This window comes from Elephas maximus, chromosome 19 (genome assembly GCF_024166365.1).
Source record: "Elephas maximus indicus isolate mEleMax1 chromosome 19, mEleMax1 primary haplotype, whole genome shotgun sequence".
NCBI lineage: Eukaryota > Metazoa > Chordata > Mammalia > Proboscidea > Elephantidae > Elephas > Elephas maximus.
Window position 1 is genome coordinate 33,901,304 of NC_064837.1, and position 144,179 is coordinate 34,045,482.

The window sequence follows — 144,179 nt, forward strand, 5'->3', positions numbered from 1 at the left end:
ATGAAAATACTTCCTATCAAAACCTCTGGGACACAGCAAAAGCAGTGCTCAGAGGCCAATTTATATCGATAAATGCACACATACAAAAAGAAGAAAGAGCCAAAATCAGAGAACTGTCCCTACAACTTGAACAAATAGAAAGTGAGCAACAAAAGAATCCATCAGACACCAGAAGAAAACAAATAATAAAAATTAGAGCTGAGCTAAATGAATTAGAGAACAGAAAAACAATTGAAAGAATTAACAAAGCCAAAAGCTGGTTCTTTGAAAAAATTAACAAAATTGATAAACCATTGGCTAGACTGACTAAAGAAATACAGCAAAGGAAACAAATAACCTGAATAAGAAACGAGAAGGGCCACATCACAACAGAACCAACTGAAATTAAAAGAATCATATCAGATTATTATGAAAAATTGTACTCTAACAAATTTGAAAACCTAGAAGAAATGGATGAATTCCTGGAAAAACACTACCTACTTAAACTAACACATTCAGAAGTAGAACAACTAAATAGACCCATAACAAAAAAAGAGATTGAAACGGTAAGCAAAAAACTCCCAACAAAAAAAAGCCCTGGCCCAGATGGCTTCACTGCAGAGTTCTACCAAACTTTCAGAGAAGAGTTAACACCACTACTACTAAAGGTATTTCAAAGCATAGAAAATGACAGAATACTACCCAACTCATTCTATGAAGCCACCATCTCCCTGATACCAAAACCAGGTAAAGACATTCCAAAAAAAGAAAATTACAGACCTATATCCCTCATGAACATAGATGCAAAAATCCTCAACAAAATTCTAGCCGATAGAATTCAACAACATATCAAAAAAATAATTCACCCTGATCAAGTGGGATTTATACCAGGTATGCAAGGCTGGTTTAGTATCAGAAAAACCATTAATGTAACCCACCACATAAATAAAACAAAAGACAAAAACCACATGATCTTATCAATTGATGCAGAAAAGGCATTTGACAAAGTCCAACACCTATTTATGATAAAAACTCTCACCAAAATAGGAATTGAAGGAAAATTCCTCAACATAATAAAGGGCATCTATGCAAAGCCAACTGCCAACATCACTCTAAATGGAGAGAGCCTGAAAGCATTTCCCTTGAGAACGGGAACCAGACAAGGATGCCCTTTATCACCGCTCTTATTCAACATCGTGCTAGAAGTCCTAGCCAGGGCAATTAGGCTAGACAAAGAAATAAAGGGCATCCGGATTGGCAAAGAGGAAGTAAAATTATCTCTATTTGCAGATGACATGATCTTATACACAGAAAACCCTAAGGAATCCTCCAGAAAACTACTGAAACTAATAGAAGAGTTTGGAAGAGTCTCAGGTTATAAAATAAACATACAAAAATCACTTGGATTCCTCTACATCAACAAAAAGAACATCGAAGAGGAAATAACCAAATCAATACCATTCACAGTAGCCCCCAAGAAGATAAAATACTTAGGAATAAATCTTACCAAGGATGTAAAAGACCTATACAAAGAAAATTACAAAGCTCTACTACAAGAAATTCAAAAGGACATACTTAAGTGGAAAAACATACCTTGCTCATGGATAGGAAGACTTAACATAGTAAAAATGTCTATTCTACCAAAAGCCATCTATACATACAATGCACTTCCGATCCAAATTCCAATGTCATTTTTTAAGGTGATAGAGAAACAAATCACCAACTTCATATGGAAGGGAAAGAAGCCTCAGATAAGCAAAGCGTTACTGAAAAAGAAGAAGAAAGTGGGAGGCCTCACTCTACCTGATTTCAGAACCTATTATACAGCCACAGTAGTCAAAACAGCCTGGTATTGGTACAACAACAGGCACATAGACCAGTGGAACAGAATTGAGAACCCAGAAATAAATCCATCCACATATGAGCAGCTGATATTTGACAAAGGCCCAGTGTCAGTTAATTGGGGAAAAGATAGTCTTTTTAACAAATGGTGCTGGCATAACTGGATATCCATTTGCAAAACAATGAAACAGGACCCATACCTCACACCAAGCACAAAAACTAACTCCAAGTGGATCAAAGACCTAAACATAAAGAGTAAAACGATAAAGATCATGGAAGAAAAAATAGGCACAACCTTAGGAGCCCTAATACAAGGCATAAACAGAATACAAAACATTAACAAAAATGACGAAGAGAAACCAGATAACTGGCAGCTCCTAAAAATCAAACACCTATGCTCATCTAAAGACTTCACCAAAAGAGTAAAAAGACCACCTACAGACTGGGAAAGAATTTTCAGCTATGACATCTCCAACCAGTGCCTGATCTCTAAAATCTGTATGATTCTGACAAAACTCAACCACAAAAAGACAAACAACCCAATCAAGAAGTGGGCAAAGGATATGAACACGCACTTCACTAAAGAAGATATTCAGGCAGCTAACAGATACATGAGAAAATGCTCTCGATCATTAGCCATTAGAGAAATGCAAATTAAAACTACAATGAGATTCCATCTCACTCCAACAAGGCTGGCATTAATCCAAAAAACACAAAATAATAAATGTTGGAGAGGCTGCGGAGAGATTGGAACACTTATACACTGCTGGTGGGAATGTAAAATGGTACAACCACTTTGGAAATCTGTCTGGCGTTATCTTAAACAGTTAGAAATAGAACTACCATACAACCCAGAAATCCCACTCCTCGGAATACACCCTAGAGAAACAAGAGCCTACACACAAACAGATACATGCACACCCATGTTTATTATAGCTCTGTTTACAACAGCAAAAAGCTGGAAGCAACCAAGGTGCCCATCAACGGAGGAATGGGTAAATAAATTGTGGTATATTCACACAATGGAATACTACACATCAATAAAGAACAGTGACAAATCTGTGAAACATTTCATAACATGGAGGAACCTGGAAGGCATTATGCTGAGCGAAATCAGTCAGAGGCAAAAGGACAAATATCGTGTAAGACCAGTATTATAAGATCTTGAGAAATAGTATAAACTGAGAAGAACACACACTTTTGTGGTTACAAGGGGGGGAGGGAGGGAGGGAGGGAGGGAGGGAGGGAGGGAGGGAGGGAGAGGGTTTTTTACTAATTAGTAGATAAGAACTGCTTTAGGTGAAGGGAAGGACAACACTCAATACATGGAAGGTCAGCTCAATTGGACTGGACCAAAAGCAAAGAAGTTTCCGGGATAAAATGAATGCTTCAAAGGTCAGCAGAACAAGGGCAGGGGTTTCGGAACCATGGTTTAAGGGGACCTCTAAGTCAATTGGCAAAATAATTCTATTATGAAAACATTCTGCATCCCACTTTGAAATGTGGCATCTGGGGTCTTAAATGCTAACAAGCAGCCATTTAAGATGCATCAATTGGTCTCAACCAACCTGGAGCAAAGGAGAATGAAGAACACCAAGGTCACACGACAACTAAGAGCCCAAGAGACAGAAAGGGCCACATGAACTAGAGACCTACATAATCCTGAGACCAGAAGAACTAGTTGGTGCCCGGCCACAATCAATGACTGCCCTGACAGGGAGCACAATAGAGAACTCCTGAGGGAGCAGGAGATCAGTGGGATGCAGACCCCAAATTCTCATAAAAAGACCATACTTAATGGTCTGACTGAGACTAGAGGAATCCTGGCGGCCATGGTCCCCAGACCTTCTGTTAGCACAGGACAGGAACCATCCCTGAAGACAACTCATCGGACATGAAAGGGACTGGACAGTGGGTAGGAGAGAGATGCTGATGAAGAGTGAGCTAATTATATCAGGTGGACACTTGAGACTGTGTTGGCATCTCCTGTCTGGAGGGGGGCTGGGAGGATAGAGAGAGTTGGAAGCTGGCAAAATTGTCACGAAAGGAGAGACTGGAAGGGCTGACTCATTACGGGGAGAGCAAGTGGGAATACGGAGTAAGATGTATATAAACTTATATGTGACAGACTGACTTGATTTGTAAACGTTCACTTGAAGCTCAATAAAAGTTAGTAAAATAAATAAATAAATAAGGTCTGGCTTTCAACATGGGAAGAGAACGAGTGCGTATTGCACTATTTCTCAAACTTTTTTCTGCTAACCTACAGTAATACACTTCACATTGTGACCCAGAATATACATATGCATATATACCCACATACATAAATATATATGTTGTATATATAATAGATAAAAAAGAAGATACAGTGTTGCATATAATAAAATACATGCACTAAACATATCAAAAAGCAAGTCCTGTCAATTCTACTTCCTATCTCAAACTGATCTACTTGTATCACTAAAAACTGTCATCTCTGTAATAATATTCTCTTATATGATTTCTTCAATCACTTTTATTCACTGCATCCAGAGATCTTTTAAAAATAAAAATCTGATATTGTCCCTCATCTCTTTAAAATGCTTCATGGTATCCCTCTGTCCTTAGGATTAATCCCAAATCCTTAAACTGGCCCATAAGGCATCATCATGTACATGACCTAAGTCCACATCCGAAAATATGCTTCATTTTTGTTGTTAATGACACTAGGCTGCAGTGTGATGACCAGGCTCTAGTTCTAACTGTTGCCTTATACTCTGCACTCGGGTGACCCATCTGACCCCTAAGTCTCTTACTATGTCTCTAGCCTCTTCTTGGCCTTCTGTCATCCCCCTCGCTATACTAAGCCATACTAATGTCCTTTTTCTAATGTTATACTTTTCCTGCCTTAGAGATGTTCCACAGGAGCCATCCCTTCTTCTTAGGACACTCTTCCCCTCCCTTTGATTATTCTCAAATCAGTTTAAATATCTAATCCTTAGAGAAGCTTTCCATAGTCTATCAGAATTCTTGTTGTCAGTTGCTGTTGAGTCAATTCAGGCTGTGACCTTTCAGAAGCAGATCCCCAGGCCTGTCTTCCGAGATGCCTCTGGGTGGGTTGAAATCGCCAACCTTTCGGCTAGTAGTCAAGCACGGAAGTATCTGCACTACCCAGGGATTCCTCTCAGTACTCTTAAGTCCATCTGTTTAACAGTTCCATTCCACCCTCCTTTGAAACACTTATTTTTTCTTGAAATTTCTATCTTCCATGGTTTACAATATTAAACTGGGAGTTTCAACTGAGCTCCCAGGACAAGAGAAACGATGTATATTACAATGCGAGGTGTTTGAAACTACCACGCAGGACTTAGAAGGAGGTATGAGAAAACTAATTTGGGAACTCTTTGAACATCTCCCTCACATTAAAGATATAAAAAGTGTCAGGACTTGGAGATAAGGAGAGGGTTTCTTTGGGGAGAACTCCACTGAGAGCTACCTTCCTTAGGTGAGATACAGGGAGGGTGCTATTTCTTAGCCCTAAGCCTAGAGGGAGAAGCTTAAGACTATTTAAAGAGAGCTTAATATGTAGCCCTTATAGTGTGGAGGCTCATAGCAACCCTGTAGGACAGAGTAGAACTGCCCCATAGGGTTTCCAAGGAGCAGCTGGTGGATTCGAACTGGCGACTTTTGGTTAGTATGGGTAAGAACTCAATGGCAGTGGGTTTGTTTTTTTGTTTACTTATAGTATGGAAAGGGAGCCCTGGTGGCACAGTTGTTAAAGCACTCGGCTGCTAATGAAAGGTCAGCGAGTTGAACCCACCAGCCACTCCACAGGAGAAAAATGTGGCAGTCTGTTTTTGTAAAGATTTACAGCCTTGAAAACCCTATGGGGCAGTTCTACTCTGTCCTTTAGGGCTGCTGTGAGCTCAGTGGCAGTGGGTTTGGTTTTTGTTTGGTAGAGGACACAGTAGATTGGTGTCTGATTTCTACCTGGAAAACCTAGATGGCAAAAATTAGGCTGACCAGTTATTTTGATGCATTCATCCTGACAAAGAGACTGCAGGAGAGGATCCTCAACAATTGGAGATGGAGGAATCTGCGAAGAATTCATGGAAGTGCCCAGAAGACAGTCTACTTTAAATACCTGCCAAGTCCACATCTGGGGGCTTAAAACCTAGTGAGCAGCCATCAGTGGTTGTTGTTAGGTGCCATCGAGTCAGTTCTGACTCACAGCGACCCTATGCACAACAGAACAAAACAAGGCCCGGTCCTGCGCCATCCTCAGAATTGTTGTTATGCTTGAGCTCATTGTTGCACCCACTGTGTCAGTCCATCTCATTGAGGGTCTTCCTCTTTTCAACTGACCTATACTTTGCCAAGCATGATGTCCTTCTCCAGGGACTGATCCCTCCGGACAACATGTCCAAAGTATGTAAGACACTGTCTCGCCATCCTTGCTTCTAAGGAGCATTCTGGTTGTACTTCTTCCAAGACAGATGCATTCGTTCTTTTGGCAGTCCATGGTATAGTCAATATTCTTTGCCAACACCACAATTCAAAGGCGTCAGTTCTTTGGTCTTCCTTATTCATCATCCAGCTTTCGCATGCATATGATGCAACTAAAAATACCATGGCTTCGGTTAGGTGCGCCTTAGTCTTCAAGGTGATGGCTTTGCTCTTCAACACTTTAAAGAAGTCCTTTGCAGCAGATTTACCCAATGCAATGCTTCGTTTGATTTGACTGCTGCTTACACGGCTGTTGATTGTGGAGCCAAGTAAAATGAAATCCTTGACAACTTCAGTCTTTTCTCTGTTTATCATGATGTTGCTCATTGGTCCAGTTGTGTGGATTTTTGTTTTCTTTATGTTGAGGTGTAATCCATACTGAAGGCTATGGTCTTTGATCTTCATTAGTAAGTGCTTCAAGTCCTTTTCACTTGCAGCAAGCAAGGTTGTGTCATCTGCATAATGCAGGTTGTTAATGAGTCTCCCTCCAATCCTGATGCTCCGTTCTTCTTCATATAGTCCAGCTTCTTGGATTATTTGCTCAGCATACAGATTGAATAGATATGGTAAAAGGATACACACCTTTCGTGACTTTAAACCACTCAGTAACCCCTTGTTCTGTCCTAACAACTGCCTCTTGGTCTATGTACAGGTTCCTCGTGAGCACGATTAAGTGTTCTGGAATTCCCATTCTTCACGATGTTATCCATAATTTGTTATGATCCACATAGTCGAATGCCTTTGCATAGTCAGTAAAACACAGGTAAACATCCTTCTGGTATTCTCTGCTTTCAGCCAGGATCCATCTTACATCAGCAATGATATCCCTGATTCCGCGTCCTCTTCTGCCTGAATTTCTGACAGTTCCCTCTATATATACTGCTGCAGCCATTTTTGAATGATCTTCAGCAAAATTTTGCTTGCGTGTGATATTAATGATATTCCATAATTTTTACATTTGATTGGATCACTTTTCTTGGGAATAGGCATAAATATGGATCTCTTCCAGTCAGTTGGCCAGGAAGCTATCTTCCATATTTCTTGGCATAAACAACTGAGCACATTCAGCGCTGCATCTGTTTGTTGAAACATCTCAATTGATATGCCATGAATTCCTGGAGCCTTGTTTTTCACCAGTGCCTTCAAAGCAGCTTGGACTTCTTCCTTCAGTACCATCAGTTCCTGATCATATACTACCTCTTAAAATGGTTGAACATTGACTAATTTTTTGGTATAATGACTCTGTATATTCCTTCCATCTTCTTTTGATGCTTCCTGCATCAGTTAATATTTTCCCCATAGAATCCTTCACTATTGCAACTCGAGGCTTGAATTTTTTCTTCAGTTCTTTCAGCTTGAGAAACGCCAAGCGCGTTCTTCGGTTTTGGTTTTCTATCTCCAGCTCTTTGCACATGTCACTATAATACTTTTCTTTGTCTTCTTTAGCCACTGTTTGAAATCTTCTGTTCAGTTCTTTTACTTCATCGTTTCTTCCTTATGACTGGTAGTTGGGAAATATGGCCTTGGTGATAGAAACAATGCCAGAGATCGAATGATAGAATTTTGCAAGACCAATGACTTCTCCATTGCAAATACCTTCCTTCACCAACATAAACGGTGACCATACACAAAGACCTCGCCAGATGGAACACACAGGAACCAAACTGACTACATCATCTGTGGAAAGAGACAATGGAAAAGCTCAATATCATCAGTCAGAACAAAGCCAGGGGCCGACTGTGGAACAGACCATCAACTGCTCATATGGAAGTTCAAGCTGAAACTGAAGAAAATCAGAGCAAGTCCATGAGAGCCAAAATATGGCCTTGAGTATATCCACACCTAGCAGCCATCTCAGATACATCAATTGGTCCCAATCCACCTGGAGCACAGGAAAATGAAAAACACCAAAGACACAAGGAAAGTATGAGCCCAAGAGACAGAAAGGGCCACATAAACCAGAGGCTCCATCAGCTTGAGACCAGAAGAACTAGATGATGCCGGCTACCACTACCGACTATCCTGACGGAACACAACAGAGAGTCCCTGACAGATCAGGAGAAAAGTGGGGTGCAGAACTCAAATTCTTGTAAAATGACCAGACTTAATGGTCTGACTGAGACTGGAGGAACCCCAGAAGACATGGCCCCCGGACTCTCTGTTAACCTGGAACTAAAACCATTCCTGAAACCAACTCTTCAGACAAAGATTAGACTAGACTATGAGACATAAAATACTTGTGAAGAGTGTGCTTCTTACTTCAAGTAGATACAGGAGACTAAATGGGCAGCTCCTGTCCGGAGACGAGATCAGAAGGCAGAAAGGAATAAGGGGTGGTTGAATGGACATGGGAAATCCAGGGTGGAAAGGAGGAGTATGCTGTCACGTTATTGATAGAACAATTAGGGTCACGTAACACTGTGTGTGTAAATTTCTGTATGAAACACTAACTTGAGCTGTAAACTTTCACTTAAAGCACAATAAAAATAAATACCTGCCAAGTGCAGAGAGCAAGCATGGAGCAAGATCGTCAGGACTGAATCAGTCAAATAAAGACTTTCTTGCTCTTGTTTCCTCTCCTCCCTCTTCATTTCTTGGGTCTTAGAAAGGTCAGAAACTGGTATCTCCAAGAAGGGAAAAGGAATGGAAACCTAAATTCCTTTTCCCTGATTTAAGACTTCAGGTCAGAACTAGTGGAGGGGAAGAAGCTTCACCTTTAAGGAAAATTGATGTTTTGATTATTATTTTGGGCTTAATTACTAATTTAGTTACTAAAGACACTGTGGTTGTGTCTTGAAATGACTGGATAACTGGTTGTTTTATCTAAGAGTGACCAGAAAAGCCCTAATGCCTGCCCCAAAACTAGTTAGTTGATCAGAAGAAACTTAAATGGATAGTGGGAGACAAAAATGAAGTTGCTTTATAATTCCAGTCTGAAATCCAGCTTGTTTAACCTAAGGGTTTATACCTGTTAGACCATAAGCTCCACGAGGGCAGGGACTCTGTCTTACTCCCTGTGTATCTTGTACAACAGTATCTGCCAGATGGTAAGAATTCAATAAATTTGTTGAATGAGGATATAGATAGGAGGTTGGGTTGCCAGATTTATCAAATAAAAATACAGGACACGCAGTTAATTTTGAATTTCAGGTAAACAATAATTTTTATTATGTTAGAATGTTTTGGACATACTTATACTAAAAGGAAACCCTGGTGGGGTAGTGGTTAAAAGTTCGGCAGCCAAACAAAGGTCAGCAGTTCACATCTACCAGGCGCTCCTTGGAAACCCTGTGGGGCAGTTCTACTCTGTCCTATAGGGTCATTTTGAGTCTGAATCGACTCGACAGCAGTGGTTCTGGTTTTTTTGGGTTTATACTAAAAAATTGTCTGTAGTTGTGTGTGTGTTCTTGTGGAGAGGGGAGGATAGGACGTTGATGATCTTTATTTTCTCCGTGAAGTCAAAAGTGAGGTTATTTGCAGAGTTAATGGAAATTTTAAAAGGGGATTTTTGAGGAAAATGGGAATGTTTTGGAACAGTAGTAAAGAAGAATGGAGAAGGGAACTAAGTTTGTTGTTAAAAGCTCAGGACTGCATGGGAAGATTTTAAGATTTCTACCTTCCACACCGCTCATGTCAACAGCATCGAGTCTGAACTTCTCATTCCAGAATTGCTTTTCTTACCCAACCTAGTTTATTTCCTTTCCTCAAACCTTTTTCAAGGCTGACTTCTCCCACATCACATGAATCCTTAAAGCATTGATACTCTACCTCACCAAGTCATCTATCCATTCAGGCCCAGTGCAAGCTTTTCTTAGAGATCCAGTCGTAAAATGTGTAAGGTGCATACATAGTCTTTCCAGGACCTTAGAAGGTTCCTTGTTCTCTTTCTGTCAGTAACCCTACGGGGATAATGACTATTCTGACTTCCATCACATGTGATTATAAACTAATGCTTATTATTGTTCTCAATTTTGATTTTTTGCATGTGTGAAGCTTGCAGCTTCTTGATTCAGTGGAGGTTTTATAGCTACACTTAGCACCTTTCAGTTTTGAGCACCTAGTAGATGCTGTGAAATGATAAAGCCAAAAAATGAGAATTTTTTCACATTTATTCTAACAGTTTATTCATTCATCACTTACTTCATGCCATATGTTATGGAAGGCACTGGGCATCCAAAGAAAACCTAGTCCCTGCTCTCATGGAGAATATGATATAGTGATCATTTTAATTCTGTGTAATTCAACTTGCCCATGGTAACCGAGATAAAACTTAGTTTCTTAACGAACAGAATGATTTAGCAAGCATATTTGTACAAAATTCTAAGGAGAAAATAAGTTTTAGCTTATAACTTTCATCTAAACTGTGTAATTTTTCAATTAGCTCATCAGTAACCTTCAATCACAGCTTGATTTATTCCAGTTCCAAGGGCACAGCTAATCTAAATTTCATATATTTGCCGATGAAATAATTTGGCAGTCATTTCATAGAACTAACAATGTTAAAATTCTACAATGTTAAATTGCTCCAGAGGGTTTTCTTGACAGATCACCAGGCCTTTCTTCCGTGGTGCTGCTGGGTGGGTTCAAACCACCAACCTTTAGGTTATCAGTCAAGCACAAATGATTTGTACCACCCAGGGATCTTGATGAGTCCCTTAGTAAAATCAAATTTTTTTAATTGCAGCTCAAATGGCAAATAATTTTACAAATTAGTCCTAATATTTAGTTGCCTATCCATCACAGAACCTTTATCAAAGGAGTACCTCATTTAATTATGGTGAATCCTTTTGTAATTACAAAATATTTGAGATAATCACTTTTTAAGGCCCATATGGTGTCGAGCCACATTACCATTTTTAGTCATACAAAGATATGTTTCATCAATTCTGTGATGGCCTTTTTTTTCACATTTTAAATCTCTCAAGTTATTCATGTGTTAAATATTATTTGGCAACATTAATTACTTAGTACAGAAAACGATGTGCTCGCTTCAGCAGCACATATACTAAAATTGAAATGATACAGATTAGTGTAGCCCTGCGCAAGGATGACACGAAAATTCAAGAAGCGTTCCGTATTTTTTTTTTTTTTTGTATGAGACTGACTTGATTTGTAAACTTTCCCTTAAAGCACGATTAACAAAAAAAAAAAAAGAAACTAAAGGGGCACAACAGCCCAGGGCAAGGACTAGAAGGCAGGAGGGGACAGGAAAGCTGGTTACAGGGAACCCAAGGTTGAGAAGGGAGAGTATTGACATGTCATTGGGTTGTTAACCAATGTCATAAAACGATGTACACTGTTTAATGAGAAACTAGTTTGTTCGGTAAATCTTCACCTAAAGTACAAAAAAAAGAAAAAAATGTCTTATAATTGGTATCTTAGAATTGATGAAATATGTAGTTTCTACACTTTGCTTAAGTTGAAACAGAGGAGTCCTTCCTGGATAAATCATTCTCCTTCTGATTAGCTTGCCTTGATTTATTCTTTTCCACATTTAACTGTTTTTTCAACCAGACAGGGAAAGAGGAGTTAAGAAAAAAAAATTACAGTATCTGCTATGGTTCGGGGATATTAGGTGTTTTTATGTACATTACCGAGTAATGAAGACCTGGTGGCACAGTGGTTAAGTAATACAGCTGCTCACCAAAAGGTCAGCATTTCAAATCCACCAGCCACTCCTGGGAAATCCTATAGGGCAGTTCCACTCTGTTCTCTACAGTCACAATTAACTCAAAAGCAATGAGTTTTTGGGGGGTTTACTACCAAGTAATGAGCTTCAAGAAATTAGGTCTAGATATTTAAAGGAGGACCAGTATTCTTTGGAAATAGAATCATGGAATTCCAAAAAGGATCTTAGAAAACATCAAATTCGTTTTGTCAGCATGCAGTTCTTTTTACAATGACCCTCAATAGTGACTATCTTTTAAGATTTCTTCCATTGTTTCAGCCTGTTAAGATCTTTCTTGGCTCTTACACTGGCTATCTGGTTTAGTTCTGGCTAAGCAGATCATATCTTCAGTAACGTCCAGAAAAAATATTAATAGAATTGGGTCTAGCTATGGTTCTGTATCATTAGAGACATCTCTCTAGGGGCATAGCTCCTCCAATCAAGGCACTTTTGGTAGGATTGCTTAACCAATCAATGCAACTACTAAAACACTTCCTTGTTTTGGGATAAAGTTCAATTTCCTTAGTGTGGTACTCAAAGGACACAAAATTTTTCATGATCTGGCTTGTTTCTCTAGCCTGGACTGCTGCCACATCCTACAGTTGGCCCTTCATTTTAATCATTTTGAACCACTTGCTTCCCAAATCCTTCATGCTACCCAATGGGCCTTCTCCCCACTGTTCCTTCTGTCTGGAATGCCTTTCATTCTTTCTTTACATAATAACATAGGAGCCTTTAAGTCTTACCTCCAGTATTCTCTTGCTGGAAAACTTTTCCCTGACAACCTCCCTACCCCTCCATTAGATTGGGTTTCCCTCTAAAAACTGACAGTTTTTGATAAGCAAGTTTGTGGCTTATACAGCTGAATGAATGGTAATGCCATTCACAATGACGAGGAACATTAGAAAGACCAAGCGTTTTTTTTTTTTTTTTAAGGAAGATTTTTGGCTTTGGTGGTAAGATTTGCTCAAGAACAAAGAGAGAATGACAGAACCAGACTTAAAATCAGGCCTTCTGAATGCAAGTGTGTAAGACACCATGTGGTTTTGGGAATGTTTTTCACTCAATAAGACTTCTTTTCCCCTGCAGTTCAGTAGTGGCAAAATAATGAAGTCTTTAAAACACCAACCCTTTAACTTTACAGAGTAACATTTGTTAGTTTCCAAGTAATTAAGAGCACTGATATTCTGGCAGGGCTCCAGAAAGGTCATTCTTGACACATTCTAGAGGAGAATGAACAAAAACCAGCTCAAACATCAATTTCTATTCATTCCTAATGGAATTTCTGGTTATAGTACTTCTGAGGAGTGAGGTTTAATTTTTCGTCCATGATTGATAACTCTCCAAGAACATACACAGGATGATAATGAAAACTACGGAATTACTAACAAAATAGATGCTTCAGGAACACATTCAAGACAGTTTCATTTATCTTGTACCATAAGCCAAAACCACGGATTTTCTTCCTTTCTCCCTTGTTTTTCATTATGTGGACTCTTCAAATAACCTCATGCCCTCTGGATTTCTATACTCTTAATTCAATGTTCTTAGGGGGTAAAAAACATTGACTTAATCTGAACTAGTTAATAGAGCAAAGCATCCTTAATACCCTGTTAAACAAGGCCTAGACATTTTCATGTAACATACTTGAGAGAATGGTTCTTACCTCATGTCCATGTTTCCCTAGAAACTGTATTTCAAAGGTTATTTACTCCAAATGGTTGGAATATGGTTCAAACAGCACTTCTAATTTTATCCTGAAGTGGATTCTTTGCCCCTAGATTTCTTAGCTATTTATAATGACCACATTTCCCAAATACTCTTTAATAATTCTGTCTCAGGCACATTTTGATAGTAATAAAATGCATCTGAGATAATAAAAACAAAACTGCCAGAACACGTTGCCATTTGTTAAGCTGTGGTAAGAAAATTTTTTATCTAGAGTAATAAGCTGAAATTATTTCATGCCACCTTACCAACTTAATTAACACATATATTTATATTCATAAATATGCTACTGATACCAAGAGGTCAAGATAATTTCCATGTGCAATTTATTAATTCCTTCTAGAACATTTCAAAATGCTCACCACATTTCACATGGTTTTTACCTCTCATAATATAGCTCTTTAAAGGAATTCACAAGTACAAGTTGGGCAGGAAATTTTGCAAGAAAAGAATTTGAGGGGGCTCACTGGCATGTTAGGCTTTCAAGTCTTGGGTTTCACCAAGACGGCACACCCTATGGGCCACAATGTAAAAACTGTATTGCTTAAGGTAGCAAACATGTCTATCTCTAACTAAGTGGCTTGAATTCTAAAGGTGTACCAATACTTTATGCATAGTACAAACAAGCATTTGATATGCTTTTAAAGAAAAAAATTTACTTCCTTCAGTAAAGCATTCGGTAGGATTATTCAGACCAGGTTTTCAATACTTAAAACTACAAATAGTTAAGTTTGTGTGCAGTCGTGCAAGAAGTGAATACCAAAAAAAGCTTGATTTGCATAGTTTTTAGTCATATATAATACTATAGTAAGAAGGTTAAAAACAAATCAGAGATAATGTAAACTGTGATACAGAAGATAATTTATGGTAGGCAGTTTCAACAACATACACCTCCTTTTAAAGAATCACTATAAACAATTTGCTGGCAGCAACTATTTAAAAATGGCTACAACATTTTGGGCTACATCCTTATTCAGCTTAAATCTGGACAGAAATATTTTAAATAGCTGCTTCCAGAAAATGGACAGAGCTATTTTTGATAAGTTGTTCACATCTCAACATTTCTGAATGCTTCAAAACTCTATGCAATCAAATAAAAATAGAAGAGAGCAAATTTTTAAAATACTTGAAGGTAGAAAACTGGTATCAGATTCATCAGCTCTAAAAGGGACTGCTATATATGTACATATACAGTTACTCTACATATTGATATATGGTTAATATATTTTTTCAAATACTTCAGGTAGACAAGTTAAAAGCCCATTAATCAGTTTCTAGGTTACCATTTCCCATTTATGAATCACACAAAAATGACATAAGGCTACTAATTTTGCAATATTTACCATGGAAATATATTCAACAGAATAAGACACAACAATGAAGGCTTCATGAATAATTTATTCCATTTGAAGTTCTGCTTTTTGTTTTTTTTGGTTTTTTTTTTTTGTTGTTTTTGTTTTTTTTAAAAAGTATAAACCTTTTCATTTCCTCAATCACAATTTGTACAACTCAGTGTTATGGCATTCGGCAGCAATAGTGTTTGTTCCTTATTCTTTTTTTTTTTTTTGTCATGTTAAAAAAAAAAGCAATTGGACCATATTAAATGTCATTGCTAAACAACAACTTTAAAACACCCCTTCGTAAAGTGACCAAGCTATTTTGAGAGGGTTGATGCTGACATGTCCAGTAATGATGTTACAATTTGTAGTCTAAGCTCAGTAACTTTTAAGGTCCACAAATCCAGTTTACTTTGAAAACTAAAGCTATTTTAAAACTTCATGAATACATCAACCTGAGGAGTATTTTAGGTCCCAAATCCAGTTTTTTAATTAATACTCCACAAAAAAGAGAATAAAACATATAAAAATTTAAACCATAGTTCTGGGCCCATGAAAACACCAAGAAAAACCAAAAGGTTAAGATTTCCAGCTGATTTTTTGGGGGTGGAAAGCAAAATAAAAATGTGTCAAAAATATTTTTAATTTAGACAAACTAAAATCTTAAGAGGAAACTCAGACCAAAACATCACTCATGCAACATTAAATGTATTAATAGACTAATATACGATGCCATAGTGGATGAGTAGCAAGTTATATGATGCAACAGCATTTAAAAACTTCCTTTTAATCTATTCAATTTGAACATTTTAAATAATGCAACATAGTATTTCGATATTACAGTATTAACATAGTGCTTGATTAAAGATCTGCAAATCTTTGTAGTAACACATTAAGTTAAAAAATTACCTCAGAAGGTAAATATGAAGACAAAAGGAGAATATTTTAATACAGTAATCTGTGCCATACTGACAATTGAGTACGAATACAGCTGAGGATAGTTGACTAAGTAATAAGAGCTTAATTTTAGTGGTTTAAGAAAAGTTTAGAAAGATTTAAAAATTACAGCTACTTTAAAATTTAAGGATTACATGTAAGTACACTTGGTGGCCTTCTGGCCAAACAATAAGGTGTACAGAAATTTATTCATACAGTGTTAATTCACAGTCCTGATAACTGAATGGCTTGCATAAGAAAAGTATGGCTAGATGTTTCTCACTGGCTGGAAGCTGACATATAACTAATCTTTCCAAATGCCAAAATACTGAACTTCCACCCTGCTTCATAATGGATAACTGCACAGAAAACAGATACTAGCCCGGTAACAAAGAAGTCAAAGTGTTGGTGATCCATTGGTATAAACTATATTTTGACACCTATTTGAACAAATCTTGTCTGTGACAGTACATTAGTAAGTCAGAACCATCATCCTGTATAAAAGGCTTAATTTCTTTTTCTCTGAAATAAGTCTCCTGACCTTTTCTAAAAGCTATTTAATAATTTTCAATTAAGTGTGAACTGATACATGAGGGGAGGAAAAGAATCTTATCAGTAAATCTTGTATATTTGGGAAGTATTCCCTGATTTCCACATATAAAGGAATTCTACACTGGGCTCCCTTCTTATGGCTCTATAGAAAAGATAACCATCAGGGAATAATTTTGTTTAAAACTTATTTTCAAACTTAGGTGTGGTTACTATAGGCTAGTGATTTTAAATAACTGAGAATATAGCTTTTATTTTTTAAAGTCTCTATTGAACTAAGTTTATAAAAATGGATACCTTTTTTAGAAACTGGAAATAAGCATGTTTTCCCTCAAATCTCAGACAAGTTTTTTTGTTTTTTAAAGAACAAAACATGTTAACATAATCTGTGGTGTGTTAGCATAATTTAAAAACTAATGCTGAGATGTGATCTTTAATTTTAATATCAGAAAATGCTGACCACTGGGATTGCATTATTATTTTGAAGAAACAATTGAAAACCTTTGTCACCAATTGTGTTTTCTTTATAGAAAAAAACTTGCTAATGTTTTTATATACACAATTTGAAGTTATATTGTTCATAAGAAAGTGATATTTAAGCTAAGCATATAGTATTCACAAGTTTCAGTAAAAAAAAAAAAAAAAAAAATTAAAGAGTTTTGTAAATACAATTGATTTTGTCCTTGTAGAGAATTAGTGAAAGTACAAACAGGAATTTTGCTAGACTGCTTCCAAGAAAGATAGGTAGACTTGGTGACTGTGAATTCAAGTCAGCAAACAGTTAGGAGGCTAACTTGGGCTCTCTTGTGAGCAGCACTGTAGGAAGGATTTTTCAAGTGGGTAAAGCCTGCATAAAAGCAGTTATCTTGGCATGTGCAAACAAGAAGGGGGAAAATTGTATTGAAGGAAGGGGTGAATTAAAGTCCCTAAAATTCAAGTCCCTTCTTTAGGGAGGTGAGAACCTCCTTGGCATGTGCCTATCTTAATCTGAGCTGTGTGATAGAAAAGTACAGACTCTGGTGTTTGGGACTGCCATCTCCAAACCAAGAAAATTAAATAAATAAAAAAGACAAAGGGGTACAGGTTAAGTTTAGAAAATGGTTCTTTGACTAGTGGAATAGAGTCTGAATACCAGAATTCACCGAGAATCTATTTACACCACAGTTTGATTGCACGCACACACACCCATACTCTCACACACATTCCCAATCTTTAATTTAAAAAAAAAAAAAAAAAAAAGTCAAGCAATCAAGAGTGACTTCTTTTAAAATAATTTGTAAAATGCCTAGAGCTGGGCTAAATTTCAACCTTACAATAGGATCCTGAAGATAAATTTCTTAATAATATTTCCATGCCTAGATGTGCCACTGTTAAAACTGAAAAACATTTAAGCATGTAACATTAAACACCAAAATTAGTTTAAGCATTCAGTAGCAAATGTTTTTCTTGTAAAACTAAGTTTCTTTCACTGGAAATGGCCTGAAATATTAGTCATAGCCCTAAACCATAGTACAAAATATAACTGAAGAATTCTCATTTTATTCTAAGTTAAACCACCTAACAATATCACTTGTATATTGCCATCATGTTATTCTGTAAAGGTGTGATATAGAAAATGCTGTAAGACCCGGTACCTTTTCAATTTATAAACACAGTGAACTTCATTACTGTACATGTACTTTGCAACTACAGCTTAGCTGTAAATCCTCCACACACAATGGTATGGACATTATTTCCCCTCTAGTCCCATTAAACTGTACAAGGAGACAATACAAATTTACTGTCCCACCCACCCCCTTACAAAAAAATAATACTCTAAAAGCAACCCTACTGCAACTTTTTAATTAAGACGATTACATATATTTTAGACCAATTGCTTTAAAGCAAGAAGGCAGTATAAACCTTCTAGGAAAATTTTTATAAAAGAGGTTAAGAAATATAAGACAATTTTACATTTAAAAACTTACAATAAATAAGAGATGCAGGCATTTTTGAATACTAGGTACTATAATCCAATACAAGAACATCTTGATGTTCTGAAGCCATAAGTTGAAATTCATTGTTCCTCAGGTTTCCTTTTCCATGCTTTTAATATTCATTTAACATGACTGGGTACTATGGCTCATTACTTTTCACAAATACTGTGACTGGAAAAAAAAGGTTAATTTTTGCTACCAAAATGTTATAATACGTTTTGTATGATCAGTCATCATCCTAAAGAGTTCGGTATAATCAATGAAAAATAACAGGGTTATAGTCCCTCCCCCCAAGTCAAATCAATATTTGTTGAAGTAATAAGAATTAGACCCCATCACAAATGACTTTCACTGAGAAGATAACTGCAACTTAATCCTGCAGTGAAATATCCTTTATCCTTGTTCTTTTCTTGTACAGTTCCACCAAATGAAGATCACAGCATATTCATGATAAAGTTATATAACTGATTCAGCACCACAAAATGAATTGGGAGACATGAGCGTCTGTCCTGGATTGCAGGGTCACAGGTTAGCCAGGAGAGTGCATTGTACTGTTCCAAAACAAACCTAAAAAACAAATAAACTATATAAGCCATATTTATCTACAATGTAGATTTTAGAAACAGTTTCCAATTATGGCATCTAATATTCAAAGTCACTTAAAGAAAGGGTGGGAGATGTACAGTAGTGAGTTCTTAGGGAGATAAACGTAACTAATTTTCATGAAAATTATTCTCAAAGGTAGATTATACACATTAGGCAAGTACACATTCTTAATGGTACTATCTAAAGATCTGAGGATACACAATTATAAAATCTTGCCAAAAATGAGAAAAAAAACTATGAGCCAACGTGACATTCCTTTAAAACTGCAATGGAGAACCCTTAATGATACAAAGAACAGTACCTGAGGACATCTGAAGTCTGATTTGAGTCAAGTGGATGGGAGTGTTTACTGTGAAGCAGCTCGTCAGATTGCACTGAAGGCACGTGGAGGTGCAAAGAGGCCTAAAAATCAAGAGAAAACCAGTCAGCCAAATGGAAAACAACTCTGTTATTTGTTTTTACCTTATTCTCCCAACATACGTTCCTTAATGAAACATATTTTGGTCCTATGTAATGAATGAAAGCCACTATAAAGATGTTTGTTCTCCTTGCTTAATTAATTCATTTTTAATTTTTTAAGTGGGTAACTTATATTGAACCTTCTTACCTTTTTCTTTAGTTTTATTGTTTTTAAGTCCAATTAACAATCCTAAAAAAGGATTTCCAATTATTTTTATGTCTAACTTGCTTAGACATGTAAATGTTTAAGGAAGCACTGATAGACCTGAGTACAGTTTGCCTCTAAAGTATATAGAGTTTAGAATATGCAGACCCACCTAGGTCTGGTGCTGAAAAAGTAACAGGAGTAAGCAAGTGCAAATATTTTACTTATAAAGCTATAAACCTTAAAGGAAGCTACCTTTAGTTGAACTGTGTGCCCTTTGAGCAATACAGTGTGCAGCTGCTGTTTTGTCCATTCTTTTTCATAACGGAGGCTCAGTAACAACTGCCACACCTGTTTAGGTATGGCACTGAACAGTGGGAGAAAGGAACGTGCTACTGTTCCTCACATTTTGATTGAATAAAGTAAATCATTTTGTTTACAATCTAATCTATAAAATAGTGTTAAAAAGCTATGACAAGACAGTGGTGGTGTTCACTGCAAAAACCCTTGGTAGATATTCTATATACTATAAAAGGTTCTATTATATATTTAGGTGCTTTCTCCTCTACAATTGTAATATATATATGAACTCTTGTGTTATAATTCTAGAATATAACCAAAAATAAGTATGTTTGAACTGTCTACAAATGAATATAGTTAGTACCAGTGCTCTAATTCCTAAGATAAAAAGATTTTTACTCACTTAGGCAATGACCCATTATTTTTCTAACAAAGAGAAACATACCAGGTGGTTTTATTGCCTATGGCATAAAACTAAAATGGAATGTATGGAAAAAAAAGGTGAACAAAGTTATGGTAAGTTATGCCTTACCTGGTAATTCAGAACCAGAAGTCCTAATCTTGTTACACTGTATCTGAGGGTGAATGCCCACTTTACACTATCCTCTCTGCAAATAAATATTGAGTAGAAAAGAATCTGGATAGTTCTTTAGACTTTTTGTAAAGTAGTGTCTCCTAAAAAAATGGTCCCTGAAACACTAATGTCATGAACTATTAATAGGTGTTAAACAGTCCTTTTCTTGTGTATTAAAATAAGTTTGGGAAATGCTAAGTAAAATTGTTATTTACTGTGTTTCAGAGCCTTTAACTACAGTAGGGGCAGAAGGCATGTGCAGTGCTTCCCAGTGGACCGAAGAACCCTTTGTTTTGTGGAGACTCTTAAAAAAAAAAAAAAAACCCCGCTGCCTTCGAGTCAATTTCGACTTAGTGCCACCCTATAGACAGAGTAGAACTGCCCCATAGAGTTTCCATGGAGCGGCTGGTGGATTTGAACTGCTGACCTTGGTTTGCAGGGGCAGCTTGCTTTAGCTCTTAACTACTGCACCATTAAGGCCCCAATATTCTATAGAAACCCTTTGGGAATAAGTTCTTGTAATAAGATCTGTATAGAACACTGCACATCTATTGGAGGGGGAAGAACAGTCATATGATAAAACTATTACCTTGGCTGATACTCTCTAAATACTTCATTATAGGCATCTCAGATTGACATCTGTTTGTATTTTGTTTAATCTTAAATATCATTGACTCGATGGGATGTGGTCCAAGGGTTCCCAAGATTTAATACGAACAAGCTAAAGGATACCAACAAGCTTATAGGTTCAAGTATCCATCAAAATATAAACCCAGAAAACTAAAGCAACTATCCAACATTTACCCCCCAAAAAAAATCAGTTAGCAAGTACTTAGATGAGCATGACTTATGGAATACAAATAGTCAACCTCTGGTGAGTTTACATAATAAGTGAATCAGGTATGAGTTTACTATCGTAAAGTAGTAGTAGCAGCAGCAGGAATAAACTCTGTATAGGGCACTTGCATATTCCATTTAATTTTATAACTTATGATTTATCTCAGCCTCAGTTTTATCACTTATGAATTTGTTTTGATAAATCACTATGGCTCTGAGAATATCATTATTTGAAAACCACTCAACAGTTTTAATAATTTACACAAAGCTAAAAAGGTTTTATTTTTTTAAGGTGATAGGAAATGAAACTGAAAATCAAGTTATTACTGCAAAGATTACGAATTCCTTAATTCCCAAAATGATGGGGCGTAACAGTACTATGTGATGTAATTCAAAGAATAACATACTAATCATTGAAAGATCCAGATTTTAGTCTTGGCTCTACTACCAATTTATAACTTTTGACCTAAGAGTTTTTCTGAACTTTAAAGCTCATCTATAAGACGAGAGGTCAGACTAGAGGTTAATATAAGGTTTCTTCAAGCTCTAAAATTCTGTAAGTGCTACTGAAAATACTAACAGGTAGCATCCCAGGAGTTTTCTTAAGAATAATTAACTAAAGTTCAAACTTAATATAAGTTTAAAAATTAGAGTCATTTCCTAATTAGGTAATTCTTTCTGATCTTGTCTATAGAGTCATATGTGGCAATACATTTATGGACTTAAGACAAAAGCTACTTCTTTCATCCAAAAGCTACTTCTTTCATCCAAAAGCTACTTCTATATTTCTCAGAACTTCAAGCTGTCAATTAGCATTACTTAGGAACTGGCACAGAAATGTCAATACCTTAAGAAAAAGGGGACACTGATATTGTGCTTGAGGACATGCTGACCAGAACCAGTCAGGTAATGGACCCGCTTTGGCAGTTGATACAAAGTAACCAAGAGCCAATGGTTGCTGAAGAATATTGGTTACTTCATCATGAGATTCTGTTGAAAGTAGCCGATCAGTACCTTGACCCTTAAAAAGACAAAATTTAATAAGCGTTAGTTCATTCAATATACCTAGGCACAGATATTAATACAGAATGGCTAATGGGAATCAGTTTATCAATTTAAAAAATACTAAATAATGTTGAAAACAATTAATTGCTTGTGTATTTAGTGACAGTATAATTTTTTTTTATCATAATTAGTTACGGTATTACAAGAATGAGTTGCATGAAGAAATGAATATGCCAACTATTTAACAAGTTTTTATTATTATGCCAAGCCCGTGTGTGTGTGTGTAAACCTTCGCAGCTAAGAAATACAAAATGTTCAATGAAATTTCTAACATTTCCTAATATTCCCTTCTACTATTGACCACTTCCTTCCCACCCTAACCCAAAAGGTAGATTCGATTTAGCATTGTTTATCTAGCACAATCTATAAAATGCAGTTAATGGTGTTTTAGAAGCATTATGGCAACATGTAGAGACAACTATTAAATGATGTTCATATCCACTGGTGTAGTCATTGTATTTCTTATTTATTTATTTTAAGGAAATAGATAAAAAGAAGAAAAAACTGTATACATTAAAATGTTTATTTTGGCTTTACCTGTAACAAAATTAAATGACTTAAATGTCCAACATTTTGGGAATGATATAACAAATTATCATGCAGCAACAATGTAATGTTAAAAACCTGACTATACTTGTTGAAAGCTACAACACATGTGGAAGCAAGGTAATTTGCTAAAAGTAAATATGTTTTTTTATTAAAGTGGTGGGAATACTGGTGCTTTTCTTTAAGTTATTTTTCAATAATCTCATTATTTCCAGTTCACAAAAGAAGAACGAATGCAAGACAAGTCTGGACAAAGGTCTTTTTGTACTTTAAAATGATAGGTTCTAAATATATGCATAGTACGATAATCAAATAACCACTATATATAATTTTACCCAAATGAAGATATGTTATTTAATGAAGCCTAGTTTTGACTTCAAATAGAAGGACAAGACAGATTGCTTTCTTAACTGCTTTAAAAAGGTGGGGTGTCCTGTGCTGTATGTGTTCTTACAAAAAAAGTAGTATTTCTATTATGTTCCCTGTCACAGCCCTGATATGAATGGCAGCTCTTAAAGCCATCTACTGATTTTCAAAGATACTGTGATCCTACAGATGAGTAGAAGCTATAATGAAGTGGCAGGAAAGCTAACAAAGAAGGGGTAATGCTAAGTTGTCTAAAAAACAGCATCAGGGAAAGGAGAACCTTAGAAACCCTCTTAATAAAGTACGATTCAAAGTGCTGATGTCTATAAGATAGAAGTGCATCAATGTGCTGTTAATTTCACTACTTGCTAATTTCCAAGGAAAAAGTTGTGTTTTACTTCATGTATCAATCCATTACTAGGTTAATGAATGACATTTAGATAACGTGAGCTTTCATAACAGAGTTATTACCTTTCCAGTATCACCTCCATGGGGGTAATGAGATCCTGGAGAATGTACAGGGGACCCCGTTGGAGAGGCAGGAAGGATATTAATGATATCAGGGTCAAGATCATCTGGTGTGTCTAACAAATCAAAGATACCCATTCCATCTGATCCATCTATACATAGGGAAAAAAAAAATTAAATATCCCATGTTCACTTACAGGAGAGGGTTAAAATAAATTAATACATTTTAACTGAAATGGGTCAATTTAACCAACATTAAGTGTCTACCATGTGCCAAGTATTGTGCTAGGTGCCACATATACAATTATGTGGTCAAGTGAAAGATCTGGAGATGGGGAGATTATCCCGGATTATCCAAGTGAGTCGAATGTAAAAGGGTTCTTACAAAAGGGAGATAACAGGGTAAATCAGTGAAGAAGATGTGACAACACTGAACTGCTGACTTTGAGGATGGAGGAAGGAGTCACAAGACTATTCCATGACTGATAATTTATTCTTTGATAATAAGTAAAATAATCAAAGTACTGCTTACTACATTAAAAGAGAAGAATAATTACTATTCATGCTTGTGGCTTTAAAGATGCGGCATTTCCTAAGGTAGCTAGGTGACAACGGAATAGCCTTTATTTTCCACTAAAGTGCAATCTATAACTTCTTCTAGAAAAATTACATCTCTACTGGAAGTTTAAATAAATTACTATTGTTTTTGGTGAATCAAAATTAAAAAATGATGGACATAAAATAAACTACAAAGTGTATACACTGGTAACTCCACAGCACAGGCACAAACAAATTTTATGATCAACTGTTGCCTCCTAAAATAAGTAAACATTTATGGGATAATTCATAGCATGTGTTCTGGTATCAATGAGGTAGAAGGATGGTTGACAAATTACCACACATCTGGTGGCTTAAAACAACACAGATTTATTCTCTTACATAAGTCCAAAATCAGTTTCACTGGGCCAGACTCCAGGTGTTAGCAGGGTCATGCTCTTTCTCGAGGTTCTAGAGGAGAAACCATTTCCTAGCCTTTTCCAGTGCCTACAACTATATTCTATGCATTCCTTGGCTCATGGCCCCATCCTCCATCTTCAAAGCCAGAGGCACAGTATCTTCTTTCTCTGATTGTATTTTTCCATGTTTCTGTCACATGGCCGTCTTCTCTTCTGCAAGAGGCCAAATATCCCTTCACCTCACTTTTATAAGGATACACATGATTATATTTAGGGTCCACCTGGATAATCCAGGATAATCTCCCCATATCAAGATACTTAACTTGATCACACTTGCAAATTCCTTTTTTTTGCCATGTAAAGTAATATTCAAAGGTTTCAGGGATTAGGGTGTGGATCTTTTGGGGAGGCCATTATTCAGCCTACCACAGTGGTTAAGCTTTATTTTATATAGTCCCAAACCTTTGAGGAACAATTAACCTACCATTGTTGGGATTGAAAGCCAAGTCCAAATTTTCAGTGGTATAAGTAGCTGAAGCTACTTGCACAGAAGCAGAAGTAGGGAACACAAGTATATGAGTACACGATGTATCCTGTGGGGTATTTAGCTGAGATGTCTGCATGTTTAGAGTGGTGCTCCTTCCAAATACAGAACCAGTTGACACAGAATCTGAAAAGAGAAACCCATTTTTTCTTTTAATAAATGAAGAATAAATTACATATTCTTAAAAACTTAAGTGCATTAAGAATTAAATCTGATGTAAACTAAAGATAGCTAACCTGGCATAATAACAAAAGAGCCTTGGGGTTCCATTGCTACCAAGCAAGCACTGAGAATGCTAGGAGAGTCTGCAGCAGATATACCACACATTCTACACATATCTTTGAGCCTTTTACTTAGAGATTGCAAGTTTCGACGACTCAGCAAACAGCTCCAATCTGTGGGTATCAATAGTAAAAAAAACAATATTCAAAGAATCAGTATTGGTTAACACCCAGCAGAACCAAAAATAAGACATAAAAGTAGTATTTAATGTTTTTAAAATTAGTGTATTCCTTGAACTGGAGTCATTATCAAGCCAAAAATCTCCTACTGTTGATGTTACTCAGTATCTTTCATCTACCTAAATTTTAGGGTTCAATTAGTTTCTGCTGAACAGGGGATGAGTTCAATAATAAGCAGAAAAACTGGAAGACAACAAATAATAGCAGTTAATAACATACTAAAACTGAAAATAGTAAAACGTCCTTTTCAAATTTGAAATAAGCCATTTTGTGCCCTAGACCTATGTGGCTCATTGTTAAATAAAAAAAAAAAAAAAGTTTTTACTGATAACCTCTGCATTATGTTCTGTATACTCAGATATGGTCTGAACAGTGTGGGAATTTACCAAAAAATAAAAATTTAAGTACGTAACCAAAAAAACCGAGCCTACTGTGACCCTACAGGACAGAGCAGAACTGCCCCATAGAATTTCCAAGGAGTACCTGGTGGATTTGAACTATCGACCTTTTAGTTAGCAGCCATAGCACTGAACCACTATGCCACCAGGGTTTCCGAACTAAATAATAAAAGCACAATTTTACCTTTTAGTTCTCCATGACCAATCCTTCCTAGACGACCAATTACAACTCTCCACGGTAATGAACTCATTTGTATAAGTCCTAAGCACCACTCCCAAAGTTTCTGTAGACCAAATCTTCTAGCCGACCCTTTTTTCCGGCGAGCTCTATAATATGGAATAAAGAGACAGTCATAAATATTTCTAAAACTTTTTTGATGACATTTCAAGAGAGCTCAAAATTGTGAAAAACCAATCCCTTAATTTTAACACTTGAAACCTTTTATACAAGTCCTAAGCAAGGATATACATAAAACCATAAGTTTATCATGCTCATTTCTAATATACATTAAAATACATATATAACTTAAAACATAAATAAAATATTTGTCCAATCACCACCTAAATTTACCAATACTGCTTTTCCTCTGAGGTTGGCAAAGTTTTTCTGTAAAGGGCCACTCAGTAAATATTTTAAGCTTTGTGTGCGGTGGAGATTCTGTTACAATGATTCAACTTTGCTGCTGCAACAGGAAGAGCAAATGGGTACAGCCAGATTTGGCAGACCCCTAGTCTACACTTCTGGTTGAAGAATGCCCAATAAAACACCATACTTCTCAGAACGACAATATATTTTTCTGCATACATTTCCTGTACTAGGCAAGTATATACCATAAGCACTCTGTGGTTAAGCAACAGTACCTACTGTTTATAGAATACTCACTATGTACCAAGCACTGTATCCAGTCACTTTACATGTAATACCTTATTTCATCCTAGCAACCCTGTGAAGCAGATAAAATTACCCTCCCACTTTTACAAATAAGCAAGCTATAGTTCAGTTGACTAAAATATTTTTCCCAAAATCACACAAGCCAGTAAATAGCAGAGTTGGGATTTGAACCCATGTCTGATTCCAGAGTTGGACCTCTTATCTCCCTTTTACTTTCAATGAAATGGCAATACTATCTTGGTAATGGAAAAGGTAATTATTATTCTCTCTGCTTTCTTTTTCATTCTTCAGATATAAGCATACCCATATCGGAGATCACTTCATTAGCACATCTATGTCATAAAAATTTCAAAACTGTCAAAGAAATAAGTTATGAAGCACTATTCTAAGGTTTGTAATATAATCAATAAATCTTTATAACCAATAATGTAAAATTAGCATGTTTCTATATTCTGCTTCCCCAGCACCACTAAAACCTAATAATCATTGAATATATCTGCACACAACCAGTTTCTAAATTTAAAGGAACACAGACAGCCTCTATACAGTAAGAAAATAAAGAACTGAACCAAATGCTAAAACCAAAAATTACTTCATGGATTTGCTTTTCAGGTTTTCTTGGGCAGGGATCATTAGCACTGAAATATGTTACTAGAAAATGTCTGTTAAGTGATAACCCAATGAGCTCACCTGTTGTAACTTGCTATAGCTATCATGGTAACTGGTCATAATACCTAACTACTGCCCAGAAGAATTCTAAAAAGAAGGTCATCTTTCTCAGAAGACATCTCAACATTTAAACGGTAACATTTTCAGTCAACAATTTTAGTAAAGGAACTTAACTCACTCAGTTAGAGGGTATATTTCAGATGGGACATTAAAAAAGGAAATGTACATGTACTTCACTGGATTCTTTTTTTTTAATTGAAGAAGTGGCATTCTAGTTTCAGGTTTCACAACGTTTCAGGCTAAAATCATTGCCTCAAGCTTTATGACAACACAGAATTTAAGAATCTTTATCTCTTTTGTCTATGCAACATAACCAAAAAAAAACCAAAAAGCAAACCCATTGCCGTGGAGTCAGTTTCGACTTATAGTGACCCTATAGGACAGAGCAGAACTGCCCCATAGAGTTTCCAAGGAGCACCTGGTGGATTCGAACTGCTGACCTTTTGGTTAGCAGCCATAGCACTTAACCACTACGCCACCAGGGTTTCACCATGCAACACGGGGGAATCAAAAATATTTTTAATTACCTTAATTACACAGTATAAATATTCACTGTAGAAAACAGGGAAAAGCACTTACAATCCCATCTTAATATTTTAATGTATATAACCATCCAAATAGTTTTCTAGTCATTAAAAAAAAAATGGAATATACACTCTATATACTGTATAAAAACCAAAAACAAAACCCATTGCCATCAAGTTGATTCCGACTCATAGCAAAACCTACAGGGCAGAGTAGAACTGCCCCACAGGGTTTACAAGGAGTGGCTATTAGATTCAAACTGTTGACCTTTTGGTTAGCAGCCAGAGGTCTTAACCACTGCACCACCAGGGCTCCACATACATTATATTAAAAAAAAAAAAAACCAAACCCACTGCCATCAAGTCGATTCCAACTCATAAGGACCGTATAGGGTTTCCAAGGCTGTAAGTTTCTATGGAAGCGGACTGCTACATCTTTCTCCCATGTAGCCGCTGGTGGTTTTGAACCGCCGACCTTTTAGTTAGCAATCACCTTAACCACTGTGTCACAAGGATCCAATATACTGCATACGTACATATATTTTTTATACATTTATATTTATATACATTTATATAAATTAATTTTTTAAATGGATGATACATTTAGGGAAAAATAAGTACCTATTTGGAACATCGATGTTAATGACACAAGTTTCTAAAAGTTCTCCATATAGATCTGTGCAAGATGCAAGAATCCATCTCTGATCATGTGATAAACAGTAGCCCACAAAAAGAACATTGTATTTCTGACCAGCTTCTCCAAAAGTTTCTCCAAGCTCTGTCTGTTTGTCCTTCACTGGGGCCAGAATAAAAGGAGGTGTATAAAGTCGAATACACTCTGGTCTCTGTAAAATAAAAAATTAAGGTATGGTACTATATAATCAGAGAAAAATCTTCTGTTGAATAAGTGATATATTATTTACTCAATTATACTTGGAAAATGAGATCTAAACAAAGAATTCCACTTAATTTTGCATAAAATCATAAAATGTACAGTCATGGAAAAAATACTTACATCAGGACTTTTAAGAGCAGTTTCCATGGCTAAACCTGGACCAAAACCAGTTAACGTTTTCACGTTGGTTGATGTTGGAAGTGGTTTCCGACACTGGGTAAATGCCGAAAAAGCCAGAGATTTTAAATGCTGGGTATAGATTTGCCTATCTTCATGCTTCACAGGTTGCAACAGGTACTGACAAGGAACAATCTAAGAATTACAGGCAAATATTACAAATGTTAAACTTGCAACAAGAGAATAAAAAGAACCGTGGGTCCAAAAACTCTCCTAAAAACTTTCTACTCGAAAGTTTAAACAAAACCTTAATATAAACGATAAGCTAAAGGATTATGTCTTCTTGTCTATTATGCAGGTTTTTAATAATCAATTTTACCAATAGGCCTTGAACTAAAGGACTGTTTAAAAAACTTTAAAAGCTTCTATACAATTTTAATTAAAACTGCCATTTCCTAGTCTTATAGTCTATAAAATAATCTAAAATCTCTGTAAAGAACCTAATATGGTTAATTTCTTTTTACTTTTGCTTGCAACCTGTTTTACTTAGAACTCTAGCTCATATATAGATCCATGCTATAGTTTTTTACTCCCTGTAATTACTGCTGTATGACTGCGAAGTTTATCTTTTCTAAACTCTTTAAGGTTTCTCGCATATATCTAAAATATCACTTAAAGTAAAATCAATACAATAGAAGTTGGTTTTTAGAGAATCAATTTGAATACAGAAAAGTAATACCTTTGAAATTTCTGTCAACATCAAACTATTTTACATACATTTAGCTCGCACTGTTTATCATTCTTACCTGTACAGAAACAGTACTCTTGATATGAGGAGGAAGAGTCTGGACCATTTCCAGAAAGCATCGAAGCAGCCCCAAAGTCCATACATTAGAAGAGTTAGTGCTCTCATCTTTATTTTCATATGTAAAAGGATCAATGATATAAACAACAATTGCAGGTGGATAGGTGATTGCATGTGAATCACCATCTGTGGGGATTCCAACTTTATCCCGATCCATTGTGCTAATTTTGAGGTAGAAATAAGACAGAAGAGGAAAAAAATTATACTGTATTTGCCTGGGGTAGCATCAATGCAGGTTCCTATCGCCCCCTCTACTTTTTTTTGGTGGCAGATGTCAGACAGCCTCTCTGAAAATCAGTGACAGTTCTTTTTCTCAAAACAGAATCATAAACATACAATTTCAGGGTATACAAAGACCTTAGGTTACGGTTAAGACCTGCTGCATTAAAAAAAAAAAAGGACAAAAGAAAATAAAAACAATTCTTAAAGCCAAAGAATATAAGAAAACGCAGAAGAGTTTAGCATTAAGACATAAAACTGAGACAAAGATAAGTTAAATGAGCTGCCCAAGGTCACAAAGCTGGTTAGAAGTAGAGTGAGATCAGAAAGAAATGAGATTTCCAGACTTAGTCAATATTTTCCTACATTTTTGGACTATATACATTCATTGACTTCATTATTGATTAAGCTTTTCTTTCATGTGTGATTTGATCTTAAAACTTCAAAATTTACTTAGATGTTCAAGAAGGGTAGATCAATTTGGATATTGTTTTTAGCCACATGTAAAAAAAAAATTTTTTTTTTTTTTTTTTTTTTAGGAGTGCTGACTTTGGATAAAAGTGTTCTGGTAGCTGAAAGATACAATCAAGCTCAGGATAACATAACGTATAAATCAAAAGGGAAGCTCTCTCAATACTTTCATTATAAAAAGAATAATTAAAGAGGTGTTATCATCAATAACTTAGAAGCACTGTATAGTACATGTGTATCACGTCATATTGCCTCTGTTTTACAGATAAGGAAACATGCCCAGAAAGATTAAATAACTTTCCAAAAGTCACATAACTAGTAAAAGCAAGAGGTGAGATTCAAACCCTGGTATGACTCTCAAGTCTCTGACCAGGCCTGTGTAATAGTGACTTCTCAACCACTAAGATGATGTATGTGCACAGGCGATGCTACTTGACAGCTACAATGTAGGACAGATTTAAACATCATACGGTTAGTTAGACTAAACATTTTAGAGGCCTTAATTCCCACCCTAAGATCCCAGGATTCTATGATAAAGACTTTATGAAGACTTCTCATTGTAATTTCATATTTAAATAGTCAATAACATTATAAAAACTAAAATTTCAAGAATAAGAGAGAAAGTTCTTTATATTCATTCAAAACACTGTCTTATTTAGGAAAAAACCCATCATAGTGTTTATATTTCTGCAAACATCAGTATTTTTAAAGGTACCTTTCAGACACATCAGGATGGGGCTGAGTGGAAAGCAAAGATGACTCTCCAGAAATCCCAGGTGTCTGCAGAGCTGATGACTGTTGCCCTCCTAGCTGGCCATTCTGAACTGTAGCTGTTTGTGTAGACATGGATCCTGCAGCACTACTGTTCATACTGCCAAAGGGTGGAAATGAAGGTAGTTTATTTGATGATACTCCACTATTCAAGTTGGAGGATGATGATGAACTTGTGGCCAACGTTGAGTTAGCTGTGGCGACTGAAGAAGACATGGCACCACCTGAAGTCAACGTCATAGTGTTGCTTGCTGCAGATGCTAGGGTGGTGGATGGAGTGTTAGCATTTCCAGTATTTGTCATCTGAGGTGGAGTAATCAAAGACTGACTTGTAGGGACAACTAAATTTGGCTGGGAAAGTAGAGAGCTGTCCAATGGCTGGGAAGCAAGATAAGGACCTAAAGATAATAAAAATTACATTCAGGATATTTTAGTTATTTACTCCACTGATTGGTTCTTTTTTGTTTTTTTCTTTTTTATCATACTACATGAAAAAAACAATAATCTAGTTGATGCATTCTCGGTAATTCCTCTCCCTAATTTGCTTGTCAACACTGCAGCAGACACTAGCTTTCTATCTTCCCCTAGAAACTGAAGAAAGACATTTATTTAAAAGTAAGCCAGCATTTTCACACAAATTAAAGAAATAGTTGTTATGAAGGTGAAATAAAATCCTATTTCCTAGGCATTATTAATTAAATAACATTTTCTAGCAAATTCTCATCAAACCATTCAAATAGTTTCTAAATTGTAAGTTCAATAAATACTGACTATGCTGTTGTTGTTAAGTGCCATCGAGTCAATTCCAACTCACAGCCACCCTATTAAGACAGAGTAGAACTGCCCCAGGCTGTAATCTTTACGGGAGTAGATCGCCAGGTCTTTTCTCCCAAGGAACAGGAGTAGTTTCGAACCACCAACCTTTAGGTTAGCAGTCCAAATGCTTTAACCTTTGCACCACCAGGGCTCCCTAAATATTGACTATACTGGGAGCAAATTAAAATATAAAATGGTATACTGTTATCATAGGGTTCAAATTACACGAATGTCTACTAAGATTCAATATTGTGGCTCTATGTTCTTTAGGGTTAAGTCTAAAGTAAATCTATTGATATTCAACTCGAGTGTTAAAATGAAGTTTTAAATGGCTACCATTATCTTAGCTCCAACAAGGAACTAATTCTTGATACTGAGGTAATGACAAATTATTTTACCTCTAAAGCCTTATATAAACCACGACTCTTAATGTTACTAAATTTAATAAAAACAAATTCATCCAGACCCAACAGAAACAAAAATGAACTGTTTCTAACCCTCAATTTCTTCCTCCCTGATGCGATCCATATACCAAGGACCAGCAAACTTTTTCTATAAAAAGTCAGATAATAAATATTTTAGTCTTTGTGGGACACATTGTCTCTGTCACAACTATTCAGCTCTGATACTATAGCACAAAAGCAGGCATAGACAATATATAAACAAATGAGGGAGGCTATGTTCCAATAAAATTTTATTTACAGAAACAGTTAGTGAACTAAGCCATACTTTATTAACACTGTCATTATACAGTAAATACAAATTTAATACCTAGGTCATATCTGCAGACTTGTGCATAAAGCTTGAGTTTAGAAAATGCTTCATTGTTACCCTCAGTTGCCTGAGAAAACCATTCTGCTACCAAATTTTCTGATAATTTCTTTGATGCAGTAGATCCAACTCTCATGATCCCATCCGTCAACAGTCGCGAAATAGGTCTATGCTGACCCAATCGACAGGACTACAAATATACATATAGAAAGTAGAGGTGGTGAATTTATTATAGTATTTGGGTACATATCATTAAATAAACTTTTAATATCTAAGTTATTTTTTAAAAGCTTAATTATAAGGTAACATTTGGGATAAAAATATCAAGGGTAAAATGGTATCATATATCTTTTTCCTTTTTGCATTAAAAATTCATTAATTTTCTTTCAAAATTAAAATAATACCTCTAATGAAAATAAAACATTCAGATAATAACTATGGCACTAGAATCATTTGGTTTTAATAACATACACTTGTGGAATACAGAAATAAGTGAACATAAAAAGGCAGTCATTTTAAATTGTACATCTACCCCAATTCTTTTTCCTAAATTTTATTTTGTTGTTGTTGAGAACATACAGAGCAAAACATACCAATTCAACAGTTTCTGTAGGTACAATTCAACGACATTGATTACATTCTTCAAGTTGTACAACCATTCTCACCCTCCTTTTCTGAGTAGTTCCTCTCGCATTAACATAAACTCACATCATTCAGTTCTTCGGGTCTCACAGCAAAGGAGACAGTTGTTCATGTAGCCAATTAGTCGCACATTCCATATCCTCCCTCATATTCCTGCCCAATTCATATATATATATATATATATATATATATGGAAATCCTGGTGGTGTAGCATTTAAGTGTTATGGTTGCTAACCAAAAGGTCTGCAGTTCGAATCCATCAGGCACTTCTTGGAAACTCTATGGGGCAGTTCTACTCTGTCCTATAGGGTTGCCATGAGTCAGAATGGACTTGACTGCAACGGGTTTGGTTTTATATATACATACATATGTTCATTCTATAACTGATATATATATGTATGTGTATATATATATATTTATATGTATCAGCAAGTCAAAGCAAACTAAAAACTGGTATGTAAATACAGTTAAAGATGGTCCTAAACATTTGCCAGCTTTCCCGAAAATGTTCTTTGAGCCACTGATATTTGTTACAAGAAGCCCAATGTCAAAAAAGTTTGCAACACTGGATTAAGCAAATTTAGACAGAAGGTTTCTATACTGCAACACTTTTCATAACCTAATATGAATTGTGAATCTCTAGAAGAAGAATATAATACAAAATGTTTCTCTGAACTTATTTAACTATGGAACTCTTTTTCTGGAAGAACTTTGCAGGACTAGTATTCCATGTAACAGCCTTTGGGAAATATTTATACAAAACATACCACGTATACCTTGTAATTAAGTGGAAAACTATTAAGGAACTAACCAGCACAGGATAACAATGGAGATTTAAAAAAAAAATTTTAATTTTAAAGACTGGATCCCCAACCATTCATAGGAAAAGACAGATATAATGAACTAATGTTTTATATCCCATAACACTTATAATTTAAAATTATTGGGCTCAATAATGGATACAACATACAGATTACAATTTAAAGGATCAGTCAAGAATTTCAGAACTGAAATGTATTTTTGAAAGATCTTGCAGGGCTTTATATATGAGGAAACTGAGGCTGAGCGTCACAGAGAATCAGGATTAAATTTTTATAAATGTGATTTTTTTTTTCCTGGCTATGTAACAATTCTACCCTTTGTTTCAGAAAAGGAGCTGACCTTAAATAGGTTATATGCCCTCAGGGTTTTTTCCCCAGTATGGTGATTCTAACTGTGACTCATGGCACACACATCTATCAGAGGGTCCCAGTAAAACCCTGGAAAGAATATAACTGGTTAGTATGAGAACTAAACTTCCAGTCTGCAATCATGATAACTCTGATCCAACCAACCGATCTAATCTGCTTGGTATAGTTTATATACAAAAATACAAACCAAAAGGTGTTGTTAAAATGCCACTTCTTGTGAAGAAAACCTACCTCATATATTGCAGTAAGATCTCTAAAAAAGCTTTTGGCTCCATTTAACAAAGCTTCATTCTCTGGACATAGTACAACATAGGCTATATCTCTTTGAGATCCATAGGGTTCCAGCATAAGTCTCTCCCAATAAGGGAGAGCAAATGGAGAAAGCACCAGAAAATCATAATCATAACCCAACAAAAACGTGGGAATTGGCAGTGGTTCCGGGGATTCATCAGTTCCTAAATAAAACAGACATATTTTAAGAAAACACTTAAAAGCAGTTTTCAAAAAAAGCAATTTCAAAAGTCAAAAGTTACTGAAGCCATTATCAGTAAAAATATTTGAATAAAGGTAAAAACACCTAAAGTCAGCGACTGAGACTTTTCCAGTTAAGAATTTTCTAAATGGCCTTTATAAAACATACTTGCTTTTACTTTAATTTAAATATTAAAAAAGTTAAAGAAAAAAAACAAAACACAAGTACAATAAGTAAACATGGGAAGGAGCTATGCCTTATTTTTCATAAATTTGGACTGGGAAAAGCCTTCCTAGTCATAACCTAAAAACTAACCGTTAAAAAAAATTATTAATCTGACTATACAAAATTAAAATACAAATAAAAAAACACACCATAAATCAAAAGATTAACAAATTAGAAAAAATATTTGCCATGCATATAACAAAAGGTTAATTTCTTAAACATATAAAGAAGACCTATAAATCCGTAAGAAAATGACCAACATCCTAATTATAAAAATGGGAAAAGGATATATATACAAAGTTCACAGAAACAGAAATATCTCTTACACATAAAAAGATGCTCAATCTCATAAGCAATTTTAAACTAATAGAATTCTAACGCTTACTATGTGCTATGTACTACTTACTCCAAGTTCTTTGCATATATTAATGCATTTAATCCCCAGAAAAACCATATAAGGCAGATATAATTATTAACCTCATTTTAGAAATGAGAAAATAGGAACAGATAATACGTCAGGCAACTTGTCCAGTATTAAACTAGAAGTGGCAGAACTAGGCTTTGAACCCAGGAAGTCCATCATCGCAGTCTGTGCTATTCTACCTTTCAAACTATAATGAAATACCATTTTTCATCCATCTACTCAGCACCCCACTGGCAAGGGCTTGGGAAACTATATTGGTAGAAGTTTAATCTGATGTTGTAGAGAATAATTTGGCAACATTAAAAAAAACATATACACACTTATGCTTTAACCTAGGAATGTTTACATTATTGAAAAATGGTTATAATAATAATGATGTAAACAACCTATATATCCATAAACAGGGGACTGGTGAAATTATCATATGTAAAAAATAATGGAATGTATCAGCCATTAAAAAAAAAGATAGCTATGTACTGATCTAAATGATCTCCAAACTCAGTAAAGTACAGAAGAGTTCAGCATAATCAACAAGTTCAAACTGAAGAAATGGAAAATTGGCTCTCATGACCAAGTTCATTTAGCATAAAACTATAATTGATAGTGACAGTATAAAATGTATAAGCACCAGTTAAACCTCTCCTCCATCATTAATAGCTTCCTTGCTTCAGAATCACCATTGAAGAGGGTATTCTTATTGTACTGAGAAGATGTCAAGTTTGGGGCTGAGCAAAAGTTTGTGTGGCCTTCTTAAACTAGTTGTTGTGATGTTATTGTTTATGAATTAATTAGATTTTCTTGGATAAATAAATAAATAAAAACCAAAATAGAAGTATATATAGTATGCTACTATTTTGGTTTTAAAAAGAATATAAACATTTAAATTAAGAAAACATTATCATAATGTGCATTTTCTACCAAGTCAGAGTTGTGTGTGTGTGTGAGAGAAAGAAATTTAAATTATTTAGCCATAAATTAAGGGAGAAAAAAAGAAAACATATTTAAGTCTCCTACTTCTGTACATAATGCATTCTGAACTTATGCACAGAAGTCACATTTCAATGTTAAGAACTCTTTCAAATATATTTTAAAAGATTCATTAAACGCCACCTCTCGGAGATAATCTTCAACAAATATTAAGCACTCTGAATACTCTTTTCCATCACCACCAACACCAGTTGTCGCTGAGTCAGTTCCAACTCATGGTGACCCCATGTATGTCAGAGCAGAACTGTGCTCCATAAAGTTTTCAATGGCTGATTTTTCAGAAGTAGTCCACCAGGCCTTTCTTCCAAGGTGCCTCTGGGTGGACTTGAACCTCCAACCTTCCAGATAGTGCCTGAGCGTATTAATCGGTTGCACCAACCAGGGACTCTATCACAGTTGACCATAAATCCACTGTGTACCATACAGACACTATTCATTTGCTAAGTCTGTCACAAACAGCACATTTTTATCTTTGTCTAAATTGCTTTTTAATGGAGACCCTGGGGCCTTTTATCACTAGTATTACCCTCTCTTATTCCCCCATTTTCCATCCAATTTTGTAAGATAATCATTTACAACTAAAGTGGTTTTCAGCCTTTTAGAAATATAGGCAGCAGAACCCTTTCTTCATATAAAATCTTACGTGAGAGACCAATATGTAAAAACAAATCTAAGTGAAGCGGCTCTTTTCGAAGTAGGGTTGACGATACTGGCTTTAAGTCAAGAATAAGCCACAAAAATATTTAAGGAAGCCCAACCTGGATATTTTGAAGATTTGTTGATGCAGTGGTTACCAGTTACAGTTGCTAACCAAAAGATCTGCAGTTCAACTTCACCAGCCACTCCTTGGAAACCCTATGGGGCAGTTTTACTCTGGCCTATAGGGTCCCTCGTGGCGTAGTGGTTAAGTGCTACAGTTGCTAACCAAGAGGTCAGCAGTTTGAATCCACCAGGCGCTCCTTGGAAACTCTATGGGGCAGTTCTACTCTGCCCCATAGGGTCGCTATGAGTCAGAATCCACTTGACGGCAATGGTTTTTTTTTCATGTGGATATTTGGCTAAGCACAGAAATATGAGAACTAATAAAAAATGAGACATATCACACTATTATTAATTTACTTACCATAAGAGCCTCGGCCAGCAATTTTGTGAAATTGTTGCCAAGTGAGAGGACCCTGAACCCCCCAAGGCCTTACTGTTCTTTTTTTCTGAATAGCATCCTGAAGAACTGGCTGAAGAGATAGGAGCATTCGAAGTATATCCTGTGAGCATTGCATACTCACATCTACAACTATTAAAATAAAAAAAGTGAGTAAGAATTGCTATTGCCAAGAAAAAGAAACAAAATTTTAAGAGAGCTACGAAATACACCTAGGGAACTTCAGCTCTTCATCATCAAGAAGATTAAGCATCTGCTTGTGCAGAGAACTGTATATAGTTCTATATAAAATGATCTGTAGAAGTGGTTTTTTCTAGACACTTACAAGCAAAAAGACACATAATAAAAAAGTCATTCCAACTCGACTTCACAAAAATATTCATTATTAGCTGATTACCCCAATTATAAATTAATCAAATAAATTTCTCTCTTGTTGCATTTGCTTTTGTTTTTTTTTTTTTTTTAGTGCTTATAGGTATTTTACCAGAAAGAACTCTGCTTGCATTGAAATCAGGTATAAATTATGTTCCTTAATCACCGCCGCTACGGTAAAACTGTCAGATAAGCCTGGTCATAATGATTAAAGTTTAATTTTATGAAATATAGAATCTGCACATTAAACACGTCAACTTGTTCAAACTTGAAAAATATTATGTTATCCATATTTTATAAACCTAATTTATAGATTATCAAATTATCATGACCTGCATGTCTGACCAACTACCCAAATGAGTGTGAAAGATACTGCTCTTAAATATCAAATGGCTAAAGAAACCACTAAATGATAACTAATCTGTTCCCTAATATGGTTCAGTTGTACCGTTAAACCTGTTTGAGTATACTGTTGTATCATTCAATCTTAATTCATTATTACCTTTGCTAATAATTTCTGGCTTTAAATTACTTCTAGAGAACTAGAAGTAATTTACTTTCAAATACACTGCTTAGTAACTATTATGCTTAAGTAAACTATCATGCTACAGTAATCAAGATAGCCTGTGTGGTACAGTGAATTACTTAATATGGTCCTTCGAGCCATAGTCTCTATGACTCCCACTGGGTAGGACTATGCAGATAAGGTGCTTGTGCCCCACCAATGGAATTGGACAGCACTGCTAAAAATGCAAATAAGGTGCATGAAACCCTAACAAGGGAATTGGTCAGTTTTCTCATCCTGCTAGGCTGAAAGGGAGACAATCCCAGAAGCAAAAATAGAGGGACCTTACTACCACCACCAAGAAGAAGAGCTAGGGGCAGATCATGTCCTTGGGACCTGGGATCCCTGTGCTGAGAACCTCCTAGACGCAGGAGACAGGGAAAGCTGTAACACCAGAGATGCTGAGGAGTGGCGGCAAGCATAGCAGAATACAGTGGCAGAGAAATGGCAGCGGCAGAGCCAGGAGACCGATACGAGACAGGGCAGTGGGTTTCCTGGCCCACCAAACAAGGCGGCTACAGTGGGTGTGCTGACCCACAGAGCAAGAGAGCTCAGTGACTTCAGGCAAGAGGCTTGCTGATGAAGTGGGGTACCTCTGGCCACTTACTGGCAGAGCTCAAGAGCTTTGTAACAGTTGCCTGATCAAGGAAGAGGCCAGGCCAAGGGCCAAGGAGGAGGCCTGTCCTGAGAGGAGCCTGTCTTGAACGGACTGAGAGGAGTCTGTCCCTAGGAAGCAAAGAGGAACTCTGCATGGCTGAGAGGAGATGAGACAGCTGTCCTGCTCTGAAGAAGGGAGACTTTGCCTACATGCTTCCTCATTCTGATCCCAAGTTGCAGCCTATTAATCCTGACCCCGAGCTATACCCTGTTACTTCCCTAATAAACCTTATAACTGTGTGTATAGTCTGTGAGTTCTGTGTGGTCACTGCAACAAATTACAAAACCTAACAGTGAAGGAGAGAGTGCCATGGGCTGGACAGCTGGTGCCAGAACTGATAAAAAGGTTGGAGACAGGAGGTAAGCCTGACCTCTACCTCATAGGAATCATCAGCCTTGGGCTTATGCTGATGATCAATCTTGATTCTCTCTTCACCTTGTAAAGTTAGGCAAGGAGGTCTGACGCTTGGCCACAATTTTTACAGCCTGATACTGGTATAATAATAGACATTGAGAACAATGGAACAGAAATGAAAGCCCAGAAATAATTTCGTATGTCTACAGTCAGCTGGTTTACTCTCTTTAAATAATGGTGCTGGAAAAACTGGATTTCTACATGCAGAAGAATCAATCAGGATCCAAGCCTCAAACCATACACAAAAACCATTTTCAAATGGATCAAGGACCTAAATGTGAAAACTGAAACCACAAAATTATTAGAGAAAAAGTATGGGTGAGACTGTGGGACCTGTTTAACCATAGATAACAAAAATTCCAGCAGCAAAAGACAAAATAAATGGGGCCTCATAAAAATCAAATACTTTTGTACATCAAAGGATGTATCCAAAAACTGAAAAGACAAGGTTCAGCAAATTTTCAGAAACCATCTATCAAGAGACTCATATCAAAAAATATACATAAAGTTTCTACCACTTAAAAACAAAAAGGCAAACAACCCAATCAAAAAATAGGCAACAGACTTGAAGAGATAGTTCCCCAAAGAGAATATTCAAACAGCCAACACCACATGAAACGATGCTCAACATCATTACCCATGTTGTTACTGTTAGGTGCCCATCGAGTTTGTTCTGACTCATAGGGATCCCATGTACAACAGAACAAAACACTGAACAGGCCTGGGCCATCCTCACAATCGTTGCTATGTTTGAGTCCATTGTTGCAGCCACTGCTGTCAATCCATCTCATTGAGGGTCTTTCTCTTTTCCGATGACCGTCTATTTTACCAAGAACGATGTCCTCCAAGGACTGGTCCCTCCCAATAACATGCCCAAAGTACATGAGATGAAGTCTTGCCATCCATTAGCCATTTTATCCCACTGCCGTCAAGTCGATTCTGACTCACAGTGATCCTACAGTACAGAACTGCCCCATAGGGTTTCCGAGGCCATAAGTCTTTATGGAAGCAGACTGCCACATCTTTCCCCTGTGCCATTAGTCATTGGGGAGATGCAAATCAAAGCCACAATGAAATATCACCTCACCCCCATTAGAATGGCAATGATTAAAAAAAAACAGAGAGAGATAACAACCAATGCTGACAAGGTTGTAGAGAAACTGGAACCTTCATCCACTGCTGGTGGGAATGCAAAATGGTACAGCCACTTTGGAAAGCAGTTTGGCGGTTCTTCAAAAAGTTGAATGTAGGATTATCATATGACGCAGCAATCATAATCCTAGGTATATACCCAGAAGAAGTGAAGGCAGGAATGCAAACAGAAACCTGTACACCAAAGTTCATTACAGCATTTTTCACTATAGCCAAAAGGTGGAAACAATAACAATGTCCATAAACAGATGAATGGATAAACAAAACAGAGTATTACGTAGCCATAAAAAGAAACAGAGTTCTGATGCATGCCACCATATGGATGAACCTTGAAAACATTACACTGAATGAAATAAGTCACAAAAAGACAGATATTGTATGAAATATGCGAATACTCAGAAACCAAAGATTATTAATGGTTACCGGGGATGGAAGAGAGAAGGAAAGTGCAAGTTTTTGTTTGAGTTTATGTTAATGGCGGTGGAATATTTTGGAAAAGGATAGCAATAATGGTGGCACATGTAGAATGTAATAAATATCACTGAATTGCTAATGTGGAAGCTGGGCTGGCGAATGTTTTAGTACGTGTATTTTCACCACAATAAAAAACAAACTATTATATACATAATAGAATAGTATAGTCACTAAAAGTTACAGTACAGCTAGCTGACATGGACTAATGACTAATATACCGGTAAATGGAAAGCTGGATCTATGGAATGTACTTTAATTTACACAAATAGAACTATTTGTATTCATACATGAATATAAACATAAAACAAAGTCTAGAAAAGCAGTCACTAGCTAAGGCTGCTTATCATAATCCCACGGGGAGCTTTTTCAAAACACATGCAGAGCCCTACCCTCATAAATTCTGATCTGGGTAGGGCTCAGGAATTTATATTTTTATTTTAATCAAGAGTGATTCTTTTAGATACCTTCTTTCATTAAAACAAATTACGTGTGTGTATACATATATACATACTAACATATAAATATATATAAAAATAAAAAATCTACTATGAACCAGGAACTATTCTAGCTGCTGGAAATACCGAAACCAAACCCGTTACCATCAAGTTCATTTCGACTCATAGCAACCCTACATGACAGAATAGAACTGCCCCATAGGGTTTCCAAGGCTGTAATCTTTACGGAAGCAGACTGCTACATCCTTCTCCTGCATAGCAGCTGGTGGGTTCGAACCACCGACCTTTCTGTTAGCAAATGAGCACTTAACTACTGTGCCACCAGGCTCCTTGCTGGGAAGATGGTGGCGAATAAATTCCTATTCACCTCTTCAGGAACCTTAAAATCTTGCAGGTGAAGACTGACATGAGGTAAAATATACGCTACGGGAGAAAAATAAAAATCTATTTAAGCTGACATCTGGTTGAAAAGCAATAGTTAAAAAGGATATAAAATAATTTTTAAGAGTGATCATGAGGGACAGACACATGGATCAACAAACTGAGAGTCCACAAATAAACCTTCATGTTTATGCTCAATTGATTCTTGACAAAGGTACCAAGAAAATTCAATGGAGAAGAATAATCTTTTCAACAAATGATGCTAGGACAACTGATTATGCACATGCAGAAGAATGAAGTTGGGGCCCTTTCTTACACTACAGTAGCCCCTGACTCACAATATATTCGAGCTACAACAAACTGCACTTACAACCATCTTTTTTTTTTTGGTACATCTTATCATTTAGTAATATGTACTATATTCAATATGTCAGCGCATAATTTGCTGATGTTATCATTCTCAGATGTTCATTCACAGATGTTCAATGTTATGATTTACTGTTCGAAACACTGCTGTATAACAGGGTCTTTAAAAAAAAAAGGTATTAGGCTTATGTCAGTACCAATTTACCATGGAGTCGTCAGAACAGAACCCCATTGTGGGACTACCTGTACACAAAAAATAACTCAGAATGGATCAAAGACCTAGATGTAAAAGCTAAAACTATAAAACTCTTAAAAGAAAACACAGGGTTTTCATTGACTGATTTTCAGAAGTAGATCACCAGACCTTTCTTTCTTCCCAGACTCTTAGTGTAGAAGCTCTGCTGAAACCTGCTCAGCGTAACAGCAACACGCAAGCTTCCACTGACAGAAAACCCTTTTATATAAGACACCAAAAACACAAGCAACAACAACAAAAAAAGCAAATAAATTGGACTTCATCAAAAGTGAAAAGGCAACCTACAGAATGAAGAAAATATCTGCAAATCATATTAGGGAATTCTATCCAAAATGTATAAAGAACTCTTACAACTCAATAGTAAAAAATTTTTTTGACATCTCCCAATTAAATATGGGCAAAGGATGTGAAAAGACATTTCTCCAAAGAAAGTAAACAAAGGAACAACACTGTTGTTGTTGTAAGTTGCCATCGAGTCAATTCCGACTCATGGTGACCCCATGTGTGTCAGAGTAGAACTGTGCTCCATAGGGTTTTCAAGGCTGTGATCTCTCAGAAGCAGATCTCCAAGCCTGTCTTCCAAGGAATCCCTTTCAGCTAGCAGTCAAGCACTTAACCAGATGCACTACCCAGAGATTCCTAAAGCGATAATAAGCACACAAAATGCAGCTCAACATCATGAGACATCAGGAAAATGCGAATCTAAACTACAGTGAGGTAACACTTCACACCCACTAGGATGGCAATAATCAAAAAGACGTGTAAGGACAAGTGTTGGGGAGGATGTAGAGAAAATGGAATGGTTCACACTGCTGATGGGAATATAAAAGGGTAGAGCTGCTGAATATAGCCTGGCAGTTTCTCAAAAGGTTAAAAGAGAAGTTACCACATGACCCAGCAAGTCTACCCCCCCAAAACGAAAACATATGTCTCTATAAAAACTTCTACAAAAATATTCATAGCAGCATTATTTGTAATAGCCAAAAAGTGGAAACAACCCAAATGTTCATCGGCTGATGAATGGATGAACAAAATGTGGTACATCCATACAATGGAATATTATTCAGCAATAAAAAAGGAATGAAATGCTAATATATGCTACAACCTGGTTATGACCCCTGAAACCATTATGCTAAGTGAAAGAAGGCAGTCATAAAAGTTCACATTTCTATGATTCAGTTTATATGAAATACCCCAAATAGGCAAATCTATAAAAAAACAACCCTGTTGCCGCCAAGTTAATTCTGACTCATAGTGACCCAACAGGACAGAACAGAACTGTGAGCGGCTGGTGGATTCGAACTGCCAGCCTTTTGGTTAGCAGCTGAGCTCTTAACTACTGTGCCACCAGGGCTCCAGGCGGATCTATAGAAAACATAGACTAGCAGCCACCCAGAGCTGGGAGAGTTGGAGGAAAATGGAGAGTAAAAGCAGATGGGTATGGGAGTTTCTTTTCTGGGTTGATGAAAATGTTCTAAATTTCATTATTGTAATGATTGCACAACTCTGAATATACCGAAAACTATTCAATTATACACTTTAAATGAGTGAATTATATATCTCAAAAACGCTATTAAAAAAAGGGTGATCATGGGTTTGTATGATGATGGGAATGGGCAGAAATATGGTTAATTTTTACTTCTACTTTTCGTGTACTGTCTAGATTCTTACTTTTCTTATCAGCGAGTATATATTATTTACTGATCAGAACAAAGCATTTTCTATTTTGAATAAACACTGTTATTTAAATATACAAATTATACAGGTGTTCAAATTCTTTCAAACAAACATTTCAACATCTTGAACACCTGCTATACATGAGGCACTGTTCTATGTGCTTGGAACATGTCACCAAACAAACTGGACAAAAACCCTTGTCCTAATATAGAACTTACATTTTAATGGGGAGAGAGACAATAATTAATCAGTAAATTATATAGTATATTATAAGGTAATAAACAAACACTATGAAAAAAATAAAAAAGCAGGATGGAGAATGTACAGAGGTTTGCAATTTTGTATAGGGTGGTCAATTAGTCATCACTGACAAGATGACATCTGACAAAGATTTAAAGGAAACAACAGAGCTACGCATGCAAATATCTCTGGGAGGAGTGCCCAGGAAGATGAAACTATCAGGGCAAAAGCCTAATGTCAGAGCTTGGTGCAAGATGTAGCTATAATGAAAGCACCGAATTTTTCCTCAAATAACACCCATGTTATACTTTTTTTGCCAACCATGACCCCCACCAAGTATATTTGTAAGTGTGCTAATTTGTTTACAGCAACATGCCAAAAAATTAGCATAGTGTGATTATGAAAACATCTGGGGGAGGAGGGTGCGATAAAAAAAATATAACAAGTGTGTTATTTGCGTAAAAATGCAGTATCCTAATAGTGCACATTTAGGTTTTATACCATTATTTACTTTTATAATCAATACAGCAATTAAAATTTTTTATTAGAACCATTTCTTAGAATTAAATTCCTAAGTCATCTTTATGGCTGCAGAGCTTTCTTTTTACATCAATGTTTACTTTTACAAAAAAAATGTGCACCCAGTAAGGCCCAATATTTTCTATTACCTGGCACATAATTTGGTTCTTAAAAGCAAGAAGGAGGCGGGGCCAAGATGGCAGAGTAGTCAGAGGCTTCCTGTGGTCCCTCTTACAGCAAAGACTCCCCAAAAAAGTGAATTCATTATATATGACAATTTAGGAGCCCTGAACATCAAAGACAAAGTTGAGGAGTTGGACTGAACAGCAGGGGGAGGGAGAAAGAGTTCAGAAGCAACAAGAATCTGCAAGACCTGACCTGGCCAGTACCCAGCAGGCTGCATTGGGCGGCACAGACTAACTGAGGCAAGCAGTAAAGCTTGGGATGCATTTTCTACTTCGGGAGAAACTGAGCAAGAGAGTCTCCTCGAGCCTCCAAAACCAGGAAGCAGCAGCTCTGAATCAGCGAGAGATAAGTACCAGCATCTAACCTAATGTGTGGATCAAAAAAACCCTTCCCCTCTTTGGGAAGTACCTCTCTCCCATTTACCTGCCCCCCCTTCACTCTGCTCTGGGTACTGGTCCAGGTTCAGCAAATGCTGTGCCCCCCAGGCAGGAAGTAGGATCCATCACATGCTCTGAGCCATTCTCCCAGCTTTGGAGAGGGAACAAATTAACAAACAAGAAAAAATAATCAGCAAGCTCCCCTAAGCTGGGATCTCAGGATAGGCACAGCCCCTTTCCTTAGGAACAGGCATAAGGGGTCCACGGACTCTGAATGCCTTTCACCCCTGCATAGCCTGTGTGAGCCCATTTCAACAGCATAGGCCCTCATTAGCATAGTACAACAAGGTATATACCTGAAGCCTATTTTCAACTGCAACAGCTATAAGGAGGAGTGGCAGACTCGTGGCATCTGACACCATCCTGCCTAGTAAGCACCTATCCACATCAGGGGCCTGAGGACTGGTGGCTCCACCCACTCCACCTAGCCACCCATGACAAAGGTCCAAGAATAAGTGGTGTCTCTCAGTCCTTACAGCAAACAGCATTGGATACCCATAGTCCAGCTGCAAAACCCACCCAGCTACGTGCTCTAGGGAACAGGGACACACCTTCTACCCAAACACTCAGGGGCAGCCGTCAGCCTCCTTCATGGTTCAGCACATGATCCCCTACTACAGCCAGATACCTGTGCCTACTCCAATCACCTCTGCCTGTCTAGGACTGTAAGTAAGAGCCTGCACCACACACTCGGTGAATGATGACCTGGACACCTAAGCTGAATCCACACAAGAAAAGTAAACAGACTCCCAGGCTAACATACCTAGTAACAGCTCTAACCACCTGATGACAGGACGTGAGAGTTTCAAAGACGTCAATAATCAAAGCAGCTCACAAGATCAGCCTATTTGGGCACAGCAAAACAAAACAAGAAGCTAGGACACAGCAAGTAAACAAAATAAATAAATATAATAACTTATTGATGGTTGGAGACAACAGTCAATGTCAAATCACATGAAGAGGCAGATCATGATGGCTTCAGCAAGTGACCAGAACAAAGAACCAAGAAACCTCCCAGAGGAAGAGAACTTTTTGGAATTACCAGCTGTAGACTACAAAAGATTAATAATACACAGAGCTCTTCAAGAGATAAGGAAGGAGATCAGGCAAACCACAGACTAAGCCAAGGAATAAGACAAAGCAATAAAGGAACTTTAGAAGGTTACACAAGAGCATAATAACAAATTTAACAGGCTACAAGAATCCACAGAGAGACAGCAAATAGAAATCATAAAGATTAACAAGATTACAGAATTAGGCAACTCAATAGAAAGTCATAGGAGGAAAACTGAGGCAACAGAAGTCAGAATTACTGAGATTGAAGATAAAGCACTTGACACCAACTTATCTGGGGAAAAATCAGATTAAAAAAATTTTTTTTAATGAAGAAACCCTAAGAATTATGTAGGACTCTATCAAGAGGAATAACCTTCAAGTAACTGGAGGACCAGGAGAGGTAACAGAAAATAGAGGGAATTTTTCAAGATTTGTTGGCAGAAAACCTCCCTGATATTGTGAAACATGAGAAAATCTATTCAAGAAGCTTATTGAACCCCACACAGGTAGATCCCAAAAGAAAGTCACCAAGACATATAATCAAACTTTCCAAAACCAAAGATAAAGAGAATTCTAAGAGTGGCTAGGGATAAACAAAAAGTCACCTACAAAGGAGAGTAAATAACACTAAGCTCAGACTACTCAGCAGAAACCACGCAGGAAAGAAGGCAATGAGACAACATATAGAAAGCCTTGAAGGAAAAAACTGCCAGCCAAGAATTGTATATCCAGCAAAACTGTCTCTCAAATATGACAGTGAAATTAGAGCATTTTCAGACAAGCGGAGGTTAAGGGAATTTGTAAAAACCAAACCAAAATTACAAGAAATACTAAAGGGAGTCCTCTGGTTATAAAATCAGTAACATCCAGTAACAACCCAAGACTAGAATACAGCACAGCACAACCTGTTATCAACCCAAACAGGGAAGTCACACAAATAAATCAAAGCTAAAACACTGAAAATAGGGAAACAGAAATGTCAATATGTAAAAGATGGCAATGTTAAAACAAAACAGAGGGACTAAATAATGTAGTCATACATCTTTCATATGGAGAGAAAGTCAAGGCAGTATCAAAAAATAAAAGATTGGTTTGAACTTAGAAAATCAGAGATAAATATTAAGGTAACCACAAAGGAAACTAACAGTCCTACACGTCAAAATAAAAAACAAGAAAAACATAAAGACTAAGTAAATACAAAATCAACAACGAAAAAGATGAAAATACATAAAAACAACAGCACAGAAAATTAAATGGAAAAGGAAACTGTCAACAACACACACACGGAAAAAACACATCAAAATGACAGCACTAAACTCACACTATCAATAATTATGCTGAATGTAAATGGACTAAATGCATCAATAAAGAGACAGAGAATGGGAGAATGGGTTAAAAAACACGATCCCTCTATATGCTGCCTACAGGAGACACATCTTAGGCTCAAAGACGCAAACAAACTAAAACTCAAATGATGGAAAAAAATATACTAAGCAAACAGCAATCAAAAAAGCGTAGGAGTGCCAACATTAATCTCTGGTAAGATATAACTTTAAAGCAAAACCCACCACACAGAGGATAAGGAAGTACACTACGTAACGATTAAAGGGTCAACACGCTAGGAGGACATAACCATAATAAATATTTGTGCACCCAACAACAGTGCTCCAAAATACATAAAACAAACTTTAACAGCATTGAAGAGATAGCTCCACTATAATAGTAGGAGACTTCAACACACCACTTTCGGTGAAAGACAGAATATCCAGAAAGAAGCTCAATAACGACACGGAAAATCTAAATGCCACAATCAACCAACTTGATCTCACAGACATATACAGAACACTCCACCCAACAGCAGCCAAGGGTACTTTCTTTTCCAGTGTACATGGAACATTCTCCAGAACAGACCACATACTAGGCCACAAAGCAAGTCTTAACAGAATTCAAACCATCGAAATATTACAAAGCATCTTTTCTGACCACAAAGCCATAAAAGTAGAGATCAATAAAAGAAAAAGGAGAAAAAATCAAATACCTGGAAACTGAAAAACGCCTTGCTCGAAAACTACTGGGTTGTACAAGAAATTAAGGACAGAATAAAGAAATTCACAGAATCAAATGAGAATAAAAACACATCCTACCAGAACCTTTGAGACACAGGAAAAGCAGTGCTCAGAGATCAATAAGAAAAAAAAAATAAATAAATGCACACATCCAAAAAAGAAGAAAGGGCCAAAAGCAAAATAAACCTGAGACTCTCATCAGCCTGAGACCAGAAGAACTAGATGGTGCCCGGCTACCACCAATGACCTCCCTGACAGGGAACACAACAGAGAGTCCCTGAAGGAGCAGGAGAAAAATGGGGTGCAGAGCTGAAATTCATGTAAAAAGACCACACCTGACAGCCTGAGACTAGAGGAACCCCCAAACTTGGCCCCTGGACTCTCTGTTAACTCAGAACTAAAACCATTCCTGAAAGATTAGATTGGACTATAAGACATGAAATGATACTCAGGAAGCATGTGCTTCTTAGTTCAAGTAGATACATGAAACTAAATGGGGAACTCCTGTCCGGAGGTGAGATGAAAACGCAGAAGGGAACTGGAGCTGGTTGAATAGATACAGAAAATCCGGGATGGAAATGGGGAGCGTGCTGCCACATTTTAGGGATAGCAACCAGGGTCACATAACAATGTGTACGTAAATTTTTGTATGAGAAACTAACTTGAGTCTATAACTTTCACCTAAAGCACAATAAAAAAAGTAACAATAATAAAGAATACCACTAATGCTACTGCTGCTGTTATTATGATTACTACTGCTAACATTCGCATTCTTACTATGTGCCAGACATTGCCTTTCTGTTTTATATGTATTAATTCATTTGATCCTCTTAAAGCCTTATGACATAAATACTATTAACTGACCTAATTTTAAGAAACTGAAGCACAGAGAGATTAATGTGCCCAAGGTTATAGTTAGTATATAGTGGTGGAGGCAGGCTGCAAGCCCAAGCAGTCTCTGACTCTACAGCCAAGTTCTTGACTACCACCTATGGCTAAAAATAATTGTGTCCGTTTCTGAACATAGAGCATTTATTCACACTTTTTTCTTTTGGGCCTTGAGTATAATGAATTCAACTAATGATGACACTATGTCATGAACAAAAGATTTGAATCATTGGTTTTCATGCCTTGCCCTCTTAATTTATTTTACATACTTCCTTTAATAATAATAATATAATGAACAACTGTGATAATCTCACTGCTTGTCTTAGGCTGGGTTCTCTAGAGAAGCAAAACCAGTAAAGTGTATAAATTAATATATAGAGAGAATTTTATCAAGGAAACAGCTCATGCAGTTGTAGAGGTTAGAACATCCCAAGTCCATGGGTCCGGATAGAGGCTTCTTCTGATTCATGTAGCTGCAGGGGCTGGCGAACCCAAGATCGGAAGGTCAGAGAACACAGCTCTTGTTCAAAGGCTGAGAAGACCAGCAAATCCCAAGATCAGCAGGCAAGATCACAGATAAGCTGCTAGCTTGTCTCAAGAATGGGAGATCAGACAAACAGAAGCCAGCTGCAGGATCCAGAGCAAGCAAAAGCCCCCAAGCCTTGCCAGAATATCTACTTATATTCGATGAACTCCACACGCCCAAGGAAATCCCCTTTCAACTGACTGGCTACTCAGAGCAGATCCCATCATGAAGGTGATGACATTATATCAAATCTCATCATGGAAGTGACTGCGACATCATATGACTGCCAAACTACATCGTAACTGCCAAACCACTGAGAATCATGGCCCAGCCAAGGTGACCCACTGCCCAAGAACTAGAACACTACCAAAAACAATCTTCTTACATGCTTCTACCTATCCTACCCCTTGACTTTCAACAATTAACCAATATCCTGAATTTTAGTGCACCTTTTTTGTAAACAATACCAAAAAAAAAAAAAAATTTTTTTTTTTTAAAACAATATGCTAGAGGAAGGCTCATTAACAACTTGTGTTATGCAGATGATACAACTTCGCTTGCTGAAAGTGAAGAGGACTTGGAAGCACTTGCTGAAGAAGATCAAAGACTACAGCCTTCAGAACGGATTATACCTCAATATAAAGAAAATAAAGATCCTCACAACTGGACCAATAAGCAACATCGTGAAAAACAGAGGTAATACAGAAGTTGTCATGGACTTCATTTTACTTGGATCCACCATCAACACCCACAGAAGCAGCAGTCAAGAAATCAAAAGACACATTGCGTGGGGGCAAATCTGCTGCAAAAGACCTCTTCGAGGTGTTAAAAAGCAAAGATTTTTTAACACTTTGGGACTAAGGTGCACCTGACCCAAGCCATGGTGTTTTCAATCGTCTCATATGCATGCCAAAGTTGGGCAATGAATAAGGAAGACTGAAAAAGAATTGACACCTTTGAATTATGGTGTTGGTGAAGAATATCGAATATACCATGGACTGCCAAAAGAACAAACAAATCTATCTCAGAAGAAATAAAGCCAGAATGCTCCCTTAAAAGCGAGAATGGTGAGACTTCATCTCATGTACTTTGGACATGTTATCAGCAGGGATCAGTTCCTGGAGAAGGACATCATGCTTGGAAAAGTAGAGGGTCAGTGAAAAAGAGGAAGATCATCAACAAGATGGACTGACACAGTACCCGCCAACAACGGACTCAGGCGTAACAATGATCATGAGGATGGTGCAGGACTGGCCAGTGTTTCGTTCTGTTGTACATAGGGTTGCTATGAGTCGGAATCGACTTGATGGCACCTAACAACAAACAACACATTTAGTTTTGTTTGTGTCTTTTGGAACTTTATGAAAAGGTATCTTCCTATATGTAATCTTCTGGGACTTGTTCCCTTTCTCTCTCCTTAATACTATTACAAAGATTAAATTTGTTATATGTCACTTTATTCATTTTCAGAGTTTATATAAATTCTATGTGTACTATACCATAATTACTTATCTCCTCTCCTATAGATAGGTATTTGGGTTATTCTTACGTCTTTCAATCTTGCATTAGAGTTTTAGTTCTTCTAGTATTCTGTAAGCAATTTAAAGGTGGGATATCTTCATATCTCCCAGAATAAGCACATTGTTTTAAATATGTCCAAAACTGAATTGACAAATGACACAAGGACCAAATGTAAGTTACTATATAGCACATACCACCTAAGAACACAGATTTTCTTACTAAGAACCACATCTTGAAAAGAGTTTAACTTTCTGTATAATTTAGTTTGTAACCAAAAGTTAGGAAAGTTAATCAGTGACCTATTGACACAATTTTTTTAAAGACAGGTTAGCTGTGCCTGAAAGAAAATATCTAATTGATGATTTTAATGATGATGACTGCAGCTTGCATTAATTCAGTACGTACTGTGTGCCAAGCACTTAATATGGATTAAATCATCAGATCTTTACAACCTCACAAAGGTAAATATTATTTTTACTTCATTATTACCGATGAAGAAACTGAGATGCTAAACAATTTGTCCAAGATCATATTGCTAGTAAGTAGCAGAGCTGAGTCCCACCGCCAGAAGGTCTAGGGTAGGGCGTTAAAACTTGCATTTCTATCAAGTTCTGACGTGATGCTTGATGCTGCTAATCTGGGGAACCAGGCTTTGAAAATTACTATCCTAGTCAATTGACTTTTCAGTTTCTTCACAATTCCTCACCTCATCCTCAGCTACAAAAACAATCAGAGGAAACGTTTCACTTTCCCTCTTCAGCAAACCTACCACGTTTCCTTCATCTGTACCCATAAGCCAGCCTTTCCTTCCTGTTACGATGGACATGCTCCTACCTAAAGTTCTACCTATCCCTCTATTTGTATGCTGAATTCCATCACCTCTCACTTATTCAGGGACTTTGTTCCTACAATTTTAACTTCTCTCCTGCATCAATATGCCCTCTCTACATGATCACTCCCAGTGTCCAGTTGTCATAATAGAACCAACCTTAAAAAAAGTTAAACACACATACATGAAAACAAGAATAAAAACCTCTTTCAACCCTACCACCCACTGTCTCTGCTTCTATTTATAGCAAAATTCTTTGAAAGAATTGTCTAAGTTTGCTTTTCATCTCATTCCATTCTCATCAGGTTGGTTGAAACTATTTGTCAAGGTCACCACTAACCTCCATATGGCCAAATCCAATGTTTTTATCTCAGATTTCACCTTGATCTATCACAGCATTTGACAGAGCTGATCACTCTCTCCTTCAAACATTTCCTATTCTCTGCTCCCAGGACACCATATCTTCTTGGTTTTCCTCCTATCTCAAATGGTCCTTCCTTCTCAGTTTCCTTTCTTGGATCTTTCTCTTCTTCTCCATCTCTAAATGTTAGCTTCATCCTTGGACTTTCTCTACAGCCACTCTCTAGGTAGGCTATGTCAACAACCAAAACAGACAAAGACCCTTGCCCTTACATAGAACTTGCATTTTAATAGGGACGGTTCCATAGTTTTTAATACTGATAGCTCAAAAAAAAAATGTTTTTTTATCTCCAGCCACACCCATTCCTCTGAATTTAAAATGTGTATTTTCCAAATGTGTATCTGACCTCCTCTCCCCCAATGTTTGCCTCCTGTGTAATTAGTACCCTCATTCATCCAATTGCTCAAGCTATTCCTGATGCCTCATCTTTTCTTATATGTATGAACAAACCTTAAAAGTTATATTTCTCAAATATACCAGCAATGTACTACTCACATCTCCATCACTTCCAAACTTGTCTAAGCTACCATCTTTCACTTGGTCTAGCAAAAATGCCTCCTAACTCATCTATCTGCTTCTACATCCCACTAGAATTTGACACTACCACCTACCCCACAGGCTATTCTTTGTATAATAACCAAAGTGATCTTTTAAAAACTAAATAGAAAAAGGATTATGTTTAGTTCCCTGTTTGAAACCACCCAACAGCTACCCATTACACTTTAAATAAACTACAAAGCCCTTACACAGTCGTTAGGGCCCTACATGATTTTGGTGCTTGACCACCTCTTAGACTTCATCTCCTACCAGTCTCCCCATTATCTAATGCAATCCAGCCACATTAGCCTCCTTGCTGTTTCTCAAACATATCAAGCACACTACTCCCTCAGGATTTTCGTATTTTGCATTGTCTGAAAAATTCTCCCCTTAGTCACATAGCTAACATTTCCCCACTTTTACCTAGGTCTTTGCTCAAATGTTATTACCTCCTCAGTAACACCTTCTCTGACCTTATCTCTAAAATGGCACTTTTGTCTTTTTCCACTCTGTTATTCTTTGTTTTTCTTCAAAGTGCTTGTTCACTACCTGGTATTATACAATCACCTTTGTGTTTGTTTATGGTCTGTCTTCCCCCACTAGATTATAAGCTAAAAAAAAAAAAAAAAAAAAGCAGGGAATATATCTGCTTTGTTCAATGTTGCACCTAAAACAGTGCCTGACTAGGTGCTCAATAAGTATTTAATGAGTAAAAGAATGCTGAATAAGCAGACACCTAGCAATTTTCTAGCACTTAACAAGAGTGTCTTCTATACTTCTCCATAAGTGCCTAATTAGACCTATAATAACCATATTTTAATTGGTGAAATTAAACTAAACTACTGGGAAATTCTCCCTTTAAAAAATGTCAGCTTTTAAGTCCAAGTTTGTCTTTATTAGGCACATAGGGAATTGCCTTTAATATTTTTTCCTACAAAAGAGAACAAATAAAATCATACAACTAGAGGAAAACAGACAAACAAAAAAGTTATTTTATTAGCATACTTACTATTTCTTTTGGACCAGGGATGTAAGCATGAACTTTTCACAAGTGCTTCATCAACTTTTCCTCCTGACATATTATCCATGAACTGACGCCCATGTTCTAATGCAAGGTAGCAGTCATTGCAACAGTCCCGCTCTTCAACTCGTACCCAATTGCTAATTACACCAATTTTGGGAAAAGGATCTTGGTCTGCTGCTCCGAAGGGTGAAAATAAATTAGTGCACTGATCTTGTAACAATAGTATCAACTCATCAGGCAATTTTTCAGATTCCTTTAGTCCTCCATTAACATGTTCAGCAGAGGTAGCCCTGAGAGCTTCAAAACGTTTTTCTGCTTCTTTGCCACATTCTGTGTTGCGTCCTATGATATCCAGTTCATCTTCAAGAAATAATCCCGAATTGTTTCCAAATTTTCTGTTCATGACAGCACTGAAGCCACAGGTACACCTATACTGGGCTTCCTGAGTTGGATCTGGAATGTAAACTCCAACATCGGCACCCTTGATATTCGTATTGCAGACACAGATACAGCAACTATCAAAGTTACAGTCTTTAAACAAATTCATAACTGATTCTGAAAGGATGAGGTTTACATAAAGACTGTGTGCTTCAGGGATGGAAGGGACAGTTGCAGGTTCAACAGAATTAAGGGGTCTGCATGTGGATGGGGTAGAAGCTGGTGAATACAAGTCTGAATTTTCATATTTGACTGAACCTTGAGCACTAGCAGGTCCACCAGCTCCACGAGGAGTCCGAGGAGTCCTTGGAGTCCTTGGAGTCGGAAACCTAGGGGTGGATGGAGAAGGAAGAATCCCTGCTCCACCATTACTAGGAGGTGCACTGCTAGGAGGCATCCCAAAAGAAGCATGAGTTTGAGGTGTATAAGCAGGGCCATATTCTTGATCCATAGTACTTCCATCACTAGCGTCACCAGAGTAAAAGAAAATCAAACACATATATAAATGAACACATTAGTAATGTGAAATACAACTAAAAATGTCCCAAATGTTTTTCAATACCATTGAAAATTATGAAGGAAGAATTAGTACAAAAAATTATAACTACAATTAAGCCTTAATTTACTGGTTAACATAACCCGCTGACATCAAGTCGATTCCAACTCATAGTGATCCTATGGAACAGAGTAGAGCTGTTGCATAGGGTTTCCAAGAAGCAGGTGGTGAATTAGAACTGTCAACCTTCTGGTTAGCACCCAACCGCTTAACTACCGCACCACCAGGGCTCCAATTCATATCCACCCTAAGTCAGTGCTGAAGATCAAGAACGGATCAACTAGTTCCAAAATAATAAAGAAAATCTGTATACTTACTCACACATGGATATCTACACTTACTATCTGTAAATTTCTTATACTACAAATACAGTATTTCATCAGTTCTCAGATGCCACTGATTATAAAACACATCCAGATTTAAGAGATGGACCATGGCAATTTTAAGATGCTACCAATTATGAGAGATTGTGACTTCAGACTAAAAGAAAATGTGCTTCTGAAGACAAATAAAGCATAACGGTCTTAAGTTTTCCAATAGTTTACCCATATCCAACTATTACTATTATCATCTATTAACTAGAAAATAACTTTTAGAATTTTCAAGAATCAATATCCTTCTTTCAGCATACCAAGTACTTCTATAAACAAATAAATCATACCCCTCTTTGATGAATGGCATTGCAGGCCCTGAATGAAGCAATTCCAATTTTCCAACAGTCCAACTCTGACGGTAAACACACTCTTCTGGTAATTTGATAGGAGGCAGGCATTGGCTTGGTAGAGTTTTTAGAGGTGCGAACATGGAACATCCCACTAAAACTTGACAATTTTCAGGCTTATAGACATAAGAAAAATCCTATAATATAAAGACCATGGTTTTCAGCATGTTATCTTTGGGGATGGGGGGAGTTGACGCTGGCCCGTTTTTCCCACTTTAAACAAAATAATAAAACTGTGAGAATACTACTCTCTATTCGTTTCTTAAACACATACTTAATAGTGTCACCATCACAATTCAGTACTTGAATTTGTTAACTACAAAACTACAATCACTATGAAAGTATTTCTGAAGAGAGATAATTAATTCTATAAAAAGTGAATGATTTGTCTAGAAAAATAAAATATTTACCTTAATTTCAGAAGGTTTTGGGCTACAGAATCCCTCATCAACCTCAATTTTGAACTGTGCTCCTATATTGGAATGATTTCCTTCTAGAACAGTTCCTCCAGGTGTTGTATCCATACTACCATATTCTTTATTATTCATATTCATTGGAGAAAATCCCATAATATGCTGTTCTAATGATGGTGGTGTAGGATACATCTTATGAAGATCTGCAGTGCCTGTATTTAAGAAAACACATATTTTAACAAAAGACTAAAAAAAAGGGTTGAATCCGTGTTTAAGTAATGGCCGGGAGACACTTTATTGAGAATATAAACGTCTGGAATACAGATTTGGGAAGCTTACTTATGCAAGATAATGGGTCCAGATTTCCTGCCTTTGATTCCTTGCAGCTGGATTTATCATCTGATCCATTCACTGATTTTTTAGATCCAGGCTATTGAAAAAAATACACACACATACATTTTTATCTGAAATTTTACATCCGATACACTCTCAAAACAGTCATCATTTAGATTTAACTTAAAAGTAAAGCTCATTCATCAAAAAAGTAACATTTTGAATCTGTGCTAGAACCAAGAAGATACTAGATACACTTTAAAGACATAAAGCACATCTTAGGCAACTACTGACCCCAAATTAGCTTCTATGAATATTTATTTGATAAGACTCCAGACAATCCTTCAAATTAATAGAGGGAAAAGTCCCTCTAAAGAAAATGATCAATACTTTCAAAACACACAGAAGAATAACCTACAAGTTAAAACCTATTAAAATAAAAAATAAGAGAACCTGCAGTAAGAAGGGTTTGAAACTAACAACGAAATTGATTCTTAGTAAAAGAAGGTACTTGTAAAGCATTTGTCCCCTAGTAGAAGACATTAATCATCCACCTGAGTTCTTGTTTGCACTTTTACCTTGTTTTAATTTCCTTACCCTTGCAAAATCATTACAAAATGTAAAACTAAAGCAAACTTCAGAAATATCCAGTATGACATAGCAACAGGATCCCTAACTAAAAATAAGTTTAAATACATTGAACCAACAAGCTGAGCATTTCCAATCTGTCATCAATGTTTTTGGAGCTGACAACATTGGCTCTATGTCTCCTGTTAGCAGCTTTGTGATAAATATGTAGTCTGAGCTCTGACTACAACTTTTCACCTTTGAGGGGCCACAACTGATACATGAACAGTAGGCCGACAGAAAGTAAAAATGTACCGAAGCATTCATGGATATATCTGCCTAGTAAACAGTACCCTAAAATATACCATATTATGGGGTATAGAGTAAAAGTTTGTATATAGACATACCTGCCTTATATCACTTAACTGAAAAAAACCAAATGTCTACATATATATATACCCACATGCCTTTGTATGTATATATGTGTATTTGATATGTATATGCTGAGAGGATTAAAAGCATGTATTATATAGGACAAGAAATACCAAATGTACCATAGAAGTTTTCAAGCTACCTTTAAGTAGATGAAAAACGAATTCCCTTTTATGATAATGCAGCACCCAATTCATTAATTTGCCAGAGACTTGACATTCTAGGGAATTTCATTTTAAGCTTTAATTTCTTTTATCTTCACCTTTCTCTGCAAATGGGTGTTAAAGATTAAATATTACTTTTTCTTCTTCTTTCATTGTTATAAATATGTATCTGTCTTATAATAATAGCTGTGATGTCAAGCAAATGAAGTGGTATTCCTTAATAAATTGACAAGACACATAATTTTAATTACTTATATATTCTCTAAATGAGTCATTCCCAGGGTCATTTTTCAAACTAGAGGACCAGAGAATAGGAAAAGAATTCTGCTTCCTGAGGACTGCAGAAAAAGAACACATGGCAGAGCTCAAATTAAGCTTAATCATATCTGTCCTTCAAGCACCCAAAAAAAGGAAAAATAAATCACCTCAAAGTTTATAGATACTATGTCAAGAATGCTCAAATACGAGGTTAAAAAAAAAGAAAAAAGGCAGAAATCTAATAATTAATGGAATTTTACTTTAAATATTTTATAGCTCTTGTTTCTAGGCATTACTCTTATACAGGGCTAAAACACTAGTATCCAAATCACAGATAACTTTTGAAAAATGAAAAACTTATATAAAACAAATTATAGTCCTAAAGATTAATGGAATACTCACTGTTAACTCATCTTCATCAGAATTGAAGAGATTATCGAGGTCAGTATAAGAGACAGCCAGGTCTGAATCATAAATCAAACTGGTTGACGGAGGACGGGCATGACTAGTAGGGCGTGGAGCATCTACATATGTCAATCAGAAAAACAAAAACTCAACTACTGACCCAATAAACATTATTCTGTTAGTTAAAACTAGATATGTAACCTTAAGGTTATAAGAAAGATTTATTAATAAGAAATGTACTTCTTAAATCTAGAAATATTTTTCACAGAAATAAAGTTGTAAATAAATTGTAGTACTTTTTCAAAAGCCAAGCAAAGGCCATGTAATCCATAACATAGCTAGAATACTTGACATAAATGAATATATTAAATAAAAATATGAGCACTATTAGAACAACAGAATTAAACACATAGTAACATTTTTATTTTTCTATCTTCCTGAAACAAAAAGGAAGCATAGTACAATGATTAAGAGCTCTGGTGGACTACTAATTTGACAGACTATTAATTTGAACCCCAGCTCCACCATTAACAGTATAACCCTGGGCAAATTATTTAACCTCTCTGTGCCTTAGTAATGGTATCCACCAAGAATTAAATGTGATGGAATATAGGTAAAACACTTTGTCCAGTGCCATGCACTTAAGTACTCAATAAACATTACCTCTTAGTTAAGCTTCACTCCAGTTCTAGAATTTTGTCTTTCTTTTCCAACACAGTGGCAAAAATACATGATTGTTTACAAAAAAATTACAAACACAAATGAAAGTTAAAGTCCCCTTATATTCTCACACAACAAAAAAACATATCTGCAGTTTGGTGTATAACCTTCTAAATCATCCTCTTCTGGCTGTCAACTAACTTCAGAGAGCCCTCTCTTTCAGAATATAAAAGTCACTTTCCCAATGGCTCTGTATATGATTTCTAAAGACTAACTAGAACAGTAGCTCTGCCAGAATTATCTAGGTACTTATAAAACCTAGATTCCCAACCTTCACCTCAAAAGATGCTCCAGAATGTGGTCCAATATGTGGTTCATGGTCCATTTTGAGAAAGCCATACCACAGGCACAACAAGGGGATTACACACTCCTTATAACCTAGAGTCCACCACCTGTCTGTCAGTTTGTCATACTGTGGTGACTTGCATGTTGCTATGATCCTGGAAGCCATGCCACTGGTATTTCAAATATCAGCAGGGTCACTCATGACAGACAGGTTACAGTGGTGCTTCAAGACTAAGACCAGGAAGAAAGGCCTAGTGATCTACTTCCAAAAATTAGTCAATGAAAACCCTATCAAGCACAACAGAATATTGTCCAATATAATGCTGGAAGATGAACCTCTTAGGCTGGAAGGTACTCAGACTACAGTGAGCGCAACAATGAACTGGAGCACATTAACAATTGTGAAGATGACACAAGACTGAGCAACATTTCATTCTGTTGTACATGGGGTTCCTACGAGTTGGAACTAACTCCATGGCAGCTAATAAAGCTAATTAACAACAACAACATATCCTAGAGTATGTAAAGGGGCCAAAGAACTCAAACCTACCCTCTTTAGTTACTCCAAATATTAAAACAAAACTTTGCCCCAAAAGACACACACCAAAGAATGACTTCCTTTACCCCATCAAAAGTTAAAAGGATTTTGTAAAAGAACTAATATATTGTACTTCTCTCTTCCACTCACAAGCAGCACAAGTCAGACACAAGTGGAGTCCCAGCCACCATGCCACTTTTTAAGAGCTCAGTTGCCAACCAAAACCTCCACAGTTAGAATCTACCAGGCGCTTCTTGGAAATCCTATGGGGCAGTTCTACTGCTGTCCTATAGGGCCGCTATGAGTCAGAATTGACTCCTAACGTGTGTGTGTGTGTGTGTGTGTAGGGGAGGAAGAATAAAAAACCCAACCCAAACCCGCTGCCCTCAAGTTGATTCCAACTCATAGTGACTCTACAGGACAGAATAGAACTGCCCACAGATTTTCCAAGGAGTGCCTGGTGGATTCGAACTGCTGACCTTTTGGTTAGCGGATGTAGCTCCTAACCACTACGCCACCAGGGTTTCCTTGGGAAGAATGGGACAACAAAATTACAGTAATGTCCCATTTATAAATTAAGTCTTTAGATCTGAGAGGGACCTTACATGATCTAATCAAATCTCTTAATTTTACAGATGAGAACTTTTTTTTCTTTGTGAAGAAGGAAATGCGTTCCAACATTCAAAACAGAATTTCTATTACCTGAATTTACTTCTCCCAATAAAAGATTAACAGTAAATCCACTCTTTCTAGAAAGGTCCCTCTCTATGAAACACGAATTATGCAAAAAGGAATTTTAACAGTCACACAAACAGATTATCTGTTGCTGTCGAGTCAACTCTGACTCATAGGAAGCCTACAGGACAGAGTAGAAATGCCCCATAGAGTTTCCAAGGAGCGGCTGGTGGATTCGAACTGCTGACCTTTTTGGTTAGCAGTCAAACTCTTAACCACTACACCACCAGGGCTCCAATATCAGATTAATTTGCAGTAATATTCCCAGGATACAATATTTTGATTAGGAATTAAATGTTTACCTTGCTTGATAGAGGGACTAAATAACGACATTGCATCTTCTTCATGTGATAACACCGTTACACTAGATGTTCCATCCTCTACCTGCAAACAACATTACAAATTAGGCTGAAATATGTAATTTACCACTAATAAAAATCTACCAATTACTGAGTAGCTATTACGTGTCAAGCATTTTGCTAAGTGTTCTACATACATGATCACTTGTTCTCACTATTAACCTAGGAGGTAAAATAGGTAGTAGTACTCTTACCTTACACACAAAATAGACATTCTAAAGATAATATGCCCTAAGAAATATAGCCGAGAAATACTGGAAGCTGGGATTTCAATCTAAATCTGTCAAATTCCAAAACCCATGCTCTTCCTACTAAACCCACTGTCTTCCTAGCTACTTCTTGCTTTCATATTCACAAAAGGACAAAATTTCAATTAACTGGCACACAGCAGGGCTAAGCAAAATTCTGTGAAATTAATTCATTGTAATAAGCGTAATACTGGATCCTCTTTACAATTTTACAGGTTTCAATTTTTATATTTTATATTTAAAGCAAAATTCTTATCCAGAAGTTTTCTAGTTAACACATCCTCAAGTATCTGATTTTTAAATTTTTAATCAAATAAGTATTTCTACTAAGTCCCACACTTCATTAATATAACTTTTTAATTATAAGGGCACTATAAATCCTTGAATTATACACTCAAAAATATGTTTTTTATAAACTCATTCATGTGTATTTTATCTTTGGAAACTGGTAATTCACTTACAGCACATTTTAACTCGCCATCCAAATAGTCCACCTAAATGCCCTGATTTCAACTGACAAGTTAATGTACTCTTTCTTCACCCCAGAAACTTTAAACGGAGATCTTTCCATCAGCAGAACCAGCTATAATTTAAACTACATATAAACTCTAGAATTTTGAACCATGTGCCTGATTAACATAGTAAAAAAAATGTTTTCTAAATTAAAATAAAAAATTTTTTTAATGAGATAAACACGGTACTATATGCAGTGTTACAAAATCATCAGTGCCCTTTGGTGTACTTTGATTTCTCTTACCTTGTGTTTTTTTCCAGCTTCTCTCTCACTATTTTGTCTATCTTTCTTGTCAGGAAAAAGGAATTCCTCATCTCCTTCAACAAATGCATATGGGTCAATTTTAGGTTCTTGTTCTGCATCAGATGCTATTGCTGAAAGATACTGATTTTTAATTTGATATTGCTGCACTAGTTCATGTGAAACTTTTAAAGGTTTCTTACATTGCACCATTAACCTGCATAAAAAAATAAAATTAGAAAGTTAATTCTATTTATTCTACATAAAAGCATAAAAAAATTCCAAAATGACTTAAGAATCCTGAAGCTTTTAGAATTACTTTGAGGTTACGGAAACCTCTCATTCCACAAATGAAGAAACTGAGGAGGCATAGAGAAGTTATATGATTTACTGAAGCTCACTCTTAGCAACAGAGAAATGGAACTAAAATCCATGCTCGTCCCATCAAAATATACTATCTTTTGGTAATCTACTGTGTTCTCAATTCCTCAAGCATACTAATTTGTCCAAAGCCATTCAATGGAAGGGGCTCTTAAATCTAAACTACTCCGGGACAGTGATTCTCAAAGTGTGAGCTGTACAGTGAGACACGAGTACCTTTTAAAGTACTGGTGTTAGTATTCATATGATGAAAGTGATTATCCTTTCTTACTGTCATGACTGGACATATGTTAACTTTATCATTTTTAAAGGCCTGGTCTGTGTTTCATGAAAATAACATTAGTAGTATTAATTCTGGTAAGATGAATAGATGTCAAAGTGAAAAGTGGAAGTTCCCAAAAGTTTTTTTTCTAATCACATCAGAAAATCATTTATATTATCTGCTTTCTGGCTCAACTAAACATGTATGTTTCTACTCTCTCCCAAAAAATCAATAAAATGATAGAAGAGGACAGTACAAGAGAGAAGAGAAGACAACAGTGAAGTCAGAAAGATGAACTAGCAGAAACTGACTTGGACCAGAGAAAGCTGAAGTGTAAGGCTGAAGGAGGGACACCAACAAGAAGCCAATTTGCACCATAAAGCAAAACAAACAAACCCACTGCCATGGAGTCAAATTCCAACTCATAGTGACTCTATAGGACAGAGTAGAACTGCCCCAGAGGGTTTCCAAGGCTGTAAATCTTTACAGAAGCAGACTACCACATCTTTCTCCCACAGAGCAGCTGATGGATTTGAAGAGCCAACCTTTCGGTTAGCAGCCGAGCATTTAACCACTGCACCACCAGGGTTCCTCTACTTTGCATCATAGAACCCCGGAAAGGATCAGAACTTTTACACCTCTGAAGGCCAGGGTTTTCAGTGAGTGTGAATACAGCATGATTAGTTTTCGTTTGTATAAGATACTCTTAGATGCCCAAATTCCTTTTTTCTCAGTTTTGTAAAGTACCCATCCGGCCAGAATAGTGACAGTCAGCCTTTTAGTCAGATTATGTTCAGAATCCTGCAATGGCTATTTCACTCTGAGTAAATGCCAAACTCCTTATAATATCCTGGGCGTTACATGATCTGGCTCCTCTTTTCCTCTCCAACTTCATCATCTACTATTCCACTTCTCCCTCTTATGCTGCTTTCAAGGACTTCCTGATGTTCCTCAAGTAGGCTGACACACTTCTGGCTGTTCCCTATCTTTGAACATTCTTCCCCCAAATACCTGCACGGCCAGCTCCCTCACTTCAAGTCTGCTTAAATGTCACTTTCCCTATGAGACCTTATCCTGACAACCTTATTTAAAATTGCAACATGCCCACCTCAGCACTGATCCTCCTTACCCTGCTATTATTTTTCTCCATAGCACTTATCTTTTAACATATATAATTTGCTTATGTTCATAGTTGACTGTCACTCGCACTAGAATATACATACGCCCCTCAAGGGCAAGGATCTTGTCTTTATTCACTGAGTTATTCCAAATGCTAGAATAGTGTCTGGCACAAAACAGGCACTCAAAATGTATTCTGCTAAATGAAAAAAATGACCTCTAAAAGCCACACAAGATTTTTCTCTGTATTAATAATCCTAAATTACTCATACTTTGAAATAAACCACTTTTACACATTAGAGAGTAAAACTGCTGCCACTGCTTATATGTCACAGGTATTGGGACAAAAATAAAAAGAGGTGTTAAGATTTGAAAACAATGAAGGTATTTGCCAGATTGTAAATTCTACTCAGGACAGGGATTATCATTTTTATTAATCTATTCATCACTGCCTGGCACTAGAAGACCCTCTGTAAACTAAGCGTGAAAGAGAGGGCATCAAAAGTAAAACTGATGTTTTCTAAACATGGTATCAAATGCTCAAATATATGTCATTATAATTCCCCATAGGTCTAATCTCCAAAACTATAATCCCAACCCTACGAAAACTTTGTTCCACGAGAACACAGTGCTAATTAATGGGATATGCTTTACTATAATTTATCAGAATTGTTCTGTTTGGTAAACAGAGGAACATTTACTTCTAAGAGTAGCTGTAGACCCTGACCTGTCAATCAAATATTCACTAACATAAATCTTTTCAAAATAGTATTTGTACCTACTTTGACATGTATTGCTTTATTTGATACTTTTAATAACCTCATAAGGTTGGAAATATAGGGTATTCTCTCTGATTTGATATGGAAATCATGTAGAAAAAGTGGTTTGCTAAGGTCACACAGTGGCAGCGATAGAGCTGGAAAGATTTTATGTATGTATGTTCAGATAACTAATCATGGGGGGGAAGTAAGTAAACAAAACAAAACCCTTCACCCCACCCTGAAAGAAACTATTACACTGTGTAGAGGTGAATAAAACAACTGTTGTTCATATTAAGTCGTCGTCTCTGGGAAAAGCATAATGCTAAACTATCGTGCAGTAACATTATTGAAAGGACCAATCCTACTGCACAATGCTCTATTAGGGATAAGAATGAGTAAACCAAATGCATTGCCTAAAGATCAACTTTTTGTTATTTTATTGAATTATTCTCACAGACATTGGGATATGCAAAGGATTTAAATGTAGTCAATAATATCAAGAATATCAAGTCACAACAAATAAAAAATATAAATTATTTACATTATACATCCTTCTATATTTAAAGCTGATAAAAAATAAAAATAGTGATTTTTAAGAGATGCCAGATTAAAAACTCATTATCATTTTATCACTATCCAATTATATAGTATACATATAATTTTGTGAAAAGGAACAACATCTCTCCTTTCCTAAAAGGAACTTTCACATATAGTCAAATATTAACCACAGAGATAGTTTTAGTCAGATATAAAGCTAATCACAGTACAGACAAACTGAGAGAAGAATAAGTACAGCTATGAACAGGAAACTTTGCAAAGTCCAAAGTAAATTTAAATTACTTTTATATTATTCATTATTTGTATCTCCTTCTTGTCGTTACAACTACAATAACATACTCTCCTAAAATGCACTTGGAGAGAATTTAACATGGCTTATGGTAGCAAATGCATTGCCTTTATTGAACAAAATTCTTCTAGGCAAGGTATAACAATATTTTGGGATTGACAATTATAGAAGGAGATAAGCTACAAAAGGAAATGTTAAGGAACAAACAAACTCAAAGATGCCCTATTTTTTAGTGGTACCTTTTCCAGCACCATATCCAATTCAAAATCAGTCCTTAAACTGAGTCAAGCTATCTGTCAAAAGTGTAACTTTATTGCATTAAAATAACAAGAAATCAAATATGGAAGACTGTTACCTAAAGATTGAGTACAGTCAAATCAAAACAAGTTTATTTCATCATAGACTTCTTTCTATGAAACCAAGTAATTAGAAATTACCTTTTAGTGATTAAATACTGCATTCTATAACTGTATATATATATATATACAGTAACAGTCTGGTAGATACTTTAATGGAATATAGGAGCTAGTTCTACCAATCAACATCATGGTTAAGACCTCCTGATACAGTATACCCTGACTACAGAACGTGTGGAAAAATATGCTCAAATACAGTCCTTTTTTTGTTTCAGGTTTATACTGTTTCCCTCTGAATCAGAATACTTGAAGCAATCACAAATTCCACTAAAATTAACAGCTAAATCCTTGAAAAAATTTAAAAAGCAACTGTAATGTTCCTTGAAAGAATTTTTCCTGCTATCTTTAAAACTTTTAAGGTCCTAAGTCTCTGTTCTAAAATAGATGCTCTCGTTAAATAGAGAAACTAAAAATAATTAGAAAGAAAAGGTATAAAGATATTTGCCACAGATGTGTGTATATCCTGTATATAGGATATGCTCTACGCACCTTCAACTCTTCCCTCCCCCAACTAAATTCTTGCACTTACAAATTTTGCTTTAAAGTAGTCAATGAAAAATTAGGCATAAAGTGCCACACAGAGAATCTAAGAATAAGACAAGCACTTAGAAATCACGAATTCTATCAGTCTACCCTAGTTATTTTATTTTTTTTTTACCCTAGTTAGGTCTACGAGCCCTAGCAGCGCAGTGGTCAAGAGCTTGGCCGCTAACGAAAAGGTCAGCAGTTCGAATCCACCAGTCACTCCTTGGAAATCCTATGGGGCAGTTCTACTCTGTCCTGTAGGGTTGCTATGAGTCGGAATCAACTAGGTAGAACAAAAAAAACAAAAACCCGTTGCCATCAAGTCGATTCCAACTCATAGCAACCCTATGGAACAGAGAACAAACAACGGCCCCATAGGATTTCCAAAAAGCGGCTGGTGGATTTCAACTGCCAACTTTTTGGTTAGCAGCTGAGCTCTCAAGCACTATGTCACCAGGGCTCCATTAGGTATACATCACCATCTAAATTAGAAAAATCAGGAATATTATTTCCTTTCATTTATCCACTTATTGTTACAGAAGCACAGTGCTACTCTTCAACAGCGATAAGTACAGAACCTCATTTTTTTATACTAAACAGAAACTGGATTTTCACTTAACATAAACATAAATTTCTCTGACCATAATTTTCTGTGGAGGCACATACCTATAAAAGTCAACCATTTTAATGAAGCTATTTCTAGCGACACATTCTTGCTCTTCCTTGTATTCTATGTCTACAGTAACTGGAATATTAATAGTTCCCTCTCCTAAGCATCAGACACATGATCCCAAACGCCTGATGATACCTCTCTAAGCAGGGGCCTTAAACTGAATTCACGTTTTTAGAATGCACGTGTATTACATGCACACAGTTTAAAAAGTCATATGACACAGAAAGGCATAACTGAAAACCGTCAAGTTTTCCAGTTGTTCTCCTTGAAGATAATACAGATTAAGTATCTGCATTACATAATTACGGTTTTAAAAAACGCATATACCATCATATATGTGTGTGGTTACCGTTAGATGCCATCGAGTCGCTTCCAACTCACAGCAACCTATATACAGCAGGACGAAACACTACCTGTTCCTGTGCCATCCTCGCATATATGTATACATATACTATATACCTTATTCCTAAACTTTATAATGTATCTAGAAGTCTTTCCATATCAGCCTATACAGATTTCCTTCATTTTTTTAAGTTAATTAGCCAGACTTTACTTACTAAGGCCTTTCACAACATACATTATTTTGAAAACTATTTCGAAAAACTAGTTAAAAAAAAACAAACATAAAAACTAAGCATGGTAAAGATTTAGTCTAAAGAGGGTGGTAGAGAAGCCTTCAAACATGTTCTTCCTCATTTTTCCTTCTCATGAAATAAATACACTGGTATTAACGTTCCTATTATTCCCGTACTTTACTACTCAACTGGTTGTGAAGTTCTTTAACATCCATACACCCCTTCTGTTTCTAATTTCCTAGTGAGGGCTCTTATATCCCTTTTGCATGAGCTGTTCAAAAGTTCAAACTAATCTTTTACAGATAGATCTCTCTTTATTTCAACCAGTCTTTCAATAGTGCCACTTTGTTAATTTTTCCAAAATCCTTGCTTCCCAGAATCTTTTTATTTCGTTTGTCTCAGAAAACTTGGAATAGTCTACCATTTCAAGAATAAAATAAACTTGTAACCATATGCTACAGTTCCATTATAGAGCCCTACACTACTTTTCAGGTCCCATTTCTCATCAGGGCACACCAAACGACTAAGCAGCACTCCTATAATCTATCCATACCAAATTCTATTAAAACTTCTAGATCTCCCTAAATGGAATTAAATTATTCCCAACTCTACGGCTGTGTCCCTACTGTGTTTTATATGTACCTCTACCAGTTAATTTATTATGTTTTTTCCATTAGACTATAATTTCACTCAAGGCAAGGCCCAAATTTAAATAAAACTTCACTTTTATTCAAACTGATAAAGAAAAATATACCTTTGAAAAATATGAATTAAAAAAGATAATATTCCTTAAAAAAGAGAAAAAAATGCAAAGAACTTACAACAACCTTCTACTTATTTTCATTAAAATCAACTGCTACACATTTAAATACACTTCGAAAAATCAAAACAGAAAAGAATTTAATTTACAACAACTGTGTAATAGGAATTCATAAATTCACTTACATAAAATAAACTAGATTTCTAAAAGGATTACTCTATGGTTAGAAAGGTGTTTGATTACATTATATCTTTAAAACTATAGAATGTTTCTATAAAGAATTTTACATTGTTTAAATGTCATCAAGAGAGCATAATTCCTAGAATTTATTTTAATGATGGAGACCTAATCTGACTTTGTCCATCAGCTTTGCCACTTCCCTTAAGGAGATGACTATCTTAATCCTCACAATATCCTATTTTAAGCAATATTAATAGCAGGTACAAAAGGTTGAAGTTTGAGTCCACCCAATGGCACCTTGGAAGAAAGGCCTGGCTTTCTGAAAAATCAGCCATTGAAAACCCTATGGATAAGACCATAAGCCAGATAATGATACTGGTGAGGAGGGAGCTTCTTGGCTCAAGTAGACAATGACACTATGTGGGCAGCTCCTGTCTGGAGGGAAGATGAGAAGGCAGAGGGGGACAGAAGCTGGCTGAATGGATACAGGAATACAGGATGGAAAGAGTGTGTTGTCTCATTAGGGCAAGAGCAACTAGGAGTATATAGCAAGGTGTATATAAATTTTTGTATGAGAGACTGACTTGATTTGTAAACCTTCACTTAAAGCACAGTAAAAATTTTAAAAAATGTAAAAAAAAAAAATCCTACGAAGAACAATTCTACTCTGACATACATGGAATTGCCATGAGCTGGAATCTTGAAGGCAACTGGAACTGGACATGGAACCTGAATTACCAAGTTATTTCTACAAGATCCTTTTCACTATGTTAAAAAAGAACAACTCTTGTTTTAGCATAATACAAACACTGAATACCATGCCAAGTATTTTACTGTGGTATGAGGGGACTAAACTAATATAGGTAATCTCCTCAGTAAAACTAATGAGGAAACACGTTGGTCTATCCAATTTAATAACTATTATTCTACAGTTCAAATTTTTGTTATAAGTTACTCATAACATCAGAGCACCTAGGAACTATTAACATATTGGGCCAGATAATTCTTTGATGTGGGGATGTCCTGTATGCTGTAGGATATTTAGCAGCATCTCTGGCATATACCCACCAGATGCCAGGAGCACACTTTTAGTTGTGACAACCAAAAATGTCTACAGACACTGCCAAACATCACCTGGAGGGTGGGGGGATGGGACATCGTCCCAGTTGAGAACTACTGCCTTAGAATAACTCGAGGAAAAGGACAGAAACCTGCAGATGACTAAAACAAAAACTAACCTACCAAGTATAGAACAATTATATTCCATAAATGTTATTTAGCTTACTATCAACTAAGCCTCTGATGGTTGACTTTTTGTGTTATTTACTATATTCGAATCTACCACTACACTATAAAAACAAGACTTAAGGCTTTTATTTAAAAGTGAATTGTGACACACTATGCATTCTAGTAACTAGCATAACAAAAACAATACCCACATGAGACACAGAATTAAAAACCCTTTTATTTAATCTTTTTCTTTTCTATGAGGCAGAAGAAATGGTACCTAGGAACAGGTAGAAGCATGTTACTTCCTTAACTTATATCATCATGACCCAACACCACTCTTCTGCATGCCAGCTTTCTACATTATGCATCTTCCTTCTCATTTTTATCCAGTACGAAAAATGTCATAGTTTTAGAACTGATTCTAAGATTATGTTGTATTAACTTCTAAGAGACCTTTGTTTCATTTAAAGATGCTCAGGCACACACACCTGAAGTATGGCTAGAATTTTTGATCTTATGACTATAATGTGCCCCTAAAAACTCAATTGTGCAGTTTTTAAAATCAAAGAGTCATATCACCACATTTTTACCTACATTAACGTAAGCAGGAAAGAAAACAAGTTTTAAAATCATAAAGTAATCTGGGGCCATACTATCATTTCTTTCTCCAAACATCTGCCAAATGTCTACTATGTGCTTGAGATTGCTCTAAGTATGGGTGTGTACGCGTGGGGTGGGGGCACTGGAGGAATACAGCTGTAAACAAGACAGAGTCCTCACCCTCATAGAGCTTACATTCTAACAGGAAAAAGACCATTGACAAATACATAGTATAATTTCAGATGATATATGCTAGGGAGAAAATAAAAGCAATGCATGGGATAGGTAGTGATTTGGGGAGTGAGGAGAGGCAACTGTGTAGACAAGACAGCTGGGGAAGTTCCCCCTCCCCAAGAAAGTAACTTTTGAGCAGTACTAAATGATAAGAAGGGATGAGCTGTTCCCCTCCTATGTAATGCAATTCTAATAGCCGCAAGGAATGAGCTTGGCGTTTTTTTTAGAAATAGCACAAAAGCTGGTATAGCTCATCAGGCAGCAAACAGGATAATAGTCGATAAGGGTATAGAGCTAGGTAGGCAGGAGACTGCAGTCTTACAGATCAGGAGAAAGCATTTGGGTTTTATTCTAAATGTAAAAGGAAACCATTAGAGGATTTAAGCAAATGGGTAACATTATTTACCTTACAATGATAGGAATCTCACTACTGTGTAGAGAATAAATATAGAGGAGTGGCACAGAATCAAGAAGACCAACCATAACTTCAAGCAAAGCTGAAGCTAGCTTAGACTTTATATTATATTCAGCACAGATAAAATTAAGATATTTTAAGACTTGTTTCCAAGGTATTACTTGCTTTCAAGAGACCCACTATCACATAATCATCTTCATAATCATAAGGGTGTCTTGAAATCTCTAAATTTCAAATTCAGATTAATTTTAATTAAAAAAAAATCACAAGAACATACTAGACACAAAACAAAATGTGTATAGATTTTGGAATGAGAAATTAACTTCAGCTGTAAATTTTCACTGAAAGCACAATTAAAAAAAAAAAGAAGAACGTACTACAATACTTTTAGATTTAAGGTGCTAGATAATAACAAAATGATGAAGGAATTTTAAAAGAGAATAAATCGCTAACACCAGAGAAAAATGAGAAAGGCTATAAATGGACTAAACATTTCACTAAGTCTCAGGGATGCTCAAAATAGATGAAACACAGCAAAGCAAACTCACAGCCTAGAACATGCAAGAGAGGGCTACAGCCAAACTACAGAAACAATAGGAGAGCCAAACTGCCCAGAAAACCAGAGACAATCTGAACCTAAACTTCTGAACAGAAATGAGAGAATGGGCTGAAAACAGTGGAACAGGAAGAGTAAGGAAAATGAATATACCAGCAAAAACAAGGATCTGGCATCCTCTTCATTCTGGCATCTGAGGGAACCCCCTCCTTCAATTCCCTACCCAGTTATCATAAAGTAAAGTGACTGGCACTGACACATAGTATATTCTAAGACATTTGTTGAATGAATGAACAAACGCTGCTTGTTAGCTCTGGCTATACACATAAAATTTCCAGTCAGCCTGCCTATTCCCTGAATCGAAAATATGTATGGACAAATAATTACCATAAATATGATGAAAATACAGCATAGAAAACAGAAAGACCAAAATAAAGTAATTCTAGAGAAAAAAAAATCTCACACAACATTCAACAAGAAGGGGATGCTATTAAAAGAAATCAGAGTTTAGAAATTAGAAGAAAAAGAAAGAAAAATTAAGAATTTAAGAAGGGTTGGAGGGAAGTTGAGAAATTCTCTAATAGAGCAAAAGAGATAGGTAGAAAATGAGAGAAAATATAGAAGCCCAACATCCGAATCACAGAAGTTCCAAAGAGAATGGAAAAATGGAGAAGATATTATTCAAGAAAAAGATAATTTCCCAGGGACAAGACACAGAAGACATCACACTGAATGAGATATTCAAGTGTCCAACACGAGAACTAAAAAAAAGATCATTATATCTATACATATTCTTGTGAAATTTCACAATGCTAAGACTAAAGCAAAAATCCTAAAAGCTTCATGGGGGTAACAGATCACATCTAAAAAAAAAAAAAAAAAGTGACAAATAACGAAACTGGTATTGCATATTTCATCTGAAGCACTGGATACTAGAACACAGTAAAGCAATTTCTAGAGAAAATGATTTTCAACTATGAAGTCAATGCATAGCCAAATCAGAAATTCAAGTACGAGGGCAAAAAAGTCAAGTAATTTTCAGACACGTAAGAATATCAAGTTTGTCTCCCATACACTCTTTGTAATTAAAGATGCACTCAAACAAAATGAGGTGAAAATCAAAAAGAAAACACTAGTTATAAGAAACTAGAGTATTAATTAAGGAGTCTATTAAAACAAAGTCTTAAAGAGTTGGAAAACAAGTCTAGAAAGCAACTGGGCCACATGAGAACGGAATGCCTTGAGAAGAAAGTAATAGTAATAAATGCCACATAGGAGTTAGAATGAGCTAGAAGTTATTACTATAAAAAAAAATACATAAATCAGTAATGGAAAACATGACATTTTAAACAAAAATGACATCTAAGGTATCATTTCACCTTTTAGTGACATTTAGGCAATACTGAACTAATTCAAAGACAATAAACTGTCAGAAAGGAAATGTAATCTTTGCACACTACTTGGCTATACACTGATAGTTAGACAGTTCCAATAAATATAATGGTGCTTTGTTGGTTAATTTTCACCTTTTAGAAAAACCTACACATAAAAAATGCAAAAGGCTTACAGGACAGACTATAAACATAATCAGAACAAGAGAGTAAAGGGAGACCTGAAAAAAGCCTACTTCTACCCAAAGTATTCCATAAATGAAGTGGACAAAGAAATCAAACCACAAGATGGAAGAAGGTATCCTGTAGTACATATAACTAATGCAGAATTAATACCCAGAACATGCAAAGAATAAACCAGAAAAAAAAAAAAAAATAGGAAAAGGAAAATCAACTAAAAAACATGAACAGACAATTCACAGAAGAAGAAATCTGAATGTGCAATAAACATTTTTAAAGATGCTTAGCCTCACTAGGAATCTGGAAAACACATTAAGACAATGAGATACTGCTTTGCATGCGTATTAACCAAATTTAAAAGTCTCATAATACGAAGTATTGAGGAAAATGTTGAGCAACAGCCATTTTCAAAGTCTGCTGGTTTGTGAGGCTGTAAACTAGTACAGCTTGAAGAGCAACTTCGCAACATCCTCTAAGACTGGAAACGGACATACGCATGGTCCAGCCATTCCACTTTTAGATGTAGTCCTTAGAGAAATGGTTACACAAGTATGTAAGGAAATCTATACAAAAAAGTTCGCTGCTTCATCGCTTTGTGAAAAATTACAACCAACGAACATGTTCATCTTCAAGGGAACAGATAAATTATGGTATATTCATAACAAAGAAATACCATAAAGCAATTAAAATGAGTTAACTAGAGCTACATGTATAAAAACATGCATAGGAATGATAATACCAAATTTAGGACAGTGACAGGAAGAATGGAGGAAGAAAAATAGTACAGAGGTCTAACTGAAAGTTGGCTGACGGACATACAAGTGTTTATGTATTATTTTCTCTCCTTTTTTATGGCTAAAATATTTTATTAAAAAGAGACTCCCTGAGGAAAAAAAGACAGTGAAGAAATTATGCAAAATTAATACTCAAAGGATTTATTATTGTAAAGCCTATCCTGAAACCAATTCTGGAGTCCTACTATTAACAGCTTACATTATTTCCACCCTTAAATTATAATAGTGACTATTAAAAAAAATACATACTCTGTAACTGATGTTACACTTTCCTGTCCAAAAGGTCCAACTGGATCATCCTTGAATTTATCACTTGGAAGTTGAGGTGGTAAAAACTCTACATCTTTTTTCTTTGGGACCTTGTAATACTTCCAGGCTATATTAGCTTCATCTTCTTCCAAGTTTACTGCTGTACCAACATATACTGTAGGTTCTACAGCTTCCTGGAATTGAGCTGGGAAAGACTGAGATAAACTGTCTATCCTATCTTCCATTGGTTTAGAAGGAACCAAGGGATCTGGTGTTGGCATTTGATAAAAATGTTGACTCTGAGGAGTTGAAGGTGTTTTAGTCACTCCTTCATCAACCACATCACATGGATGAGGACTAAGTGGGGGTGGTTGAGGTGAATTTGCTATTTCAGTGCCATGCATCTGAGGAGTCTTTGCTACATCGTTAGTTCGGATGTTTGAAAATCTCACTTGACTGTCAGGAGCAGAGATCACAAGTCTTTGACTAGCTGAATCTGTGTCCATGCCAACATCGTCGCTAATAGATACACGATGGTGAAAAGGAGTCAAGGGGCGTTTCTGTGGTTTTTCACTCTTTTCTTGCTTCTCATTGGTCTTGTGCTTAGGAAGTACTTGCTGTTGCTGACCTAAAGATGGTGCCTGTCCTTGTTGTCCAGGATTTCTTGGTTTAAGACTTTTGTGCCTGAGAAGTTAAAAGAAAAGTTTAAGATTTACAGTATCACAATTATAGCAAAGTACAGAGCTAACACTATTAAGCATTTCAAAACTCATCTGTTTTTCACATATCATCCTAAAAGTAAAATGATTTGAATTAACATGGGGAAAAAAATACTCTGTTCAGTGACCTAAAATATAAATGCATGCAGGAAAGTTCATAAAAGCCAATTGTCTAACACTGATTCAACAGCTCTGTGATGAGATAGCCAAAGACTGTTTCTCTTATATAATCTAAATATCTCAGTATCTGAATTAATACTCTCAGAGATAAGGTTCTACTTATTTTAAGATGAAAAGTATAAAAAGTTCGGTATTGATTGATTTATAAATGAACCTGATATTTCACAGTTATTAATTGTTATAAATCATTGGCTTGGTTAAGGTCAGCCATCACCCACAATTCTGTGGCAACTGGCTAGAAAACTTATTCTACTCTACTGGAATGAAAAATTAGATCAAGTCTCAATAGCGCTGGGACTGACTAACTGGTTATGGGGTCCTACACCATACCTACCTCCCAAGAACCAGCAGAGTGGAAAAGGAAAAGAAAATGTCTTAAAGAATTCTTTTCTCATAACTTGAAGCAACTCTAAACAGAAGAACTTAAATTAAAGCTAGTAATTTTGTTCAGATTTCTCTAGTGTAGTAAAAACACTGTATACTTTGAGATGTCCAAACTCACTGATATTGATGTAAAACATACATTTTAAACAAAGAATTTAGAAAAATAATGTGAGATAGGGAGTTCAAGCACTTAATATGCATCAGGTATTGGTAAAATTTTCTTTTAAAGTTTATTTTTAAATTTTGTTAAATCAGAGCTACCCAGATAAAGGGCATTAGAAAGCACTTCTTCAAAGAACTCTCAGCTGAGGGAACATGCTGAGATGCCATTTTGTAAAAAGTCTGGGACATCTTATTGGGCCAAAAAGAATGAAAGTTATCAAAGAAGAATGGAATCATGTCAAAAGGACACAGGAGAGAGCCACTAATGCCCTAATATTTTAAGAAAACTACAGACCAATATCCCACAAGAACAGAAATATAAAACTTATTAATATTAATCAATCAATCCAGCTATATATAAAAAGATCATGACACAAAAGCCTCATGATCAAATGGGATCTGTCTCAGGAATGCAAGGTTTAACATTCAAAAGAAAAAAAAAAATCAGTATTATTTATCAAATGAACAGAATAAAGGAAAAAAACATATGATTATCTCAATAAAATAGGTACAGAAAAATACATGACAAAATTCAAAATCTACTCAAATAAAAAAGACTTGGCAGACAAAGAATGTTATTAGGTGCCACTAAGTCAATTCTGACTCAGACATAGCAACCCTATGTACAACAGAATGAAATACTGCCTCACAATCATTGCTATGTTTGAGCCCATTGCTGCAGTCACTAATGAACACCTTTTCTGATTTTAAACCAAAACAAGGAATAGAAGGTAACTTATTCAATCTGATAAAGGACATCTATGAAAAAACTACAACTAATACCAAACCAAGGAGTCCTGGAGGTGCAAACAGTTAAGCACTTGGCTGCTAACCTAAAGATTGGAGGTTCGAACCCATCCAGAGGGCCCCACAGGACAAAGACCTGGAGGTCTGCTTTTGTAAAGATTATAGCCAAGAAAACCCTATGAGGCAGTTCTACTCTGTCACGTGGGGTTGCTATGAGTCAAAATTGACTCAACAGCACCTAACAACAACAATACCATACTTAATGATGAAAAGACTGGCACCTAGAGCTAGGGGCTGATGCAACAGCAGCTAACAACAAAGACTGAGAACAAAGCAAGAATATTAACTCTCAACACTTCTGTTCAACATTTTATTGACAGTTTTAGCCAAGGCAACAGGCAAGAAAAAGAAAAGGTATAGAGATTTCAAAGAAAAAAGAAAAACTGTCTTTATTCCCAGTCAACATGATCAGAAAATTTACAATGGAAGAATCAGGCTGATCACCACGTGATCAATCTTAACATTAGAACTGGGAAAACGAGGCACTGTGTACCTTCTAATGTGATACAATACAAAGGAAAACAGCTCCACCTATGAAATACTATAAATATTGAACCTGAATCTAACCAAGCCTCTAGAGCAGCACTGTCTAAAAGAACTTCCTGTGATGATGGAAATGTTCTATATATGGCTACTGAGCACTTGAAATGTGGCTAGCGCAATCGAAGACCTAAATTTTTTTGTTTTTAGTTAAATTTAATTAAATAGTTATGAGTGGCTACTAGCACAGAAAACAGCACAGCTTTAGAACTACCTAACATTTACAAAAATACAAGGAATAAAGGAAGAATTTAAATGACACATCAAGAACAAGATAAATTATATGACAAGTTAAAAGACAAATCCCGAATGTGCAACGTTCTTGAGGGCAACTGATCTAGTTTCTCTAACCAAGTCACTGTCATAAAAAGGGGGTAGGAAACTACAGAAGAGGAGACATAACAACCAAATGTAATATATACTCCTTGTTTGGACCCTACTAGAACAACTACAAAAAGACATTTCTGAGACAAATCAGGACAGGGTGTCATATGATATCAAGGAGTTACTGTTCATTTTATAGGGTAGCTATGAGTCGGAATCGACTCGACGGCACTGGGTTAAGTTAATAAAGCAGCCCTGGCGGCACGGTGGTTAAGAGTTCGGCTGCTAACAAAAAAGGCCAGGAGTTCAAATCCACTAGCCGCTCCTTGGAAACCCTATGGGGCAGTTTTACTCTGTCCTATAAGGTCGCTATGAGTCGGAATCCACTTGACGGCAATGGGCTTCGCTTTTGTGCAAGTTAATAAAAACAACATGGAAAATAAAAGGGGCAAGATTAGACTGTTCCAAGGTCCTTGTATGTTCCATAAAGAGAAAAGATTCACTGGTAAACTTTAGACTTCAAGGAATGCAAGCCCAATAAACGTTTAATTCAATTAATAAGAATGAAAATAGAATACCTAACTTCTAAGCCAACAGAAGAAAGAAAAAAATATATATAATGAGCAATAACGGCAAGAAAGGTGAAGGAAAGCAAAAAAAAAAAAAATAGATAAAACACAAAATAAGAAGGTAAGAATTACTGTTATCATTCATTTATTAATTATTCAAATATCTGTCCACTACAGCAGTTCTCAAAGTATAGTCCATGAACCCTTTCAGAGATTTTATGGGGCCAAACCTATTTCCATAACAGCACTAAGACATCATTTGCCTTTTTATGCTGGTACAAAAGCAATGGTAAATAAAACTGCTAGCAGTTTTACATAAATCAAGATAGTGATACCAACTGTGCTAGTAGTAATCATTGTTTATTTTCACTGTCACACACACACACTCAGTTTATTAAAAAAAAAAAAAATTTTAGTTAAAAATATCCTTCATGAGGCAGTAAAAATAACTTAGCTTTATTAAACCTCAATCATTCAGTATACAGCTTTTTATACTCCATGTGAAGAAACAAAAAGTACATATAAAGCATTCCTGCTGCATATCGAAGTACAGTGGCTGCTTTGAGGAAAAGCACCTTGAGTTACAAGCTGAACTAGCCATTTTTTCATGGAACATCATTTTTACTTGAAAAAACTGGCTGACAGATAAACCATTTGTTGTTGTTGTTATTAGCTACCATCAAGTTAGCCCCCATCACGGCTGCCCAGTCCTGTGACATTCCATGATTGGTCACAGATTAGAGAGCTGTGATCCATAGGATTTTTACTGGCTGATTTTCAGAACAGATGACCAGGCCTTCCTTCGTAGCACATCTCATTCTGGAAGCTCCACTGAAACCTGTTCAGCATCACAGCAACACACAAGCCTCCACTGACAGATGAATGGTGGCTGCGCATGAGGTGTATTGGTCAGAAATCAAACCCAGGTCTCCAGCATGGAAGGCGAGAACTCTACCACTGAACCACCAGTGTGAACCATGGTTAGATTTGGTTAAATGTCATTTTAAGAAAAAACACTGATAAAATTTGAGCTTTAAAGCAAAAATTAAAATTTTAGAAAATGACACCTGCTGCTGTGAGCTTAACAGCTTTCTAATGCTTAGAGAGACTTTTCTGCTAAGATTGTTGGTGATATTAACAAAGGCAGTCTTTAATAACATATAATGAAATGTGCCAACATCTGGAAGATGTGCGTAACTCAGTGAACTGTTATTTTCCAAATGACTAATGCTTAATGTTACAAAATCATGTGTAAGTAAAAGATCTAGTTATGAGCACAGTACAAGTATTTCATTAATATGGCTTCAGATTCTATACTTAACTAACCTTTAGGAAACTATACAAAAGAAGAATATCCACAATTACATGAAAAAGCTACTAAAATACTCCTTCCTTTTCCGACTACACAGCTATGCGAGGCTGGATTTTCTCCATATACTTCAACCAAAACAAGATAGTGCAAGAGACTGAATGCAGAAGCAGATATGAGAATCCAGCTGTCTTCTATCAGGCTCAACATTAGAGATTTGCAGAGCTGTAAAACAACGGCACCCCTAATATTTTTGTGTTTTAGAAAATACAGTTGATTTTCATAAAAAAAAAGTTATGTTTCTTTGTATTAGGCTTATTATTTTTAAGAAATGCCTTAAACATCTCTCTAAAATAGATATAACTCACATAAAAGCATGTTGGGGGACTCATTTTTAAGAGTGAAAATGAGTTCGGAGGGCAATTACATTTGTAAATTGGTCTACTATATGCAAGTATAGATGGTTAGACCTCGTCTCATGTACTCTGAACATGGGAGACCAGTTCCTGGAGAAGGAGTAAAGACCCTTGACGAGACAGACGGACACAGTGGCTGCAACAATGAGCTCAAACATAGCAACAATCGCGAGGATGGTGCAGGACCAGGCAGTGTTTCAATATGTTGTACACAGGGTTGCTATGAGTTGGAATCAACTCAATGACACCTAACAACAACACATGCAACTCACTAAGGAGAGACAGGATGTCCATTATTTTGAGGTGAAGTATCTGGTTATATTCAAAGTATGTAAGACATGTGTAAAAGTAAACAGCCATACATTCACTTACCCAGCTACATGGGTAAGAAACTATTCACTGGAGCTATATACTAATAGCAGTGGCTCTCTAAATTTTGGATAACTTTAATCACCATCCTTTTTTCTCCTCTATAGACCTTCTTCTAAAAGCCAGGTTTCTTTACAGCGTAAATCTGAACCCCAAAGCAAATGAATTTCCTCCTAGAACTCAATCAAGTTGTAGAATCTTATTCTAAAAGAGTTGTCCTAAAAGCACAGTTTAACAGAGTGATCTCTTCAGATTCTTTTTCCTATAGACGTTAAGTTCCCAGTTCCTTAGTGTCCACAGTCAGAATTTACTGTATTGCATTTATTTATGTAGCTTGCGTCCTACATGCTAATTTCCTTATGAACATTCCACCACAGACTAAAGTCTACTATCAGTAAGTGTGCAATATTCAACATAACTCATAGTTGAAAAAATGCAGATTAAAACAATTTTATGCTTTTTCACACACACAAAAATTCAATGACGGTTCTCAAATCGGTGAAAGTTTAAGAAACACCAGAACTCTTATATGCAAAAAATAAAATTGGGAGTAAAACTGGCAGAATTTTTTTGAAGATCATAAGATGTTTTTAAATGGCCCTTCTCCCCCATCATTTTCTACCACACCACTCACCTAGTTTTATTTTCTTCTTAGCACTTATTACTCCTAAGTTATCCTTCAAAAAAAATTATCTGCCTCACACTCATTAGAGTGCAAGCTTCATAACAGTAAGAGTCTTGTTCACTAATGTATCCTGAGTCTAGTACATCTCTGGGAACAGAGTAAGTGTTCAAAAAAACTTAATAAGTGATAATCACTACAGTATTATTTTTTAAAAAGCAAAAACAGAAAGACTTTTGGGAACAACCATCAAACCCAGAATAATTAAATAAACTATGGACTTGCATTCAGTGGAATACCAAATTTTTTTAAGAACAATGAGAGATCTGCAAGTAACTAATATGGGAAGATCTAAGGCACACTAAATGAAAAAAACAGGCTGTGAAATACATAAGAATGATCATTCATGTGTTGGGAGGAAAAAAACACATATACACTAAAGTACAGAAAAAAGCGTGGAAGGAACTGGCAAATAACCACTTCTAGGGACAAGGAGTAGGATTTGGGGAGGGACAGAGGCATGCATTTGTACGTACTTCTTTAAACAGCTTCATATTACGAAATTTCTCTAATTTTTTTTTTTTTGAAAAAAATCCTAACCTGTTTATGTAAGCCACGACAAAGTGGAACATACTCAATAGCGTAAACACTATTACACATATGTATGTACAGACATGAGTCAACTGAAATAAATGTACCTCGAACAGCTGCAATTTGTCCTTTGTGTGGCTTCAACAAAATCCCAGGATGCTACTTTATCTGCTGTCTCTTCTTCACATAGACCACCAGATGAAGCTGAATACTTCCTCCTAAGATTTGAAATCATGAAGTCTTTTAGAATTCATAAAATTCTCTGCTCTTAAACCTGAATTGAAGCACTAAATACTGACTTTTAAAGTCATTTTTCTGCATTAAAGAAAAATCATACAAATGACTGTTTATACTTTAAATATCTACTAATTATAAGTAACTACCAACATGCAATTTTATAAACTTGAAAATGAAAATACATACTTGTTCTGTGCTCTGTTCATATTGCATTCTTGCCAAACTCTATCCACCACATGATTTGCTAATTTTCTGGGTATTTTCCCCCCATGGTGGCTAGTATTGTCAGAGTTGAAGCCATCAGATACTGAAGAAAATTTGACCCACTTCTGGGCAGATTGGGGATCAACTGAAAACCCAAACAAAAAAAGAACAGGCTGTAGGAGAATAAAGGCAGGTTTAAAGTAAAAAAATTTTTTTAATTAATTTGTGCTATGACTTGCCCTAGATATGTGGTAAGCCTACTTACAACTGAGGCAAAAAGCATGTTACTTTAAATACACCTAGAACAGCATCCTTAATTTTGAAAAATACACTGAAATATTTAGAGGTGATAAGACATCATGTCTGCAGGTTGTTCTCAAATGGTGCAGAAAAAGACCAATGATAATGAATGTATACATACAAAGAGGGTGATGGAGCAAATGGTAACAGTTTGGGTATCTGGATAATAGAGTTCTTTGTGCTATACTTGCAACTTTTAAATTAGTTTGAAATTATTTCAAAATAAATTATTTTTTAAATGCTTACTGTACTCAAAGTAACAGATTTAACGTAAGAGCTGATGAAATAAATTAATATAATACCTGTTTGGACTTCCTCAGGAGATGTAGGTGGTGTAAGAGTAACTGAGGACATAGCAGGATCTCTTGTGGAAGCAGGCACTTGGTGGACACCCAAGCAAGAAGCTGAACAATGAGAGGATCCCACAGAGCTAAGAATAGGAATGTCTGACTGAGGGACTAGAACAAAGCAAGCTGGGTAGATCATTCGGACACCAGCTGAAAGGAAAACAAATGAACAGGAAGGAAAAGCAATTACTACTGTGATCGTAGTAGAATGAGTTTCACTCAAAATGTACTGTTATGGAAAAGTAGACATAAGATGACCAGTGTAAATAAAATTGTATTTTTATAAATATATGCTCTTCTGGCACAAGGTTTTTCTAAAAGAATCCACAAAGAAAGTATTAGTAATGGTTAGCTTTGGTGAGAGACTGTTAGAAGAAAGCAGCTTTCTCTTTCCATTTTTGGATTTTCTATTAATGTGTGTTGCCTTTAAAAATTTATTTTAAAAGCTTAACAAAGGTAGTTTAGGCACTAGAATTATGGACTATTTTTTACTTTCTTCTTTGTCTCAATTTTAAAAATCTAGTAAAAGTTTATATTTTTTGTTGCAATTGCCCCATTTATTGAAATTGAACACTGGTAATCCTTTTATTAAAAAAAAAAAAAAAAAAAACAACCTAAATAAGGCAACCTTCATATATAACATTACCATTAAGATTCTCTTCAATATTGTATAATAGACTATAATCTCAATTATCTGCTCAGTTATATGGAATATATGTCATCATTCCATTGTCAGGCTTGGTTTTGTGACTTGCTTTGGAATGTAAGATCCCACTACACCTAACAGGAGCTTTGCTTTGGAATGTCAGTGCCTGTGACATATATTACACCTAGCAAGAGCTTCAATTTGCCTGCATGGTCAGGGCAACCTCTCTTACTTCTGCTCTCTGCCATGACATCAACATCCCAAACATGGGCTACCTTGTTACTTGAGCCCGTAATTGAGAAGACACGTAAAACACAGCCCATCTGAATAGAGCTAACCTGGACAGAGTAGACCAAAGCCACAAAATCTTTAGGTACATTTTCTGCCTTTTAAGTTATCAGAGGCAACAGTTTTACCAAATGTCAAAACACTGCATAACATAGTTCGTCTACTTTCCAGCCTCCAAATATTCATTTTCAATTATTTACTATCTTCCCTCCCTTAACATGGTGGGTTATTTATTTCCCTGTACCAATGGCTTTGGGATTTGCCATGTGACTAGTTTTGTCTAAGAGATGTGAGCAGATATGACATATACCACATTCCAGCAGAAGCTTTAAATACACATGCATGGCTAGTCTTGGTTCCTATTATTCCTCTACTGTTATACTATAAAGACAGCATGTTCCAGACAGTGGGTACTCCTTTAACCTAGACTGCAAAATGAGAAGATACAGGGAGCCAAACCACAGCCAAGCTGCAGCCCTTAAGTAATGTGAGCAGGAAATAAGAAATAAACACTTGATGTTGAAAGCAACTAAGGTATTAGAGATGTATGTTATTCAGCAAACACTATCTAATATATACAGCCATGTGATTTCCCTTTAAGATTAATACTCAGAAACCGTACCAACAAGAACTTCTACTGCAGCTAAAGAATCGTCTTCCCAATCCATATCCTCCTGTTTTTCTTCACACATCTCCTTCAAGCAAGATGAGATAGGATAGAACTGTTTCCATTCACCAATCAATTTCTTTGTAGCTGAATCAGACATCTTGAATGCCTGTCCTGTGAGAGTGCCATTTAGTCCAAATGGGCTTAAAATAACTAGAAATCCAAAACAGACATCAGGTAAATAACAAAAGACTATTACACCAAATAAGAACACATTGAACAGTTTGGCAAGTAATTATGCAACTCTAAAAAGGAAATGGAAACCCATAATGATCATTCCAGAGAATAACAATTTATTACACTTCATTATTGTGGCAATAAAGTACAACACTTAGCTTATTATAAAAAGTGTTAAAATCATTGTGCTTTATGTCAAAGTTTACAGAGCAAATTAAGTTCTCATTAAACAATTAATACGCATATTGTTTTTTGACACTGGTGCCAACCCTGCAATGTGTCCACTCTCTCCCCGTCTCGACCTTGGGTTCCCCATTTCTAGTCGTCCAGCTTTCCTGTACCCATCTGCCTTCTCATCCTTACCCCTGGGCTGGTATGCCCATTTATCTCATATACACGGTTGAACTACGTGTGTTACTGTTTTTTTTATAGGCCTGTCTAATCTTTGGCTGAAAGGTGAACCTCAGGAGTGATTTCAGTGCTGAGTTAAAAGGGTGTCCAGGGGTCACACTCTCAGGGTTTCTCTAGTCTGTCAGATCAGTAAGTCTGGTCTAAAAACTGTTAAAAAATACTGTCTCCTTCCCTGTCGTCCCCCCGGCCAAAATCTCAGATGGATAGAATTTCAATATGAACTGAAAAAATTTGTGATACCTTTAGCTCCTCTTGACTCCCCCTAAGGAAAAGCAATTTGAGGAGAAACAATATATATATACAACTCTAAGTACTTAAAATGTACTACCACATAAATCTAAAAAAGCAAGTTTAGAATTAAAACAAGAACACACTGCCAGTACTTAAAAACAATGCACCAGCAATCTTATAAAATATTCCCTTTACAGTTCAAACATTTTCATGGTATAAAGATGCCAGAAGTCCCTGTGTTTCCATGTTAAAAATGGCTATGTGGCCTGACACACAAGATGACCTTGAAAATACAATCCTTTAGAGATGTGATATGTTACTGAAAATAACTCTTTAAAATGTTACCATTTATGTTAAAGGATTATTTTTATAATGTCCATATTAAAAATTTTATTTCACTGATTTACACTCTAATTGGGGAGAAGAAAGTACAGCTGCATGAAAATCATCATTATGCTAACAATTAGTAGGAAATCCAGGAACCTCGAAATGTAAAATGACCATCTTCAATAAGGATCTTCTTGGAACAACAAAATGATCAAATACCTAAGCCAATTAAAATAATCTACCTTGAAATGGGCTATTAGACTGTTGAGCAATGGTGATATGCTCTTCACTAAGAAGGTACACAGGTTGATGTTGGTTAATTTCCACACTGGTACAAACATTGCTGTCTCCGTGCAAGAAAAAGGTGAAAGAGCAGGACAAGTGTTCACTAATAAAGAAGAAAAAGTTATATTTTAGAGATGATTAATGGCCAAACAATAAGCCACCCTGCTTTTCTTTATTAAGAAGTTACACCACAAAAATACATATTTTCTTCAACCCAGCAATTTTACTTCATCATCTGAAGGAAAAAAACCATGGATCTAAGCAAAGATTTATCTGTAAGAAATATTCTTCACAGCACTTTTTATAATAGAAAAAGCTGCAAATAGAGGAACCAGTTAAATAAGTTAGGTACACCCACACACGACTATAATATAGTTACAAAAATCATTAAAGGTGAAGGAGTGGATTTAGTAAAAAGACAGGCTACCAAAACAGTACAATCCCATTTTTTTGAGGAGAATAATAGAGAGTTTTCTTTGGCAAAAAAGTCTTAAGTGTGTAGTAAAATTAAAATTTTTATTTTTGATTATTTTTCTCCCACATATATAAGAAAATTAAACAGATATATATTTTCTCATTTTATTATTTCTGAAAGTGCATTGCATCTGACAATCCATCATGCATTTAATGTAGCACCCCCTCCATAAGTTTTACTAAAGCAATGATGGGTCTTACAAATGAATGCAACCTAAAATCAGGGTTATATGCAAAACAGGCTGGCTTATAATGTTTACATATGGCTGGTATGCAGGGTTGAAAAATAAAGTCCCAAGAAGAAAGCAGATATATGCTTAGAAAGGTCAAGTGGCCCAGGAGGGAATGAGATTGTACAGAAAAAATAATCCACTTTTCTTATTTCTGTTCCACATACTTATTTTAAGAATTCACCTTAAAGAAAGAATTCTTTAAAATATGACTGTTAACCCACTGTTGTCAAGTTGATTCCAATTCATAGCAACTGCTACATAGGATTTCCAAGGCTGTAATTTTTATGAGAACAGATTGCCACATCTTTCCCCAGAAGCACAGCCGGCAGGTTTGAACCATCAACCTTTCAGTTAGTAGCCGAGCATCACCCAGGCTATGTACATGACCATCAATCAACTTAAAACTTGAGTGTGTGCGTATATATATATATATATGAATGCATATAATAGTTCTTTAAAATATGATCATTAATCAACTCAAAACTTCTTGAACATATACATATACTTCTTATATATATATGTATAAGCTGTCTTTAATTATTTCTGGACAAGGCTGGGCAAAATAAAGTGATAGAAAAGTAATGCTGTGGCTAACACAAGTAGGAAAGTAGAAAGTAGAAAAGAGGTAAAGAGTAATGCAAAAAAAAAAGAGTAATGCAGAGCTGCGTATTTCTTCACGTCTTATATATTGTAGGTGAAAAAGATAATGTCAAAAGTTGACAGAACAAAAAATTGAAATTTAAGCATATTATTTTAAGTTATGAAAGTAACCCAAAGAAAAACTGAAAATAAAGTAACCAATGACACAAATCTACATCTTTCAGTGTAGATGTACACTTACATCGCTAGGGATCATGGCAGCAGCCACGAGAACTAAACAAAAAAGTTTTAAAATGCTGGTTACTTCCAAGTGATGGGAATGAGATATTTGTTTTGAGCAGTCTTTAATTATGTTTTTATTTATGCTACTATTCTTTACTGAAGAAGTCCTCGTGGCACAATGGTTAAGCCCTCAGGTGCTGCTAACCCGAGGGTTGGCAGTTTGAACCCATCAGCTGCTCAGCAGGAGAAAAAGACCTGGTGATCTACTCCCATAAAGATTACAGCCTAGGAAGCTCTATGGGGCAGTTCTACTCTGTCCTGTAGGGTTCCTATGAGGCAGAATCGACTTGACAGCATACAGCTCTTGACTACTTGAATCATATTAAAATTACTTCTAAATTAAAAAAAAAAAAAAAGAATTCTATATATTAATCGGAAACCCTGGTGGTGTAGTGGTTAAATGCTATGGCTGCTAATCAAAAAGGTCAGCAGTCATTATTATATCCTCCAACACATCAAGTTTTTTTTTATAAGCTTTTTATTTCAAAATAATTTTAAATTTACAAAAAAGTTACAAGTAGGAGTTCCCACTATACTCTTCACCCAGTTTCCCCTAATGTTTACATCTTACATACCATGCTGTATTTGTCAAATAAGAAACACTGGTTTACTACTATTAACTAAACTTCAGATTTCATTTGGATTTCAGCGGCTTTCCACTTATGCCCTAATTTCTATTCCAGGATCCAATCCAAGATACCACATTGCATTTTTTTTTTTTAATTTTAAATTAAGCCTATTTCTTGTCTGACTAAAATGCTAATCCACTGGAACACAGCTATTAATGGTGTAATTATGAAGACTATGGACATTTGCAGAGCCCTGGTGGCATAATGGTTAAGCGCTCGGCTGCTAACGGAACAGTCACTGGATCAAACCCATCAGCCACAATCGATGGGACAAAGATGTGACAGTCTGCTTCTGCAAAGATTATAGCCTTGCAAACTCTACGGAGGACATTCTGTCCTATAGGATCACTATGAGTTGGAACCAACTTGACGGCAACAGGTTTTTCTGGTTTTATAGACATTTGGCTTAGTATAAGAGTATAAACCTAAAATAATCACCAAGTCAAGATTAAGTAAAGAGCCTGTTAACTAACAACAGCTTTGAGGATTGCCCATCCAGAAAGAGATCATTTCCATTGCTTATTTTAAGGAATAAGCTCAATTATCGCTGCACTTCCAAAAGTGGTGAATGACCATGGAACACAAACTTAATTCTGAACACATACACACAAAAAACTCACACACACATTCAAAACAACTTTGCACTAAACTCAGCATTATATTTAGACCTATATGCTACCCTAGTTTTTCACTAAGCCACCAAGTGGAAGCAAGTAAAAGGGGTATTATTCCTTTACTTGACAAGTATTCTAGGGCACATATACTGGGGGGGTAGGCGCATGGCACTGTCCTAGGCATACAATTTAATTACAGTTATGGTAAGTGCTATGGTGAAAATTAAGTACAGGATGCTACAAGAATGTCTTAACAAGATCTAGATACTGATACTAAACTTTTAATTCCTAACGAGAAAAAATGCACTTAGGTAACATAACAGAAGCTATTCTGATGTCCTTTGGTGCCTTACACTGGCCCACCCCCAATACTTGTTCCTTCTCCAACTTCCTATCTTACTGGTCTTCCTCTAATACTTCCCTTCTCTTTCACACTGGCCTCCCTGATGTTCCTTAAACACATTAGATATTTCTCTACCTGAAACACTCTAGATACCCACATTCACCTTCTTCAGGTCTCTGGGGATTAAAAAAAAAAAAAAACACTGCTGTCCAGTCAATTCCTTCACTGATTACCGTACTTTAAATTGCCCCTCCCCTCAATTTCTCACTTTTTTTCTTATCACCATTTAACATTATGCAGTTTACTTATTTCTCATACTCACCCTTCCCAACCCAGAATGTAAGCTCTACCGGAATAAGAATTTGTCTCCTTTGTTTAATGTTTTATCTTCAGCATCTAGAATAGGTGCACACAGTAGGTACACACGAAATACTGTAGAATGAAGTTGAGATCTGAACTGCTTACTTCTAACTAAACATATCCCCTTTCTAATCAAGCCTTTATACAGTCGTCCAAGCCAGAAATGTGAACCATCCTAGTCTTCTTTTTCCCTTCACTCCCTACCTTCAATCAATCTGCTACCAATTCCTACTTCCTCAACCCTTGACTTTTGGCTTGCTTTATGACCTTTTTTGGCCAGCAGAAGCCTGAAATGTGCTTATGCAATTCAGTTTATCCTCCAGTGCTTCTTTATTCACAATGATAAGAACATGTCTTGGCTGGCCCATTGGTCTGAGGAGGATGAAAAACAACACATGTAGTGGACCTCTACCCAACCTGCAATTTAGAGCATAGCCTAGATTGGCTAACCCCCAGCTGTCCTGTAGATGCTATGAGTGAGAATACACGACTGCTGCTTTAAGCCACTAAGTTTTGGGAGTATTGTGTTACATAACAATAACTGATACAGAAATTGCTACCAAAAACGACACTTTTTAAAAAGAATACTTTTGGATGCTGGTATAGTCTAAATTTACCCCTTATTTGCTGGAAAAGATCATTAATCTCCCCAAGAATCAGTTTTTGCTTATCAAATAGATAAATAAAAGTATCCACAATTAAAAAAAAAAAAAAATGAGGCGCTGCCATAACAAAAACCTAAAATATGTGGTGCTGGCTTTGGGATCAGTTAGTGGGTGGCAAGTACACTGGAAAAATAGAGAGGAAACTGCTATGAGAATCTGAAAAAATGGTGACCTGTGTTATGCAGTGAACAAATACTCTGTACTGGAAGCTAGCTTGTTCTGTAACCCTTCATCTAAAGAACGATAATTTAAAAAAAAGATCACAGCTGGGGGGAAAAAAAAGACTGAGAGGGAAGATGCCGTGTGAAGATGCAGGCTGACACTGGAATGATGAAGCCACAAGCCAAGGAACTCCTGTGGGCACCAGAAGCTGCAAGAGGCAAGAACGAAGCTTCCCCTAGACCTTGGAGAGAGCACAGCCCTGCTGAAACTTTAATTTTGGACTTCTGGCCTCCAAAACAGTGAGAGAATAAATTTATGCTGTTGTTTTTTCAAAAAAAAAAAAAAGAACTACTTTGTACAACTGTTGCCTGAAATAATATGGAAAGCAGAAAACGTACCTAATGAACTTAGAGAGTCGGTGGAACAGACCAAGTCAAAATGCAGAAAACATAAATTAGCTGTTACCAGCTATACTTGATAAAATACTACAAGAAAGAGATAAACTCAGGAAAGAACTTGCAGGCTTGCTAGGATAATTTACAGAAAATACAGATAGCCCAGAAACTGCAGAGTTGAAAAATGAAACTGTTTCTCAACAAAGCAATGGTGTGGCCACTACAACAGATCCTCAGTGAAAAGACTCAGTCAAGAGAGTGACCCTAATACTCTTTGTTAAGAGCAGGAAACATGATTCTTGACACCAGTTAAAACATTAGGATTTTTAAAAAATTACTTTCAAGCCTCCATACATTTATTTTTCTTAAAAAAGTTATCTAACATAAACAACCATACATAACTACTTTTACTACTACATGTAGACATGCATATATAAGAATATTTGTGCTTTTCTTCCTTTTGAGAATATCCACTTTTCTGACACAAGTGCCGCTTCTATAATTTCTAAGGTTGAGTTATATGGCATATAAGTACACAATAATCTCTAAATAATATTTTTATCTTAACAAATCACTAATGTTTAGTTTCTGAGAGGGACATACCCAACACACTCACCATGTGTATTAATACACAACAGGCAGAAGCCAATTTTCAAAGTATTTTTCTTTCTAAACTATAAAGGATATGAGAGTCCAAAAACAAGCTAAAAAGCCAGAAAAGAATAAATGAAAAATTGGTATTCAACTGGCTAGAATGAATATTTTTCAATACTACAAGCCTCTTCTTTTATAGGTCTGTCGGTATGCTTTAGAAGAATCAAAAATATTTCTTGGCCCCCCCAAAAAAAAAACCAAACTCACTACCATCGAGTCAATTCCAACTCATAAATCTTTATGGACGTCAACTACCATTTTTCTAGTTCAGAGCAGCTGGTGGGTTCAAACCGCTTACCTTCAGGTTAGGAACCGAGAGCTTAACCACTGTGCCTCCAGGGCTCCTCATTAGAGAGAGCAAATTCCCCTATAAATGTTCTTAAAAAAAATTCTTGGTAGAGAGGGTAAATTTTTGGAACATGTATAAAGGAATTAAAAAATACTTGCATCAAGGAAAACAGGGAAGAGATTCAAGCAAGTATATGCAGAGAAACCATAATGTGATTAACTTTAGGGATCAAATAAGCATGCTATAGAAATGATTATGAATGCTGGGTGTTTACTCAGTAACTGAATAACCCAGCGCCAGTAGCTGAATAGCAGATTTTAAAATCTGAATTGCTAATACTTGCAAGAACATTTGCAAGTATAAGCAACAACCTAAAACAATCTCATGCTCTTTATCTTTAAAAGACAAAAAGGTTAAGAGACCTACATCTTATATCTTCATATTGAATATTCCTGTAACCGGTGAATTATAGTTCTTAAGAAGAACACAGCTTTCAACTGTTTCATACATAAAATGTTAAATAAAAAATAATACTGAATATTAAATAAAAATATTCAAAATGGGTTTTTATCATGACAAACAAGAAAATTATGTAGCTAAAAATCTGCTTTCCTAAAGGGATTATTATAACCTTAGAAATGTTAAAAGAAGTACATTAACTGCTCTTAAATATTATTTAAGAAAATAAATTTAAAATCTGGTATATAAAAAAATCATGGAGGCCATCTTTTCAGCTTTGCAACAGCCTTTCCATATGCCCAACTAGCACTTAACCATCTTAACTTTTAAATCAAAAAAGGAAATGTGGCTTTTTGATATAAAATGATAAATTTGTCTCCTAGGGGTCTTTGTAAAAACCCAATATTCCAAAGTGCAAAACATGTGATCAATGCTCTCAGCTCCTGCTGTAATCTGCACTGCCCTACTTATCAGCAGCTCTCAACTCCAGCTATGATTAAAGAAAAGCGTCACCTCCTATACCACTAGCACATATTCCCAGTATCGTCTGATCTTCTTGTAACAGAACGGTTTAAAATAAACCAAGTTTGTGTATGATATAGGTGAAAAATTAAGCATTCTTAATATAGTAGAAAATTTCGGGAATTTTCATATTAAAGCCAACACTCCAGCCAGAGAATATCATAAAACAAAGAGAATGTTAGGTAACACTGACTCACTAAATTCAAAATGCCTTTTCTTTCAAGGAGAGATGTTACCAGTTACAATATCACTTCATCAAACATTTTTGGCACTTAGCACTTTAGACAAGTGACGTTAAAACAAATGCATATTACTATAAAGTAATGCAGAGCATACTCTTGCTCTCTAGGAGTTTATACTCTTAGTCCCAGAACAAAAAAATATTGAGTGAGGCAGAATTTTACAGATGATGAAACCCAAACAGATCTTCTGTTGTAGAAACATTCCAAACAAAAGGATTCTTTATATCTAAAAAAGAAAATGAAAACATGCTTATAAAAAGTTGGCTGTTCTAACAACAGTTGGAAATATGTACTGTATTGTTGTTTGCGTTGTTGGGTAGATTTTGACTCAACTTGACCCTACAGGACACAGCAGAACTGCCCCCATAGCATTTCCTAGGCTGTAATCTTTATGGGAGCAGATCACCAGGCTTTTTTTCCTTCGGAATGACTGATGGGTTCTAACCACTGACCTTTTGGTTAGCAGCCAAGTGCCTTAACCACTGTCCCCCAGGGCTCCTTATATACTGCATTAAGAGGTGCTATATCTAATCTATTTTTAGGATTTCTGTTAGGTAGATATAGAAAGATGATATCTCATTTTGCTGGTAAGGAATTCAAGGCACAAAGAAGTTAAATGGCTTATCTTAAAATCATAAAACTAGCTAGAGGAAATGTTGATTTATAAACCCTAGTCATCCTAATTTCTAGATTACCACTTCATTAATTCAACTAGTTTCCAAATTTGTCTTATATTAGAACCACCTGGAGATCTTTTAAAAATCCCAAAGCACAGGCCACATCCCCAGACCAATTAAATCACAACTTTTGGTGGCAAGACACAGGAACCAATATTTTTTTAAGCTCCTCAGATGACACCCATATCAAGACAAGTCTGAGAACCACTGCATTGTTCTATATTTCTGCAGCCTTCAGCGTAACTTTAAAAAAACTCTTAAAGTTACAGGTTTAACTTCAATATTGGGTATTCTTAACACAGCTCCATGAATAAAAAAATCTATATTAAAATCCAGAAGATACACTTTATCTGTGGATCCTCTATATATTCCTGCTCACTTGGTGAACATTACTTACATTATACAGTTAAAGATTGCTTAGAAAGTAGTAACATTATTATTCTGGTTTACAACTTCAAGAGCACTACAAGTACTATTTTCCCTTACGGTTGTTTTTAAGTGCTCTGTTCCTACGATTTTCTATCACTTTAAAAAGATGTAGGTAAAAGAGATATAATGATCTACTGGTACCACAATCTGTCTCATATTTTCTATGCCCTACAATCCAGCTGTAACACCTGGTAGTTCTATGACCTTGGACAAGTTACTTAACCTCTCTGTGCTTCAGGTTTATCACTTGTAAAACTGGGGTAGTAACCTGGTTGTTGTGCAAATTACTTGAGTTAATACATATTAAGCCCTAATTTAGAACAGCATCTGGCATACTATAAACCCAGTAAGTGCTGGGAATGTTTGTTCTTTATTCAGTGGGTCAATTCTACCTTAGGCAAAAGGTTTACTACTCCTTCCTCCCTTTTGGAAAAAAATTCTCTATTATCATTTATATCTAAGGACAGTAGTTCAAAAAGACAAATTTGTATAAGTCGATAGTAAGAACTACAATAAGAAAAGCTCAAGGGGGAGAGATGGAGGGAGAGGAAAGGGAGAAATGGAGGGAGGGAGCACTTAATTTTTCTTATAAATGTTCCTGGAAAGCATGAAAATGAGAAAAATTGACCATGCAAATCCCAACAACTCAAGCACCATAGAGAAATTTCATGGGCCATTAAGAACTATGACATCATCACTTAAGATTTTAGAAACAGGATGCATAACAGTCTTGATGACAGACATGAAGGACAGATCAACAGAGTGTAAGACAAAAATGAAAAAATTATCAAGACTGAAGTAACCATGCTGAACTTGGGCAGATAGTGGGTATCTTGACATAGGTGTGGGGTTCTCCCTACTTTTGAGAATCCAGAGCACACTCACAATTTAGCATACAATTTTAAGAGGGTTCCCAGACTATCAGAAGGTATCTTTTACCAATAAACACTACCAAGCTTGGCAGGGCTAGCCCAAGAAGAATGCAGTTAATACAACAGCCACCATACACATGAGACTATCAAGCCCTTCAAGGATGACTAGTTTAAATTGAGATGTGTAGTAAGTATAAGATACACACTAGATTCTGAATACGTACTACAAAAAAATAAAAAATATATACTATCTTATTAGCACCTTTATGTATTCAATTACATGTTGAAATAGTATTACTTTGGAAATGTTTGGTTAAATAAAGCATTTACATTCATCTTTTTTCTTAATTTTCTTTAATGTAACTACTATAAAACTCAAAATTACATTTGTGGCTTGCATTGTATTTCCATTGGACAGTGCTACCCTGGAAGACAAGAAAAGAAAAATGAATCCTTAGAAACCAAGATAGTGATCGTTTTCAGCTTCTTTAGAAGTTCAGGCTTTCAGACATATCCCAACCAGAGGAATACAACCCAAGGATATCCTAAAGCTATGTATAACCTGTTGCCGTCAAGTCAATTCCAACTCATAGTGACCTTAGAGGACAGAGCAGAACTGTCCTATGGGGTTTCCAAGGACCACCTGGTGGATTCGAACTGCTGACCTTTTGGTTAGCAGCCAAACTCTTAACCGCTATGCCACAAGAGGTTCCAAAGCTATGTACAGTAGCTACTGATACATCTCCAGCAGACACTTAAATTCATGATGCTTATTTTTAATTCATTTTGATAATGAGGAAGATAATGTAAAAGCCACAGATATAATGGAAGATACATAAGCTTGTAGATGGAATTTACAGCATATTCTCTTATCTACTGTCTCTGAAAAAGAAAAACTTTACCAACTTGTTTAGTGATGTTCCAAAAGTATATTTATTTTAATTAGAAATGTAAAAGCTCTGGTCTAAGCAACGCTATCTAAAGAACTTTCTACAATGATGAAAATGTTCTATATCTGCATGCCCAATACGGTAGCTACTTGCCACATGAAAACTTGAAATATGGCTTGTACAAGTAAGGAATTGAATTTTTAATTGTATTTAACCCAGCTGTATCACTAAGAGCCCCAGCGGTGTAGTGGTTAAGCACTCAGCTGCTAACCGAAGAGTCAACAGTTCAAACCCACTAGCTACTCCGCAGGAGACATACCAGTCTTTAATTCTTTTATAAACTCTGTGTTAATGCTGATTTTAGGCTGTTGTTTAAAGTATTTCCTAAATTGTAGTTAAGTTTTTCAAATCAAATAATTATAATTTTTTCTAAATAGGTAAGCTTTTAAAAAACTAGTTTAAAAACAACTTTAGAGTTGGAATAAGAACTTTAAAAAACATCCATATTAAATAGGAAAGTAACAAAAGCAGCAGTTAAAAGAATTAAAAGGGGTTGCCTCTGAGAACAACTCTAGTGGCTGGAGCTCAGGATTGCAGTTTTTCACTTTAAATCTTGGCAATCTGCTTGGCTTCTTAAAATTATATAAATATATGTGGCAGACACTGCTAACTGCCCACCCAATATTTATTTCCCCTTCTTCTAATTGCCTACCTAATATCTATTCTCCCTTCTTAACAAAAGAAGTCTTACTTTGTTTACAGCCACTGTTTCCCAAATTTTTATTTGGCAGTGTTTCCAAATAAAAAATATTTGTTTCTTTTAGTAGGGCAAATAATAGGCCAGCTAAGAGTTCCTAGAAAACAATCTACCTTCTGACTCCTTGCTTGCTTCCTCCCTTCCTTCCTCTTCCTGCCTGGAATTCACTGCGAAGTGTACAGGTACAGCACTCACTGGGATCAGGAAGATGAAAGCCAAAGGCTAAAAAGGTGGCAAACCAGAAAACTCCAGGGAACCTGAGTTCTTGGTGACATTTTTGAGCACCTATACCAATCCTGGACTACCTACCTCCAGATTCCCTGCTGTTGAGAAAACCTCGACAATGATTAATAATCATGACCAAATGTTTACTTTACATTCCCTCACATCTTTCAGCAAAAATGAATAAATTTCCTTCAGTTTTCTCTTCTTCCACATCCCATCTTACTCTTCTGTGTTTCATCTCTCTTCAAGTCTCATTAATTCAACAATTGCTTGGTTCTGAATCTTCCAACAGACTATGCCTTATATTATTTAAATCACAGAATACTGTGGTAGTAACCTGAAAGTTTTATTTGCACAGGAAAAGAAGATACCTACATTAAAGTCTTCTGTGTTCCATCTGCAGCCACTCTAATTAGTGTCATAAATTTACTCAATTCGAAGTTCAAGAAAATCACAAACCCTCCAACAGTAACATTATCTTATAAAGAAAAACATACATTTAAATTAAGACAAACTGAGAAGTTAGGTAATAAAAAGGGTTAACTAAACCCAAAAAGAATGTAAATACGGATCACTACCTTCAACAGGTGTTAATACTCCGTAACTTTAACATAAGAGTACTGTGTAGATGTTTGCACTAGCACTAAAAATATATTTCAAAACATAAACCTCTCATTTCATTTTGTATTTTCTCTACCTTCCCAAATCAAAACCTAGGCCACTGTATTAAAACACAGGTCTATCCTCACTGCAAAAAAAAAAAAAAAAGTCTTAAAATGTATAAAGTGATGGGTAGGGTGGTCAAAGAAAACCTGAATACTTATAGTACTTTGCTAAAGTTGACCTTCTGAATGTTTGCAAGATATTGGCTTGTTTTATTCCACATTTTCTATAAAGCCATAAAAATTAAACCTAAAGAAATATCAAGTGAATTTAAATACAATAGCTTACCTTTTATTTATAGGTTTTTCATCTTTTTCATAAGGCTTTACAAACCACTTGCCGATACGTACAAAGTTCCGGTTCATTAAACACCGCTCCAACAGATTGTGAACTGCTTTGAAAAGCAAAGTTCGGCATTCATAAGAAAGTCCATTCTCCCACACTCCATCTTCTTCTTCTGTAAGAGAAATGAAAAAAAAAAGGTATTGGCACTATAGCTATTCAGAGCCATGTGAAAAAATGTTACAATTTACATTCTACATTCATAAGCCCTACTTCACCTCATAATATTGAACTACGATCACTTCAATATATCTCTACACATTAAAACATCAGATTTCTAAGTTACTCCACAAGGAATAAAAGGCCTAAGTGCCATGTATTCCACTAAATTACCTGAAAATCATGTTTCCACCACATAAAAAGTCAATGATACACTAATTTGGTTTCTATATCAATGAAAACAACATCTGTATAACCTGGGAGATATTATACACACACTATACCTAAGATGCCAATTTCTAAGCTGGCTTACACGTTCCTTTGTCCTAATTTCACCATTCAACCTGCCAAAAAAACTAATCAGTTAATAATTACACTCAGAACATTTTATGTCCAGCAGCATTTTAATCCACAACTATAAAATTAAGTGATGAATAAAAAGGAAGCTACTTGCACACAGCCTAACAAGCAGTGCATTACCAGCCACCTTAGGTCTCATTTCAAACAAATGATTCTAATGATTACTATTCAGTATAGAACCCTCTACCTGGGAAAGAAATTTAAAAATCTAAAGACTTACATTTTAAATGGCATTTCTGTTATATAAAGACATAGCTATCTTCATTGACTATGCAGCCTCAGTTCTGCCAGCAAATCTATTAACCACTCCAAGTTAACATACAAAAAATATATATATAACAGTCATTTTGAGGTAAGTTTTGGATCTAGTTCAGAAAAAAAAAAGTTTTTTTGCTCTCTATCCATTTCATGGGGAGCCACAGTGGTACAGCTGTTAACATACTCAGCTGCTAACCAAAAAGTCAGCGGTTGAACCCACCAGCCACTCCGCGGGATAAAGATGTGGCAGTCTGCTTCCATAAAGATTTACAGCCTTAGAAACCTTATGGGGCATTTCTACTCTGTCTTATGGGGTTGCTTTGAGTTGGAATCAACAGAAGAGCAGTGGATCCATTTCACATCTATAACCAACCATCCAATAAATCCTGCTACAAATAAGATGTTATTTGAGCATTTTTACTTTTATCTTAATATTTAAATTTCTTATTTCAAATATAATTCACTATCTTTCTGTAGACTATGTATCTTTAAAAACATTACATGAATATAGGTTATCTTTCAATTTTAAAGTAAAAATAAATGATAAAATCTTTTTCAACACTAAAATGTATATACCATACCCAGAGAAAAATAATAATGTTTTTGAACAAATCTGCAAAGACATTAAGAGTGACACATGGTTTATGTTCAGTACTTACACAACGAAGGACAGAATAAACATTAACTAGACAAGCACAATGACAGTGGACTTTAGCTGCACTACAAAGGTTAATGCTGACTTTATGCTCTTCTTTAAAGTTATTCCCTAAATTGTAGTTGAGTTTTTCAAATCAAATAATTATTTTTTCTAAAAAGGTAAGCTTTTAAAGAATAAAATTTAAAAACAAAACTTTAAGAGTTGGAATAAAAACTTTTAAAAACATTAATATTAAATAGGAAAAGTTTTTCACATTCCATTACACTGTAGATGCTCCTATCCCATGGCTATGTAATGCCAAAACGTTCATGGAATTCACTATATTACCCAAATGAATTCCTTTTTGTAGCTATTCATATTTTTTTAAATATTAGGCTAGAAGAAAAGGGAAGTGGCACATAGTGAATTCACAGTAATTATTTAAAGGTCTAGACACAAGTGTATTTGTGAGGTGCTAAGAGAAGAAAAATGAATCTCAATCGATCTGCTTTCAGGCTAATCAGGTCCTATAAAAAAAAAAATCATTTCAAAATTAAACAGCTACATTAAGAGTTTTACTTCATATTATGTGACTTACGATTACTAAAAACAGGCATGTTCTTAATACCTCCCATTCTTCACTTCTTTGTCATCTATTAATATATTTTATTTCTATTCTTTTACCTCAAAAATCCTTACTTCTTAAGAGGCACAATGGTTGTAACATTTGTCCCATATAAGCGTTTAACAAAATCTTTAATATCTTTATTACTTCTCAATTTTAAAGTATCAAAGTTCTAAGACAGTTACCACTACACCTATCTAAGACATAGAGTTCCTAAAAAATTCCAATATCAGAAAATTATTCACTTAAAACTTGAGAATGAATTTGCCTTCTTCCCAGAAAGAGTAAATAACAAAAATTTTGGAATAGCAAGGGCTATAAATCACTTGTCTGTCAGTTTGTCATACAGTGATGGCTTGAGAGTTGCTGCTATGGTGCTTAAAGCTACACACCAGCATCTCAAACACCAGCAGGGTGCCCAGAGTGGACAGATTTCAGTGGAGCTTCCAGACTAGGAAGAAAGGCCTGGTGATCTACTTAACGACAACTTTGCAGACCACAACAAAATACTGTCCAATACAGTGCTGGCGGATGCGTTCCCTGAGCTGGAGGCATTATACAACAGCCCCAACAACGGACGCCAGCACACACTAACAATCACAAAGGCTGCACAAAACCAGGCAACGTTTTGTTCTGTTACACATAAGGTCACCATGAGCTGGACCCAACTTGACAGTAACTAACAACGACAAAGAGCTACAATATAATAATTTATATATATTTCACATAAAATTTTATGGTTTTTAATCTATTAATAAAATCTACTTAATAAATTTTAGTTTAACCTACAATAAAATGGCTTAAACATATTTAATGTAGTTTAGAAAATTAATATTAATTTTCAAACTTTTCTTCCTCATTACTTTAAACTACATCTGGAGAAACTTAAGTGAACTTAATGCTTTCAGGAGGGTTCTCATCCTCCCAAAATGCCAACAGTTTTCATTAACACTAAATGAGAGTTAAACCAAAACAAAGAGAACAAGTGACCTGTCACGGTTTTCTAAAGACATGACAAAGCAACCATTACACTGAAGTAGTGTAATTTTATTTTTTCACTGCCAAGGAAATAACAAGAATGAATCCTGGTAATATTTGATGAAAAACCTAAAGGTTTCCCTATAAGGTCTCCCGCCCCAAAGGGGGGGGGAGGATTAGAAACATATAATAATAAAAGTAATTTTTCTACATGCTGTTTTCAGAGATATCTAAAGTAAAATTGTACGTCCGACCCACCCAAGATATAGTGATTGCACCTAGTTAAAACAAGTCCTTGACCAAAGTCTCAGGGAAGAAACTACAGGCCTAATAGCTCACACGACCCACAGCCTCATCTACCCTGAGACCTAGGACTAGAAGGTGTCAACAACAGATGGACCCTGGTAGAAAGGGAGAAAAACACAAACCAGAACTCACGTTCTTAAAAAGTCCAGAATTGCTGGAGCAGTTTCAAGTAGAGGACTTCCTAAGACTGTTAAACCCTGTGCTGAAACTATCCTGAGGTCACCTTTTAGGGAAATAGCAGACTGGCACACATTATAAAGGATATTATCCATGAGTACGGTGCTGCATTAAAAAACCATCTATATAAGACCAAATGCCCAACAATTAAAGCAAAAATGAGAAGATAAGAGAGCAGGGAAACCAGAGTGCTGAAAAGGGAACAATTAGAATACAATGATGGGGAATGCTGACACATTGTGAAAATGTAACTGTTACTGAACAACTTGTATAGAAAACTGTCAAATGGGAACCTAATCTGCTGTGTAAACTTTCACTGGACACACAATAAAATACTATATAAAAAAAAAAGAAGCTTGTATTGGAATGTAAATCAACCTACTGTTTCCTCCATTGAGAAAGTCATGCTCCCCACCAAAAAATAAATGAATAAAAATCAGTTGAACTTATTGTGCTAGGTGACACAGTAAAAATTGTTAATTCTAAAATAAATAAATAAAGCAAGTCCTTCAATCTCAACACCGGTGTTATAATCTGGGAAGGGAGAAAGAATGGGACACATGTCAAATCTTTACCTAGTTCTTTGCAATTTAATCAATCATAGCCTAGTGGAAAAAGGCCCCTTAATACATTTAAATAAATTTTCTCCACCCTTGGTATCTATATCCACAGAGAAAACAAGAGAGTTTCAATTCTGCATTTTTGGTACTTTTCAGTTCTTAGAATTAGAATGCTTAATTATCGTTGTTACTCGAAAAGTTTTACGAAGTATTTATTTGAAAAAAAACAATACAAAAGTTCAAATGCTGAATTTGAATCACCACAAAATTTTTTTTTCTAAGCACACAGATTACGGTGATGCCAAAGTATGTTACGGGTCATAAAAATAATTATCAATGGAAAAAAATCAAAAACAAAAAAGCTGATATACCTACGACTCAACATTTTTAAAATGTCAATTTTTATTGTGATCAGCTGATAAGGAAGGAAATCATTTCCTATATAATACACTAATTTTTGAATAATGAATGTCTCAAAAATTAACATGGTAGAAAAGGCCATGTATTTCCTGAAAGAATAAAGAGAAATGTTTAAATGTCTAGATTAGTACTTATCTTAAACAAAAATTTCCTCTTCATTGAACAATTACTACTTAGGGCCTTAAACTGGCAGCATCAGTCATCTATGGCAAAACCTGAAAAGCCTCTTATGTTCACTATCTTTAATTTGAAGATTTAAAAATTATGCATGCTTTCTTGCTCAAAAAGGACAATATGTAGAAGAAACAAGGCAAACGATAAAGCTGTCGCCCAAAGACTAGCCAATACACAAAGATGGGCCACAAGTAAATTACAGAACAGATATAAATTAAGTCTCTTCAGACTAACATTAAAAAAACCAACAGCTGCCTGTTGAGTCAATTCTGACTCATGCTGAGCCCATGTGTATCAGAGTAGAACTGTGTTCATCAACAGCTGATTTTTCAGAAGTACGTTGCCAGGCCTTTCACCCAAGGCACCTCTGATGGACTTTTAACCATCAAACTTCCAGTCAAGCATGTTAACAGGCAACTAGAGACTCTCTTCAGGCAACCAAAGTACTAAATAATTTTTTAGTTTAGCGGGCACTAGATTCCTATGCTTTGCTGCTATTTTACCAATTGTCAATCCTGTTGAAAGCTGTCATTTAAGATTAAAATCCACTATAATTAATATTCTTCAACGAAAGCACCTGAAATTAAGTTCTAAGACTAACTAACTAATGGCCCACTTAGTTTGAACAACATTCAGTATGGTGACATTCTAACATAATGAAAGTATTTGGGCACCACTAAAATCTAGTGCTATATACAGACCTCAGATACCAGGCAAACAAAAAACATTTTTAACCCTGACGGCATCTGGGTTTTGTTTTTCGTTTGTTTGTTTTAATTCTCAAGGTGTCAGTTTTCTCAATCTCATCATCTTCTAACTCACTATGATTTTTTTAAATGCCAAACTTGGGGAGGGAGTTTTTTGTTTTTATTTTAAGGGAAAGAATAAAAGCCAATGGTAACAGCAACAGAATTCCAAAGAGGTTAGGACACAATAAAAATACACAGAAAACTTTTCTCCTTCAAGGACACACTAATGAAAATAAAACAATTTTGCTTTGAAGCAAACTAAGAGTACACTTAAAAGAACCACTACACACTACAGACTTTTGACTAGAGGGACTGAGCTAAGATTTTCCCACCATTAATTTTACACTTCTGTCACTGACTACACCACTAAACGAGATGTGCTACCAAGTTTAATTAAAAAAAAATTTAAAAAACGGAAGACGACAACCATACCCAGGAAGGACTTTTGCTCCCTTATTTCTTTTCCATCAAAAAATACCAATTTATCAACTCAACTATGTGTTCTCTCTGAGGGAGTACAGTAAAAAGTAAAAAACATACATGTTTGGATTTGGGAGGAAGTAAAAAAAAATTCTGAGCAAATACCCTTCTGGAATGTTTTGGTTAAGGCTAATATTAGGGATAATCCTGTCCCCAAAATCATCAAACCTTTGCAAATTACTGAACTGTATTAACTACTGCTGGAAAACAAGTACGTAACTTAGGGTTTAAAGTATGTATTTGGCAACCAACATCACAAAACAATACGTGTATTAATTGTTTAATAAGAAACTAATTTGCTCTGTAAACCATCTAAAGTACAAAAGAGGAAACAGTTATTGCAATCTGAAGTAATTCTATGCTGTAGATTTTATGAGATTCATATGATTATTCCTATTTAAGTAAAAAGCAAGCATAAACGGTGCATCCAAACAAAATTTTTAATTAGGAAAAAAAAATAATGTATTAAATCAGGTTTGGTTTGCTATAACTGATCTTTACCAGTTAGCATTAAAGTGAGTTTACATTTGTGATCCAAACAAGTACCAAGTGATATAAAAAAGGCTAAAATTTTAAAAGCATTATGGAAGCTGACCAGACTTTTCAAAAGTGTCAAGGTCATCACAAACAAGGAAATCAGAAAAACTGTCACAATCTAGGCGTATCTGTAAGACAAAAAAAAAAAAAAAACCCACTGCCTTCAAGTCAATTCCGCCTCAAGGTAGACCGTACAGGACAGAGCAGAACTTCCCCGTAGGGTTTCTAAGGCTGTGAATCTTTACAGAAGCAGACTGCTACATCTTTCTCCCTCAGAGCGGCTGGTGGGTTCAAATGCAGCTGAGCGTTTTAACCACTGTGCCACCAGGGCTCACTTCTTCTATAAGACATGACAGCTAAATGTAATGTGGTACCCTGAATGGAATCCTAAGACAGAAAACGGACATTAGATAAAAACAAGGAAATCCAAAGTATGGACTGTGGTTCATTAGCTGTGACAAATATACCAAATCAACGTATGATATTAACAATAAAGGAAACTGGGTAAAAGATATATAAAAACCCACTGCTGTCAAGTTGATTCCAACTCACAGCAACCCTATAGGACAGAGTAGAACTGCCCCATAGGGTTTCTCCTGAGGAGAAACTTATAGGTTTGAACTGTCAACCTTTAGGTTGGCAGCTGAGTGCTTTAACCACAGAGCCATCAGAGCTCCTAGGGGTATACAGGAATTCTCTAAACCACTTTTGCAACTTCTACGTGAATCTAAAAGTTCATTTTAAAAATACGCTATAGATGACACAAAAGAGATAAGGAGGATAAGCAAAGGCAATTCTGTACTTTTGTTAGTGAATACTGAATAATAAAAAAAAAAAAAAAACGAGAATTCTACTCTTTACAAAAAAAAATACCTTCCCTCTTCCCACCACCACCACTAAGAAGGGATAGTATTATCACCATAATCACAAACATCTGAGTAACAAAATGTGGTAGGTGCTGAACCAAACGTAAGGACACTGCCTGTGAAGAGCAGGCTCAAGCTAAATTAACACAGCTTTTTAGTTACCACCTGGGTCCTTCGGTTCCCCCTTCTCAGTGCTACACCTCTACTTGGAACTCAGGATTCCCTCCTGCAGCTGATGCCACCCCCACTGTCCAGCTGCTCTCTTCTCAGGGGAGCTTAAAAGAAGGGAATAGAGTGCCACAGATGGGAAGAAATGAAAAAGGGGTTAGCTAGAGATAGAGAGGCAGACTAATTACCCCAAAAGGGAGGCAGACGGTGTCCCTGGAGTAAAGAAAAGGGCGAGACAAATATACTCCATCTGAAAAGACCTTATTATTCTCTAAGCTATGTCTGACCTAACTAACAACATTCTAAAGTAAATGACACATTAAAAACAAAAAAAAGCTAACACATTCTATAAATACCACTGACTACATAAACTAAAACAGTACAGGACAGTCTTTGGAACAGTAAATATGATTATATACTACTCCTAATTGTATTTCAGTTTACTATTTCAATTGTTTCCACTTTGATAAACTTAAAAAAAAGTTATTTACCATTCAAGTGTTCAGCAAAATCGGGCATATTAAAATCTAATCATCTAAAATTACTTTCACTCACATTCAAGATCATTACTTAAAGTACAGATACTAACAATTTTAAAAAATCATACCAAAACTGAAGTTAAACTAGAGAAGAAATTTTAGAAAACTGAAACCCACTTTCAATAGGGAAAACATATCTGATTGATAACATGAAACTTGCAAGGAAAACGTAACCATACAGTATTTTAACAATATTCATCAAAACTGCTCACATCTAACTTTATTAGGTTTTTAACTTTCAAAATACTAGACCTATTATAGTAAAAACTAAATACTATATATTGTTAAAATTATCTTCAATTCCACAAAAAGAATTTCGTGGAATCTAAAAAAAAAAATGGACTGTTCAGATGCACTGCCAATGTTACTAAAAAGAATGCAATTTTCAAGTCAGGATTACAGATAGTTTATCAACATTAAAACTGTTTCCAAACATTTTTATAAAGTAGTTTTTATGACCATTTAAACAGGAAAATAGATCAAGCATATCAAAGTCACTGAAAGAAAAAGGAAGCTGGCAGGCTTAGTTTCTGGCATGACCATTAGAAAGCACCATCTTGCTTATGTCACTAAAAAAATTTATATTCTGACACACATACTTAAATCTCTCACACGCTCATCTTATATATTTAGAACTATATAATACACCTAGAACTAAGGGCTGGACTCTCCAGCAAGCAGCTTATAAGGAAAGCCGGAAAGCTTTATCGTAACAGAATTGCAACCATTCTCAAGAAATTAGGATTAATACTTAACGGTGTGTTCATTACAAGGTAAAAAGCAAGCATCAAAACAAATAGCCACAACACATACATTCCTGCACAAAGGCTGATCTTGCTAAATAACTGTTTGATACAAAGACACCTGGATTACGTTTCATTTAAAAAGAAAATAGGTCCTATGTGTCAAACAGACAGTAAGAGAAAATTCAGAAACTGCCTTTTTTTTTTTTTTAATTCCCTAGAAATTCTAAATTTACCTGTCAAAAATCATTACCAAATCTTTAGTATCTTGGAGCACACAACTACTCGTTTACATTCTTATCACCAAAGAATCAGTTAACATTGACTCTTACAGTCTAAAGTAAACACAAGTTTCAGAAATTACATGAAGGTCTATAGCCTCTTTCTAAAGTAACGTTTGGTCCTAAAGGTTATGAGAATAAGGTGGAAGTAATCATATTGATTTGCTCACAATAAAATTACTTCTGCATAACCTTTCAGATTATGACACCACATCCTGTAAAAGCTAAACAAGATGTACCTGTCTCGTTATATTAACGATAGTTTTTGATGGAACAGTACCTCGGATAAAATAATCACTCTCCAAGAATAAAAAAAATTAACATATGCCTTCATGTGTTAATAAAACAATAACAAAATAACTATATGCTGTCAAAAACAAGAAAAATTCACAACACACCACTTCTAGATATTCCTATAATTGTCTGGCTATTCATGCAGTACAGAGCAGTGGCAGAATTGACTCCCAGGTGTGGTACACTTGGCTTCAAAGGTATTATATGACTTTGTTGAGAACTTCATGCCCCCAAATTCCATTTTTCTTAAGTTAATATAGCATGTTTTCCTGAAGCCTAACTGCCTGTGAGAAATTCAGAGCAACGTGGGTAGAAGGAAAAAACCTGCCATAACACACATGGATAGCATATTTTAAATAACCATGGTGTAATAAAACACAGGGCTTAATTTTTATCTGGCTTCATATCTAACAATGTTCCATCAAAAAAAAAAAATCCTAATTTGTAATACAAATGTTATTTTGGGGAAAGTATACAATCTTACTACATAATTAGTTGAAAGTGATAAGCTGCTTTCACCTGATAAGTCATGGTGAATAAGGTCAGCAAAGTTAGGGTCTTCACCCCACCAAAATATCCATAATTCTCTTCTTCCAGGTCTTTGATCTCGCCGCCAAACACCAAGTACATCTGCCTTAAGGCATCGACTAAAACTGCTCAAAATGGGGTCTTCCTCAGTTACCGGAAACAGAATAGGGGCAGAAGTTGGGCCTTGCCATACGTATCTTTTCCATTTAATTCCGGTCAAGTCAGCCTGAAGAAAAGAAAGCATGACTTTTTATTACTGTGCATTCAAAGTTAAAACTATTCACCATAAAAGTCCCTTTTTCATTAAGACACTGCAATTTTTCAATATATGCTTAAAATATTCAAAGTGGCTTAAAACCAAAAAAAAGTAAAAAAGCTTTATACATCTGATAATAACCAAGAATTTAAAAAGAACAAAAACAGTTAAAATATTAACACTGACATGTCACAAATTAGCAAGTCAATAAATATAATGTGCCCCAAATAGAAATAAAAGAATGTTAAATATAAACATGTACTTTAACACTGCACACTGACTGAGTAAACATTTTTTTCTCTGTCCTAAATTCTACTCTAAGTGGTCCTGTTTGTCCCCTGGTGTCAAACTTTTAACTAAAAATTAATTTTTAAAAATTTATCATTCCATGTTTGTAGAAGTCATAGCTCTAATAAAAAGATATCTGAATACTTCCTGTAAAAATTCTAGTTAATTCTTGCCACATCCACTTTAGGAAAAATCACATAGCTGCCCACAAAGAAATCTCAGATTTGTGCTAGACTATCTTCAAAGAACTTGATCCTAAAAGTACCAAAAATAGACTGAGTTGGAGAGCACAGAAATTCAAAACCTGGTGTATGTCTTTTTACATGCAAAGATGCTGATTAATGGACATTATACAAGAAAACCAACATAATTTACAGGGGGGAAGGCATTACAGATCTCAATAGCACTGTGAAAGAGATTCGACAGAGGGAATCCATTAATTCTTCAACCTCACTTAAAGGGGCAAAGCATAAGGTGCCAAAAATGAAACTGCTGATACATGACTGGCAGTTTGCACTTGCCAATTAGTTGTGCTCCGCCCACTCAACTCATTTACCTATCATATACTCTTAATATTTCCCATAGCACAGAGGAAAATGAAAAAAGTCACCCAAACTTTGTCACCAAATTAAGCTATTGCCCATTTCTGAACTACGTATTTGCAACAGTTGGTACTTTGGGAAGTCTTATATGTTCTAAGTTCCCAGGCCTGGACCAATCAACACGATTGTCATTTCTCCGTATAGCTTCCCCAGACTTTCCATTTCAATAAAACATGGAGCAGCCTGCTCAAAGCATTCTGAAAAGGCAAGCAAAACAGACCAATATAGAAACAGAGCAAAACCATAGCACCTCCTCCATTAGCCCCCTCCACTCTCACACAAGCATAATGTTCTAATAATAGCAAGATGGCTAGAAATTGTCAAAATGGCAAACTTTTCAAAGTTTAGGAAGAAAACATATGAAATGGCATCTACTGGTTTTTACACAAAGATGTGAAGTCACCCAGAAGTCAAACTGTTAGTCTGACGCGTAGAAAAAATGTAAAATGGGGGGGGGGGGGAGTCAGTGCATAAACTCTGGGGTCCTGTTTATTAGGAGAAACCAAATTACCAGAGCGAAGTATAAAGACAGTGGGAGAACAGGCAATAATAGAAAGTGTGAAGAGGGATACAGGATCAAAAAAGAGAAAAGCAATAGTTAGGCAAAAAATGCAGACGGAAATGTTAATTAAGTCAGTGTCCCGGCAGATGAGGTGCCCAAGTTGAAGAGAAGACTACGATGCGGGGGGGGGGGGGGGAGTCAGAAACAAGACAAGAAACAAACTCCCCACTCCCGAGAGCTCAGGACGGCGACCGAGCGGACGCCGTCTCCCGGGGCTGGGTGCGGGGCCTCGCGGCCGCGCCGGCTCCACTGGGCCTGGCCTGGGACTCGGGCGCCGGGATCAGACCCGGACCCCCTCCCCCACGGCCCAAGGGCGCACCTCGCGGCCCCTCCCTCAGCGCCCCACTCGCCGCCGTCCCCGCCCGCGGCCCGGGCACTCACCAGGCAGAAAAGGTTACAGTGACAATCTTCCAGGCTGGCCCCGTTCGGCACGAAGGAGGAACTCATCGTCCCTCACAGCAGCCGCCGCCGGCGCCACAACCCACCATCCGCCATTACCGCCGCCTCCGACCAGAGAGAGAAACACAGACACCGGGCAGGGCGGGGGGGGTGGCGGCTGGGGGGGGCGATGGAAGAGGAGGCCGCCGGGCCGCCCGCCCTCCCCACCCACCCCCCCGCCGCCGCGAGCAGCCCCCGCCGCCCGGCCGGCACCCAGCCGCCCGGGGCCGAGGACCGGAGGCGGGAGGGCCGCGCAGCGCTCGCTCCGCGGGCCGGTCTGCGGCTGCCGCGGAGCCCGCAGGCGCTTGCCCCTCTCTGGGGGACAGAGGAGATGTATGCCCCTTCCACCAGAAAAATAATAAATTACACAATAAATAATTGAAATCGAGTCCGAGACGGTCGAGCCCAAGCCCCAGACGATTCCCTCGGGCGGGGAGGCGGCCGCAGAGGAGCTGGAAGGGCGAGAACCGGGAGGGAAGCCCAGGCCCCCGGCCCGGCAGCGGCGATGTCCTTAAGCCCAGAGTCTCCTCAGTGGCGGAGGTGGTGGCGGCGTCTGGGGCTCAGACCATTCTCCGGCTGTCTTCGTGTCGTCCCTGGGCCGGGCCGACCTAACGTCTGCTCTCCTGCGGCCTCACAGCCTGGACGCAGTAGCCTCCCCCATTTTGTGGGCCCAGCGGGCGGTGTTTTTCCCCCTTTAATCCGAATTCACGGGTTTTCCCTTCGCTTTAATGGCGGCCACAGGGACCAGCTCGCCCTCTCTGCTCGCCTATTGGCCGTCTTAAGGTCACGTGGACGCGGGCTCCGTGGGGAGGGGGAGAGAGAAGGGAGTGAGGGAGGGCTGGGAAGCTTTCCGCGGAGGTGGGGAGCCCCGGGGATGGGGCAGCCAGCTGGTGGCTACTAAGATAGCGCCATCTGCTGGGTGCTCCGGCTAGTGTCAAATGACCCGGGACTCGGGTTTATCTTTCTCCTTGTGCGGGAATTTACAGTACAAGGAGGTTCACAGCACAAATCTATGAGAATTATGTGGAAATCAGTTTGAATTCTTTGGAAGAGAAAGTGTTGCAAAAATTCCAAGGCATTCTTTCTCATTTATTCCACGAGGCCTCTGGGATGCAGCGGAAACCCGTGGGCTTCGGAGTCACACAGATCTGGATGGAGATACAATTTAGCCACGTGAAAGTTGTGTGATATGAAGATAGAAAACATAAACGAAACATATTGTGGTTAGTAGCCTGGGAATTAGAGTCACACACCCTGGTTCAAAACTTCAACAAGTCACTTAACCTCCTAGTGCTTCAATTCCCTCATTTCTGAAATGGAGAAAACACCACCCCTGGCTCACAGGGTTTTGTGATTATACATATAAAGCATGTAGGTAGTGCCTGGTACAGATAAACATTGTTAAGAGTTACCCACTATTGTTGTCATCATTACCTTATGCAGTCATTGTGAGGAGCAAGTGAACTAGTATATGTGAAGTGTCCACTTAAGAGTGTAATCTCCCTGAGAGCCAGGACTTTGTTTTGTTCACCATTATACCCCTACTGCCTAAAAGGTTTCTAGCACCCAGTTGTTAGTTGCATCAAGATGATTCCGACTCATGGTGACACCTGGGCACAAGTGGTTATACAGTCTAGCTGAAAGGCTGGTGATTGAAACCCACCCAGAGGTGCCCCGGAAGACAGGCCTGGCGATCTGCTTCCAAATCCTATGGAGTAGTTCTTCTGTGCACACATGGTCTTACCATAAGCGCCCAGTAGCTGCTTGATATTTATAAATTTAGAAATGAATGAATAGCAAGAGGTAGAAACCAAATACAATGTTAGTTCCCTTCCCCACAGAACACTTGGTTCTTGTCTGGATTACGCTCCAACGTAAGTGCTCAAAACATTTTTCCTGAGAGTTTTAGATACAGAATTACAAGAAAGGAAGGAAGGAAGAAGAAAAAAAGAGATGATTCAGAAGTTAGAAAAAGTAAAAGTTAGAACTAATCATAATTGTCTCTATAAAATAAATGATGAGCTCTACCATGTCTCTTCTTCAGCCACAGAGTAAAAAGCATTCCTTCATCCATCCATGTGTCCATCCATAGTGGTTAAGAGCCCAGATCTTGGATCCAGAAAAAGCATATAGAAAAGAATTCAGCCACTTACTAGTTGACCTTGGGTTGAATTCAACCTTAGATCAAAAAAATTTCTCTGACAATGGGATGGAGAGGGATACTGGCGAGGAGTGAGCTTCTTGGATCAGGTGGACACTTGAGACTATGTTGGCATCTCCTGCCTGGAGGGGAGATGAGAGGGTAGAAGGGTTAGAAGGTGGTGAAATGGACATGAAAAGAGAGAGTGGAGGGAGGGAACGGGCTGTCTCATTAGTGGGAGAGCATTTGGGAGTATGTAGCAAGGTGTATATAAGTTTTTGTGTAAGAGACTGACTTGATTTGTTAGCTCCCACTTAAAGCCCAATAAAAACTAAAAAAAAAAAAATTCTCTTATGCTCAGTTTTCTCATTGCAAAATAAAAGTACTTTCTGCCTAAAGTGTCTGGTGAATGAAACAATGTAGGTATAGTGCGTATCCTAGTGCTTACTAAATTTTAGCTGTTAATATATTTTTTAAATTGTTATTGAGTACTGCTGGCTCAAGTGAGTATGTTCCTGGTGTGTGCTAGGCCTCAGATACAAATATGAGTGAAATACCTTCCTGTCCTTCAAGATTCCTAAGGTGAGAAAATAAAGGAACAATTTCCCACAGACTACGATAAAATACGATGAAGATAATTGCTTGAATGAAGTATGTATCAACTTTGGCATAATAGAAGCTTTGGAGAAGGAGCACCAAAGTCAGAGAAGGCATCATGAAGTAGGAAGCATTTGAAATCAGATTTGAAGGATAAAATGAATTCTTATAAAGCCCTTTGAAGCAACTAAATCTTATTAAACCCAATTCAGATCCAAAGGCCACATATCAAAGTCAATTACACAAGCAGGACTAATTCAATCCAGGAGCTCAAATCAACTGAGGTCAGCATTCTTTCTAACTGAGTGCCAACACTAGGAGATAACAACCCTCAGGCCCAATCAGGTAAGGGGCCCTCTGCTCAGCTCTCTTCTACCCTTTTCCCTGAGGGAATCCTCGAACCTTTGTTCCCATTGCTTTTGTCATTCTGAAATGTAGTCCTCAATCCCTTATTTCAACCAAAAGTATCCATCCTCCTTAGAAGTCTCCCTCATCATTGTGTCCACTCCCAACTCTGAGCATCTTCCTCAGGACTCCAGTAGAATCAGCCTGAAAACTCCCTGATGGAAAGTAACATTTGATTGACGTTTCATTTGAAAGTCAGTCTTCTCAAAAAGAAGGGAGAGATAGGAGACAAGAAGGGAAGAAGACTCAAAGGAAAAATCTGAGGAAGATCATGGAAAGAAACAGAAGAGAAAGAGAGGAGAAATAGAGAATGAGAATGGAGAAGAAAATTGGAGGCGAGGGGACCCCATCTGTGAGGGGACTGGGAACATCAGGGGAGGAGGGGCAGACAGCAACATTGGTACACAGACGGCGTACAGTATGTATCAACTTTGGCATAATAGAAGCTTCGGAGAAGGAGCACCAAAGTCAGAGAAGGCATCATGAAGTAGGAAGCATTTGAAATCAGATTTGAAGGATAAAATGAATTCTTATAAAGCCCTTTGAAGCAACTAAATCTTATTAAACCCAATTCAGATATAACCACCTACATTCTGTTAACATGACATTTTGTGTAGTATAAACAGTAATAGAAATAAATGAAAACAATACATGCACATTGTCAAAAGTTTGGAAGATACAGAAAGGTGTAAAGATGAAAATTAAAAATGTATGTTGCAAAAAATTGCCCATAATATCACAATTCACAATTAACTACCCTTTAAGAGTTTCATGTATACCCTCCCAGATTTTACTCCATACATATTTTTCCTACATAAGGTCATACTATATATACAGTTTAGTATACACATTTATTGACCATCTAGTATGTGTCAGGTCATGTATGGGCAAGGCGCAGGGTATACAAGGAACTCATAATCTTGCTAGATTGGACATTTGGACAGTTGGATCACCAGGGGTCAAAACTCCAGGCCATGCCTGCAAGTTGTATAACATCAATCAACCCATTGGTAATAAATGGGTGTAATAATAGCACCTACATGTTAGAGTTGTTGTGAAGATTAAAAAGATAATCCAAGTAGGATTGGAAAGCCAATCAGGAATTTTTAAGGTGAATTTTAGACTTCAATTTGGGGCACCTATTATCTTCTATTTTTTGAGATATGATCTACATTTAAGAGTTTTTTAAGACCTTCAGCCTTTTGGGGGCTTCATTCTGAAAGAGACAGTGGAGGCACAGGCTTGCTATCACTTGGCTTGCAAGAAGGGTGACAGCGTACAGGCTGTCCTTGGATTATGAATGAGCTCCATTCCTAAATTTATCTTTAAGTCGAATTTGTATGTAAATTGGAACAATTCGTATCTAAAGTCAGTCGAATGTTTGTTTTAGTATATAGTATACACTGTACCTTTCTATGCACAAAAAACGTTAAAGAAATACTTCCAGATACACTAAAACATATTTAACATAATAATATGGTAATAATAATAATGTTTTCATGCACATCGCAAAGCAGCACCCATTTGTTGTCATGAAACATAGCATGTACCTCAAATTTTTAACATAATAGGCTTTACAGGGTTGGTTCTTAGCTATGGGTTGTATGTAAGTCGGACATTAGTAACCCAGGGACTGCCTGTAGCATCAGATCAGAGAAAGCACAGGCAAGGGCAGTGTGTGACCTTAGGACTAATGCTCCCCACCTGATTCTGAAAAATCCAGGGTCTAGAGCACCGTTGTCTAACAGCAACATTCTGTTGGGTGCTATGGAGTTAATTCTAACTCATAGCTACCCTGTAGGACAGAATGAACTGCCCCACAGGGTATCTAAGGCTCTAATCTTTACAGAAGCAGATTGCCACGTCTTTCTCCCTCAGAACCACTGGTGGGTTTGAACTTCTGACCTCTTGGCTAGCAGTCAAATGCTTAACCACTGTACCACCCAGCCACTGATGTCAAGTCATTACCACTCATATCGACCCTATAGGACAGGGTAGAACTGCCCCCATGGGGGTTCAAGGCTATAAATGTTTAGGAAAGCAGACTGCCACATCTTTCTCCCACAGAGTGGCTGGTAGTGGGGTAGAACCACTGGCCTCTCAGTTAGCAGCTGAGCACTTAACCATTGCACTCCAGGGTTCCTTAATAAACCTGTCGCCTTTGAGTTGATTCCGACTCATATCAACCCTATAGGACAGAGTAGAACTTCCCCATAGGATTTCCAAGGCTGTAATCTTTAGGAGAGCAGATTGCCTCATCTTTCCCCTGTGGGGTGACTGGTGAGCTCCAATCACTGACCTATGGGTTAGCAGCAGCCAAATGCTTTAACCACTGTGCCACCAGGGTGCTAATAGCAATATAATGAGAGCTAATTTAAGAAATTAAAATTTTTCCAGTAGCCACATTAAAAAAGTAAAAAGAAATAGATGAAATTAATTTTAATTAACCCAATAAATCAGAAATCTTATGATTTCACATGAAATCAATATAAAAAATTATTGGGATGATTTGCATTCCTTTTTTGTTGTTGTACCAAACCATTAAAATCCATGTGTATTTTACACTTCCAGCACATTTCAAGAGCCCAACAGCCACATGTGGCAACTGCGTTGGGTAGTGCAACTCCAGAATCAAAAACTGAACACTACGGACCAGTTAAACTGTGGAGTAAGTGGTCTTGAGCCTGAGGACAATATTGATTTTCTTAAGGTCACTTTAATGGCTTAATGTTGTACTTAATTCAATACACACACAAAAAAAATGAGTACTTAACAAAACATTTTATTTAGTGAATGCACAGGCTCAACTTCATGGACTACAGAAATAAGCAGACCTAAGCAAAAACAAATCAGCACATTGAGACAATTAAGAAAACATTTCAGTTCTAAGTGTCAAATATTCTTAGTTGTCTTGCAAGTTGCCCCGACTTTCCGTTTTTCATAGTAGTAAAACATCCACTTTCAACCTCAAGTTTTTTTCTCAATAAATGTTTCTTTTTAATATTAAATTTGAAGTCCATCCCCTCTAATTTCCTCACTTTGAAATTACATTTACAAACGTTGATAAGCAAATCAGACACCTCCCTGAGTCCCCCATTTTTATTTTACTTACGTTGCTCATTTGACCTCTCTGGATCTGTTTTCACAAACATAAGGAAGGGATTGGATTAAATAATTATTATGATTTAATGTATGATTTAATATGTGACACAATGTATGTCAGGCACAATGCTAAGTATTTTACATTAATTATTTTTATCCTTGCCACAAGCTTCTGAAGTAAATACTATATTATCCCAATTTTCTAGACTGGGATACTAAGGCTTAAGGAACAACTTGCCTGAAGCCGAAGAGGTCTGTAAAGTACACTAAGGGAGCTTAATCCATTGTGAGGGGCTCAAGTAAAACTTCCTAGAGTGACACTTGAAACTAAATCTTGAAGGATAAATTGGATTGAGCTAGAAGAAGGCTGAGGGGGGAGGGGAAAGAGACTGGGGCAAAAGGAAAAGCAGAAGGACTGGAAAGCTTGGTGTTGGTAGGGAAATACTTGACTGGAGATAAAAACTCAGCCCCAGAGCCAGATCATGAAGGGTTTGGATTTTATCCAGAAGAAAATGAGTAGCCATTGAAAGACTTCAAGCATGAGAGTGACCAGCTAAGATTTGTTTTTAGAAACAAGATGCAGGGATACTTGTTGGGGGCACTGTGGTAATCTAGGCAGAAAGTGAAGAGGCCTGAACTAATTGAGAAGCTTGCCTAAAAACATCCTTTCTGCTTCTCATTTATTCCCTCTTTCAAAGTATCAGCAAGGTAAATGGGGAATTAGAGGAAAGAACTTTTGCAAAATGCTAAGTGTTCCTTTTTTTCTTACCATGCAGATGATTTTTGCTCAGGGTGCCAAAGTTGAGAGAGAGGCAAATGCGGTTCCTGAACCTGTTCCTCCTGCTAAACTTCCAGGGAGGACTTTGGTCTCACAGGATAATTATTCCTCAGCTGATACAAACTGGTTTGCAATTTTACTGTTCTCTTCCCCCAAGAAAAGGTTTAAAGAAGCTCAAAAGATGTCACCAGCCAAGAAAATAAGAAGATTGTTTTAGAATCTCTTGGTTCTACCGAGAGTATATAAGGGATTTAATAGCAATGTAGACGAAGCTATCAAAGTTTTATACCATTTCTACCACTGATTTTGATATTTATTCATTCATGCATTCATTTATGCAATACATATTGATATCTACTATGTATAAGGCTTTATGCTTGGTGCTATGATGATGGGGTAATATATAACAGTGCATTAGAAATAGATGTGATCCTCAAGGAGCTGATTAACTTTCTGACGATAAGAAATGCATTAAATAGAAGTGGGGCCAAGATGGTGGAGTGGTCAGATGCTTTCTGCACCCCCTCTTACAACAAAGACCTGAAAAAACAAGTGAATTGATTACACATGAGAATCTAGGAGTCCCGAACATCAAAGGCAAAGTTGAGGAATCGGACTGAGTGGCAGGGAAGGGAGAGACGGTTCAAAAGCAGAAAGGAGTTGCCAGACCTGACCCTGCAGGTCAGGATCAACTGGCTCCAGTGGTGAGGCAAGCAGTGCCTCTCTACATCAGGGGAGACCGAGTGGCAGAGAGTCTACTCACGCCTCCAGAATCAGCGAAAAGCATCACTCAATAGGCAATATACTAACCTACTGTGTGGATTTAAAAAAACATCCTTTTGAGAAAAACCTCTCTCCCACTTACCTGCCCCCTTCTTACTCTGCACTGGGTCCAAGCCAGGTTCAGAGAGTGCTGCACCCCCTAAGCTGGAAGTATGACACGTCACATACTCTTAACCATTCTACCAGTCTTGGAGATGGGATGAATTATCAAACAGGGAATGAATAATCTGCTAGCTCCCTTAAACCAGAAACTCAGGGAAGAAACAGCTCCTTTGCCTAGACATAGGCATAAGGGGTCTACAGACTTTGAATCCCTTTTACCCCTGCATAGATCTGTGCGGGCCCTCATTAGTACAGTACAACAGGGTATATACCCGAAGTCTAACTTCAACTGTTTCAGCTATACGGTGGCGAGGCAGGTTTGTGACATTTGACACTGCTCTACCTATTAAGCAGGGCCCTCACCTACCCACATCAAGGAGTTGAGGACTAGTGGCTCCACCCACACCACCTAGCCACCCGCAATAGGGGTCCAAGAATACCGTCCTTATAGCCAACAGCATTAGCTGCCCATAGTCAGGCTGCAAAACCCGCCCACCTACGTGCTCTAGGGAACAGGGACATGCTTTTCTCACAGACACTCGGGGTGGTTGTCAGGCTCCTGCCTTGCTCAGCCCGTGACCCCCTACTGCAGCCAGATACCTGTGCCTACACCAATCATTCCTGTTTGTCTAGGACTGTAGGTGAGAGCCCTTACCACACACTTGGTGACCAACTACCTGGATACCTGAGTTGAATTCATATAAGAAAAGGAAACAGATTTCTGGGCTCACATACCTAGTAACAGCTCTAACCACCTGATGACAGCACGTTAGATCCTCAAAGACACCAATAATCAAACTAGTTCACTCGAGCAGCCTATTTGGGCATATCGAAACAAAACAAAACGAGAAGCTAAGACACAGTAAGTAAACAAAATAAATAAATACAATAACTTATTGATGGCTTGAGACAACAGTCAATATCAAATCACATAAAGAGGCAGACCTTGATGGCTTCAGCAAGCTCCCCAAACAAAGAATCAAGAAACCTTCTAGATGAAGATAATTTCCTGGAATTACCGGAGGTAAAATACAAAAGATTAATATACAGAACTCTTCAAGAGATCAGGAAGGAGATCAGGTAAAATGCAGAACAAGCCAAGGAACACACAGACAAAGCAATAGAGGAACTTAAGATTAGAGAAGAGCATAACGACAAGTTTAATAGGTTGCAAGGATCCGTAGAGAGACAGCAAACAGAAACCCAGAAGATTAATGATAAAATTACATAATTAGACAACTCAATAGAAATTCATAGGAACAGAATTGAGGCAATGGAAGCCAGAATTAGTGAGACTGAAGATAAAGAGCTTGACACCAACTAATTTGAGGAAAAATCAGATTAAAAAAAATTTTTTAAAGAATTATGTGGGGCCCTATCAAGAGGAATAGCCTAAGAGTGACTGGAGTACCAGAATGAGGGGCAGGTAACAGAAAATACAGAGAAAGCTGTTGAAGATTTGTTGGCAGAAAATTTCCCTAATATAGTGAAAGATGAGACAATATCTATCCAAGATGCTCATCGAACCCCACACAAGGTAGATCTCAGAAGAAAGTCACCAAGACATATTATAATGAAACTTGCCAAAACCAAACACAAAGAGAGAATTTTAAGAGGGCTAGGGATAAAAGAAAAAAAAAAAGTCATGTACAAAGGAGATTCAATAAGACTAAGCTCAGACTACTCAGCAGAAACTATGCAGGAAAGGAGGCGATGGGATGATATATATAAAGCCTTGAAGGAAAAAAAATTGCCAGCCAAGAATTATATATCCAGCAAAACTGTCTCTCAAATGTGATGGTGAAATTAGGACATTTTCAGATAAAAAGAAGTTCAGGGAATTTGCAAAAAACAAACTAAAATTACAAGAAATACTAAAGGGAATCCTCCAGTTAGAAAATCAGTAACATCCAATAACAACCCAGGACTAGAACACAGGACAGAGCGACCAGATATCAACCCAGATAGGGAAATCACAAAAATAAATCAAAGCTAAAACACTCAAAACAGGGAAACAGAGATGTCATTATGTAAGAGATAACAACATTACAACAAAAAAGAGGGACTAAAAAATATAGTCATATATCTAGGTAAACTGGCATAACAAAATGCATTAAGAAAAGGTTCTGCATCCCCCTTTGGTGAGTGGTGTCTGGGGTCTTAAATGCTGGCAAGAAGTCAACTAAGAAGCATCAACTGGTCTCAACCCACCTGGAACAAATGAGAATGAAGAACACCAAAGACACAAGGTAAATATGAGCCCAAGAGTCAGAAAGGGCCACATAAACCAGAGACTACCTCAGCCTGAGACCAGAAGAACTAGCTGATGCCCGGCTACCACTGATGACTGCCCTGACAGGGAACACAACAGAGAAGCCCTGATGGAGTAGGAGAACAGTGGGATCCAGACCTCAAATTCTTATAAAAGACCAGACTTAATGGTCTGACTAAGACTGGAGGGACTTCAGAAGTCATGGTCCCTGGACCCTCTGTTAGCCCAAGACTGGAACCATTGCTCAAGCCAACTCTTCAAACAGGGATTGGAAACTGGACTATAAGACAGAAAATGATACTGGTGAGGTATGAGCTTCTTGGCTCAAGTAGACACATGAGACTATGTGGACAGCTCCTGCCTGGAGGACAGATGAGAAGGCAGAGGGGCATAGGAGCTGGTTGAATGGTCACGGGGGATACAGGGTGGGGTGGAGGAGTATGCTGTCTCATTAGGGGGAGAGCAGCTAGGAGTACATAGTAAGGTGTGTATAAGTTTTTACATGAGAGACTGACATGATTTGTAAACTTTCACTTAATGACGATTTAAAAAAATGTAGTCATAGATCTTTCACATGGAGAGGAAGTCAAGCCAATATAAAGAAATAAAAGATTGGCTTAAACTTAGAAAAATAGTGGTAAATATTAAGGTAACCACAAAGGAAACTAACAGTCCTACACTTCAAAATGAAAAACATAAAGACTCAGCAAACACAAAATCAACAACAATGAAAGAGAGGAAAAGAAAATATATAAAGAAAAATGACTCAGCACAGAAAATGAAGTGGAACAAAGAAACTGTCAACAACACACACACATGCACAAAAGCATCAAAATCACAGCACTAAACTCACACCTATCAATAATTATACTGAATGTAAATGGACTAAATGCACCAATAAAGAGAAGAAAGTGGCAGAATGGATAAAAAAAAAAAATGATCTGTCTATATGCTGCCTACAAGAGACACACCTTAGACTTAAACACACAAACAAACTAAAACTCAAAGGATAAAAAAAATACATATCAAGCAAACAACAATCAAAAAAGAGCAGGAGTGGAAATATTAATTTCTGACAAAATAGACTTTAAAGTAAAATCCACCACAAAGGATAAGGAAGGACACCATATGAGGATTAAAGGGTCAATACACCAGAAGGACATAACCATAATAAATATTTACACACTCAATGATAGGGCTCCAAAATAAATAAAACAAACTCTGACAGCATTGAAAAGAGAAATAGACGGCTCCACAATAATAGTAAGAGACTTCAACACACCAATTTTGGTGAAGGACAGAACATCCAGAAAGAAGCTCAATAAAGACATGGAACATCTACATGCCACAATCAACCAACTTGACCTCATAGACATACATAGAGCACTCCACCCAACAATAGCCAAGTATACTTTCTTTTCCAGTGCACGTGGAACATTCTCCAGAATAGTCCACATATTAGGCCATAAAGCAAGCGTTAACAGAATCCAAAACATCGAAACACTACAAAGCATCTTTTCTGACCATGAAGCCATAAAAGTAGAAATCAGTAACAGAAAAAGCAAGGAAAAAAATCAAACACATGGAAACTGAACAACACCTTGCTCAAAAATGACTGGGTTATAGAAGAAACTAAGGACAGACTAAAGAAATTCATAGAATCAATTGAGAATGAAAACACATCTTACCAGAACTTTTGGGACACAGCAAAAGCAGTGCTCAGAGGTCAGTTTGTACCAATAAATGCACACATACAAAAAGAAGAAATGGCCAAAATCAAAACATTAAAACCCTACAAGTCGAACAAATAGAGAGCAGCAAAAGAAAAAAGAAACAGCCCTTAGGCACCAGAAGAAAGCAAATAATAAAAATTAGAGCAGAATTAAATGAAATACAGAACAGAAAAATAATTGAAAGAGTTAACAAGACCAAAACTTGCTCTTTGAAAAGATCAACAAAATCGATAAACCATTGGCCAAACTGACAAAAGAAAAACAGGAGAGGAAGCAAATAACCCAAATAAGAAATGAGATGGGTGATATCACAACAGACCCAACTGAAATTAAAAGAAACATAACAGAATGCTATGAGAAATTGTACTCTAACAAATTTGAAAACTGAGAGGAAATGGACAAATTTCTAGAAACACGCTACCTACCTAAACTAATACAAACAGAGGTAGAACAACTAAGTAAACCCACAATGAAAGAAGAAATTCAAAAGGTAATTAAAAACCTTCCAACAAAAAAAGTCCTGGCCCTGATGGCTTTACTGGCAAATTCTACCAAACTTTCTGAGAAGAGTTAACACAACTACTACTAAAGCTATTTCAGAGCATAGAAAAGGATGGAATGCTCTCAATCTCATTCTATGAAGCTGGCATAACCCTGATACCAAAGCCAGGTAAAGACACCACAAACAAGAAAATTACAGACCAATATTCCTCATGAACTTAGATGCAAAAATCCTCAACAAAATTCTAGCTAATAGAATTTAACAGCATATCAAAAAAATAATTCACCATGACCAAGTGGGATTCATACCAAGTATGCAGGGATGGTTCAACATTAGAAAAACAATTAATGTAATCCATCACATAAATAAAACAAAAGACAAGAACCACATGATCTTATCAACTGATGCAGAAAAGGCATTTGACAAAGTTCAATGCCCATTCATGATAAAAACTCTCAGCAAAATAGGAATAGAAGGAAAATCCCTCAGCACAATAAAGGGCTTTTATACAAAGCCAACAGCCAACATCATCCTAAATGGAGAGAGTCTGAAAGCATTCCCTGTGAGAACAGGAACCAGACAAGGATACCCTTTATCACCACTCTCATTCAACATTGTGCTGGAGGTCCTAGCCACAGCAATGAGGCAAGAAAAAGTAATAAAGGGCGTCCAAATTGTTAAGGAAGAAGTAAAAGTAACCCTATTTGCAGATGATATGATCTTACACACAGAAAACCCTAAAGAATCCTCAAGAAAACTACTGGAACTAATAGAAGAGTTCAGCAAAGTATCAGGATACAAAATAAACACACAAAAATCAGTTGGATTCCTCTATATCAATGAAGAGAACATCGAAGAGGAAATCACCAAATCGATACCATTTACAATAGCCCCCAAGAAGATAAAATACTCAGGAATAAATCTAACCAGAGATGTAAAAGACCTATACAAAGAAAACCACAAGACACTACTGCAAGAAACCAAAAGAGACCTACATACATGGAAAAACGTACATTGCTCATGGATAGGAAGACTCAGCATTATGAAAATGTCTAGTCTATCCAAAGCAATCTATAGATATGATGCAATCCTGATCCAAATTCCAATGGCATTTTTTAATGAGATGGAGAAACAAATCACCGACTTTACATGGAAAGGGAAGAGGCCCTGGATAAGTAAAGCATTACTGAAGAAAAAGAACAAAGTGGGAGGCCTCACCCTACCTGGTTTTAGAACCTATTATACCACCACAGTAGTCAAAACAGCCTGGTACTGATACAACAGATATGTGGACCAATGGAACAGAATTGAGAATTCAGATGTAAATTCATCCACTTATGAGCAGCTGATATTTGACAAAGGTCCGAAGTCTGTTAATTGGGGAAAAGACAGCTTCTTTAACTAATGGTGCTGGCATAACCAGATATCCACCTGTAAAAAAATGAAACAATACCCATACCTCACACCGTGCACAAAATCTAACTCAAAATGGATCAAGACTTAAATATAAAATCTAAAATGATAAAGATCATGGAAGGAAAAATAGCGACAAAGCTAGCCGCCAGCTGTAACACATGGCATAAACAGTATACGAGACGTTACTAACAATGCACAAACACCAGAAGAGAAACCAGGTAACTGTGAGCTCCTAAAAATCAAACACCTATGCTCATCCAAAGACTTCACCAAAAGAGTAAAAAAGACAACATATACACTGGGAAAATTTTTTTGGCTATGACAAATCTGACCAGCATCTAATTTCCAAAATCTACAAGATACTGCAAAACCTCAACTACAAAAAGACAAATAACCTTAGTAAAAAATGGGCAAATGATATGAATAGACACTTCACTAAAGAAGACATTCAGGCAGGTAACAGATATATGAGGAAATGCTCACGATCATTAGCCATTCGAGAAATGCAAATCAAAACTACAATGAGATGCCGTCTCACCCCAACAAGGCTGGCATTAATCCAAAAAACACAAAAAATAATAAATGTTGGAGAGATTGTGGAGAGACTGGAACAACTATACACTGCTGGTGGGAATGTCAGATGGTACAACCACTTTCGAAAACGATTTGGCGCTTCCTTAAAAAGCTAGAAATAGAACCACCATACGATCCAGCAATCCCACTTCTTGGAATATATCCTAGAGAAATAAGAGCCCTCACACGAATAGGTATATGCACACCCATGGTCATTGCAGCACAGTTTACAGTTGCAAAAAGATGGAAACAACCAAGGTACCCATCAACAGGTGAATGGATAAACAAATTATGGGATATTCACACAATGGAATTCTACAAAGCAATAAAGAACAACCATGAATCCATGAAACATCTCATAACTTGGAGGAATTTGGAAGGCATTATTCTGAGTGAAATTAGTAGCAAAGGACAAATATTGTATGAGACCACTATTACGAGAACTCAAGAAAAGGTTTAAATATAGAAGAAAACATTCTTTTTTTTAAAATAATTTTTATTGCGCTTTAACTGAAAGTTTACAAATCAAGTCAGTCTCTCACATAAAAACTTATATACACCTTGCTAAAAAAAAAAAAAATTTACTCTCCCCCTAATGAGACAGCCTGCTCTCTCCCTCCACTCTCTCTTTTCGTGTCCATTTCCCCAGCTTCTAGCCCCCTCTACCCTCTCATCTCCCCTCCAGGCAGGAGAAGCCAACATAGTCTCAAGGGTCCACCTGATCCAAGAAGCTCACTCCTCACCAGCATTCCTCTCCAACCCATTGTCCAGTCCAATCCATGTCTGAAGAGTTGGCTTCGGGAATGGTTCCTGTCCTGGGCCAACAGAAGGTCTGGGGGCCATGACCACCGGGGTACTTCTAGTCTCAGTCAGACCATTAAGTCTGGTCTTTTTATGAGAATTTAAGTTCTGCATCCCACTGCTCTCCTGCTCCCTCAAGGGTTCAAGAAAACATTCTTTGATGGTTACGAGGGTGGGGAGGGAGGGAAGGGGTATTCACTAACTACATAGTAGGCAAGAACTATAATTTTAGGTGAAGGGAAAGACAACACACAATACCGTGGAAGTCAGCACAACCGAACTAATCCAAAAGCTAAGACTTTTCCTGAATACAACCAAACACTTTGAGGGACAGAGTAGCAGGGGCGGGGTTCTGGGGACCATGGTTTTAGGAGGCATCTAGGTCAATTGGCATAACAAAATGTATTAAGAAAACTTTTTGCATCCCGTTTTGGTGAGAGGCATCTGGGATCTTAAAAGCTAGCAAGCAGCCATCTAAGATGCATCAACTGGTTTCAACCCATCTGGAACAAAGGAGAATGAAGAACACCAAAGACACAAGGAAAATATGAGCCCAAGAGACAGAAAGGGCCACATAAACCAGAGATTCCATCAGCCTGAGACTGGAAGAACTAGATGGTACCCGGTTACCACCAATGACTGCCCTGACAGGGAACACAACAGAGAGTCCCTGATGGAGCAGGAGAAAAGTAGGGGGCAGAACTCAAATTCTAGTATAAAATTAGACTTAATGGTCTGACTGAGATTGGTGGGACTCCAGAGGGCATGGTCCCTGTACTCTGTTAGCCCAAAACTAAAACCATTCCCGAAGCCAAGTGTTCAGACAAAGATTAGACTGGACTATAAGATGTAAAATAATACCGGTGAGGAGTGTGCTTTTTAGCCCAAGTAGACACATGAGACCAAGTGGGCAGCTCCTGTATGGAGGAGAGATGAGAAGGCAGAGGGGGAGAGGAGCTGGTTGAATGGACACGGGAAATACAGGGGGGAGAAGAGGAGTGTGCTGTCACATCATAGGGAGAGCAACTAGGGTCACATAACAATGTACGTATAGTATAAGTTTTTGTATGAGAAACTGATTTAAACTGTGAACTTTCACTCAAAGCACGATAAAAATAAGTAAATAAACAAGAAATGCATTAAATAACTGTAAGTTGTTTGAAAATGCCTAAAAAGGGTATAAGTCAAATGCTGTGGAATTGAAAGAAGAGAGGATTACCCCCAGGTAATCAGGAAGAAAAAGCTGAAACTTAAGGTTGCATTTAAAGTGGATATTAATTGATGGACAAGATTTGGATTCACAGAGATTTTGGGAAGGGCAATTTAAACCCTCAGGACAAGGTTCTGACGAATGTCTTCGAGAATTCTTTGCAAAGAAGGATCTTGATTGTGCTGGTCATTTGGCTATTTGTTCTCAGATTCATTTCCTTCTCCCCCCTGCTCTGTTCTGTGTTTCAGGAAGCTGATCCTTGCAAATGACATTTCTTTTGCTCCCTTACCAATTTCCTGGTTATTTGATTTGGCCAATGCATGCAAGGGTAGCAGATGAGGGAGCACGGGGAGGATAGGTGCTTTTACCTGCCCCTCTGTGCTTCAGGTAGTGTCTCCAGTAGCAGCAGCATCTTCTCAGTGGTTCCCACTGCAGATGAGCAGCCCCTTCCTTGTGGTCCCAGCTTCTGCTGGACAGTTTTGGCTCCTGGGCTGGTATGTTCATTAACTATAGCTTCATAATAAATTACCTCAAAACTTAGGAGCTTAAAACAACAAACATTTTCTTATCTCACACAGTTTATAAGATTCAGCAACCCAAAAATGACTTAGCTGGGCAGTTCTGGCTTAGGGTCTCTCATGAAGTTATAGTCGGGATATCAGCTGGGGCTGCAGTTATCTCAAGGTTTGAGTAGGGCTGAAGAATTCACTTCCAAGTTCATTCATATGGTTGTTGGCAAAACACAGCTCCTAGCTTGCTGCGGCCAGAGGCTTCAGTTTTCTACCAAGTGGGATTCCTTTTAGGGCTGCACACCACATGGCATCTCACTTCTCCAACAAAGAGATCGATACCAAGATGGAAGCCACAGTCTTTTTATAACCTAATCTCAGAATTAACATACCATTACTTCAGCCATATGCTATAAGTCACATAGACCAACTGTAATACAAAGTGGGAGGGGCTACATGAGGATATGATTATCAGAAGGCAATGATAATTTAGGGCCATCTTGGAAGCTGGCTAGCACGGTCCCCTCCTCTGGTCCCTAACAATTCATGTCCCTCCCACATGCAAAATATACTCACCTCCTCCCAAAGTCTTCTAAAGTCTCACCTCATTACAGCAGAACCTTGAAGCCCAGAATTTCATTCTCTGAATTAGGTCTGGGTGCAGTTTAGGCTACTTGGGGTGTGTAGTTCCTTATTAAGTACAGCTCCTTGAATGCAATTCCTCTTGACCTGTGAAACTAAAGAGGATTAATCAGAAACATCATAGTTCAGTTTGGCGAAACGTTGAGTATGTGAAGGAAACCCTGCGCAAAACAAAAAATTTCCATCGAGTAGAATTCTGAATCCTAGTGACTCAATAGGACAGAGTTAGAACTGCTCTGTAGGGTTTCCAAAGCTGTAAATCTTTACAAAAGCAGACTGCCATATCTTCCTCCCTCAAAGTGGCTGGTGGGTTTGAACCACCAACTTTTCAGTTAGCAGCCAAGCACTTTAACCACTGCCCCACCAGAGTTCCTTACGTGAAGGAAAGCAATAGAAAATATGGTGAAAAGAAACTAGAGAAAGAGGCTGAATCGTGTAAGGCCAAGTGTTTGGGCTTGATCCTACAGGCACTGGGAAGTCACCGAAACCGCCTGCTAGGTGAAAAGTGAGTTATTGAGATACATTATTCAGTCATAGTAATATAATTTTTCTTTTATGTGTGGAGTTATTTTTCAAACTTTTCTCTTTCTCTTGCCTTCACTGTGGTTCAGTAGAGTTGACGAGCCCCATGTTGTTTGGCTTATGTTTTTAATATGGTAGCAAATAACTCACAGAAATTGGAAGAAAAAAAAAAAAGGGAAGGCCCTCAGGGGAAAGAAATGTTTCAACATACTCCCCTAAAAAACAGCGTTGTCAAAGGAGCTAACAAAAGATAGAGAAATTCTTTTAAAAAGAATTTGTGATAAGAAGATGGACTGCATCTCAGGAAAATAATGAGCTAGTAATTAAGACGATAATAGAAAGAGCAATATTTGAATATATGGGTTATCTAGTTTACCCCAAAACTTTGTGGCTTAAACAACAAAAGACTTTTATTATCTTTCATAGTTTCTGTAGTTGGGCAGTTCTAGCTTAGCTTAGGTTTCTCATAGCAGTTCGGTCAGATGTTAGCTGCGACTACAGTCATCTGAAGGCTTGACTCAGGCTAGCAGACTCTTTTCAAAGGTGGTTCACTCATATATCTGGTAAGTTGGTGCTGAAAGTTGGTAGGAGACCTCAGTTCCCCTTCATATGAGTCTATCTTCAGGGTTCCTTTCTCCTTCGTGGCAGCCGGCTTTCCCCAGAGGAAGGGATCCAAGAAGCCAAGGTAGAAGTTGCAATGTCTTTCATGATCTGACCTCAGACGTCCCACACTGTTACTTCTACAGTAATCTATTTGTCACACAAATCAACCCTTATTCAATGTGGTAGGGGCATACCAGGAGGTGAGGATCAGTTCTAGTTTCTTGATGGCTCGCTACCACAGCATTTTTTTTTTTAACCTTCATAGGTTCCTTTGCTAAGACTCTTTCCCTCAATGAAACTACTCTCAAAATAGATACATCTTGGGTAGCTAAATCAACGATGCCATGTTGACAATGTCATATTATCTGGTCAGATTTTAGAGACAAGAGTTTCAGTGCAAGTTCAGTCAGTCTTCTGGCTTTTTTTCTTTTTTTTAATTTATGAAATTTCCTATTACAACAGTTCAGCAAATCAGGGATCGCTGAAGAACAAAAACTGACCCAAAGACTGAAAATACATCAGTGAAGAAAAGCAGTACCTGATCACAGTTTTTCCATTCCTCTACTTATCTTAGGCAAATCGATTTGTTTTACACGGGACAGGAATGTGTAATATCCAACACACTTGATTCTGGATGGTTTCTTTCTTTAAAAAAAAACATGAAAACTTTATAAATATTCAATAATTTTTTTTCTTTAAAAAGCCCAAGCTGCATTCATTCAAAACCTTTATCTTTCAATGAAGGATAAGTTACTAAAAACATATGCCCAGGATAGAGGTTACATTTTAATTAATAAAAGGAATTATATTCTCACAGGAACAACCTCAACCTTTATGTAGTTTCCCTCTATGAGACTATTCCAAAGGCAAACTATTACACTTTCCCTCAATGATTTGCCAAACCAGAGGCAGTAAATTAAAAGGTTGAACTGTGGAGATAGACAAATATCTGCAGCCCGACTTGGGCAAATTACCTATTTTCTCCAAACTTGTGTTTACTGTTCTGTAAAACAGGGGTAATAACACCAAGTGTTGTGAGGATTATACAATATAGTATTTAGCACAATGCCTGGCACAAAGTAAGGGCTCAGTGAATGATAGCAAGTTTGGGGAAGCAGTGCTACCTACCTACCAGAAGTTCACCAACCGTTCTTCAGTTCTTGTTTACTCCTAGATCTACACAGCATCCACAATTACTTATTTTTAAATATTAAAATGAAGGAAGTGTAAAAATAAAAAAATAGCCATGATAAAATGCTAAATTTATGGGTGGCTTGGCCTTTCTTCAGTTTGTTCTGGATGCAAAGCAGTTTGTTTAATACCCAATTCAAAAATGAACTAGAAACTGAAAAAAGAAATTACCGCTTTTTCTTGTAATGATGAATTTCGAGAGAAGCAAGACGTGGCAACATCACAAAATGATTATTAGCGATTCATTCTGGGCTTAATTTTCCCAAAGACTTTGGAAAACAAAATGCCATAAATCTCAAAACACTTCGAGAGGCATAGAATGAACTTTGGAGGTATTCAGCTTTTATAAGACTCTTTCCCTCTATTTTTCAGATAAAAGGGGGACAGGGATAATACTTTCCAAAACCTTTTTTGTGTATTCAAGTACAGAGTAGCCATGATCAAAGAGATGAATTATAAAGTATAATCAGGAATCTAAATATGTACATATTTGAATCAGTCAGTGGTAAATGTGGCTAAGGGTCTCAAATGCAAAACCATTGCATAATTTGTATGTACTTATGCCTTAATCCTTTTTACATACTTGAAGAACTTAAATAACACTTAAAAACATACAAGATGATCAGGTCCACTTTTAGGACAGAAAAGGCGAATAGATCGATTAAGAATGTATGGTTTCTTTTAAAATATTTTACAAAGCAGCTACAGATGTTCTTATTCTTGTATTAAAGACAGTTAACAAAGTATTACTGTTGGCTTGTTTTCTTTCTTTGTGAAGCTCATGATGTTGATTCATAAAGGACCACAGCCTATATCAGTATGATGGAATACTATGTAGCTACTCAAAATGACAAGAACATGGCTTATGTCTATACGTAGAAGTCTGTATATGGAATAATATAAACAGAAAAAAGGGAATACAAAATAGCATAAACTGATTAAACTGTGTAAAAACATATGTATGTAAAACATAGTAGAGTGGAAAGGACAGTGGGAATTAGAAGACCTAGTGCTATTCCTTGGCTAAGTATCAATATCTGAGCAATTTATCTGCTTGCTCTCCATTTCCTCATCTGTGAAAGGAAGGAGTTGGATTGGACTGATTCCAAACCAAAGCCATTCTCAGTGCTAAACTTGTGATTTCATGATTCAAAGATTTGGAATGACAAATAATTACAGCTTACTGTTTAGTACCTTTGTCTTTCGTATAAAGCTGCTTAGGTTAATCATAATTGTATTATAATTGTCTTCAGTGAAAAAAAAAGAGAGAAATAAAAAATGATAAATTTATGGTATAAAAAAAGGAGAGAAATATTAATCAATAAATAAAATTCAGTGACAGATAACTATACTGTTTTCTTCAAACTTTGTTAAAGAAAAATAAGACAACAGGAAGTCACTGAAGGTTTGGGAGTTGAAAAGTGACGTGATAAAATAGCATTTTAAATCAGGGAATGGTGTGCAGCATGCCCGAAAGGAGGATAGAATGAAGGCAGAAAGACCCATTAAAGGGTTATTGAGGAGTGAAGGCTTGAACTTGGGGTGGGGGGAGTAGTCTTTTATTCATTTATTTATTTAGCATTTATGGAGCCTCTCACTGAGTTAAGTGCAAGGGAAACAAAGATACTGTGGCTACATAGTCACTCTCCATTTCCTTTCCCAATTTTATTTTCTACATTGAATTTATTATTACCTGAAATTTTATTTATTCATTTACTGTTTCTTCCGAGAAGAGCATAAGTTCCACGAAAGCAAACAGTATCTTGTGCATAATAAGTATTCAACATGTATTTGCTTAAAAAAATAAATAAATAAATAAGTAAAAATTACAGATAATATCAAAAATCTTTTCTCGTACATTTCTATGACTTGGTGGCTGCAGGCTAATTTAGCACCAAAAGTCTTCCCATCTGTGATTATGATAAAATCAACTGTCATGGTTTGAATTGTGTGCCTCCAAAATATCTGTCAACTTGGCTAGGCCAAGACTCCCAGTATCATGTGATTGTCCACCATTTTATCATCTGATGTGATTTTCCTTTGTGCTTTACATTCTACCTCTATGATGTTAATGACGCAGGATTAGAGGCAGTTATGTTAATGAGGCAGGACACAATCTACAGGATTAAGTTGTATCTAAAGTCAATCTCTTTTGAGGTACAAAAGATAGAAGCGAGCAGAGAGAGAGGGGACCTCATACCACCAAGAAAGCAACTCTGGGAGCAGAGCGCATCCTTTGTACCTGGGGTTCTGGGGCTGAGAAGCTCCAAATCAAGGGGAAATTATGACAAGGACCTTCCCCCAGAACCCACAGATAGGGAGAGAGAGAGCCTTCCCCTGATGCTGGCTCCCTGAATACGGACTTCCAGCCTCTTAGACTGTGAAAGAATAAATTTCTCTTTGTTAAAGACATTCACTTTTGATACTTCTTTTATAGGAGCACTAGATAAGACATCAACTTAAGAAATTATTTCTATGATCACCCACCTTTTTGGTCTACTACTAAAGGATTTCCCCATAACTTTTGGTCCCCTTCTATTCAGAAATTCTTCTTTCTCTGATGCAAATGAAGCTGGAAGACAGAGATAATGATCTCTGCTTTATGCTCAGCTCTTTTTTTTCCAACTGGAATTACCTGTATATATTTGTTTATTATTTTAACGCGATGACTAAACATACTCATTAACTTTTTCCCTGCACTTTCAGTTCACAAACTTGGCTGCAGGTAGATTATACTAATACCTTCTCTCTGCAAGTTGGGAGGTGGAGCTGAAGTGAGTGTCAGAGCCCAGGTCAATAATTAGCAATGGTCTCTACCTCAGTCTCTTCGTGGTTTTTACAACTCCCCACTCTTTTGCTTTAAAACTGCTCACCATTCTCAGTCAGCCATGGGCTCTAACACTTCCCTCTCTCAGCAACGCTGAACTCTGCCTCCCTTAAAAATAATAGCATTTCGTATTCATGGTTGTTGTGTTTTTAGGTGCCATCGAGTTGGTTCCAACTCATAGCAACCCTATGTACAACAGAACAAAACACTGCCCAGTCCTGTGCCATCCTCACAATCATTATGTTTGAGCCCATTTTTGCAGCCACTGTGTCAATCCATCTTGTTGAGGGTCTTCCTCTTTTTCAATGACCTGCTGTTTTATATGAAGCACAATGTCCTCTTCCAGGGACTGATCCCTCCTGATATAACATGTCCAAAGAATTTAAGACGTAGTCTTGCCATGCTTGCTTCTAAAGAGCATTCTGGCTGTACTTCTTCCCAAACAGATTTGTTTGTTCTTTTGGCACTCCATGGTATACTCAGTATTTTTCACCAATGCCATGTTTCAAAGGTATCAATTCTCCTTCAGTCTTCCTTATTCACTGTCCAGATTCTACATGCATATGAGGTGATTGTTAATATTTATAGAGCATCTTAAAGTTTACAAAACGCTTTTACCCTCATGATCTTTCTAAATCTTATTTAATCTCTTGGCCCTCAAACAAATCACACATTTTTTTTTTTCTAGGAGAAAACTGGAGTAACAAATGTGGAAGAGGGAAGTTTTACGTGGAGTGAGTTATAATCTGACTAAAAGCTAACACTGTGATCATAGTGGGACCAAAGCTGTTTTGGTCAGTTCAGGTTCTTCACTCTAGATAGAGTTGATTTATTACCTTGCTGCTGGTTTTTCCCCTTTGTCCTCTGCTGTCTGGGTTATCTGTGATTAGTTGTGTTGGAAGGTTGATATTATTCCGAAGGAAATATAGGTCCCTGGTTGTTACTTGGCTCTGTCTTCCTAACAACCTTGCAAGCTGGAAACTGGCAGTTGCTCATCTTATTCCGCTCTCTAGGTATTCTGTCTCTTAGCTTGGCCCCATCAACTCTGTTTACTATGCTGACTAAGAAATAAACAATATTTCCTTTTGTTCTGATATCTCTCATCTATATTTTTCTGATTAACCTGACTTCAGCTATTTCTATTTTTTCTTTTTGTTGTTCTGATACTTCTTACAACCGTACTCGTTGATTCTCTTTTCATCTTGTATGTGGGCAGCTGATAACCTCTTCTGTCCCCACTGTCTCAGGTTAACAATTCCACCTACTTTCTTGGGTATTAATCACTCAGGTGCCCTGGGGAACTGTGACTTCGCAAAACCATCTCATTACATTTTTACCAAGGCCAGCACAATACCTTAGGGAGCCTGGTAATAATAAAATTATAATAGTAACCATTATTGAGTACTTACTGGCACATAGTGCTAGGCAATTTACACAGATGATTTTATTTAATCTTCTCCACAACATTATAAGGTCAAATTTGAGCAGGTGGGTCAAAAGAGGATTTATTTGCATGATTGTAAATTAAACCACATGCAAGAGACAGTGACTGGATATGCTGGGGTACATGATGCCCTACACTCTAAGAAAGGAACCCTGGTGGTGCAGTGATTAAAGCATTCGGCTGCTAACCGAAAGGTCGGCGGTTTGAACCTACCAGCTGCTCTGCTGGAAAAAGACGTGGCAGTCTGTTTCTGTAAAGATTTACAGCACTGGAAACTCTATGGGGCAGTTCTGCTCTGTTCTATAGGTTCACTATGAGTCGGTATCGACTCGACGGTAGTGGGGTACACTCTAAGATCCCCAAACTCTCAGAAAACACTTTATGGAGATTATACCACATGTAGAAAAAATTTACACCAAGAAAGGAGAGAGGTAAATGCTGATGTACAATTACTAGATCTAGGGACCATGAATAAAACTATTACTCGATCTCTGGTGGTAGTCAGTTATGTTGGTAGTCCCCAATGAACCATGCCTCCTGGTACTTATGCCCTCCCCTTGAGTCATGGCTGGGCCTATGGCTTGTTTTAATGAATAAAATACCGTGGAAGTGACACTGTGCCTATTCCAGGTCTAAGCCTTAAGAAGACCTAGCAGCTTCCACTTTTGTGCTTTTAGGAGTCATCATTTGAGAAGTTCTCATGGAGAGGGAAATGCCCTGGGATTACATGGTGAGAGAGAGAGGTCAGCCTTGCCAACATCCCAACTGAGCCTGGCCTTCCAGACATCCCAGCCAAGGAGTCCCACACCTGAGTATAGCCAACTTCAGGATTCCAGCCCGGGCTGCCATCTGACTGCAGCTGTATGAGATCAACTGAGACCAGCAAACTGATTGGCAGAACATTAGCCAATTCACAGAATTGTGAGAAATTAAAAAAAAAAAGATTATTGTTTTAAGTCACTAAATTCTTAGAGTGGTTTGTTAAGCAGCAATAGACAACTGAAGCATTACTAATATTCACAATGTTAAAGGTTATGGTTGGTTTGGAGGCTTTTTAGGATAATAATAGGTCAAGAGGCCCAAAAATACCAGAATCCTACCTCAGACCACAATTACTCCTCTCCTCAAGGTCCAGTGGGAAAAAGAAAAATACACACGGGAGACTAAGGCAAAGGAAAACAAATAATGCTTAAATTTTAGCTAGGCTTCTGCTCTCTGAAAAGGTGGTCTATAACATGTGCCTAGAGCTGGAGGCTTGCAGGACCCTTTTCATGGCTAAAATCTATAACATTTAACCATCAGGACAGATAGGACCCTGCCTAATCAAAATGAGGACATTGGCTGAATCAGACTGCACCACCACCATGTGACCATTGACCTAGCTGTTTCCCTTTCTCTAAACCTGAGAGCAGGGCTGTGTTAAAATGCCACTCTAGTTTCAAGAGGAAGAAGGGAGAAGAGCCTTACAGAGAGCAACACCCACGTGTATGATCCAAGTACATCATATGACTCTGACCACTGGGAAAAATGGCCTGGTCAATGTCTTAGAATCTTGCCAATCAGATTATCCACTCCTCTCATGGAGTGGAGGGGGAACAAGGAGAGCAGTAAGGGAGAAACTGTGAATGTGTCCCTCTCCCTAGACCCTTTACATGTTATCTCATTTAATCCTCACAATAACTACATAGGTAGATATTTTTCTCCCCATATTACCCATAAGAAAATTAAATATTACAGGCTTTGAATAATCTGTTTAAGGTCACACAGTAAGTATTGGGAATTACAGGGGTAGGTAGAAGAGATCAATGAAGAGAGATGACTTTCAAATACGACACACTGTGAAGTCGCATAGTTGTTTTTTCTTCAAGAGAAAAATAAAGTCAAATGAAAGTGCTATACCGTTAGAGGCACCCAAGGAAACGGCCCAAAGTCACCCTTTTTTGTGGCTTCGATATGGAACAGGTAGAAGGAAGACATCTCTTTCCACTTCAGCAGAGAACTGGCTGCATGCCTGCTGTGGTTGGTGATATGAGTCAGAAAATTGCCACTCAGAAGTGCACGTAAGACTCCCCTCCCCCCACGTATCCTTGCAAGATACAGAAAGGACCTGGTGTTCCAATGCTCTTGTGGGGGCTGCAAATGCCCATCCATATTCTCCAGTTGCACTGCCAGACTAGAGTGGCCTGGGGAAATGTGTGTTACACAAACATTACATCTCTAACAGAGAACTCTGTATTTGTTCCACCCCCACATTCTCCATTCAAGTTCCCAGAAGTTTGCAATTATCCTCAAAAGACATTTCCAGACAAGGCTTACTCAGCTTTGGTTTTTAGTAGTATGAGATTGTTTGGGTGTTTTTGTTCCTTTAAACTTGACTGACCATTTTCATCCTACCCTGGGCTGGTCACAAAGGCCAGTTATGAACCATGGACCTGTTCCTATTTACTCTTTAACTGCCTATTCTTTCTTTCCTCTCCGTGGATATTTGGCTGTATATGCCAACTTGATATCTGCATTTCCTCCTTTCTTTTTCTCAACTCGCTCCAATCCCCATTGGACTACCCTTCAGGCCTCTTGGACTTTGATTTATTGACCAGTTTGCAGTGGTACTAACTTCTCTGGCTTGGTATCCCAAACTGGCTTGGTGAGAATCTTTATACAAATCCCCAGTATTGCAGAATTCTACTAGCCTACTAGATCTGGGTGGCATCTGTTGTCCAAGCCCTGTACTTCGGGGAAGAAACTCTACAGAGGAAAAACAATGGCAGAAAAAAGGAAGAGTTGCTTTTAAACTGCACTTGCTGGCACCACCAGCCAAATTTCTACTTGTCCAACTCAGCATCTCTTTTCTCCTGACTCCAAGAGACTTAGGAAAGATAAAAATATACACATCCTTGGTTGCAACAACTTTGGAAAACTGTTTAACAGTATCTATTAAACTGAGTATATGCACATACTTGACCCAACAATTCCACTCCTAGGTATATACCTGTCTTAGTTATCTATTGCTGCTTTAACAGAAATACCACAACTGGATGGCTTTAACAAAGAGAAATTTATTTCCTCACAGCAAAGAAGGCTAATAGTCTAAAGTCAGGGTGTCAGCTCCAGGGGAAGTCTCTCTCTCTTTCAGCCTTCTCATCAATCTTCCCCAAACTAGGAGCTTCTCTGCGCAGGGACCCCAGGTTCAAAGGATGTGTGTGCTCTGCTCCCAGCGCTGCTTTCTTGGTGGTATGAGGTCCCCCTGTCTCTCTGCTTGCTTCTCTCATTTATATCTCAAGGGATTGCCTCAAAACACTATCCAATCTTGTAGCCTGAATCCTGCCTCACCAACACAACTGCCACCCATCTTCCCTCATTAACATCATAAAGGCAGGATTTACAACATATGGGGAAAATCACACAATACCAGGAAATCATGGCCTAGCGAAATTGATACACATATTTTTGGGGGGACATAATTCAATCTATGATAATCTCAAGAAAAATGCATATATATGTTCACCAGGAGACATGTACAAGAATGTTCGTAGCAGCTATTCATAGTAGCTAAACGCTGGAAACAATCCAAATGTCCAACTACACTAAAATGGATAAAAAATAGTATATTCATGCAATAAACTATACAACAATGAAAAGGAGTGAACTACTGTTATGCACAACACCATAGATGAATTGTACAAAAATAATGTTCAACAAAAAAAGACACACACAAAAGAATACGTGATATATATTCCATTTATATGAAATTCTAAAACAAGCAAAACTAACCAATGTTGCTAGAAGTCAGAATAGTGTTTGCCTGTGTGGTGGGTAGTAACTGGGTAGGGGCATGAGAGGATAGTCCTTTAAATGTTCTGTTCTAATGTTCTGTTTCCTGATCCGGGCACTGACTTTACAAGTGTGCTCACTTTGTGAAAACTCATCCAGCTGTACACTTATGATTCATGTTCTTTCCTATATATGTTACACGTGAATAAAGTAAATGATGGAAAGAAAAATTTCTTGTTTTCTTCTGAAAAATGTGGTTACAGACGACACAACAAAATACTGACCCATACAGTGCTGGAATATGAGCCCCCTTAGGATGGAAGACACTTAAATACACAATGGCCTCAACTATGGACTCGGGCATACCAACAATTGTGAAGGAGGTGCAGGACCAGGCAACTTTTTGTTCTGTTGTATGTGGGGTCGCCATGAACCACAGCCAACTCAACAAACAATATTAAACAAAATTATTGTTGGAAACTTGGCTATTAGAACAATTATTATCCACCTTCCCTGTCACTGAATGGTGTTAAGGAGTCCAGTGGATCTGAAAAAGAGAATGCATTTGCTGACAATTACACAAGAAAAACAAATGCAGCTCCAAAGAAGCACATTCTGAGGTGCAGAAGAATGCAATTCAAGAATACAAATTAAATGTCAAAATCACATTGCATAAAATTAAAAAGAACAAATATTAAGAAATTGATAGATAAAAAAAGTCACAGCGCTATGATATTGCTAATCACAACAAATGGCTTTTGATTGTAGGAGGACCCAAGGGAAGCCAATTATAAAGGAGTATACATTGAGTCCACCTACATAGAATTCTAGAAAGAAGTGGGAGTCACGTCGAACGTGGCAGCAGGCTGAGGGTATGAGGGAACAAAGCCACAACAAGAAATGCAAGGGTTTGGGCAGCAATAAGACAAGGAATCAGCAGAAATCAAGAGTAAATAAATACCAGAGGGAAGAACAAGACAACAAAACAAACAAACAAAAAACCAAGCCCATTGCCATCAAGTCAATTCCGACTCATAGCAACCCTAAAGGACAGAGTAAAACTGCCCCATGAGGTTCCCAAGGAGCGCCTGGTCGATTTGAACTGCTGACCTTTTGGTTAGCAGCCGTAGCTCTTAACCGCTATGCCACCGGGGTTTCCAAAACAAGATAGAATGGTCAAAATACATACAAACAGTCTGTAAGGAGAAGAGCTGTTGATCAGTCAAAGTCGCCTCAGAGGGGATCACAGAAAATAAGGAATAAGAGGCAGGTTTGGAGGAGAACCGACAAATACCCAGACCCAGCAGGAAAGGAAGGCTCTCAATACAGGAGCAACACATAGTCTTAGATTCAAAAGCAATTATAATCTTCTCAACCTGGTGAGAACGCATCCTTAGTGAGCCCGCCTGCAATCTTGCTGGTAATAAGCGGCAACTTCCTTTTAAACTGGCAATTGTGATCAAGTAAATTGGGATGTTCTTGCCCAAGAGTGATAAGGAAATTTTCTTAAAATGTGGGATAATCAAATAATGTACATATGGTCAGAGTTCCAGAATAGGGTCTAAGCTGTGCCTCCACTCCAAATTCAAGCCTGTCAGGATATCTCTGTGTGGGCTAGCTATCATTCTACTCGCAGAAGAGGTCAATGCGCTTCATCGTTGTTGTTTTTAGGTGCTGTGGAGTCAGCTCCTACTCATAGCAACCCTGTGTACAACAGAACAAAACACTGCCCGTTCCTGGGCCATCCTCACAATTGTTGCTGTTTGAGCCCACCATTGCAGCCACTCTGTCAATCCATCCCTGTGATGGTTTTCCTCTTTTTTGCTGACCCTCCATGCTACCAAGCATGATGTCCTCCTCCAGGGACTGGTGTCTCCTGATAGCATGTACAAATACACGAGACATAGTCCTGCCATCCTTTGCTTCTAAGGAGCATTTTAGCTATACTTTTTCCAAGACCGATTTGTTTGTTCTTCTGCAAATCCGTGGTGTATACAACATTCTTCACCAACACCATAATTCAAAGGCATCAATTCTTCTTCGGTCTTTGTTATTCATTGTCCAGCATGCAGTTGAGGCAATTGAAAATATAGTGGCTTGGGTCAGGCACATCTTAGTTCTTAAAGTGACATCTTTTTTTTTTTTTTTTTTTTTAACACTTTAAAGAGGTCTTTTGCAGCAGATTGGCCCAATGCAATATGTCATTCGATTTCTTGACTACTGTGTCCATGGGTGTTGATTATGAATCCAAGTAAAATGAAATCCTCCACAACTTCAATATTTTCTTTGTTTATCATGATGTTGCTTATTGATCCAGTTGTGAGGATTTTTGTTTTCTTTATATTGAGGTGTAATCCATACGAAGTCTTTGATCTTCATCAGTAAGTGCTTCAAGTCCTCTTCGCTTCCAGCAAGCAAGGCTGTGCCATCTGCATATTGCAAGTTATTAATGAGTCTTCCTCCAATCCTTCTTCATATAGTCCAGCTTCTCAGATTATTTGATCAGCACACAGATTGAATAAGTATGGTGAAAGGATCCAACTCTGACACACACCTTTCCTGATTTTAAACGACAGAGCATCCCCTTGTTCTGTTTGAATGACTGCCTTTTGGTCTATGTACAGGTTCCACATGAGCACGACTAAGTGTTCTGGAATTTCTATCCTTCACAATGTTATCCATAATTTGTTATGATCTACACAGTTGAATGCCTTTGTGTAGTCAATAAAATGTAGGTAAACATTTTCTCATAACTTTGACTTGGTCATACCTTTGACTCATTCAAGTCCTTTTCTAACTTCCCCAACTTCTCTTGATCCTATAGCCTTTCAGCTTTATCCATGCATTTAGTCATTAATTTGAAAAACACTGATTGAGTACCTACTATGCGCTCCTATGTTGTTTATTGTCTAGTCAGAGACAGAGACACATTAGTCAAGTAATTGCAGTTTCAGGTTCATTCTGATTGACTCAGCTTATTCATTAAAACTAGGTTTTAGGATAAGTCACTGGACATTCCATGAATTGGCTGCCTTCAGGAGCAGCAGCAATAGGCCCTCCCCTTCTCCCAAAGTCCAGACACAACTGATTGGACTAAGAGATTGGCATTTGGCCAAGGACAATTAATTCGTTGGCTGGCCAGCAACCTGCAGTTTAACGAAAATTAATAAACTTCCCTTAAAACTTCCTTTAGAAGGTAGAAATTACAGTGTAGCAGACATTATATAGAATTGACATGTTTACCACAGAGAGAAAACCTTATGTTTCAGAGCAGTGTTCTAAACAGTGATAGAAATCATCCATAGGAAATTTTCTCATGCATGGAAGAGAAAGTCAGAGGATAGTTGTTTGATTTATGGACTTTGAGCAGGGAGCAAGGCAGAGAGCAGGGGTGATTTTGAATGCAGCATGGAGCTGTGTTTATCACTCAGATGAGGCATAGGGAAACTGTGCCAAGTTCCTTGCAGGAAAGTGTCATGGCCTTAAAAAAGATAGGAGTAAATCAGTGATATATTCCATGAGGTTTGTTTCCCAGGAATGGCTGGGAAAAAGTGGCAAGAGCAATAGGCTAATAGGCTTTTCAATTCTCTGGGGCAGTCCTGGGTCTGGTCACAGGTGCCACAGGCTTCAACGCAGCACTGCACCTTATGCCAGACTCAGGGTTATCGGTCCTTGATGAAGCATTTTGAATAAGACATGGTATACAAAGGGACCAAGGCACAACTATAGCATGAGTCCTTGAGTTCCTCTGCTGGAACCACTGATAGGAGTTTATGTGAAGATCAGACTGAAAGACAGCCCCCTATGCTGCTGATTGATTATAAGCTGGCAACAAAGTTGGCTTGGAACAATTGGTCATAGGTGCTATGTTGTGCTACCGGTGTGGCTGGAAAGGAGGTGAGGACCTAAAGATGTGGAGTAGGAACATTATTTTCTAGGAGGTGGATTGACCAAAGGGCCGATGGTTCAAAATGTGTATATTCTGGTTTTTAGAATAGGATGTTGGTACATTTGTTCTGCTGTCTGAAGATGGGGCTGCTTTTGAAATAAAAACATACAGAGGACAACGTTTCCTCTAGGACCACCTGGTTGTTGCTGTTAGGTGCCCTTGATTTGCTTCCGACTCATAGCAACACTATGAACAACAGAATGAAACACTGCCTGGTCCTGCACCATCCTCACAATTATTGCTATGCTTGAGCCCATTGTTGCAGCCACCTTGTCAATCCATCTCGTTGACAGTCTTCCTCTTTTTCACTGATCCTCTACTCTACCAAGCATGATGTCCTCCTCCAGGAACTGATCCCTCCTGACGATATGTCCAAATTATGTGAGACAGAGTCTCACCGTCCTTGCTTCCAAGGAGCATTTCTGGTTGTACTTCTTCTAAGACAGATTCGTTCATTCTTTTGGCAGTCCATGGTATATTCAATATTCTTTGCCAACACCACAATTCTAAGGCATCAATTCTTCTTCAGTCTTCCTTATTCATTGACCAGCTTTTGCATGCATATGAGGAGATTGAAAACACACGGCTTGGATCAGGTGCACCTTAGTTCCCAAGGTAACATCTTTGCTTTTTAACACATTAAAGAGAGCTCTTGCAGCCAATTTGCCTAATGCAATGTGTCTTTTTATTTCTTGACTGCTGCTTCCATAGCTGTTGATTGTGGATCCAAGTAAAATGAAATCCTTGACTACTTCACTCTTTTCTCCATTTATCATGATGTTGCTTATTTGTTCAGTTGCGAGAGTTTTTGTTTTCTTTATGTTGAAGCATAATCCATATTGAAGGCTGTAGTCTTTGATCTTCATCAGTAAGTGCTTCAAATCCTCTTCATTTTCAGCAAGCAAAGTTGTGTCATCTGCATAACGCAGGTTGTTAATGAGTCTTCCTCCAATCCTGATGCCCCATTCTTCTTCATATAGTTCAGCTTCTCGATTATTTGCTCAGCATACAGATTGAATAGGTATGGCGAAAGCATACAACCCTAAAGCACACCTTTCCTGACTTAAAACCATGTGGCATACCCTTGTTCTTTTTGAACGACTGCCTCTTGATCCATGAACAGGTTCCTCATGAGCACAATTAAGTGCTCCAGAATTCCCATTCTCCACAATGTTATCCACAATTTATTATGATGCACACATTCGAATGCATTAGCATAGTCAATAAAACAAAGGTAAACATCTTTCTGGTATTCACTGCTTTCAGTCAGGTTCCATCTGACATCAGCAATGATATCCCTTGTTCCACTTCCTCTTCTAAATCTGGCTTGAATTTCTGGCAGTTCCCTGTTGATATACTGCTGCAGCTGCTTTTGAATGATTTTCAGCAAAATTTTGCTTGCATGTGGTATTAAGGATATTGTATGATAATTTCGTCATTTGGTTGGATTGCCTTTCTTGGGAACAGGCATAAATATGTCATTCCACAGTTCGTCTGCTCTTCAGTTGGCCAGGTAGCTGTCTTCCAAATTTCTTGGCGTAGACGAGTGAGCATTTCCAGCACTGCATGTGTTTGTTGAAACATCTTAATTGGTGTTCTGTCAGTTCCCAGAGCCTTGCTTTTCGCCAATGCCTTCAGTGCAGCTTGGACTTCTTCCTTCAGTGCCATCAGTTCCTAATCATTTGTTACCTCCTGAAATGGTCGAACATCAACCAATTCTTTTTGGTATAGTGAGTCTGTGTATTTCTTCCATCTTCTTTTGATGTTTCCTGCATCATTTAATATTTTCCCCAAAGAATCCTTCACTATCCCAACTTTAACTTTTTTTTCAGTTCTTTCAGCTTGAGAAATACTGAGTGTGTTCTTCCCTTTTGGTTTTCTGTCTCCAGGTCTTTGCACATCTCATCATAATACTTTGTCTTCTCGAGCCATCCTCTGAAATCT

General features: G+C 37.1%; 1 protein-coding gene and 1 pseudogene across 1 annotated transcript; one reads left to right on the forward strand and one right to left on the reverse strand.

Moving 5' to 3' along the window:
- The first annotated feature begins 11,287 nt into the window (after window positions 1-11,287).
- On the forward strand, window positions 11,288-11,388 carry LOC126063329 (uncharacterized; annotated as a pseudogene).
- A 3,889-nt stretch (window positions 11,389-15,277) lies between these two features.
- Window positions 15,278-110,486, reverse strand: MED13 (mediator complex subunit 13). Its single transcript, XM_049858734.1, has 30 exons — window positions 110,307-110,486; window positions 108,209-108,443; window positions 98,325-98,493; window positions 86,558-86,703; window positions 85,125-85,322; window positions 83,524-83,718; window positions 82,904-83,066; window positions 82,588-82,698; window positions 75,489-76,172; window positions 63,344-63,557; window positions 62,282-62,363; window positions 59,699-59,820; window positions 57,882-57,972; window positions 57,540-57,754; window positions 57,070-57,266; window positions 55,400-56,316; window positions 38,359-38,526; window positions 35,359-35,582; window positions 33,296-33,485; window positions 31,653-32,106; window positions 30,189-30,408; window positions 29,386-29,577; window positions 28,992-29,215; window positions 26,410-26,552; window positions 25,603-25,761; window positions 25,307-25,492; window positions 23,870-24,018; window positions 22,269-22,442; window positions 19,408-19,508; window positions 15,278-19,067 (listed from the first exon to the last, which is right to left on the reverse strand). Exons 1-30 carry the CDS (start codon window positions 110,370-110,372, stop codon window positions 18,935-18,937), a joined length of 6,522 nt encoding a protein of 2,173 aa, XP_049714691.1. The 5' UTR covers window positions 110,373-110,486; the 3' UTR covers window positions 15,278-18,934.
- Window positions 110,487-144,179: the final 33,693 nt, after the last annotated feature.

Bases quoted from the DNA above. Each gene is read 5' to 3' on its own strand.
- MED13 (XM_049858734.1), bottom strand. From the start codon at position 110,372: ATGAGTTCCTCCTTCGTGCCGAACGGGGCCAGCCTGGAAGATTGTCAC. The intron at 63,558-75,488 runs GTATGTATTTTT...TTTTTTATGCAG, and splicing joins AGTGTAACATCAGTTACAGA to GTTAATGGTGCAATGTAAGA. The intron at 62,364-63,343 runs GTAAGAGAAATC...TGTTGTTTGCAG, and splicing joins AAGCTGGAAAAAAACACAAG to GTAGAGGATGGAACATCTAG.